The sequence below is a fragment of the Nannobrachium achirus genome (assembly GCF_963921795.1).
Source record: "Nannobrachium achirus genome assembly, chromosome: 5".
Lineage (NCBI taxonomy): Eukaryota > Metazoa > Chordata > Actinopteri > Myctophiformes > Myctophidae > Nannobrachium > Nannobrachium achirus.
The window spans coordinates 57,815,375-57,959,553 of NC_137814.1; the positions used below are offsets into that span (position 1 = coordinate 57,815,375).

The following is a 144,179-nucleotide window of genomic DNA, read 5'->3' on the forward strand; positions in this document are numbered from 1 at the left end:
GGGTTACAGTTACACAAGGACGACATGGTGGAAAGGGGAACACCCGCAGTATCGCGTAAACTGAAGCGCCTGCTGCCGTGGCCAGCACTGCAGGTAATATGTTTTTATTGTCATGTAGTCACTAGTAGGCCTGGGGCGGTATCGACATTTTGTTACCGCGATTACCGTCTTCCCATTTACCGCCGGTACTGCGGTAATTACCGCACCCCCGTATCTATTAATTAACTCTTACAGTGCCAATCCAGAACTAGTTCCGCGAGAGCGTCGCGCCGCCGATATTTACCATCCACTCCAATGCAATCCAGGATCTTTAGAGCTCATTTTCTCTGTTCCATATTCCATGCATGAGGTGTGCAAGGTTTAATCATGGCTAAGTTGACGAAAATAGGGATTCTAAAATGCTTGGTAGCCAATAGCTAACTTCAAGCTAACTTCATCCTCTTCCTGTACATGCACAAAGGAAAGTGTTCAGGCAAGTCATGGCTGCAGGGCTTGTGCATATACCAGCATATCTCTATGGCCGGCTACACACCTAAAGGCACAAAGTCTAGTCTAGTGTGTGTGGGGGGAGCGGGGGGCAGAGACAGCACAATGCATTCCGGATGGAAGTCTAGGGCCGGCTACACATCTGCTAGCACAAAAACGAGTGCGGTTCGTCTGGGGGAGGCGGGGGGCAGACACAGCACAATGCATTCCGGATGGAAGTCGAGTGGTTTGAAGTCGAGTGCGAGTCGTGTGGTGTTGTGTGGTTGCGTCCAACTTGCTCACGACTCGCACAGAGACAGTTGTAGGCGAGCAGTAGGGAGCAGACAAGCTGCACTTGATGAGACAGAAGGCAGGGTTCAGCTGCCAACCAATAGGAGAGAACCACCGTTCTGCGGCGAAACTGGGCAGAGCACACTTGTAGTCCACTACACTACAGTGCGTTGAGCCTTCGGTCTGCAGTGATCATCGCGCTGTCTCTCCTCTTCCCTCGTTCTCCTGGCCATTTCAAGCCGCTTCTCCCTCCTTCTCCTTCTCCTCGCCACCAACACCGCCAATACAAGCGCCCTTTTGCGTCCTCTAAACAACATTTTGCCCAACAGGTGTCACCAAGCAGCAGCAGTACTGTCCACCGACGCCAACTCCAAAAAGACTACACGCTCGAAATCCACTTACACTTCCGCCTCTCGCTGGACGGCCCACGTCCGCAAAGCATTGTGGGAAATGTATTCTTTTTTGGAACAGACTTTTTTGGAACAGACGACTCGCACTGAACACAGTACGTTCCAGTCTGAGTGCGGCCTAGTGGTTTGAGTGCTTGTGAGAGTCCTGTGGTGTTGCTTAAGCACAGGCACACAGGCACACAAGCACAAAGGCACAAGCACACAAGCACAGGGACTGTTGTAGGCAAGCATAGAGGGCAGACCAGCTGCACTTGATGAGACAGAAGGGCAGGGTTCAACTGCCAACCAATAGGACAGAGAGGCCATGATGCAATTCCACACAGGTGTGTTCACTTGTAGTTTAGTACTCCACTCCACAGTAGCAGAGCCTGTCTGCACTGCAGTGACATGAAACCTCCATTTCAGAACGAAAAATATTATAAATAAATGAAAGTTAAGTGTGTGTAACAGTAAACATTCGACAATAACAATGAATATTACAAATATTTCTTTACATGTCATACATGGTGACAGTGATGCCTACACAGATGCAATTGATTGAATGTGCTATTCATAATAAAATGAAAGCTTTATATAGTGGTGAAAAAAATACTCAAAATTATTGCTTAAATAAAAGTATCAATACTGAAACATACAAATATTTTGTTAAAAGAAACTTTTTTAAATAGCAGATCTACAAGCTCACAACGTGTCGCATGGTGGCACGCTGTGAGCTTGTAAATCCATTTTACCTGTCACCAAAAAGCAGCAGGTACTCTGCCTTCACCCAATGACACCTCCAAAAGAACTACATGGCCAAATACCATATCTGCTTCCTCCTCAAGCAGAACCGCCCACTTCCGCAAAGCATTGTGGGAAATATATTCTTTTTTGGAACAGACTTTGACTGAACACACAACTTTGACTGAACTTTAAAAAAAAAAGTGCGTCTCAGTGTGAGTGCAGCCTATGGGATTTTCTATGGCCACTGGGCGCCCTCTAGTGGTGAAAGGGTGGCATTAAATGAGTTAAGGTTCGGCGATAAGCCAAAATATTGCAATCATCTTCCCAAAAGTCGCCTCTCCACAGCCTGACTGCCCGAGTTATACTTCTCCGTACAGCACCTTTGAAAGGAGCAGATCTACAAGCTCAGAACGCGTCGCGGATGCAACGTGTTTTAGATCTGTGCCCTGTCGGGTTACCATAGTAACATAGGCTCCGTACTTTTCACACAGCTGTGTGTGAACAGGGGCGTCAATTGGGTATGGCAGGGGTATGCAGCTGCCTTACCCTGGGTTCAGGGGGGGGGGGGAAGATAAAAGTTAGTTCTAAATGTAAATCCATAAATGTCTCTTTGTCTATCTGTACTGGTTATTATGTTGGTAAATTACAGTAAAATAACTACAAATGCAAAATGTAACAAAATGGTCACTTTAACAAGGTATTATAATTATATTATAGGTATATATAATTATATATTATATGTACTTCTTAAAATAAATATATCATGCCTGTTGCTAAGGTATGGCAACACCAGTCATGTTGCCATACCTTAGCTTTTTCTGAACTGACGCTACTGTGTGTGAACAAACCAGAAGAGAGAGACGGGTAGTCAGGATCGTGTAGGCTACAGTGATTCTGTAAACTCCATAACTATGGTAAACTCACGTCTCAAAACGCAGTGATTGAGTGCTGATACAGGTTTTAGTTACAAGACTTGACAGGTTATAAAATCGCCGACGGGGCTCATCGCGCGTCGCGGTTGAAAAAGTAAAATAGTTTAATTTTCGTTTTTAATCCACGCGGCCCGCGCTCCGCTCGTAATCCGTATGAATAAAAAAAGAAACAGCCACAACACAAGGTATGTATTAACATACTTGTGTCGTGGATTACAGAGAAAGTTTACGCTGTTCCGTACTCCCCTACGACGCTGGCACGCTGCTGCTGCTGCCCTGCTGTGCAGGTCTGTGTCCGAGTGACGTACACTGTATGTGGCTTCCAAACATGTGGTATACGGCCCAGAGCAGAGCGGCATGGAGCGCATGCGGTCCTCGCGTCTCCCCTGTTTTAAAACTCGCTTGTTTTCAATAAAGAAATATACTATTTTTTGTCTTTTTTGACCGCGGTACGGCGGTACGGCGGTACGGCGGTTACCGCCCCCAACCCTAGTCACTAGTTCCAATATCCAATATATATCCACAAGATAAGCATTACAATCACATACTCACTCCTCCTCCTATAGTGGAGGGCCCACAGGCCCAAAAGCTTGCTCAAAACAAATACTTGCAATGGATTCAGAATCATGAAGAACCCCTAGTTTCACATGCTACTTAACTCTTATACCGCTATGGACGTTCCCGTTCGCCCCAATTCTCTACACTGCTCTTCGCCAATACGGCCGCTCGTTCTTTTACCTTGTTGATGTCCGTAAGCTGATGAGGGGTCGCGCCGCCGTGTACAGTAAACACATCTCCCGCGTTGATGGTCTCAAAAATCCATTATGCGTTAACATCAATGGAGACCAATAAAATTCACTTCCTTATTGATTTCAAGGAAGTTATTTAAGAAGGAAGGGAAACACGTGACCACTGGGCATGGCTATGAAGCTCAGCATGGGTGCCAGAACTCGCACCGGAAGTACGATAAAATACATGTCAGTGAAGCGACCACAGTTTTCCCAGTGACCCTGAGCGCAAAGGTGGGGGCTGATGGGCAATAGGCTTCCCACACTCCCGCGCCCCCACCGTTGCGCTCAGGGCCGTTGGGAAAACCGTGGTCACGTCAGTGAATGGAGCTGGCTTGATCAGCTCATGAACAAACCTGGAACAAAAACTATTTATTAACTACTGAGACCTTTGTCATCTAATCTGTTCAGGAATATAAAAGAAGACATACCAAAGGTATTTTTACAATCACTTGCTTTTCGATGTGCACAGTACATAATGAAATAATAATAATAACAGTAAATAATAATCGTTTCTGTCTCCGAAGTATCGCGAGATTTGGTTCCCAGACAGGAAACGGTGGATAGTCTCGCGATACTTGGCTCGTTTAGAAATATACTTTTTGCTCTTTAGATACTGCTATAAAATGACAGTGCACACATCGAAAATCCCCACAGCACAAAAAAAAATGTGTGACATGCCTTCTTTTATTTTCCTGAGCTGAGTATGTTATAAAGGTCTCACTTTTTCATAAATAGTGTTTGTTCATGTTCATGTGAGCTGCTGGGAGGCTGCTCCACAGTCTTCCACCGAACTTCCGGCTGCAGTTTGGCACCCATGGTGCGACGAATCTGCCGGTTTGAACTGCGAGATAGCGAAAGGGGCGTGGCTGTCTTTACCTCTTATTTACCTTGGTTGATTTCTCTGGCTCTGTAGCGAGTGACTGGTCTCAATGGATGGCAACCATGCAGGGCCAGAATTTACATTAATTATTGCATGAGGCCGCCCTCTGCTGCCAGTATCGCCAAAGTGCATGTTTTATTATGAAAAAAATAATAATCTACTATACTATATCTACTATAATGTCGCAAAGGTAAGCCGCTTTTTGCTGGCACCAGACCCAATTAATAAATAAAACATCTGGCAGTAAAACTGTTAAAGGACTTTTTTTTTTTTTTTTTTTTTTGCTAAAACGTTAGAAAGAAGTAAATGAAAACATTTTAATACTCATCTTTTCTTTTCTCCAATTACAATCTAAAATGTCAACCCTTGTGTCAACCCCAGATTTTTTTTATTTATTATTTTTCATTTAATTATTTTTTTCTTATCTTGTATATTGAAGTCATAGGCCAGTCAATCTAAGCAAAAAAAGGGCCTGACCCAAAAGAAATTGCAATAGTAATGGTTCAAGGTTTTTTATGATCCTTAGGGTCATCCAAAAAACATGTTAAAAGTTTTCCATTTTTAACATGTGTTTTGGATGACTCTAAGGATCATGAAAAACCTTGAACCATTACTATTGCAATTTCTTTTGGGTTAAACCTCAGATTGACTGGCCTACAATGGGACAGTGAATATACAAATGGCCTACAAATAACCTTTTTCTCGCCATGTTTCCAGCAGAGCAGATCTTTTCTCCTATTACAATCTAAAATGTGAACCCTTGTTGTAAAAAAGAAGATTTCTTTACTTTTTTATTTTAAATATGTTTCTTTTCCTGTATAGTGAAGTCAATGGGACAGTGAATATACAGATGGCATACAAATAACCTTTTTTTCGCGATGTTTCCAGCAGAGCAGGCCCTCGCATTCTGTGGAGCTTAATGACCAAACTAATAGATAAAACAGAAATAAAAAGTTTGGCATGACATCACAGGTCATCTCACATGTTGGGTGACTCGGGTCCCCGGCTACTCTCTTCTTCTTCACAGCCTCTGCCGACCACACCTCGAGCTGCAAAGAGAGTCTGGGCACCAGGCACTCCACGGACCCCGACAAGGGCACCAGGCACTCCGCAGACCCCGACAAAGAAGAGAAGGCAGTGCCAGCTCAACAGATGCGCTAACAAAACCGCAGACGCCTGCCAGAAATGTGGCATAAGGGCGTGTGGAACATGCGCTGGCGCTTTCTTTATGACGTGTCCTAAGTGTGTTCACTCCCCCTCTCCGCTGCCGACCACACCGCAAGCCACGAAGAGGCTCAGGGCACCCGGCACTCCACAGACACCTGACACAGAGACCCAGAAGAAGAAGAGAAGGCAGTGTCAGCTGAACAGATGCAAAAACAAAACCGCAGACGCCTGTCAGATATGTGGCATAAGGGCGTGCGGAACATGCGCGGGCGCTTTCTCCATGACGTGTCCTAAGTGTCTGTAAATGTTTGAGAAAGAGAAAGGGAAGATTTGTTGCGTTGAAGCTGCGGGCATGTAGCAACAGGAACTAAATGCTTTTCTTTTTCTTTCTTTTTTTTTTTTGCCTTTTTTTATTTATTTCAGACTCACGCATTCTCAACCTGTGGGTCTGGACCCCCAGCGGGATCCCTTAACTCTTACTGTGCCAATCCCGAACTAGTTCGGCTTTATTTTCCCTTATCAGAGTGCCGATCCCGAACTAGTTCGGCTTTTTAAAAAAAAAAAAAAATTGAAGTTACTTTTTTTTAGAGCCCCACTATATTCTGTTTACACGGCCCGCGAGAGCGTCGCGCCGCCGATATTTACCATCCACTCCAATGCAATCCAGGATCTTTAGAGCTCATTTTCTCTGTATTCATGGCTAAATCGCCGAAAATAGGGCTTCTAAAATGCTTGGTAGCCAATAGCTAACTTCAAGCTAACTTCATCCTGTTCCTGTAAATGAACAGAGGAAAGTGTTCAGGCGCATCATGGCTGCACAGGGCTTCTGCATATACCAGCACTTGTCAATGTAGCATTCTATGACCATTGGGCGCCCTCTAGTGGTGAAAGGGTGGCACAGAGAGGGTTAACATCCCCAACATTGTTTTCTCACTCAACAGTAAACAAACCAGCATGAAGTTTAAGTGTGACTGGTATCTACACATTCTCAGAAGTGACAATATAAGGACTTACAAATTAAACATTGGCCAAATTCTCGAATATTAGAGGCAGAAATTGTGAAAAAGCATGTAGATCTGCTATTTACACAATAAAACCGTGTTATACAAAATGTAATGCCTCAACTCTTGCTCGTCAGGGGGGTCCCAGTTAAAATATGACTATCCTGCCATAGATAATGTGGGGGGGAAAAGGTTTATGTTCTAAAGCGGGTAGGCAACCTTAGGCACGGGTATGTTACAGTCAGTTTGGGTAACTCAGTGAGATTGGGGTAAGAGCGCTCATTTTGTCGTTCACCACACACCCCTACCACCACCTGGATCAATTGGTGGTAGGGGTGAGTGGGGAACTACAAAATGAGCGCTCTACCAAACTGACTGTAACATACTGTATATCATTCCAACTCATAACTCTGGGTCTGTGATATACAGGTCCATCTTGAAAGATTTGAATATTGTGTGAAAAAGCATTGCAGACGCCATGGCACCCCAAATCATAACTGACTTCCCACTGGACTTCAAGCAACTCTGACTTCAGAAGGTTGACATTTCTCTATTATAAATCCTTGTTTTGAGTGGTCTCATGTAATATTGTAATATTTTGAAATATGGACTTTTGATATTCATGAGCTGTATGTCATACAAATTCAAAGTTTTAACAGTTAAAAAGGGTTGGAATAATTAACTGAATGTCCAATGCATCTAGAATATGAAAGTTTCAAGACAATGAATGAATATTTCAAATATTTCTAGATGGATCTGTAGGTAGGGTTTATTGCACAGGTCATTACACCCTGATGTGAAAGATTTCTTTTTCTCAAGAAGAAAAAAATAAAGGTTGTTAATACCATAGCCGGGGAGCCACTGGGCCAAAATGAGAGAGGACCTGTGATGTCATGACATACTCCAAATTTTTGTTTGTCCTATTCATTTGGTCAATAAGGTACACAGAATGAGAGGCCTGCTCTGCCGGAAATCCTGCGAAAAAAAGTTTCCCATTGACTTCACTATACTGGAAAAAAACACACCAAAAAAAGTAGCATGTGAGGGGTCAAACTAAGGGTTCTTCATGATTCTGAATCCATTGCAAGCATTTGTTTTGCATGAAAAACGTTCCTTGGGCTAGATTTCAGCCTCTCAAACCTGTGAAAAGTGATGAGTCATCACTTTTCACCGTTATTTTGGTCCGTTTTCTAGCCCAAGGAATGTTTTTCATGCAAAACAAATGCTTGCAATGGATTCAGAATCATCAAGAATCCCTAGTTTGACCCCTCACATGCTACTTAAAGCATATTGTTTTTGGTGTGTTTCTTTCCTTTATATTGAAGTCGATGGAGTGAATATACAAATGGCCATAACTTTTTTTCGCAGGATTTCCGGCAGAGCAGGCCTCTCATTCTGTGGACCTTGATGACCAAATTAATAGAAAAAACAAAAATTAAAAGTATGTCATGACATCACAGGTAACATCCTATTCTTTGAGCTTTTGGGCCTGTGGCTCCCCGGCTACCAACATCAGATGGAAATATAACATTTTGATTTGATGTCATAATTAAACTTAATGTCAAATGTCAAACTGACTATAATATGCTAGGTTTACATTGCCATTCCTCATATGCCGTAAGCCCCCCCCCCCCCCCCCCCCCACACACACACACACACTCTATCTGTTTGCTGCCGATCGCAAAAATGTCCATGCACCATTACTTAGTCGTGTTAATATTCCCGTAATGTTGGTGTCATGTACATCCCAAAGAAACACATTTTTTTATAAGAAGAAGAATGCGGTTTCTCGTTCATTTCGGTAAAAGGGATCCGTTCTGGACGGATTCATTCTCTTCTAATGGAAAATACGTTGTGAGCTTGTAGATCATTTATTTGGTTGTGATTATTATTTCCACCACGGTCACAAGCTTTTACCCAAGTATTTTTGATTTTAGGACATGAATATAGGTGACATTAATACAGTACTTTTGACTACTTTTCAACTTAAGAGAGACTTCTCCACACCAAATGAATGAAATTATATTTAATGATGAATACAGATAAAGACATGAATGCAGTAGTATTTAATTGAGAATGCAATTATAATTGATTTGATATATATGTTTGATCACTTTTGCACGGGCCCCATTAGTGGGAGAAATATGTAACAAAAATAGGCTAATGTGTTCACTTCCGGCAGAAAGCGTGAAAATTTGCACCTAGGGGTATTTTTGTGCGCCGAATTCAAAGATTGACGGTCCCAAGCACTTTTCCCATGGGATCTGGTGGCTCTAATTCACTTAACCATACTAGGGAAAAAAGACCCCCCAAAAAATCTTCTTTAAATAGCATGTGAGGGGTCTATCTAGGGGGTTTTCATGAAAAGTGCTTGGGACCGTACATTTTTGAATTCAGCGCACAAAAATACCCCTAGGTGCAAATTTTCACGCTTTCTGCCGGAAGTGAACACCTTTTTCACATATTTCTCCCACTACATCGCAGAGAAGAATCGGATCAGATCCGTCCTGATCAGATCCTGCCTGATGAGAAAGGGCCAACCTGGTGGTGCCCGCTGCCTGGGCAGTGTCGGAGAGGTGGTAAGTGACCTGAACCACAGACATAAACAGCTAGATGTCACCGCTGCTGTTCACTGTTGGGACGTGCCACAACTCTTCCAGAAGTCCACGAGGCATTCCGCCCAAGAGTCGACGGAGGCAGGTCCATGACCTGAACAGAGCATGAATGAGACGAGGAGCATGAGCGAGGAAAGCAAGGCGGAGGAGTCATTTTAAAGGGACGCTGTCTTGAGTTACAGGCTAATCTGATTGGATCAGAGTTGATGAGTTGATAGGGGAGGGATGATAACAGTGTTGTAGTGCTACATTTGGAGTTGGGGGGACGCCCCACGCGCGCACATGACGTGCGCGCGACGTTTCCGGTGGGGTTCTGTGTCTAATTGTATCCATATAGGACAAAAGTAAATGACAAGGGTGTAATTATATTCAATATTTAATTGTTTTGTAGAAAACACAACATAGTTCATCGAGCTTAATTAAAGAATCTCACATGATGTTACTTTGTGCTTTTCATTTGGATAGAAGAAATTTAAACAATGTAGTCAATATTCAATCAACAATCATTAATCCATTATATAGCCTAACAGAGAGTGAGAGTGGTAAACGCATGTTGTGGATCTGACACAACAGGCTGTGCCACTCCGGTTTGAGTGCTTTCAGCGGCACGATGCACTCACAACCAAGTCCTTACATAGGGCCAGTGGCATCAGTTCAGAAAAGGCTAAGGTATGGCAACAAACATGGCTGGTGTCTTGCACGCGCACCTTCACGCGCACAAGACACCAGTCATGTTGCCATACCTTATAGCAACAGGCATGATACATTTATTTTAAGAAGTACATGTTATTTTTTCCACCGTTTCTACGGTTTCTTGGGCTGGATATGGCAGCCTGGAATGGTTGTTCAAGTCAGCTAAACTTGGCATGTTAGTAAACGTGCCGCAATTAAAAATAATGCATTGCACCTGTGCAGCTGACCTGCGGAACCTGAGAATATACCATTCTGTCAAGATGGGGAGAATACAAGTGTGGAAAATATAATACCTTGTTAAAGTGACCATTTTGTAAAATGTTGCATTTAATAATTTAGTAATCATTTTTTCACATTACCCCAACATGATAGCTGTAAAACCCTGATTAAAGGGTGTACCAAACTTTTCTCAGTTGATTCTTATGCATTTTCCCATATATATATATATATATATATATATATATATATATATATATATATATATAGTATTGTGCATAATTAATTAGCTGAGGAAAGTTTGGTATACATTTTCTTTAGGGTTTTTGTTTTTTCTTTCTGCCCATGTGTCACATGTGTCATGGGAGGGGACTAAGCTCTTTGACGAGGACGTGATTGGCCTGTCCCGGCTTGACCTGGATGACAACACGAATGGAACTGTGTCTAAGGCCACATTCTCATAATATAATTCGGTTTAGTCCTGCGAATGGGAGGGGTGAAGTTGCCACATTCTTGCATATTTAATTGATACGTTTGCCCTCACACTGCACATTGTCATCCGAAACAAGGAATCGCTGAGTCCACGTCTGTTCACGGGATATATAAGTATCCATCTCCCTGTGTTTATTAATTCTTCAAGTTCAACTCACAATGTAACCGCAGGACCCCCGCGCAAGCGTTAGCCTATTTATCTGCGGTCGACGGTCGTAAACGGGCGATCAAAAAATAAAGCGGCGGCCAGAGGGACTCGCAAAATCTACCAGCAATAAACCAGACAGCAAATACTTTAATAATTAGCAAGATATGAATATCTACTAAGAGGAGAACGTCAGCGTCTCTCTCTCTCTCTCTCTCTCTCTCTCTCTCTCTGCCCCTCGTCTTGCCCTCCGCTGGTTCCCTCTGCGCTCCACGCGTCGTCTCCATTTGGACATGATTTGGCACAGAGAGCGAGAGAGAGCGCGCGCGCGAGCAAGGGCGAGAGACCCACACATCGGCCTATATTATATTAGGCCTATAGCCTATATATGATATTAATACAAGTGACTCCAGTGGCACTTCCCTTTCATCTAACTGTGAGCAACTCCTCACAAATAATATTCTATGTGCGATGGAGGGAGCGGTGATCAGAAATTAAATCAATGAGGGGAGGGGGCGGCCAGAATGGTCAGAAATCTAATGAGAGCGGAAGGTGACGGTCTGGAGGAGGATTTAACCTTTTATAAATAAATATGGATTTAACCCGCACATGGCTCTATATACCACAATGTTTCATTGCCTGTATTTGAGACGGATGGATTCACACCAACAGTGAAGCGTTTGCTGTAGCGAATCGAAACCACCGTTTTTTTGTGGATTTGCATTCGTTTCTTTGATTCGAAAAAGAATACAGATGTGTCTTCACACATGCCCAAACGTTGTGTATTTTCCGACAATACGTTAGAGGATTCATTTTAATCGCAATAAAACGTGCCTGTGCTGTGTGAATGCCGCCTAACCTGCTGTCATAGGGGCGGGACACTGTTAGATGCTTTATAGCAGGGGTTCCCAAACTTTTTTTTAATCCGAGGCACCCCTACATTATAATTGTCACCCCCAGCACCTTATATTTATAGCATATCGTCGTTGTCGGGTGGAAACCTTGTGTGTCAAAAACTGTTTGTATTTATCATATATATAAAATGTACCAAACTAGTGAAAACAGCAGATCTACAAGAACACAACGCCTCGCATGATTATGTTGCAAGGAAAACGTAGAGCCATTTTGGTTAGAACTGACTGAAAATAACTTTGTACTTCAAGTTTAAAATTATACTAAATAATATTTTTGTGGCCAAATAAATTCCAAATATTATCAAATTATCTCGCGGCATCCCTGGACTGCTCTTACGGCACCCCAGGGTGCCCTTTCACCCACTTTGAAAACCCCTGCTTTATAGCAATGCTGAGTCAAAAATACCAAAAGGATTTTCATAGAAAAGCTCCAAAAACATATTAAATACAAAAAATACAAAAATTGAGTGGGTCTTTAATTAATTCTTGTAGTAAATGAGTTAAGACCTGTTTCAAATAATGAAAATAGAAGACAAGTTGTGAGCTTGTAGATCGGCTTAAGTACAAGTTTTACAAATCTATACTCCACTTTCATACAAGCTATAAGGTGAATTAATAACAGTGTATTTTATCATTTCCTTTTTTTTATATATATTAACAAGAACTTTAGTGTCCACTGCTGGGTGGATGGCATAGTGGTAAAATCATACTTAATTCTAGCTAATAATAACTTGTAGATTTGCTATTTTCTGACATGTTTAGTAAAATTAAAAACTGCGAAGTGTTTAAGAAATGTCTGGTTGTGCAGGAATAATACAGGTACGAAAGTCTAATTCTGATGAACAAACCCCCTTCCTTCATGTGATCTCTGAATAGAGATCCCCTGCGCCTAAATGGTAGGACGAACCAGAATGGTACCGACAACACTTGAACACTAAAATGAAAACCATTGCAATCATAATAATCCAAAGCAAAAGAGCAGTTTGTCTTTTACCTGAACAGGTGAGTCCAACCGTCTTGTCAGATGAGCAAGTGATTCTAGTTGAGTCTGTGGTTCTACAGTCCAGGAGAACAGATTCACTGCCTTCACACTGGAACTCTTTGGTAATTGGAGCCTTCACCTTTGATTGATTGATTGATTGATTGATTATTTGATTAGACTAATTGGAGAACAGTACAAGTATAGTCTATACAATTGAAATGTAGTACAGTACAGTTAAACACCCTGCCTACAAGGAACATCCCAAATAAGACCTTTTATGGTCTTTTTTACGTTGGAAGCCCTTGGTATTTAATTCATGGACATAATAAAAAGCTAGCAAAGAAAACATTCAGTAATATCGCAGTTATAAAACACTATGTACAGGATAGGGGAAGCAAGGGGGTGAGGCTAAGGTTATGCGAGATACATGTTGGGTGGCAGTGATGTAGAAGGAGAATTTACCCATATTTGTCTTATGAGTTTGTGTTATCAGATCATTGTGTAAGCTCCTTCTGGTGTTGTGGCTGTGGGTGTCACTAACATTTTGGAGATGTTTGGTCAGATATGCGGGTACTGGAGGGCAGATTTGCGTTGACTATTTTGAAAGTCAATCCCTTTTTTAGTTGTTTAACCCTGTCTTCAACTTAAGCTAGCAAAATGTGTAGGAGAAACATGTCATGGGCCCCAGGTCGAGAAGTAGCCAAATCAGTTTGTTTTGGGAGGTTTGGAGCTTAATTAGTCTTTAGTGGCTTTTTGATTTTTGAGTACCACGAGGTGCAAGCGTAGTCAAAGTGGGACTGAATGAGCAAGAGTACTGAGGGCACTTTTGTTGACAAAAGTGGAGATTCTGCCCAGGAATCTTGTTCTTTGATTTACTTTTTTGATCTCCATTGTTGCCATGCTATACCCACCTCTCCATATAGCGCCCCCTGGAGGACTGAAGGAGACCCACAGCCAAGCTCCCTACAGACCACCTCTGCATCCTGCTGGTCAAAGTCACCTTCACACACTGAGACCCACGACTGATTAGACTTCACCTCCACTCTGCCTGAACACAAATCAGGCCCATTCACCAACCTCACAGACTCTGGAGAGACACACAGAAAGAGAGAGAGAGAGAGAGAGAGAGAGAGAGAGAGAGAGAGAGAGAGAGAGAGAGAGAGAGTGAGTGAGTATATGCACTGTGAAAAAAATGGTGTATTCTTAGCTTATTGTGTATTTGTTGTTATTGTTTATAAAGATTAGTATTTTTTAAGTCATTGTTTGCATTACCTGAACAGATCACCTCTAGTCTGTGAAATGATAAATCTGATTCCATTGTTCCACACTCCCTCAGTGAAGATTCAGACCCAACACAGGAAGATCCTATTTCCCATACAGGTTTTTTAGGAGCTCTGTGCCTTTCTGTGGAAACAGCAGAGCCACAGCCCAGCTGTCTACACACTACAGCTGATGACTTCAGGTTCCAGTCAATAAAAACACTTGCAGGTCTCCACTCCCTATTATGTTTTATCTCCAGTGTACCATTACATTGACTGGTTCCTCCCACCAACCTGATATCATCAGAATCTGTAAGGAAACAAGATGGTGTGCACAACATCATCATCTAATTGCATTCGAAATATTATATGTCGCACATCCACTTTGTACGCTATGAAGGTCAAGAGGTACTGAAACGTCATGTTGATGCATAAATAAAACTGATGCTGTTGAGCAAGAAGAGGAAGCAGGATTTGTCTTCATGAATATGTTCTTAATGAATGTTTCTCGTGATTTTTTGCTCGTGAATGTTTCTTGGTGAAAGTTTCTTTGTGAATCTTTTGTCGCAAATGTTTCTTCGTGATTTCTTTTTTGCGTGAATTTCTCTGGGGTTTCTCGGGTCTCCATTGTAGCCCAGTGGCAAGAATGCCTGCAGTTTTATATAAACTCCACTACGTGGCACTGTCACTTTAGGAAAATATGCCTGCAGTTAGTTTGTCATAGACAAAGGTAGACTCCTCCCCTGGCTCTGGGGTGTTGGTAAAAGAGGACTGGCAAGCTTCCGTAATTATGAAGGGCATTTCCAATCAGATGTGGGACTCCCTCTTTCTTTTAAGACATTTAATGTTCAAGTTCATGCAACGGCTGGATGCATCTGCTAACAACATCATTGTGGCGCTCTCCAGCCCCATAATGAGCAGTTCAAGATATGCTTCCAGACTAAGGGTGCGCTGCCTGTGCCTGTGTGTGTTGCCAGGGGGTTCATTTATGTACTAATTATTTTACATTTTTTACATTGATTTTTTAAGCAGCCCAGCTCCTCATCCAGACATCTGTCATATCAAAACTTGACTATTGTAACTCTCTCCTCACTGGTCTCCCGGCATGTGCACTTAAACCTCTCCAACTGATCCAAAATGCCGCGGCACGACTGGTCTTCAACCAGCCTAAGTTCTCACATGTCTCCCCCCTTCTCCACTCACTCCACTGGTTCCCGGTTGCGGCCCGCACTGAATACAAAACACTGATGCTGACCTTCAAAGCAGCCAAAGGTATGGCTCCTCCATACCTCCAAATCCTGATCAACCCCTACACCCCCACCCGTTCACTTAGATCAGCCAACACAGGGATGCTGACAGAACCCTCGCTAAAAGCCCCAGGACAAAAATCCACTCGTCCGAGACAGTTTGCCCTCCTGGCCCCCAAACTGTGGAATAAACTCCCCGTCGCACTTAGAACAACGGACTCACTCGCTAGCTTTCGCCGTGGACCGAAGACTCACCTTTTTAGACTCCACCTAAACCCATAGCACTACTGAAACACTCAATGACCATACAGGAAGCTAGTTAGCATTTGTTTTTTAGGTTTTTAGAATCCTTTTTTTTCCTTTACTGATTACATTGTTTTTTTTGTTTTTTTTAGATTGATATTCATATGCATTTGTTATATTGTTGTTGATGGGAAAATCCCAGTTGTCCGACGTCCCAGTTGGGCGAACAGGCTGTAATTATTGTACACGACATTGCAAGCGGCGCGAAGGCCAGCGGACCTTGGTCCTGCTCTTCGCGCCCGAGCGCCGCAGGCGCGAGTGCCCCCTTGGGTGTCAGATCTTCTTTGGCCTACTTGGAGTTTGTGTACAAAGCTTCACGCCAGTCGGACACAGTGTTCAAAAATCTGAACAATTGCATTTACCTAACTCATCTGGTGGAGACCTCACCATGCAGTTATTATCTGTGGCATTGTTTTGCAAAACAGGCCATTCTCACAAACTTTGGAAGCTAATCAGCCAATCCGAATGGAATATGATCTATCAGACGGATATAAACTTGATCACTTGACTACATAGATTATCTATCATTTGCATGAGGTGTGGACAACATCTACTGTATAGGAGTAGTAGCAGAATAAAAAAGAAAAAATATATACAGTACTACCCCCGCCAGGCCAGATATGATAAAGCCAAGCCAAACAAAAGATTGTCTTTTACCTGAGCAGGTGAGTCCAACAGCCTTGTCAGGTGAGCAGGTGTTTCTAGTTGAATCTGAGGTTCTACAGTCCAGGAGAACAGACTCGCTGCCTTCACACTGGAACTCTTTGGTCCACATTGGAGTCTTCCCTTCTCCATAGAGCGCCCCCTGGTGGACTGAAGGAGCCCCACATCCAAGCTCCTTGCAGACCACCTCTGCATCCTGCTGGTCAAAGTCACCTTCACACACTGAGACCCATGACTGATTAGACTTCACCTCCACTCTGCCTGAACACAAATCAGGCCCATTCACCAACCTCACAGACTCTGGGGGGAGAGAGAGAGAGAGAGAGAGAGAGAGAGAGAGAGAGAGACAGAGACAGAGACAGAGAGAGACAAACAGCTTATTCTGCTGTTGCTTTACTCTTTTTTTTAGCTTCCTACATGGCGTGCTCTCACCATCTCCCAAGACAGACAGACACCGAAGTCACCTTCAGTCGACTCAGCACCGTCCGAGTTACTTAGCGATCACTCTAACCTAACGCGGACAGTTTAGTGTAGGCAGATGGGCGGGCGCGGCGAGTCTCTCCACATAGTGGGAGAAATATGTAACAAAAAAAGGCAAATGTGTTCACTTCCGGCAGAAAGCGTGAAAATTTGCACTATTTTTGTGCGCTGAATCCAAAAATTGACGGTCCTAAGCACTTTTCCCATGGGATCTGGTGGCTCTCATTCACTTACCATACTAGGGAAAAAAGACCCCCCAAAAAATCTTCTTCAAGTAGCATGTGAGGGGTCAAACTAGGTGTTTTTCGGGATTCTGAATCCATTGCAAGCATTTGTTTTGCACGAAAAACATTCCTTTCCGAGAAATGGACACAACAAAACTTTGAAAAGTGATGACTCATCACTAAACCATAGTTTGTGGGGTCCATTTCTTGCCCAAGGAATATTTTTTGTGCAAAACAAATGCTTGGAATGGATTCAGAATCATGAAAACCCCCTAGATCAGGGCTACTCAACTTGAGATGGCTCAGGGGCCACTCAGCAAAATACCAAAAGTCCAAAGGGCCGCAAGCTAAAAATGACGGTCCTATTTTGGACGTTTACATTGATTTTGTACAGTACACAGTCTAATAATTAAGGAAACGCACAGAAAACAGCCACATTTCCATAAGCCAGGCCAAACCTCATTGAACCAAAAGATTGTCATGGATGGAATGATGAAATTGATGACATTTGAATTTTTTTATCAAATTAGGCTTTATTCACAAAATGTGAAGTGAAAATGAACAGTTCTGGTTCAACCTTTTTGTAACCTCCCCTGTGTCTGGGTATGCAAAGCTAGTGAACTTTGGCAATGTAAAGGTATGTTTTCTCATGCCACTAACACTCCTTTTCATTAATAGGACAGATTTAAAATAAATAAACGTTTATACTTCAATCACTCAAACCCCAGCATCCCTATTCTTGGGGGACATAGCCGATCTACAAGCTCACCACAAGATGCATTGTGAGCTTGTAGATCGGCTATTTTTGGTGAAGAGAGTTATTGTATGGAAAAATAACTCAAGTACGTTCAACTCCCCCTCAGATGCACTGTACTTGTAAAACAGTTTGATGCTTTGAGCTTTGTAAAACACAACAGCTCGTTGGAGGAGATTTGTGTTAATAAGCATAGTTCCTTGGCTGCAGCGCGATCTGTTGGAATGCTTGGACTGTCGGTGCCATAGAGTTATAGTCGGAGCTGACTGGCGGAGTCGCGGAGGGAGAGACAAGCAGCGGAGACAAGGGCTAGGTCTTCATTAGACTGAAACATGACGATCGCGGGATTCGCGGCCGGTCATATCGCACGACCGTCATGCGTCTCCGCTCCAGTGAGCCCGACTGTGGTTGTCTGCTGCAAAATCTCCGCATATTTGTCTGTCTGACTGTCTCGTTGTACTGTTAGCTGTAGCCGCCTGCATCTCTGCACTGCTACTGCGTTCGCTTCCTGACTCTTATCCCTAACTACGGAGTGCACCGAGGGTCAAACATCACCGCGTTTTGCGTTTCGCGTTAACTTTGACAGGCTTAGAAAAATCATATTTCTTTTGGCATGATCATGACGGGCCGCACAGACATGCGGAAAGGGCCGCATGCGGCCCGCGGGCCGCGGGTTGAGTAGCACTGCCCTAGATAGACCCCTCACATGCTACATAAGTTTTTGGGGGGTCATTTTTTCCTAACCCTAACCCTATGGTAAGTGAATGAGAGAAAAGTTAATTTGAGAAAAGTGCTTGGGACCATCAATTTTTGAATTCAGCGCACAAAAATACCCCTAGGTGCAAATTTTCACGCTTTCTGCCGGAAGTGAACACCTTTTTCACATATTTCTCCCACTAACAAGTCTCCGACCAATAGCATGTGTTCTCCTCCCCCCACCCCCCTCTGCTCCTCTGCTCAGCACAGAGAACGCTGCTGCGTCATGACGTCAACACATTTGGTGCGACGTTCTCTGCACTCTGATTGGTTAGAGAAATTCGACACTTCCTCCAACAGTGATCATAACGCGATCGCCCACGTTTCTTTTTCTTCCGATCGCCAAAAGAAGCCTGGGTTTCCGAGGCTATGTAGCGATAGATAGGGACAGAATTTCAAATCATCGCACCCTCCCCCCCAGTCTTGGTACCTCCAAGACGCCTTTTTTGTTTTGATGGGGCCACGCAGGAGGTGAACCGAAGAAAACAAGCGCTCCTTTTTCAATCAGACAGATATTTTAGATAGATAGATAGATAGATAGATAGATAGATAGATAGATAGATAGATAGATAGATAGATAGATAGATAGATAGATAGATAGATTACTGTCATTGTTAGTGTTACCTGAACAGATCACCTTCAGTCTGTTGTGATCATGGCTTGCCATCTTTTCTCCACACTCCCTCAGTGAAGACTCAGACCCCACACAAGCAGAGTTAACAGACCATGTATCATGTTCGGAACCCGATATTGTTTCTGTTGAAACAACGGAGCCACAGTCCAGCTGTCTGCACACTACAGCAGATGAGTCCAGTTTCCACGCATACCGCTTCTCCAACCACACTCCGTGGACAGTGCCCCACATGTAGTGGACAGTATCCACAAACTTCCACTGTCCCCTGTGTTTTATCTCCACTACACCAGAACAGCGATCGGTTCCTCCTCTCAACCTGACATCGTCAGGCTCTGTAGAGCAACATAAGAGTGAGCAATACAGACTAATATAAGGTCACTGTCGGGCAGAAACCTCGTATCTCCAAGTTTCAAAGGCCGTCGCACAAAAGTAGTGACAACAGCAGATATATGTAAGCACACGAGGCGTTGTGTGCTTGTAGATCGGCGGTTTTCTCCAAATCATTTTTAAAATGATAAATACGAGGTTTCCACCCGACAACAACGATAATGTCATTATGAAATGAAAATCCAAATCATTGAATCTAAATGATCTTTTACCTGAGCAGGTGAGTCCAACAGCCTTGTCAGGTGAGCAGGCGTGTCTAGCTGAGTCTGAGGTTCCACAGTCCAGGAGAACAGACTCGCTGCCTTCACACTGGAACTTTTTGGTCCACATTGGAGCCTTGGCTTGTCCATAGAGCGCCCCCTGGAGGACTGAAGGAGGTCCACAGCCAAGCTCCCTACAGACCACCTCTGCATCCTGCTGGTCAAAGTCACCTTCACACACTGAGACCCATGAATGACCAGACTTCACCTCCACTCTGCCTGAACACAAACCATGCCCATTCACCAACCTCACGGACTCTGGAGAGAGGGAGAGTTCACACACAAACGCATGCACGTGCGCACGCACGCAGGCACGCACACACACACACACACACACACACACACACACACACACACACACACACACACACACACACACACACACACACACACACACACACACACACACACACACACACACACACACACACACACACACACACACACACACACACACACACACACCAGTGTTTCAATGCCGTGTATCAACAGGCTGCAGTTATAATCACATCTGACAAAGTCACGTGAAGCAGGCTCAGTAACGTCCACAAGGTGGCGCTGTAGGCCAATAATCAGATCTGTTGTCCGCCCATTACCCCTGATTACATGGAGTAACTAGCTTAAAAGACAGTCACCAAAATCTTAAATGTTATTTGTTTTTGGTATTTGAGTAATTATATTTATAGTTTACGGTGGTGAATGGAGGCTGAATGTGCCAGTGAGATTGGAGTGGCTGATTGACTGAATTGGATGGTTTTGTCAACGCCCTGGTCAGGATTGGCAGTGCGTCTGGTCCTCTTCTACAAAAGTCTCATTCTGTCCTAACAGTGGCCGGAGATAGCAGTTTTCAAGCAGCAGCAATATAAATTTGTATTAAAACTATCCTAATTATAATACACTACATTGGATTATAATAGTGGTTATAACACAATAGAGATCTATTATCATGTATTACAAATATATCCTGGTCCTTGTAGTTGAAAAGCTGGCACAAGAGGGTGGTGTGGAGTGGTGTGGTGTTGGGCCATGTCAGTGGAAAAGAGGCTTGAGTGTGATCCTTCTCTTGCTGTATGATTATCATGTTTTAAGAGGATAATGCAGCAGAGGGTCTTTTTGTTTCCAATTCGTAGGACATGGCTTGTCTCACTCCGTCTTATACACCTTCCCTCTCACTCTTGCTGGTACCCTTCTGTCAAAATGTCCTCCATCCATTCAACCCTGTCTGCAATTTCTGTTTCACCTCTCTTGCACTGTGCACACTCCCCATTACAGCTAGATACCTCACCTGGATGAGAGCATGGGTTTGAACACATATTTAAGAAAGATACAGCTCAAAATACAAAACACACATCTGCGTTTGTGTTACCTGAACAGTTCACCTCCCGTATGGAATGGGATTTATGAGAGAGAATTGTTCCACACTCCCCCAGTGAAGACTCAGACCCAAGACAGTAAGGTTTAAACCACCATTTATGTTTTCGTCTAGTTTCATCCCGCATAGCTTCATCCCACATAGTGAAATCCAAAGTTGGCTTGATTGGCTCGACAAATATACTTCGTGTTGAACGAGGAGAGCCACAGTCCAGCTGTCTGCATACTATGGCTGATGTCTTCAGGTTCCAGTGGTAATCATCTGCTGGCCTCCACTCTCCCTGGTGTTTTATCTCCAGTCTACCAGTACAGCGACTGGTTCCTCCCATCAACCTGACACCATCGGACTCTGTACAAAGTCAGGAGGGTAAGCAGTAAAAACTAATATTACTTACATTATGAAACAATAATATAAACCAAAACTGTAGTTTGTCTTTTACCTGAACAGTTGAGTCCAACAGCCTTTCCAGGTGAACAGGTGTTTCTAGTCAAGTCTGAGGTTCTACAGTCCAGGAGAACAGACTCACTGCCTTCACACTGGAACTCTTTGTTCCACATTGGAGCCTTCACTTCTCCATAGAGCGCCCCCTGGAGGCCTGAAGGAGACCCACAGCCAAGCTGCCTACAGACCACCTCTGCATCCTGCAGGTCAAAGTCACCTTCACACACTGAGACCCACGACTGATCAGACTTCACCTCCACTCTGCCTGAACACAAACTAGTCCCATTCACCAACCTCACAGACTCTGGCGAGAAAGAGGGAGAGAGAGGGATTGAGCGAAAGAGAGAGAGAGAGAGAGAGAGAGAGAGAGCGAGAGCGAGAGAGATTTAACTTGCAATTTGTCAATGACTTATGCCATCACTATGTAGATCAGGATGTTTACTTTCACACGGAAAAGAACAATTTTTAACACAGCTTTCCGTCGCTTAGATACAGGCTTCTCTGCAAAAGCGTTTTGAAGGAAGATTATGAGATAAAGCTGTTTCTTTTCAGAGCAATACATAGGAGTCAACAGAGATTATTTGCTTCCTGATGATGTCATCACCCATCACGGTAGATTGAGTTTTCTTTCACCCATGGTCCCAATGACCCAACGCTAGTGTTATTTAAAGGACAACTTTAGTTTTTTACAACAAGGGTTCATATTTTAGATTGTAATTAAAGAATATAAAAGATGAGTGTTAAAATTATTTAATTTACTTCTTTCTATTGTTTTAGAGATTCTTATTTCAGTGGTCGGGGGCATGCGTACAAGTGGCTAAATATATCATTTTACACAGAATAAGCCCATTCCCAAGATACAACACAACCTTTCATGGTTGGATGTGACTTATGGGGGCTAGAAGTGTTACTGTAAATAGCAATAAAGAAAATGCTGGCTTATTGTGTCTAAAAAGACATATTTAGCCACTTGTACGCATGCCCCCATGCGTATGCATGCCCCACATTTTAGCACGGGAAACGCAATAAAACAATAGAACGAAGAAAAGGAAAACATTTTAACACTCACTTTTTCTTTTCTCTAATTGCTATCTAAAATATGAACCCTTGTTGTAAAAAAACAAAGTTGTCCTTTAATATAAAACTGTATTCCGACTTTTATTGGGAAAAGCACCCTGCAGCTGGGTTTGAAATCCCGAATTTTGTCTATTAATGATTATACAAGTTAGATGTGTGATACATTAGATACGAGACTTAAAAAAATACAGTCATGTTTTTTAGGTCATTGTTTGTTGTTACCTGAGCAGATCACCTCTACTCTTTCATCAGAAAAGCAAGCCTCCTTATTTGCACACTCTGTCAATGAAGACTCAGACCCAAAACAGTTTGATTCAATGCTCCATGCACGATGATTTGGGAACCAGGACCTTATTTCTGTTGAAACAAGATAGCCACAGTTCAGCTGTCTACACACTACAGCTGATATCGTCTGGTTCCAGGATGACACTGGTCTCCACTCTGCCTGGTGTTTCATCTCCAGTATACCATTGCAGAGACTGGTTCCTCCCACCAACCTGACCTCATCAAACTCTGTAAAGAGATAGTAATAGTAATATTACTCACAGTATAAGATAAACAAGAAAGATAAAATTGGAAATTGCAAGTGTGGTTGTCGTGACTATATTCTGCTGCAAGTTAACTGTCATGTGAAGCTCAACCAATACTCGAGCTCCTCAATGTTTTTTCCTTCAATTTCCAATTGCATCTGATTTCCATCAATTTCCCATCAATATCCAATGGCATCTGATTCACAAAAAAGTTTATCTAGTGGTGAAAATAAAGTTTCCCTAGGACTGCAGTGTGTTAGGAGGCAACCACACTAAATATATAATTAGATTGTCATCTACCTGAGCAGGTGAGTCCGACAGTCTTGTCAGGTGAGCAGGTGTTTCTAGTTGAGTCTGAAGTTCTACAATCCAGGAGAACAGACTCACTTCCTTCACACTGGAACTCTTTGGTCCACGTTGGACCCTGCACTTCTCCATAGAGCGCCCCCTGGAGGACTGAAGGGGCCCCACAGCCAAGTTCTCTACAGACCACCTCTGCATCCTGCTGGTCAAAGTCACCATCACACACTGAGACCCACGACTGATTAGACCTCACCTCCACTCTGCCTGAACACAAACGATTGCTATTCACCAACCTCACAGACTCTGGAGAGAGAGAGAGAGAGAGAGAGAGAGAGAGAGAGAGAGAGCGAGAGAGAGAGAGAGAGAGAGAGAGAGAGAGAGAGAGAGAGAGATAGGAAAAGAGGAAAAATATTGATGTAAAATACGATATCTGAATGGCTACCTATATTTTGCACAAAATTACAATTAAAATGTTGTGAACCTCAATTGCAAGACGGCTGACACAGGCGTTTCTTCTTGAAATGCCCATGGATCCCGAGGCTAAACCGTGGTCTACGTGGGTAAAATGTCTCTCCTCTCTCTGGGAGCAAGATTTCTATTCATAATTATGACCGAACTTGATAGATATGTCATCACTTGTGCAAAGTAACTTAATGTACTTTAAAACTGTAACCCTATGCTGCTATATATACAGGGCCAGGGGTATGTGCCTTTAAGTAGTTGGCGGGCTGCAGAGGTGTATTATGGGATTGATTGTTTGATTGATTGAAGAATTTATTAGAAGTTTGCAATAGAAAAAGGTACAGTTTCATGACTGTACAAATCACTGGTACAAGTTCAACTAAAAGCAGATCCTAGAAAGCAGAGGCTTATTTCCACAGGAACCACACTTTAAGTATCTCATATACAGTGTTGGCCAGTAACGAATTACTAATAATATATTACTGTAATATTATTACTTTATCCAGTAACGAATATAAGGTATTACTCTGTCAAAACTGGTAATATGTAACGCTTTACTCCGCAAAAAAAAGCCCTCGTTACCCGTTACTTGAAGTTGCCGCATCATGCAAAAATAGAACAGACCTACAAACTATAACACATATCAACAGAGATGCTATGTAGCTTGTAGATCTGCCGCAGCTTGCGCACAGTTATGACATAGCTTATGAGACGGGTGAGCGCTGCTGTCAAACAGTCATAGAAGACAGGCTGGACAGCACAACATTCTGTCGTCCACAGTGCATGGCGCGCTTACACAGCTCGGCCCCAGAGCCACCTGGAGGGACGGGGCCGGCTCCCAGGGGGTCCCCGAGGGGTCCCCCACCCTTGGGGACCCCCGCGGACCCCCTTGCAGCCCGAAAAAACTAGGCCAAAACGTCCAAAAGCGGCCCGTCTCCCGCATCTATAGCGGATCCCCAAGCTCGAAAACGCTAAGTGGATGGCTGGGACATTTACATTTAAAAAGCAATCGGGAGCGTGGAGTCCCGTGGACAAAAGCACGGCTTCGCAAATGATGCTTTGCATATCACCGCAGTACATCAAGCCTCAAGCAACGCAATGCGATGTTGCTGTTTAGCCGTTAGCTTAGCCTCCACTACACTGAGCCCTTGTGCTAACTGCTAGCCTCTCGCCTGTTGTAAAATGTAAACATAAGAAATACACATAGTTTCACTACTCACCGAAATAGACGGTTTTAGGGAGTTGAAAGCCTACTTTCCTTAGTGGGAACCCCCCAGAGCCCTCCACATCACTTCTAAAATACACTTTTAAGCCAGAAAAGAAAATATTTATTATAAGGATAACATAGGCAGGGGTCTTCAACATGTCGTCCGGGACCCCTAGGGTCCTCAGAGTTACAACAGGGGTCTCCATATATCCTTGTCTAATAGCTGATAGGACCCTTTTCTTTTATTTACATCACCACTGACTAAACCCTAATATTTATTTATTCTGAGTAGAGTAGAGGGGAAAGAGCAGTCCAAGTACAGAGCCTAGGATCAAAATACTAAAGTACTGGGGTGTTTTAAATGTAATAAAAATAAGCAGTGTGTTGTTGCTTAGCTTATATATATTAATTATTAATTGATTCGCTTGTATACCAAAATCCATTAAAAAGGTTTATCACTGTTCCCAGGTCAAATATTGATGTGCGATTAAAATGTGATTATTTGCGATTAATTAATTACAACGCCTGTCATTAATTATATATATTTTTAATTGCATCCCAGAGACTCTTATTGTTCCAATAAATTGGATTCAGTTCTAAAAGGAGCTGGCAAAACAGATTCTGTTGTAGGCCTACATCTATTTTCTTTTGCGGGGTAAAAAAAAAAAAAAAAGTAATATAACTTAATATATTAGATATTACTCTTGATTCCAAGTAATAAGTAATATAATATTATTACTTTTTCCAAGGTGTAATAAGTAATAAGTAACGATTACTCTCCCAAGTAATATTGCCCAACACTGCTCATATAACATTGAAAGACAGACAAGGCAGGGACGTGCTTGGTGCTGTTGCTACTTCTTGTTCGAGAGAAGCGTAGCCACGCATGATGCAGAGAAGTGAAACTTTTTGTTTATGGATGATACTGTAGATAGAACCCTGGCTGTTCACGTGAAATTTGTGGAATGGGTGCACGAGTAGTCTACATTTGCTACTTAAAGCTCTCATGACATGCTGTTTTTACAAAACAAACAGAAATACTGCGGGTGTCAGTTGAGGTACTGTATTATGTCAACCAGCGCTAGCCTCGCATTGGCAGACCACCTCATCCACCCCCTCTGCTGGTGGATGTGAATGGGTCTGAGCAACGCCAGGCTGAATCGGCGCCTCTGCACGCACGCATGCACGCACGCACGCACACACACACGCACACGCACACACACACACACACACACACACACACACACACACACACACACACACACACACACACACACACAGAAAGACACAGAGAAAGACAGACAGACAGGCAGAGTATATGTACATACACGTATAAAGACATACTGCAAATTGTCTGTTCACAGAGAAGAGAGAGATAACAAATTCATCATTGTCTGTGTTACCTGAACAGGTCACATCCAATCTTTTAGTAGAAGTTTCAGAGGACATTTCCCCACAGTCCGTCCCAACACAATCAGATCTATATCTCCAAAGAGGTTCAGATTCAGAGACAGAACTCATTTCTGAAACAGCAGAACCACAGTCCAACTGTCTGCACAATTCTGATAATCCAAACGAATCAACCAGCGCTGGTCTCCATTCTGCCTGGTGTTTTACCTGCAGTCTACCAGTACAGCGACTGGTTCCTCCCACCAACCTGATAGAGTCGGTCTCTGTACAGTGACAAGGCAGAAAGCAAAGATTAGGACAAAATATAGATATATTCATAGACAGACAGACCCATTATAAAATAATAACGAGGCAACATATATAGTTAGTTTTATTTTACCTGAGCAGGTGAGTCCAACAGCTCTTTCAGGTGAGCAGGTGTTCCTGGTTGAGTCTGAGGTTCCACAGTCCTGGAGAACAGACTCACTGCCTTCACACTGGAATTCTTTGGTCCACATTGGAGCCTTTGCTTTGCCATATAGCGCCCCCTGGAGGCCTGAAGGAGCCCCACAACCAAGGTCCCTACAGACCACCTCTGCATCCTGCTGGTCAAAGTCACCTTCACACACTGAGACCCACGACTGATTAGACTTCACCTCCACTCTGCCTGAACACAAACCAGTCCCATTCACCAACCTCACTGATTCTGAGAGAGAGAGAGAGAGAGAGAGAGAGAGAGAGAGAGAGAGAGAGGTTGAAATTATATTCATAAGTAAGCAAGGAAATTAATAAATCAGTCTATTGAATCCTACAGCCTCCAGAAGACCCTCCATACTCCACAGTATAACTAGATACCTCCATCACCAGGTCTGCTGTAACGCATGCATGCACGCACGCACGCACGCACGCACGCGCACGCACACGCACACACACACACACACACACACACACACACACACACACCCACACACACACACACACACACACACACACACACACAATATCTGCAATACCTTCATGCAAACAGACGGACTACTTCATGTTACCTGAACAGATCACCTCCAGTGTTACAGAGGAAGCTGTGGACTCTACTGTTCCACACTCACTCAGTGAAAAGTCAGCGCCAACACAGTAAGATCTGAAACTCCATACAAGCTGAGATGTGGGGCTGAGATGCTTCTCTGTTGAAACAACAGAGCCACAGTCCAGCAGTCTGCACGCTGCAGATGGTGTTTCCCAATCCCAATCATCTGATGGTCTCCACTCGCCTTGGTGTTTTATCTCCAGTGTACCAGTACAGTGACTGGTTCCTCCTACTAACCTGATATCATCCGACTCTGTACAGATAGATAAGCGGTGATACAATTATTTTAAGTCCTTAAAAAATAAGACTGCAAAAACAAAACCTTAGTTTGTCTTTTACCTGAGCAGGTGAGTCCAACAGCCTTGTCAGGTGAGCAGGTGTTTCTAGTTGAGAATGTGGTTCCACACTCCCGGAGAAGAGACTCGTAGCCTTTACACTGGAACTCTTTGGTCCACATTGGAGCCTTCACCTCTCCATAGAGTGCCCCCTGGAGGACTGAAGGATCTGCACAGTCAAGCTCCCTACAGACCACCGCTGCATCCTGCTGGTCAAAGTCACTTTCACACACTGAGACCCACGACTGATTAGACTTCACCTCCACTCGGCCTGAACACAAACTAGTCCCATTCACCAACCTCACAGACTCTGGAGAGAGAGAGAGAGAGAGAGAGAGAGAGAGAGAGAGAGAGAGAGAGAGAGAGAGAAAGAGAGAGAGAGAGAGCAAACAATTAATTAGGGAACCCTGAATAGATCCTATTCACAACATCGTGAATGGATGCTGACAGTGGGCATTTTCAGAAATGCATCTTGTCTGGGGGGCCTTGGCTGAGGACAATAAGAGACTACCACCATTGTTGTGTTACCTGAACAGATCAGCTTCCTTCTTCGAACAGTAATTTCATGGTGCTTTGTTGCACACTCTGTCAGTGAAGACTCTGACCCGACACAGGAAGATGAAATCCTCCATACAGGACTCATTTTGCCATTTCTCATTTCTGTTGAAACAGCATCACCACAATCCAACTGTCTACACACTACAGCTGATAACTTCCGGTTCCATTCAGACAAACCATCAACTGGTCTCCACTCTCCCTGGTGTTTCAGCTCCAGTACACCATTACAGTGACTGGTTCCTCCAACCAACCTGACATCATCAAACTCTGTACAAAATGAACATTAACTGATTATAAAATCATCATCATCATCATCATCAGAACCAGTGTTGGGCAAGTTACTGTTACTTAAACAATAAAAAACGTTCAGTGGCACAGTAAGAAAAGACACCTCCTTATCAGTGTAGCAATTATCATTGTGAAATGCACTGGATTAATACAACAATTTCTGATACACACACACACACACACACACACACACACACACACACACACACACACACACACACACACACACACACACACACACACACACACACACACACACACACACACACACACACACACACACACACACACACACACACACACATATATATATATATATATATATATATATATATATATATATATATATAACATCTTAATTTCAAGTGCTATTGGGTTCCCTCACTTGTTAAGTGTTACTGTTATACTTAAAGTTCAAGTGTTTACTCCTTTCACTTGACACAGAGCTCTCGAGCGCTACTGACACTGTTTTGACGAACATGCTAAAAGTCACAGCAAATCACAGAGTTCAAAAATACAATCTGACGAATGGACATACTTTATAATCAGTTAAGCTTTTCATACGGAAGGCTTTAGGCAGCTTGCTACATTAATAAGGACATTTCTGATGATGCCTATAGGAAAAGGTAGTTACAAAACCAAGAAATGTAGTTTTACCACAGGTGAGTCCAACAGTCTTGTCAGGTGAGCAGGTGTTTCTAGTTGAGTCTGAGGTTCTACAATCCAGGAGAACAGACTCGTTGCCTTCACACTGGAACTCTTTGTTCCACATTGTGGCCGTAACTTCCCCATAGAGCGCCCCCTGGAGGACTAAAGGAGCTCCACAGCCAAGCTCTCTACAGACCACCTCTGCATCCTGCTGGTCAAAGTCACCTTCACACACCGAGACCCACGACTGATTAGACTTCACCTCCACTCTGCCTGAACACAAACCAGTCCCATTCACCAACCTCACATACTCTGGAGAGAGAGAGAGAGAGAGAGAGAGAGAGAGAGAGAGAGAGAGAGAGAGAGACCCAAACAAATGTCCATTAGGGATGCTTAGGGAACCCTGAATAGATCGTATTCAGAACATCGTGAATGGATGCTGACAGTGGGCATTTTCAGAAATGCATCTTGTCTGGGGGGCCTTGGCTGAGGGCATCCCTCGTTGATATTAAAAATGAACCTCTCTAACCTTTGTACCTCGTCCAAATCACCCTATGACAGAGAAACCTAAAATGATGACAATGATACCAGGAAGACTGTAACAGGGGGCGTGCTCATGTTTTCATGTCTTTCACTTGAGTGATGCAATCTCAATGAATGTTGTTATCTTATATGTAATTTTTTTCCGTACCATATTAGGTTTTCAAATCTTTGTGAACATTGTGTGCCGCGCGGCACCGCGCCGCATCCAGTTGGTGTTACCACGCAGCACTTCACGCACGTCAATACCGTGACGCAATGCTGCGCAGCCGTCACGTCCAGTGCGTGTTACCCTTAACGGACAACTTTAGTTTAGGGTTCATATTTTAGATTTTAGAAAAGATGAGTGTTAAAATGTTTTAATTTACTGCTTTCTATCGTTTTAGCCATTTCAGTATTTTGATTTCAGTGGGTGCATGGGGGCATACGTACAAGTGGCTAAATATGTATTTTTAGACACAATAAGCTGACAATGTATTTGTTACTATTTACACCATAAACCCCCATAAGTCACATCCGCCCATGAAAGATTGCGGGAATGGGCTTATTTGCATCACTAAAAGGATAGAAAGCAGTAAATGAAAACATTTGAACACAATTTATGTATTTTCTCAAATGACTAAAATATGTCTAAAATATTGAAACCTTGTTGTAAAAAAACAAAGTTGTCCTTTAACCGTTTTAGTGCCAGCCCCTAGAGGGCGCCAAAGAATGCCAGGGTTTGTCCCATAGGCGAGCGCATTAGCATCCGGGGATTCACGTTGCAGTGACGCGCGTGCTCACGTTCGTGCACGTCATGGAAAGGTCCCGGATGAAAATGGCTACAGAATAGCTATTAGCATTTTGTCATTTAAAAGATCATTTTTAGGCGATTTCGACGTAAATAAACCTCGCGCCACATCCCTAAAAACACAATCCAGAGATATGGGCCTCCAAAGATGTGGTTTTTCATTGGATTCGGCGGCGATTCGCGGCAACGTTCGCGGCTAACGGCCGGCCGGGGGGCTCCCGGATTTCGATCACTGGCTTGAAAATTTAGGCCCAGGCTTCAGAAGGCCTTGGATCATTTTATTCATTTCATTAAAAAAGCCGAACATGTTCGGGATAGGCACACTGGACTACGTTCCGGAAGCGGCGCTGAACATTCAGTGAACATTGGGGGGCTCAAAAATGTATTTTAAACCATTTTTAATGGAATATATCGTCGGACCATGTAAAATGGCTAGCTGGCTAGCGTAGGACGAGCCAGGACCACCCACGACTCTACAAGCAGCTCAGGGTATGTCAATTAATTAAAAAAAAAATTGTATTGGATTGAAATAAGCCGAACATGTTCGGGATAGGCACAGAATGAGTTAAGACCAGATCTCGGATGAACAGACGGACAAAGCATGATGAGAGAAGGGACCAAATAAAACAAGATAGTTGAAGTCATTGTTGTCACCTCCAGTACAGGTCACCTCCAGTACGTCCCAGTCTTCCTTAGACTGCATTATTCCACACTCCCTCAGTGAAGCCTCAGACCCATCACAGAAAGATCTAATCCTCCATTGGCTACGGGAAGAAAAGCGAGGAGTCAAAGAAAAATAACGCATGTCCTCCGTTGTTTGGTGCTTGATTGATTGATTGAAGACTTTATTAGAAGTTTGCATAGGAAAAGGTACAGTTTCATGACGGTACAGATTCACTGGTACAAGGTCTACTAAAAGGAGATCCTAGAAAAGACTATACGCTTATTTCCATAGCAAACCATTGAAGTATCTCATATAACATTGAAAGACAGACGGATAGAACACAGTACTATGCAGTAGATATAGTCAGGGAAAAAAAGGGAACATACATAGACGGATACACACACGGCCACGCTATGGAGACGGTGTGACCACCGCTCAAAAAAACATACGGTAGGTATATACAAAGAAGGGCTAGGGGAGGGTATGGCTAGGCTATGTTTTCTTTTTACCAGTTGCGTACGACTGCTGCCTGTAAGTGTTTTTTCAGGGCGATTTTAAAGGATGCTAGTGATCCACACTCCTATATGTAAACACACAATATCGTTTCAGTTTAGTTATCGTTTTTCTAAAGCTTAGTTTTAATTTTTATTTCAGTTAACAACAATGTTATTCCATTCCAGTTTTCGTTTTTTTCGTTCGTTTTCGTTTACGATAATAACCTTCCCACCAGAGGGGTGCCCAATGTACCACCAGTGGTACACGTACCACAGTTTGAGAACCACTTGTTCAATTGAGCCCAAATATATTCCTTTGATGCAGCTAACCCCCCCCCCCCCCACCCACCCACCCTCACAAGCAAATACTATTTTAACTAATTAACTGCTATTAAAAAGTCGTCCCATGTCGTTTTATGCCATGATATCCTTACCTTTTAATCAGGGCATCATGTCGATTCCTATAACGATGTATCCGGTCCAGAGGGATAGTGGTTCTAGGGTACAAAAAAAAAAAAAGGCTGATCGGCGATCATGCTTTTAATTGCTGTATAGTGATTCAAGCATATTAAATTCTCGGGTTCCTCTGGCCTTTCGGAGAGAGATAGCAGCATTTTTTGGGGTCCTCGGGTTGTGGCAGTAAATGGGTTATAAATGTGCTGTCTCTCTTTCAGTCTCAAATGTATTCCTCCTGCACAATGTAATGAAGATTACTTCCAACGGCTTCAAACTGTTTCAAACTGCTAGTCTGTTGTAGTCTGCTGGCAATAGATGGCAAACTTGGCATTTAAAAGTCGGGCGACTTCATAAGTGACTTTGAGCTTGTTTTCCTATAAATTCACTTGTAAACATTCATAGTTGTGGCCGGGTTGCTTTTGTTTGGGCTTGTTTCTCAAATGTGGTTGCTTATTTGGCCTTGCTTTCAAGATGATTTTTTAAAAATAGCTGATGTATAGGCCTCAAGTGGAGAAAATGGTCCCTTCTTTTGGGTTTGTTTTCATAGACCTGGTTGCTTGTTTTACTCACATCAGAGAATTTTCCTCTCTGATGAGAGAAACTCTCACCAAAACAAAACACTGCCCTTGCTAGCTTTGATCGATTTGTATAGGAATGGAGAATTGAGATGTATCTAGTTATAACGTGTGACGGGAAAATATATATGGCTTATTTGAGCGTGAGTAGATTAGAGGTCCATTCTACAGTCCCCCACATCACCACAGACAGCCAGCAGGAACGCCAAAAAACGAACATGTTCAGTTCTTCATCGACGGGTTCCGACATGCGACAGCTCTATCGACTGCAAGTGTCTATTGGCAGCATCTACAGTGGACACCTCTGTCAATAAAGGCAACAACAAATAGCATGAACAACACATATCCAGGACACCAACATACATACATACCTGGGGATCCTTTTCGTTGAAACAGCAGAGCCACAGTTAAGCTGTCTGCATACTACATCAGATGACTTCAGGTTCCAATCAGATTCACCATACACACCACCCCATTCTTCCTGGTGTTTCATCTCCAGTATACCAGTACAGTTACTGGTTCCTCCCCCCAACCTGATATCATTAGGCTCTGTACATAAACAAGAGTTTAATCTGTAAAAGCAATATAAACTAATGATAAAATAGTAACCAAAATCAAGAGTGTAGTTTATCTTTTACCTGAACAGGTGAGTCCAGCAGTCTTGCCAGATGGGCATGTGTTTCTGGCTAAGCACGAGGTTCTACAGTCGAGGAGAACAGACTCATTGCCTTCACACTGGAACTCTTTGGTCCACATTGGAGCCTTCATTTCTCCATAGAGCGCCCCCTGGAGGACTGAAGGAGGTCCACAGCCAAGTTGCCTACAGACCACCTCTGCATCCTGCTGGTCAAAGGCTCCTTCACACACTGAGACCCACGACTGATTAGACTTCACTTCCACTCTGCCTGAACACAAACCAGTCCCATTCACCAACCTCACAGACTCTAGAGAGAGAGAGAGAGAGAGAGAGAGAGAGAGAGAGAGAGAGAGAGAGAGAGAGAGAGAGAGAGAGAGAATAAGAAGTGGTGACGTGGAACAGCATTGAAGGACTTCTCAGAAAGAGGAGGATTGGAGTATGTGCCACATTGCTGAAAGTACCACGAGCTCCACAAGCTAATTTGCACTGTTAATTTGTTTTCATGTAAGCTCAAGATGCAATAATGTTATTGTGGGAAATACCAATACATCTTTTTGTTATTTGCAGCTGGAAAAATTACCAGTTTCCACCTGTAACTGCACTGTTAATTTCACACACACACACACACACACACACACACACACACACACACACACACACACACACACACACACACACACACACACACACGCACACACACACACACACACACACACACACGCGTGTGTGCGCACGTGTGTGTGCGTGCGTGCGCGCGTGTGTGCGTGTGTGTGCGTGCGCGAAAATAATCAAATTGCACAAAAAGGCATAAACAACTGGCTCAATCAGATAAAAAGTAAGAACATAGGTCTTTTAAATAAGTCACCTGAACAGATCAACTCTAGTCTGTCAGAGGATTCGCCAGGCTTCATTGTCCCGCACTCCCACAGTGAAGACTCAGACCCACCACAAGAAGATTGAAAACTCCATACAGGTATAGGTTCAGAACGCTGCCTCCATACAGGTATAGGTTCAGAACGCTGCCTCCATACAGGTATTGGTTCAGAACGCTGCCTCCATACAGGTATAGGTTCAAAACGCTGCCTAATTAACGTTGAAACGGCAGAGCCACAGTCCAGCTGTCTACACGCTACAGCTGATGTTGTCAGGTTCCAGAAGTAAACATCTGCTGGTCTCCACTCTCCCTGGTGTTTCATCTCCAGTGTACCACTACAATGACTGGTTCCTCCCACCAACCTGACAATATCAGAATCTACAGAGAGAATAAGCAATAATAAAATCTTATTTGACTGCATGCATGTTTTCCCAAGGTTCTTTACACTGTTTATCCTTGCTATTTATTCTCTTTTGTTACTGAAAAGAAGTGCTACTCCTCGACACTTCTTTTCAGGAGAAAAACAGAATCTTCATTTACAGTACATAACGTGGATGTTGTGCTCATTTGGTAATTGGAAAGCAAAAGCCAGACAAGTTGTCGGTCATGGTCTCACCTTTGGAGCTATACTTTCGGTAGATTAAGCATTCTCAAAAATTGTACACCTTGTATATTTTGGAGACCCATTGACACCGAAAGAGTTGTGCCATCCTCCGTTCACTGGGACCGAGGAAAAAAGGCCTGATCCCTCTAAGTAATTAATTGAAACACATTTGTAATAACTTTGCAATAAACACTCAAAGCTGATGTGGATAGTTGGGAGGATCCCTGGCAGTGTCGAGGGGTAGAGGGGGGATATCATGTAGGAAGAGCACAAACATCAGCAGGGCACTTTTTTCAAGTCATAATTAACCAAATCAATTTAACCTAATTTGTCTTTAACCTGAGCAGGTGAGTCCAACAGTCCTGTCAGGTGAGCAGGTGTTTCTAGTTGAGACTGATGCTCCACAATCCAGGAGAACAGACTCAGTTCCTTCACACTGGATCTCTTTGTTCCACAACTGAGCCTTCATTTCTCCATAGAGCGCCCCCTGGAGGACTGAAGGAGCCCCACAGCCAAGCTCCCTACAGACCACCTCTGCGTCCTGCTGGTCAAAGTCACCTTCACACACTGAGACCCACGACTGATTAGACTTCACCTCCACTCTGCCTGAACACACACCAGGCCCATCCACCAACCTCACAGACTCTGGAGAGAGAGAGAGAGAGAGAGAGAGAGAGAGAGAGAGAGAGAGAGAGAGAGAGAGAGAGAGAGAGAGAGAGAGAGAGAGAGAGAGAGAGAGAGAGAGCATGCTGGGAGGCCATCAGCAACGAGGCAGTTAGAGTAGCCATTAGCCAAGCAGTGGGATGACTGATATGAGGTCTGGATCAGGTGAGTGGTAATAGTGTTTAATACCGGGATTCCCGGGAAGCAGGATTCCCGGGAAAAAGGAACATATTTAGCCTCCCGGGAAATGGCTTTGTTACCCGGGAATCCCGGAGGTTGATTTTTTGCTAGAAATTGCTACTAATTACTAGAAAGGCCTTCTACAGAGCAGAGGCAATTTGGCTGCATGTCACATTATCCTTGCTTCCTTTTTTAACAGGAAAAATATAGAATGCCCAATCCTGTCCTGCTAAAGCCCAACAAGGCTCTGCAATACAACAATCCTAGCACTGAAACATGCTGGTCGTATCATACGACCGTCATGTTTCAGGGCTACAATAATCCTGCCAATTCCAATACCAAATGAATCTCTCTCTGACTCTCTCTTCTGGCCGATTCTCAGCATGAGTGGTGTTTGGTTTGGCTATCATGGGAAGCGGTGGACGGAGAGTGCTGATCTACATGTTCCATATACTAGATAAACTTGTTGTTTGATTAAATATAACGTGGTGGCTCATTAAAAGCTCATTAATACTGTGTTCTGACAGTCCCTTTACCACTACAGAGACACAGCATAATATTCTGTAAGTAATAGCCAAGTTTTGTGTTCTATACCTTGCTTTCTTTGGGGTGAGCTATGAAGAATGATCTTGCAAACGTTATATCCCCCAAAATAAATATCCATGTAACTGTAGGAAGGGCTATGCAATGCTTTATAACGAGCCATTGAGGAACATTGTTTTTGCATCCTCTGCCTCGTCCATCTCCCATTAAGCTTGATTAGGCTATAGTTTGTCGTGTCGAGTGTTGTATCATGCTGAAAATAGCCGATCTGCAAGCTCACATAGCGTCTAATCTACGAGACGTTGTGAGTTTACATATCAACTGTTTTCAAAGACACATGGATATTCAGACGATGGGCTACGAAATGTCGCCCCCAATAGGATAATGAATTTCAGCTTGGTTAAAGGCACATTCCATGGTTTTAATTGAAACGGGAATTCCCGGGAAGCCCGGGAAAAGGCCAGAAAATTCCCGGGATTTAAAATGAGATATTTCCCGGAAAAATATTAAACACTAAGTGGTAATGCCAGTGGTGAGCGCACCTCATTGCACGCTCTGCTGGCACACAAGTAGGTCATGTATGACCAACTTGTGCACAAGATGCAAGTTGGCACCTCGACAGAGTGCAGTTCTAGTGCCTTCTTATATTGCATGGAGTTACTTTTGGGTTTTTAAATGAGTAAATAGGTAATTCCTATTATCATGCCGTTTCCCACTGGTTATTATTGTGACGAAGTATAAAAGCTAATATTAACAAATCAAAAAGTAAAAAAAAATGTGTTTGTAGGAAGGTCTAAGAGTTAACTGCATTAAAATGTCAAGGAAAATGTTGGAATGTAAAAGAGGTTACTGTCATTGTGGAAGTCATCGTTTGTCTTACCTGAACAGACCACCTCCAGGATGAACTTGGAAGTTTGAGACCAGCCTTTGTCCCATACACGAGATTCAGAAGCATAAATCTGCTTTTGTCCACACTCCCCCAATGAAGGCTCAGACCCATCACAGGATGATTTAATCCACCATACACGAGAATCAGAACCATACATCCTTTTTGTTGAAGCCACAGAGCCACAGCCCAGCTGTCTACACAATACAGCTGATGTATTCTGGTTCCATTCCCCCTGCACAGGAACCAATGGTCTCAACCTTCCCTTGTGTTTTATCTCCAGTGTACCAGCACAGTGACTGGCTCCTCCCACCAACCTGACATCTACACAGAGTGTAACAATTTAAAACAATGTACTATTACTATATTATAAGTCATTAATAATACAAGCAAAAACTACAGCTTGTAGTTTACCTGAGCAGGTGAGTCCAACAGTCTTGTCAGGTGAACATGTCTTTCTAGTTGAGCCTGCTCTTCTACAGTCCATGAGAACAGACTCAGTGCCTTCACACTGGAACTCTTTGCTCCACTTCTGAGCCTTCACCTCTCCATAGAGCGCCCCCTGGAGGACTAATGGAGGCCCACAGCCAAGCTCCCTACAGACCACCTCTGCATCCTGCTGGTCAAAGTCACCTTCACACACTGAGACCCACGACTGATCAGACTTTACCTCAAGTCTACCTGAACATGAATTATTCCCATTCACCAGCCTCACGGACTCTAGATAGGCACAGAGGGGGAGAGAGAGAGAGAGAGAGAGAGAGAGAGAGAGAGAGAGAGAGAGAGAGAGAGAGAGAGAGAGAGAGAGAGTTTTTGGTTTTACAAAACACAGGATAAGATGTTAATTTCCTTTGTGCAGGCACATGCGTGTGAGAGTGTGTGTGTGTGTGTGTGTGTGTGTGTGTGTGTGTGTGTGTGTGTGTGTGTGTGTGTGTGTGTGTGTGTGTGTGTGTGTGTCATCTGCAAGGGAGGGGGGGGGCTGGGGTTAGTTTTTAATCTAGGACGCATCATCAGTAGTGTTCCTCCAGGTCTTAGGGTGTTTCGGCCATTATACACTATACACCCTCTCCGGAGGTGGCCAGCTCAGGGTCATGAGTCCCGAACTTGCGTCATTTCCAATTAATCATGAGAGTATCGTTCATCTTATGGATGGCAGACTTCTCATGGGACTGTGCAAGGCAGGGGCGACCTTTTCCCTGAGTCAAGCCTATAGGCTGACCGCATACCTCCTGGCTCCAGTTTAGGCATTTAGCAGAAGCTCAATGCCCAAACTGGAAGCTCCCAATCCAAGCGACCCACAACAAGCAAAGCAATACAATACGCAATAATGCAAACCCCATTATACCTGTTGTCATAGGACCCGTTTTGACCATCTGTTTGCCTGTGTCCATTTATGCACATATATGGAGATATCTGTAGCTGTCTGTCTGTCGGCGTCCATTTTATGTCCATATATGGAGATCACTGCAGATATAGTTCTGGGTCCATTTTATGCCCATATATGGAGATATCTGTCTATCTGCGTCCATTTTATGCCGCAGATAGTGTCCCTTCAGATAGGACCCGTTTTGACCATCTGTTTGCCTGTGTCCATTTATGCCCATATATGGAGATATCTGTATCTGTCTGTCTGCGTCCACTTTATGCCCATATATGGAGATCTTTGACCATCTGTTTGCCTGTGTCCATTTATGCCCATATATGTAGATATCTGTATCTGTCTGTCTGCATTCATTTTATGCCCATATATGGAGATCTATGCAGACACAGTGCCAGCGAGCACTGCACTACCTGCTGCGGTGGGGAACGCGCGTGCCGAATTTGAAATAGGGTATGAATGCCCAGACCCTTTAATGCAAACCCCAATATACCTGTTGTCATAGGACCCGTTTTGACCATCTGTTTGCCTTTGTCCCCTTATGCCCATATATGGAGATCTCTGCACACACAGTACCGGTTGCGGAAAACTCTGATGTCAGACATCAGTTCCGTTTTGACCATCTGTTTCCCTATGTCCATTTATGCCCATATATGGAGATATCTGTATCTGTCTGCGTCCATTTTATGCCCATATATGGAGATCTCTGCAGACAGTGCCGGTTCTGGAAAGCCCTCCGCATATGGAGAATCCGAACCTTTCGCGCCGGATCCGGTAAATCGCGTATCGGGTCGGGTTGAGGCCAGGCACTGCAATACCTGCTGCGGTGGGGAACGCGCTTGCCTAATTTGAAGCCGGTGGGACGAACGGTTCTCGAGAAACGCAGATTACATACACACTCACAGAGATTTTTTGTTGACTCATGTGGCGTACGTGATGTCAGAACCTTTTATCAAGTGATGTCACAATGAGTCAGCGCTTGCGCCGGTTTCCTCAGAAACAGCCTGATGCCAACAATCGCATAAGGAGATTCCGAACGTTTCGCGCCAGTTCGGGAATACGGGCATTAATTTTATTCCCATATATGGAGAACGCGCGTGCCGGTGGGACGAACGGTTCTCGAGATACGCGGATTACATACATACATACACACTCAGAGAGATCTTTTGTTGACTCATGTGGCGTACATGATGTCAGAGCCTTTTATGAAGTGATGTCACAATGAGTCAGCGTTTGTGCCGATTTCCTCCGGAACAGCCTGTTGTCAACAATCAGCCCGCATAAGGAGATTCCGAACGTTTCGCGCTGGTTCGGGAAAACCGCGCGTCGGGTCGGGTCGAGGCCCGGCACTGCACTCCACGCCACGGCGGGGAACGCGCGTGCCGAATCTGAAGCCGGTGGGACGAACGGTTCTCGAGATACGCGGGGCACATACATACATACTCACAGAGATTTCTCGCATTTATTGTAAGATACAGCCCACTGTGTGTGCAAATCTGGGTGACCGTATTATGCCTTTCTTACTGTGACTGGCAAAACAAGTAATAATAACTAGCCTGTAAAAAACAAAAGTCAGCTATAACATCTAAGCAACTCTTCATCCAATGCACCCATGTTTCAGGTCAGACAATTTTCAGCTTTCCTGATGAATGGCAGTGGTGGAAAAAGTACTCACATTATTTACTCAAGTAAAAGTATCAATACTGCAGTATGGAAATACTCTGTTACAAGAAGAACGGAATTCAAAATTGACTTGAGTAAAAGTATAAAAGTATTGGCATCAAAAAGTACTTAAAGTACCAAAAGTAAAAGTACAAAATGTTTGAAAAGAGCAGATCTACAAGCTCACGGCGTGTCGCGATGCGACTTGTTGTGAGCTTGCAGATCAGCTATTTTCAAACAGCCAAGGTATAAGTGGTTTATGTATGTTTTATAATATTATAATTTATATCTGCAAAGTAACTACTTACTAAAGTTTAAAAAATAAATGTAGTGGAGTAAAAGTACAATATTTGGATCTGAGTTGTAGTGGAGTTGAAGTGAAAGTACTGGAAATTGGAAATAATCAAGTAAAGTACAAATAACTCAAAAGTGTAATTAAGTACATTACTTAAGTAAATCTTCTCTGTTAAAAGTACATATACTGTACAAATGGTTTAAAACATTAAAAAAATATAAATATAGGAAAATATACATTCAGAAACGACTTGATGGTGGACTAAGTACTGTAGGCATAGGACAGACAGACAGACAGACAGACAGACAGACAGACAGACAGACAGACAGACAGACAGACAGACAGACAGACAGACAGAGAGAGAGAGAGAGAGAGAGAGAGAGAGAGAGAGAGAGAGAGAGACAGAGACAGAGAGACACACACACACACACACACACACACACACACACACACACACACACACACACACACACACACACACACACACACACACACACACACACACACACACAGGAAGGTTAAATAGGAGACTTTATAAAAAGAGATATTGGTATTCTATTACCTGAACAGTTAACTTCCAGTCTATGGTAGGCCCTAGAAGACTTCCTTGTTCCACACTCTCTCAGTGAAGACTCAGACCCATCACATTCAGAATTATACCATGCAAATTGACCTCCAGAGCCAAACCGAATCTTATTCCTTTCCGTTATAATAACAGAGCCACAGTCCAGCTGTCTACACACTACAGTTGATGTTTCCAGGTTCCAGTGTGCATTATCTGCAGGTCTCCATTCTCCCTGGTGTTTCAACTCTAGAGTGCCGGTACAGTGACTGGTTCCTCCCACCAGCCTGACATCATCAAACTCTGTAAAATGACAAGAGACTAAGCCATAAACGGTACATGTATAGAGAGATAGAGAAAGCTTTTGGTCATTTTATCATCTAATCAGGTCATGATTATCTGCAGGTCTCCATTCTCCCTGGTGTTTCAACTCTAGAGTGCCTGTACAGTGACTGGTTCCTCCCACCAGCCTGACCTATTCAAAATCTGTAAAATGACAAGAGACTAAGCCATGGTACATGTATAGAGAGCTAGAGAAAGCTTTGTGTCATGTTATCATCTAATCAGGCTTTTGGGGTGCTCCCAAAAGATTTTTTTTTAAGTTGCAGAATTTAGGTTTATATATATATATATATATATATATATAATATACACACATCTTTTTATGGAAAAAAGAAAATGAATATTAAACATACATGTAAATGTAATTGGAAAAAAGGCCTCCTCACGTATTGTATTAGGAAGACACCCAGTAACCAGAGCCAAAGGCTGGTCTTTTGAATGAATCCATCAGGGTAAATGGAGTTTGAAGTTACAATGGGTTTGTATAGGAAGGAATACCAAATATCTAAATACTGAATCAAACTTAAAAAACTGTCCCAGGTGCCCCCAAAAGCCAGAGTAGACGATAAAATGACCAAAGGTGTTTTTTTTTTTTTTTTTAATCCCACGATTTTGTAACTGCCTATGTAATCCTGGGCTCTGCTCTCCCTCTGCCGCGTCTGGGGAGACAACAGACTGACCTCATGCTTCCTTCAATGCATGGGTAGTCCAAGTTGTTTCTTTTCACCTGACAGGGGGGATTTCCCTGGGATGGACGTAGCACGTGGAAGGAACACGTTTTTCCAACTAGTTCCTTTCCCCTCCATCAGGCCCCCCGGCTAGCCAGGGGGAGGCATTATTGAGACCAGGATTACTGCATGTTTTTGTGAGGGTATCAACCCCTGGAGACACGGGGAGAACAAACTCCACACAGAAAGGCCCTATCACCAACCCCACCTAGGGTGCGGGCGCTGATGACGCGGAGGGAGGAACACGCCCCCAGCACCCACAGCGTCCCCCGGCGGGAATCGAAACCAGGACCTTCTAGCTGTGAGGCGAAGCGCTAACCACTGCGCCACTGTGCCCCCAAAGGTGTTTTTGAAAGTCACAAGTGAAATATCCCTTTAATATAAAATGCTAAACAATGTATGTCAGTGTTCAGTGTCTTGCCACTACAGCTTGAATCACTGCCACCACTAAGAAGTAACATACTTCCATTGTAAAATAACAATCCAAACCAAAATGATAGTTCGGCCTTATACCTGAGCAAGTGAGTCCAACAGTCTTGTCAGGTGAACAGGTGCCTCTAGTTGGGTCTGATGTTCTACAGTCCAGGAGAACAGACTCATTGCCTTCACACTGGAACTCTTTGGTCCACACTGGAGTGTTCACTTCTCCATATAGCGCCCCCTGGATGACCAAAGGAGACCCACAGCCAAGCTCCCTACAGACCACCTCTGCATCCTGTTGGTCAAAGTCACTTTCACACACTGAGACCCACGACTGACCAGACTTCACCTCCACTCTGCCTGAACATGGACTAGAGCCATTCACCAACCTCACAGACTCTAAAGAGAGAGATGGAGAGAGAGAGAGAGAGAGAGAGAGAGAGAGAGAGAGAGAGAGAGAGAGAGATCAATTAAAAAGAAATGCATTTTTAGATTACTGTTGTTGCATTACACTGTTGAAGAAGGCATTGCTTGTGTTACCTGAACAGGTCACCTCCAGCCTGTGATTGGACTTTCCACCCCAATAAAACTCCTTTGTTCTACAATTGGAAGCAAATCCAAAACATGTGTTTTTGTTCCGAGTTGGTTCATATGAAGCATTAAAAATCCACACTGGTTCGTAGGTGAAACCAGAAACCCTTCCTGTTGAAACAGCAGAACCACAGTCCAGCTGTCCACACGCTGCTGCTGCTTTGTTCAGGTTCCAGTCATACCTATCCGCTGGTCTCCAACCTTTTTGCTGTTTTATCTCCAGGGTGCCATTACAGTGACTGGTTCCTCCCACCAACCTGACATAATTAGAATCTGTACAGAGTCAAGAGACTAACTTGTAAATAAATACAAAAAAATAAATATATAATAGCTGCAATAGCAATACTGAGGGGCGTTCAGGGAGTTCAACATGTCATAGCGCCATAGCGCGTGCACGTTTGAAATATCAGTAAATGTCATTATAGTACGGTAAACTTCTGCAGCATATTCTCGCCAAATAAAGTTCCAATGATGTTCAATGTTTTAAACTTGAACACTAGAAAATAAATGGTTTGTATAGTTCTATTAGAACCAATTGTAACACAATAATCCAAACAAAAAGTTTGCCTTTAACCTGAACAGTTGAGTTCAACAGCCTTGTCCTGTGAGCAGGTGCTTCTAGTTGAGTCTGAGGTTCTACAGTTCAGGAGAACAGACTCGTTGCCTTCACACTTGAACTCTTTGGTCCACATTGGAGCATCCATTGCTCCATAGAGCGCTCCCTGGAGGCCTGAAGGAGCCCCGCAGTCAAGCTCTCTACAGACCACCTCTGCATCCTGCTGGTCAAAGTCACCTTCACACACTGAGACCCACGACTGATTGGACTTCACCTCCACTCTGCCTGAACACAAACTAGTCCCATTCACCAACCTCACAGACTCTGGACAGAGCGAGAAAGACAGACAGACAGATTTCTACATTAAACCACTACAAGGGGAACACCCATCTATTATGAATGTATATTTGTGACAAGAAGGACATTCATAACACAACTCTAAATAGATATACACATAAACAATCAGCGAATCATTAAGCAAACACAGGAATAATTCTTGAATTATGCCAGAGCCAGGTGTGAAATTATTCAAATTCCCTATTTTGCCACATGTTTCTCTTGTCTTTCACTTATAGCAACTACACAGTGACTTTTCAACATTGTGTGGCAGTCTGGGACAGTACCGTATAGTGTCAGACCGGACGGTTTTTGGGGGCACTTTTTTTAAAGGGGGCACTAGACTCTTCAGCCTTCTTTGGAAGGTTTACGTCAAGGCACTGGAAAGGGGGGTCCATGGATGTTAATCATGAATCTATCTAACACGATTAACTTGCAATCTTAGTAGCGCTAACATTGCCATATAACATCAGTTATCTTTAAGTAGATTAGACTAAAATTGGTGGAAAAGGGCGCCTGCCGGCCTAGCAGTCCAGGTACCACATATAGGGCCCTATTTTGGAGTGGCAGCCGGTGACAGCCGCGTCTGCGTCCATGGCCGCGTCCGCGGAAAAAAAGGAGGTGCGGACGCGGTGCGGACGCGGTGCGGACGCGGTGCGTCCACGGACGCAAGACCGCGTCCACGGACGCAACACCGATTCTAGCGACCACCTAACCCTAACCCAATCCCTAACCTTTACCTCGGTAAAACTATGCCTAACCCAAACCCAAACCCTAACCTTAACCTCAGTAACTGTGTGAGACGCAGTGGGGGTGAGAATGTCTTCTTGTCCGTCTTCCCTTCCGCTCGTCTTCCTCACAGCCCGTCCTCAATCGTTAGCTCCTCGTACTCACTCGCCAGCTCCCACTCACTCGCCGGCTCCCGCTCACACATCAGTGCTCACACATCAGCTCCCACTGCTGGCTGGAGTGTTTTCTTGCAGTTCACAACTCCACCCTAAATTACTTCTAGGCTCATTTTCCTACTTAAGTTGATCCAAAAAATGTTGATCCAAAAAGACTGTCCAAAGGCATGGATGTGTTTGTAATGACAACCAGTAACATATTCATGAAAAAGAAAATCACTTGAACACAACACATAGTGTAAAAGTGATACTCTCTATGCTATGACATGCTACAGACAGACAGACAGACAGACAGACAGACAGACAGACAGACAGACAGACAGACAGACAAAATAAGAGCCTAATTAATGTTAATGTCATGGTTGAAGTAATTGTATTACCTGAGCAGATCACTTCCAGTCTGAAATCACTATCACCAATCGAATGTTCGCCACACTCCCTCAGTGAAGACTCAGAGCCATCACAGACTGATTTGATCTTCCATGCGTGTCGATATTTAGATTTAGTCACCCTTGTTGAAATAACAGAGCCACAGCCGAGCTGTCTACACACAACAGCTGATGATTCCATGTTCCAGGTATAACCATGCACTGGTATCCACCCTTGATACCGGTGTTTTATCTCCAGTATTCCAGCACAGCGATTGGTCCCTCCAACCAACCTGAAATCTTTACAAATACAGTAGTTAGTGACATAGTTAGTGACATAGAGAGAGAGGGAGAGGGAGAGAGAGAGAGAGAGAGAGAGAGAGAGAGAGAAAGAGAGAGAGAGAGAGAGAGAGAGAGAGAGAGAGAGAGAGAGGGAGAGAGAGAAAGAAAGAAAGAAAGAAAGAGGAATCGTCATTGTCCACCTCCATCCTTCCATTCTCCACTACAAGAGCACACACCACACAAGTCCTAAAGAGGAACCCAGCTAGAAGATGGATTACTTCTATTAGGAGAAAAACAAATTAATTTTCACGTTTACATGTTTAGCTTTCAGACCTGAAGATATAATCCGTTTACATTTTCTTCACTTGTTTAGCTTCGAGAGCTGGGGAAACATCATACAATTATGTAATCTTCAATGTAAAAGATTGCATGGATCCTTCTACTGTAAGTGTGGTTCGGTAACATGTCATTAGGTCGAACACCCTTTGGATCGACCACTAAAACCTAACCCTCACCCTAACCTCAGTAACCTGCCGACTCTGTTCGACCCAACAGGAGTTCGACCTATGGGGCAGTCCCTGTGTGGTTCGTGTATCTGTTGCAATACTGAAATGCCATGTTTTTGTAGCCTGGTTAATAAACCAGACTGCACAACACCACCCCCTGTTGGTAGTGGTGGTGTTAGTCTGGCCCTTCACATTAAATAAGCTTTTTCCACCAGCCCTCAGAAAGGGCGAGCCAATCAGGGCTGTAGGCTTGGGGCACGTGGTGGGTGGTGGCCTGGTTCAAAACCATTCAGCCAATCAGGCGAGTCTGTGTGTATTCAAACACATTCCCCCCTCCACTCTTATTACAGACATCAAACAGATTGTAGTCTTTGATGCTTTCAGTGACTAACGAGCTATTGACACTTGTATGGCTCAATCAATTACAGCAGCTCACAATCCCTTTGAAGTTCAGGGAGCAATTAAGAGCAAGTCAACTTAAAAAAAAAATTAGCCCGCCCCCCCAGAAGTGGAATGTCTGCCCGAAATCTCAGACTCTCTTCCCAAAACGAAGTGTGTGATAGAGTCTGACGCTTGCAGTCAGGCAAATGTTTTTGCTCCCATTTGCTATTCAAAAGTTGGAATTCACAGGGCGGATATAACAATAGATGTATAAAATAAAAGGTGAAATGGTGACGAAAGACACAGTGTTCCATTTAACCCAAAGAACAGATAGCAAGTCATTATTGAGATCCATCCATGCACCCTCCACACAGTTGGGAGGATCCCCGGCAGTGTCCAGGGATACGGGGGGATTACATGAAGGAAGAGCACAAGCATCTGAAGGTAACTTTTCTCAAGTCATAATTATCCAAATCAAAACTATAGTTTGTCTTAACCTGAGCAGGTGAGTCCGACAGTCTTGTCAGGTGAGCAGGTGTTTCTAGTTGAGTCTGATGTTCCACAATCCAGGAGAACCGATTTGTTGCCTTTACACTGGAATTCTTTGGTCCACACTGGAGCCTCCATTGCTCCATAGAGCACGCCCTGGAGGACTGAAGGAGGTCCACAGTCAAGCTCCCTACAGACCACCTCTGCGTCCTGCTGGTCAAAGTCACCTTCACACACTGAGACCCACGACTGATCAGACTTCACCTCCACTCTGCCTGAACATGGACTAGACCCATTCACCAACCTCACAGACTCTAAAGAGAGAGAGAAAGAGAGAGAGAGAGAGAGAGAGAGAGAGAGAGAGAGAGAGAGAGAGAGAGAGAGAGCGAGAGAGAGAGCGAGAGAGAGAGAGATCAATTGAAAAGAAAGATATTTTTTTAAGATTACTGTTGTTGCAGTACACTGTTGAAGAAGACATACCTAAACAGGTCACCTCCAGCCTGTCAGAGGACCTTATAGACCAATCATTTGTTCCACAGTCAGAACGAAGACATGTTGGTTCATATGAAGCATTAAAAATCCACACAGGTTCGTAGGTGGAACCAGAAACCCTTTGTGTTGAAACAGCAGAGCCACAGTCCAGCTGTCCACACACTGCTGCTGCTTTGTTCAGGTTCCAGTCATACTTGGGAATCGCTGGTCTCCACCCTTTGTGGTGTTTTATCTCCAGGGTGCCATTACAGTGACTGGTTCCTCCCACCAACCTGACATGATTAGAATCTGTACAGAGTCAAGAGACTAACTTGTAAATAAATACAAATAAATAATATATAATAGCTGAAATAGCAATACTGAGGGGCGTTCAGGGAGTTCAACGTGTTATAGCGCCATAGCACATGCACGTTTGAAATATCAATAATTGTCATTCTAGTACTGTAAACTACTGCAGGAAATTATCGCTAAATAAAGTTCCAATGATGTTCAAAGTTTTAAACTTGAACACTAGAAAAAATGGTTCATATAGTTCTATTAGAACCAAATGTAATACACTAATCCAAACAAAAAAATAAGTTTGTCTTTAACCTGAGCAGGTGAGTTCAACAGTCTTGTCAGGTGAGCAGGTGCTTCTAGTTGAGTCTGAGGTTCTACAGTTCAGGAGAACAGACTCGTTGCCTTCACACTTGAACTCTTTTGTCCACATTGGAGCCTTCGCTTCTCCATAGAGCGCCCCCTGGATGACTGAAGGAGGAGCCCCACAGCCAAGCTCTCTACAGACCACCTCTGCATCCTGCTGGTCAAAGTCACCTTCACACACTGAGACCCACGACTGATTGGACTTCACCTCCACTCTGCCTGAACACAAACTAGTCCCATTCACCAACCTCACAGACTCTGGAGAGAGAGCGAGAAAGACAGACATATTTCTACATTAAACCACTACAAAGGGAACACCCATCTATTATGGCTGTATATTGGTGACAAGAAGGACATTCATAAAACAACTCTAAAATAGATAAACACGTCATAGTGCTGGGCGTTAAGGGGAGCAAATGCTAATTTTGTGCAAATTTTATCTTAACGTGCCAAATTTTGCACAGATGGAGCCCAGGGCATGCTCTAATGATGTAGCTAGGGCGCCCGAGTTTGCAACCTTCGGGGTCACCACAGTGGTCAAGTCAAGTTGGGCTCCCATCTACTTTCTATACAGGAGGAAAATACCCAGAAAAACATGTTTTTTCTTTTTTCTTTTTTTAAGACAAACGGACATCAAGAAACTCTTTCCAGCTCCTCGCAGTGGGTCGGTGACATTTTAGTGCCAAACTTGGCATTTAAAAGTCGGGCGACGGAAGATTGCATTCAGACGAGACGCACATGAGCCTGCAACGCTAAACTGGGGTGTTGCCAGGTTTGCTCATTATAAGTGACTTTTCCTGTTAAGTCTCTAGTCGCGGGTTGCTTTTGTATCTGAAGTGTAGTTGCTTATTTGGCCTTGCTTTCAACATTCTCCTAGCAACTAGCTAATGTAATAGAGCTCAAGTGGAGAGAGTTTGGCAACCGCAGCCACAGCTTCTATCGTCAAAACAGCACTGCAGCGCTATTACTATTTGGTAACGCTTTACTACCTGGTAACTACCAGGTAATAAACCTAGTAATTAATAAGTGTATTACCAGGTACGTAACATGTAATTACCAGGCAAATACTTAATATTACCTGGTAATTACCTGGTAGTTTTCAGGAACATAGCAGGTGTTTACCAGGTAATTACTAGGTAAAATACCTGGTAGTTGCCATGTAATTACCTGGTAAATACCTAGTAAGTACAAAGTAAAATGTGCCATGGGAAAATGTATCTGGCTTATTCAGGCTTGGTTTCTGCAGCAGCAGCAAACTAAATGTCCACACGTCCCTAGACAGTACAGGAGTATCAAGTTGCCTCAATTCTACCGACCGATTGCAAAAGACTGAGCAGGCTCGGTTTTCCATTGACGGCTTCCGCCAGCCCTATTGACGGCAAGCAAGCGCCTCTTGCCGACAAGCTGCCGATGGCTCCCGGTCGGCAGCAGACGCTTTCCGCCACCGACGTCGTCGAAAAAACGGTGCGATTAAAAGCCAGTTTAAGGCACTGAAAAGGGGGTCCGGTCCGGCCGATCGGTGAACCTCAAATTCAGGAGGAACAAAGCTGATTCCATCCTGGTCATGGAACAACTGACCAACTCTTCTGGAGAGGGCCTGGGAGTATGCAGGTGTTTTCTGGATTTGGAGAGGGCATAATATGACAGAGTCCCCTGGGAGATACTCTGGGAGGTGCTGTGGGAATATGGGGTACAAGATACAAGCGACCAAAATGAGTTGTCACAGATGGGAGGTTGTGATGTCTCCCTTAGGTATATCGTGAGAAGTTCAGTCACCCGGGTAGAGAATACGTTACTCTGTACAAAGACTTGCTACAGTATCTGTACAGTGCTCGCTCTGCCATCATATTGGCTTACTGTATCGTTAATCATGAATCGATCTAACACGATCAACATGCAATCTTAGTAGCGCTAACATTGCCGTATAACGTCAGTTATCTTTAAGTAGATTAGACTAAAATTGGTGGAAAAGGGCGCCCGCCGGCCTAGCGGTCCAGGTGGATACGTATAGGGCCCTATTTTGATTGTCTTCAGTGGGACCAATTTATGCGGGAAAAAAATTATGTCAAAAATCCTTCCATTAAAAAACAAACAAAGCTTGAGTGCGCTATCAAAGCCTGTTGTTCCATTATCCGTTGAGACCAGTTCAAAAAGTTCCCTGTAAAGTGAGAAAATGTACTTTATATAATGCTTACGGTGTAAACAAACTGTGCACGAAAAGGGAGCGCGCTTGGCCAGGCGTGTGCGTTCTCAGCCATGCTCGTTCTGGATGTGCCTCGTTGTTTTTAAGCCGCATCATCAGTGCAACCATGCACCAGCTGTTTATGGTGAAATGAAAGCTACTAGAGATGGGATTTATGGGCCGGATCCATGGAATCCGTTCTTTTCAAAGAGCCGCTCAAAAGTTTCAATTCGTTCACAAACGCCCATCTCTACAACGAGCATGGCTGAGAACCATGGATCCGGCTCACCTCATAGAGCCATAAATCCCATCTCTAATCACCACTTGTTTTGATGCTGCGCAGCTGTGGCATCAGTGTTACCGAGGCACAAGGAACAAGCATGGCTGAGAACGCAGACGCCTGGCCAAGCACGCTCCCTTTTTATGCACAATTTTTTTACACCGGAAGCATTTTATAAAGTACATTTTCTCACTCTACAGGGAACTTTTTGAACTGGTATCAACTGATAATGTAACTACAGGCTTTGATAGCACACTGGAGCTTTGTTTGTTTTTTAATGGAAAGATTTTTTATATTGTTTTTTTGATGCAGAAACGGGTCCCTGATTGATTACATTCATTTTTTTCCTCGATTTGGATTTACCATTAAGGAAGGCTTTACAAATGAAAAATCTCCATGGGTCATAAACATCACAGGGTAAGTAAAACGATAGAATAAGTGTCTCTTCTTGGGTGAACTACTCCTTTAAGTACCCGTTCTTATGACTTAAAGGACGACTCCACTCATTTTCCTACTTATATTGATCCAAAAAGACTGTCAATGGGGTCAATAAAGCCTCTATCAGAGTCCGCGGTGAAGAGCTATCCACCGCAAATTTTAGGTGTAAAGCTTTCCTCCTCAAGTCAGAAAATAAGTGGAGGCCATCATAGTCAGTCACGGTGAAGTCATATTCACCGTGACTGACTGGTCTAGATCGACCAATCAGTGAACGGGGTGAAGAGCCTATCTGTCTGAAAGTAAAAACAGAGAGATGTGTCGGGACTCGCGGTGGAAAGCTCTTCACCGCGAGTAATGACGTAATTAGTTGTAGTTTTATGACTCAAAAAGACTACACCACGGTGGATAGCTTTCCACCGCGGTGCCGACTATGATAGGGGCTTCAGGCAGAAATGCCCCTGTTGTCCAGACCCAGCAGCTCTCGGAGGGCGCTCTCCATTCCGACATGTCGCCACTCCGTCATTGACTTCTTATTGTTGGAGTGGCAACACTTCCATAGAGGTTAGGTTTAGGGTTAGGGTTAGGGATACGGTTAGTGTCGGAAAGGAGACATTTCGGAAAGGAGACATGTCGGAATGGAAACATGTAACCGCAGCTCTCATAGCATAACGTGGAGCCTTTACACCATATGTTGTGGTCAAAAGTGTTTTTATTTTTCATGAATGTGGTACTAGTTGTCACTAGAAACAAAGCCATGTCATCGTTGTCCCACACAAGCCATAACAGATGTTATGCTTTTATGAGTTTTACCAAGTCCCTGTGATTGGCCAGTACAGTCACTTTGATTGGCACTTGAGTGCCGAATGCTCACCCCAAAACATTATTTATGAGATTACTTATATGGGACAACCAAGGCATGAACGTATTTGTAATGACAACCAGTAACACATTCATGAAAAAGAAAATCACGGGGCGCCCGCTGGCCTAGTGGTCCGGGCGCATACCACATACTAGGCTATGATGCCTGTTGGCGTTGCCGGTTCGATTCCCGATCCGGCGACCTTTGCCACATGTCATTCCCCATCTCTCTCCCCATTTCCTGTCAGTCTACTATATCCTATCAAATAAAGGCATAAAAAAGCCCAAAAAACAAATCTTTAAAAAAAAAGAAAATCACTTTTGAGCACAACAAATAGTGTAAAAGTGATACTCTCTAAGTCTATGCTATGAAATGCTACAGACAAACAGACAAAATAAGAGCCTAATTAATGTTAATGTCATGGTTAAAGTCATTGTATTACCTGAGCAGATCACTTCCAGTCTGACCCCACTAGTAGCACCATACAAATGTTGGCCACACTCCTTCAGTGAAGACTCAGAGCCATCACAGACTGAATTAATCTTCCATACTTGTTGATATTTATTTTCAGATTCAGTCACCCTAGTTGAAATAACAGAGCCACAGTCTAGCTGTCTACACACAACAGGCGATGATTTCAGGTTCCAGGAATAACCATACACTGGTAGCAACCGTTGATCGTGTTTTATCTCCAGTATTCCAGCACAGCGACTGGTTCCTCCAACCAACCTTAAATCTTTACAAATACATCACAGTTAGTGACATTACATATTTATAGAATAACAATAATAATAAAAAATATAGCTGCAAGCAGCGATAAAGTGGCCAAGGCATAAAAAGCAGCAAAGCAAAAAGGCAGCAAGGGAAAGCAACAAAGACATCAAAGAAAAACTAGAAGCAGTGTTCTTCCGAACAGGACTCCGGCAGGTCAGGTAGGTTTTTTTTGGCCTAGTGGCGACTCTATAATAGGCCAAAGTGAAAAGGGTGCCACGCGTTCTTGGGCCTTTGGTGGCGCTATAACAGGCCAATGTGAGAAGGGTGGCATCTGTTCCTTGGCCTAGTGGGAATGTGTGTGCAAAATTTCACACACATAGCAGGCTACGTTCATGATTTGAGACATTTTGTTCAAAAAGGAGCAATCCTGCAAACCTTGGAATTCAATGTTAGCCAATTAGATAGAATATGATATCTGACAAATCTGTCATGATTACATCACTGTAGAGACTACTGTGTACTGATTTGTGTGATTTTCGGATAAAATCTGAAGGAGTAATATCGAAGAATGTGTTTTACATACTGTAAGTCGGCCTTCTGGTGGCGCTATAAATGGCAGATGTGAAAAATGCAGGGCACAGGTTTTTCCTTGGCCTCTGGGAAGTGTGCATACAAAGTTTTACACTAATCGGTGGTTATAGGTAAAAGCACAAATTAGCCTCTACACAACATGTATGCAAAAGACTGTAGGCCTATATGCAACAGACATAAAAAAAAAACTGTGATACTATGCACAGTTTGATGATGTACATAGTAAGCCTTGCTGAGCTATGAAGACCATATGAATCAGCCAGGCTATGAATCTCATAGGGCAGGAGCCTATCTCCTGTTTCTGTAGCGTAAGGCAGCTTGATGTACAAGTACATCATGACGCTAGTATGTCGCAGGGAGTTACCCCCAATCCAACCCTTGATGCTGAGTTTCAAGCAGGGAGGCACTGGGTCCCATTTTTTAGAATCTTTGGTATGACGCGACCCGGGTTTGAACCCGGATCTCCTAGTCTCAGGGCAGACACTCAAACCACTAGGCCACTGGAGCTGGTACATGATATCATTGCAATCCTTGAAAATCACAACATAGGTGTAGACATGACAGTTTGTATGATAATGCTTGTTTCAGGATTTATGATGCAAAATACATTATTTAGTAATGGCGGATATTAAAATACGCATCAAGGGGGGTTGGGGGACATTTTTAGGAAGGCTCCATATCAGACATTGTTCAAGGAACCAAACTGTAAAGTCTACTAAATGTCATGGTATTATGCTCATATAAACCCCAAGCGGGATTCGATCCAACGACCTTCTGCATGAAAGGCATATGCCCTGACCACTACACTAGGCAGCCACAGGATCTGTTAACCATGTTTGTTTAAAAAATAAGTTCTATGTAGTTTGAGTGCCTTGATTTTATTGATTTATTTTTTATATTTTGGAGGCTTGGGGTGAAATCAATCTGAGTAAATGTAATCTGAGTATTTCTGACATTTTCGAGTGATCATATTTTCTTTTACTCAAAACAGAAAAAAAACAGCCGGTAGAGAAGGGCTCATTTTACTCAAAACAGAAAAAAACAGCCGGTAGAGAAGGGCTCATTTTAAACATGAACGTGATCTGGAGCTAGATGAGACGTGTCAACATTAAAGAGTTTGACATATGCACATGCCATGGGCATCCAGGATGTTAACATCAACTCAACCCGACGTGGGGTTTGAACTGCCAACCATCCATATACTAGGCACAGGCACTGACCACTACACTACCACAGTCACACGTAATGGACCTGTCATTTTTTTTTTAAAGAAAAAAAAAAGAAAAAGTTTCATGTAAATCTACAGTAGTTGTGGGGCTCATTTTAAACATGATCTGGAGTTAGATCAGACGTGTCAACATTAAAGAGTTTGACATGCACATGCCATGGGCATCCAGGATGTTAACATCAACTCAACCCGAGGTGGGATTTGAACTGACAACCATCCGTATACTAGGCACAGGCACTGACCACTACACTACCACAGTCACACGTAATGGACCTGTCATTTTTTTTTTAAAGAAAAAAAAAAGAAAAAGTTTCATGTAAATCTACAGTAGTTGTGGGGCTCATTTTAAACATGATCTGGAGTTAGATCAGACGTGTCAACATTAAAGAGTTTGACATATGCACATACCATGGCATCCAGGATATTAACATCAACTCAACCCGATGTGGGGTTTGAACTGACAACCATCCGTATACCAGGCACAGGCACTGACCACTACACAACAGCAGCCACACATGATGGACTTGTCATTTTTTTTAAAAAGAAAAGAAAAAAGAAAAAGTTTCATGTAATGTACTTGACGCCTTCTTTCCAAATGATATAGTGCCCCCCTTTGGCCAATTGGGGTAAGATTGGTTTCAGCGATGTTTGGACTAACCCTCTACAGTAGTTCATCATGAAAATTTTACTTTGCAGAGGCAGAAGAATAATTTGCATACAACTTGCAATATTTATTGAATTATTAAAAATGCATGTTTCAATTTTTTTTTAAATCCGATCTGACAGATCTTTAGATATTGGTCCAAAGTTCATGTAAAAAAAAGTTCCGTGCACGTGACGCGAAAGTTCCGGAATAAAAGCGGGTTTAAGTGTTTTACAAACTGCTCAAAATTGCGGAAAATCTAAGGACGGAGCTTACTTAACAAAGACACGGATGGCTTCCGCTTGAGTCAAGGCACGCGTGTAACCAAGTTGCATGTCTTTAAACGAAACAAGGCATGACTTATGCCCCTTTAAAGTTTGAGTTTTCAAACGCTTCGTATAGCGCCCCCCCTTTGGCCAATTGGAGTAAGATTGCTTTCAGTGATATTTGGACTAACCCTCTACATATTTGCCAAATGCCATGAACGTGTCACTTTGCATGTATGATTTAGAGGCAGAAGAATAATTTGCATATAACTGCAACATTGAGTGAATTATTAAAACATAATGTTTCGCTTTAAAAGAAATCCGGCCGCTGTGCGATGACCGTGTTGGTCCAAAGTTCATGTAAAAAAAGTTTCGCGCACGTTACGCGAAAATCCCAGGAGGAGATAGATTTTTACTGTTTTTCATATAATTCAAAATTGTGGGAGAGGTAAAGGTCAGAGGTCAAAAGTCAGAGCGTAAAAGTTGTTCGGCATGAGGAGACGCATACGTGTATACAGGTTTCATTGCTGTACCTGAAACAGGGCATGAGCTACACCAGTTCAAAGTTTGCACTTTCGAAGGCTTCCTACAGCGCCACCCTTTGGCCGATTGTTGCGAGCTTCGCGTTTTAGCCGTTTGGCATAGTCCTCTGCCATACTGCCATGAACGTGTCACTTTGCATGTATGATTTAGAGGCAGAAGAATAATTTGCATAAAACTGCATTATACGGTTAATTATTAAAAAATAATGTTTCGCTTTAAAGAAAATCCGGCCGCTGTGCGATGACCGTGTTGGTCCAAAGTTCATGTAAAAAAAGTTTCGCGCACGTTACGCGAAAATCCCAGGAGGAGATAGATTTTGACTGTTTTTCATATAATTCAAAATTGTGGGAGAAGTAAAGGTCAGAGGTCAAAAGTTAGAGCGTAAAAGTTGTTCGGCATGAGGAGACGCATAAGTGTATACAGGTTTCATTGCTGTACCTGAAACAGGGCATGAGCTACACCAGTTCAAAGTTTGCACTTTCGAAGGCTTCCTACAGCGCCACCCTTTGGCCGATTGTTGCGAGCTTCGCGTTTTAGCCGTTTGGCATAGTCCTCTGCCATACTGCCGAGTTTCGTAAAAAGCGACTGCACGGTCTAGCCGCTAGAGAAAAAGTGGCGGAAGAAAAACATGATGAAGTCCAATATCAATGAGTGGCCATTTGCCACTTCGTGGCCTTGGCCACTAATAAAATAAACTCTCTCTCTCTCTGAGAGAAAGAGGAATCGTCATTGTCCACCTCCATCCTTCCATTCTCCACTTTAAGACCAGACACCACAGAAGAGGAACCCAGCTAGTACAGTAGATGGATTACTTCTATTAGGAGAATCCATTTACATTTTCTTCACTTGTTTAGCTAGGAGAGCTGGGGAAACATCATAAAATATGTGATCTTCTGTAAAAGATTGCATGGATCCTTCTATTGTAACTGTGGTTTATCTGTTGCAATACTGAAATGTTATGACTCTGCTCCCATTTGCTATTCTAAAGCTGGCATTCACAGAGCAGAAATAACATGTATAGCAAATAAAATAAAAGGTGAGATGGTGAACAAGGACACAGTGTTCCATTTAACCCAAAGAACAGGTAGAGCAGCAAGTCATTATTGAGGTGGTCCATCCATGATGCACCCTCCACACAGTCGTTTGAGTCCCACAAAGCGAACATTGCAACCCATTTGTGACCTTCTTTTATCTAAGGCAGTGGTTCTCAACCTTTTCGGGCCGCCACCCCCAAAATAATCATATTTTAACTGGGGACCCCCCACCCTGATGAACACTAAGAGTTGAGGCATTACATTTTGTATAACACGATTCTATTGTGAAAATAGCCGATCTACATGCTCTCGTTGTGAGCATGTAGATCGGCTATTTTCACAATTTCTGCCTCTAATATGTGACAATATGGCCCATGTTTAACTTTTTATTTTACAGGTATTAAAAGGGTCTTAAAAGTCCTTAAATTGTCACTTTAGAAATGTGCATATACCCTCTATAGCAGGGGTGGGCAACTTTGATGATGGAGGGGGCCACTATATTTCCACCTTCTCTCCAGAGGGCCACATTGCATATTGCTACGTTCTACTTTGTCTTTCTAGTATCTCATGCAAAAGAAGCAAAAATAGAAGATCTACAAGCTCAAAATGCGTCGCACTGCGACGCGTTTTGAGCTTGTAGATCTGCTATTGTTGCTTCTTTTGAATTGCAAACATGAATAATTTTTGTTATTTTTTAATTGGAATCCTGAAATGTACAATTGTATTTAATTTCAAATGCATTTAGTTAAACTCATATGAACCTAAATACAAACCCATTTTATTACTACTGTACTATACTAGTCATTATCATTAAGCTACTAAGGTAGACTGTAATTAAAACGGTTCATGTTTGCATGTTTAGAATTGTAACAGCTGAAACCAATAATATATCAGTATTCTGATATTAACCTGCAGGCCGCATTAAGTGAAGGTGGGGGCCGCATGTGGCCCCCGGGCCGCCAGTCGCCCATGTATGCTCTATAGTATACACTTAAACTTTATGTTGGTTTGTTTACTGTGGAGTGAGAAAACAATGTTTCACATTAAGCTAAACATCTGGGGACCCCCTTGGGGGTCCCGACCCACAGGTTGAGAACCGCTAATCTAAGGCATAGGAATCTGCAACACCATGCATTTGTGGTGACACTTAAAGCCATCATAGTAACCGATTAAAAATGTAATTAAAAGAGAAGGATGATTCACATTTGTGTGAAAAACTAAAAACTAAAACTAAAACGATAGAACTACTTCCTGTAAATGAGAATGTTCTTACCTTCAGGCAAAGCATTCACAAAGTTCGGAGCGTGCACCCATATGAAAAGGAGACAGCTTCCAAATATCACATCCATTTTGTTTATTAATTCAGCAGCACATTGTACAAAGCTTAATTTGAAACCTTTCAATGAATGACACAGATCTGCTCGTGTCCCTCTAGTCCAGCACTGGAAAGGAATGAATTGAACAAGTGACCCCGTGGATGTTACACGTTGTATAACACAGAGGTTGTGACACATGATGATGAAGTCAGTCAGTTTGTCTGAGGGAGTGGAATCCTTCGCAAATATTAGCAATATAGCACAGCCTGTTCCTACTGAGGGTTCCTCTCAGCTACACAGATAGACAGCTTGATGCAGGTTACGTCGTCGTCTTTTGCAGGTAGTTCCGACGAAGCAATCTGATTGGTTGAAATGGCTATCCACCCGTGCAAATAATGACGATAACCGCACTGGTCTAATCAAATGCAAACATATCAGCTGTGTCAAAATCTTAATTTTTTTTAATCTAATCTACCTTTATTACAATGACATTACGTTTTTAATTTTTTTATTTTTTAAGGCCAACTGTTGCATAATCGCAATATTACACTCGAGGGTCTCTCGGTCATGCTTTACCGTGGCTATTGCCACTTCAGGGAAGCAAAGGCTCATAGTGGCGAAATCTGGCATTACAAAAATAAAAGATTTTATCCAATATACCTTAATTACAATGAAATGAAGTTGACAAGTTTTTTGTATAATCGCAATATTACACTTGAGGATCGTGCTTTGCCGTGACTATTGGCACTTCAGGGAAGCAAAGGCTTATAGTTAACTGTTGTTTTGGTTTTCACTCTTGTACCCATTGTATCACTGCAAATAAAAAGCAAGCATTTGATGTATTATTTGGTTGTGAAATAATCAATGTACTTTTAACCTGACCAGGTCCTATTATGTTGTAGCCCTTTGGCGAGTGATCCAAATTAAACATGAAACTACAACGTTAACAATAACTAAAGATTACAGAGAAAGTCCTACTACAATACTACAGCTTACAATGGTGCTGCTCAATGTTATTTGATATAGTAATCAAATTATTATGTTTTAATAGTTGTTTACTGTATATGCTTATACAGCAGATGCTGTGCCTCTCACAGGCAGAATCATCAGAAGTAACTGTGATGTCACTCATTGTGTGTGTGTGTGTGTGTGTGTGTGTGTGTGTGTGTGTGTGTGTGTGTGTGTGTGTGTGTGCGCACGTGCGCGCATGTGTGTATGTGTATGTGCACCACATGATTAAACAGAGAATCCCTGTTATGTCTATCATTTTCCTCTGGTAATTATTGGCAGTAAATCAATTGAACAAACAAAACGGTTTGTTAGTTTGTCATCCATAAAAATGACGGCTCTCTTGCAAGGCCCAGGTTTAAGGTTCAAGGTGTTTATTGACACAAGCACACACACCGTACAGTTGGCACCAGCACTATACTGTAAGCAGTGACATTATACTGTACCTCACGCTCAACAGTGGGGATAACGTTCATTTTGAAAACACAGCGAGATGGAAATATAATAAAGCAGTTGTACTAATGAACTAAATGAGAGGAGAACACAACTACGGTGTATGGTCTACACCATACATGGGCAACTGGCGGCCCGGGGGGCCACATGCGGCCCCCACCTTCACTTAATGCGGCCCTCAGGTTAATATCGGAAAACTGTTAAATTATTGATTTCAGCTGTTGCAATTACAAACATGACCTGCTTTAATTCTGTCAGTCTAGCTTAATGACTGGTATAGTAGTATTAAAATTTATTTTTTTATGTCCAATGTATTTGTATTTAGCTTCATGAAGTTAACATGAGTATATAACTAAATGCGTTTGAAATTGAATCAAAATATTACATTTCAGGATTCCAATTAAAAAATAACAAAAAATTATTAAGGATTCCAATTCAAAAGAGGCAAAAAAACTGATCTACAAGCTCAAAACGCATCGCAGCGCAATGCGTTTTGAGCTTGTAGATCTGCTATTTTTGCCTCTTTTGTATGAGATATGACAAAGTAGGACGTAGCAATCTGCATTGTGGCCCTCTGGAGTGACAGTTGGAAATATAGTGGCCCTCGCCATCATCGAAGTTGCCCACCCCTGGTCTACACAGTATATAGGCCAGAGTTTAAGTGGTGAATTTAACACGCAATATGTGCTATGTAGGTTCAATTTTTCCATACATTATCAAGTGCTTCATGTGTTGTGTCAACGTTAACACATTACATTTTCTATGCATGATATAATTTCCTGTGCTTGTAGTTTATGAGGTGCAGGTTGGGGTACATATACTGTAGCTCTGCCAACTCTCAACCCTGGGAAGAGGTGGCGATTCTGTTAACTTGTGACACCTGGTGGCAGAAAAGAGAACAGTTTAATACGTGCAAAGGAGGAAAAAAATGCAACCTTTTTGACATGAAGAGACATGTTTTTATTTTGTTGATAGTGCCGTAAGAGGTAACATTCAGGTATGTCAGCACATCAAAATAAGATATTTCAGTCTTAACAGATTTTGATCGGATTTTGTGCATTGTGATTGTGAATATAACAACCCTCTCTTCAGGGCAGGATCATGGGACTTAATTTAATTGACTAAAATTTAAATAGAATTTATTTGAAATCAATCCTCTCTCAATCCTCATTTGGTAAATGGTGCATTTATATAGCACATATATCCAAGGCACTTTACAAAGACTGTGCATTACATTCACACACAAATTCATACATCGATGACGGAGGAAACCACCCTATAGTGTGCCTGTGAGTATCCTCCCCTGTGTCTATGGTTGTTACCGTTCTTCCCTATTGAGCTTGGCACATTTCCTGGGGCAAGCTGCCCAGATCACACATGTCACACGTGTCTTCTTATTTTTTCACTCTCAAAAAGCGCCTGCAATGTCGTGCATTTTAAACTACAATGCAGTGCACATCATGGGGTGATCACTGCGTGACTCCTGTGAATTGTTTTATTTTAAATTTTGTTTATTTTCTGTTCATTTCGTTGCTGAGTGAGGTCAGCAGACAAAGTGACGTGAGTGAGATGAAAAAACCTGGGTGAAATGTGCCGATCTCAACAGGAAACAACGGTAAATACCCCTAGTTTAGAACTACGGTAGACAGACTGACAGACAGAGATCAAATGAAAAGAGAGAAATTAGTCTTTAAATATTACTGCTGTTGAAGTCATCGTTTGTGTTACCTGAACAAATAACCTTCAGCCTGACATAGGAACTAGTAGACTCCTTGGTTCCACACTCCCTCAGTGACGCCTCAGACCCATCACAGGGAAGTCTACCGAGCCACACAAGCTCATAATCATCACCATCTGTCGTTTCTGTTGAAACAACAGAACCACAGTCCAGCTGTCTACACACCACAGCAGCTGTCTTCAGGCTCGACATTCGGACATACAGCGGTCTCCACTCTCCCTGGTGTTTCACCTCCACTGTACCAGCACACTGACTGGTTCCTCCTACCAACCTGACATCATCAGGCTCTAGAGAGGCAAAGGCAAGTTATTATGAAAAGATCCTTTAAGACACAAACTCAAGGCCCGGGGGCCAAATCAGGCCTGTGAATGAATTATCTTCGGCCTGCGGGATGATATTTAATTACTATTAGAACTGGCCCGCTAGTATATTGCAAATGCAATGCCTGGGATTTGAACCAAGGTCTCCTGCATGAAAGTCTAACAACTTAACCATCAAACCAAAGGGATATCCCTATGGACTGGGGGAAATATTATACTTTTGATGCCATCAGGCTGAGGCAGTGAGTCACTCTGCTACACACGCACCACCATAATACTACAAGTCCCACAATGCAAGGCTAGTCAATCTGAGGTTTGACCCAAAAGAAATTGCAATAGTAATGGTTCAAGGTTTTTTATGATCCTTAGGGTCATCCAAAACACATGTTAAAAATCTACCAAAATATTCTTAGTGGATCAAGGTGAATTTAGGGGGTTCACGTTTGGGTCCCTTCACTTACTATAGAGGACAAAAAGACCTCCTTTAAGTAGCATGTGAGGGGTCTAACTAGGGGTTCTTCGTGATCCTGAATCCATTGCAAGCATTTGTTTTGCACGAAAAACATTCCCCGGGCTAAAAAGGGACACAGCAAAACTGAGCTGACCCCAGAAAAGTGATGACTCATCACTAAACCATAGTATTGGGGGTCGGTTTTTAGCCAGAGGAATGTTTTTGGTGCAAAACAAATGCTTGGAATGGCTTCAGAATCATGAAAAAACCCTAGTTAGACCCCTCACATGCTACTTAAAGAGGATTTTTGGGGGGTCTTTTTTCCTGTATAGTAAGTGAAGGGACCCAAACGTGAACCCCCTGAATTCACCTTGATCCACTAAGAATATTTTGGTAGATTTTTAACATGTGTTTTGGATGACTCTAAGGATCATAAAAAACCTTGAACCATTACTATTGCAATTTCTTTTGGGTCAGGCCCTTTTTTTGCTTAGATTGACTGGCCTATCGAGGGCCTGTGATCACAAGCCCGCGTTTAAATAAACATTGACCAGTCCGGCCCTCGACTTGTACCATTTCTTAAATGTTGGCCCACTGTGTATTTGAGTTTGACATCCCTGCTTTAAGACAATAATCCAAACCAAACTATAGTGTGTCTGTTACCTGAGCAGGTGAGTCCAACAGCCTTGTCAGGTGAGCAGGTGTTTCTGGTTGAGTCTGAGGTTCTACAGTCTAGGAGAACAGACTCATTGCCTTCACACTGGAACTCTTTATTCCACATTGGAGCCTTCACTTCTCCATAGAACGCCCCCTGGAGGACTGAAGGAGCCCCACATCCAAGCTCTCTACAGACCACCTCTGCATCGTGCTGATCAAAGTCACCTTCACACACTGAGAACCAAGACCGATCAGACTTCACCTCCACCGTGCCTGAACACACACCAGTACCATTCACCAACCTCACAGACTCTGGAGAGAGACAGACCCTTTCATTAAACGAAGAATCGTGTGTGTGTGTGTGTGTGTGTGTGTGTGTGTGTGTGTCCATGGAGAACACAGGTTCTCCATGGATCGCCACCTTGTCGTGGTGGAGAGCCTTGTGTGTTCCAATGAACCTGAGAGCTATGCCGTCGGGAGCTGGTGCTCCTGGTAGGGTCACCCATGGCGGAAAGGTCAAGGGGGAGGTTCCAGACGAAGTGCGGTCCGAAGACCTCAACGGCGGAAGTGGCGGAGGATGACAACATAAGTCACAACGGCACTGAAGGCGGACGAAGGCTGCAACAGAGGGTGGTCTCCAGTCGTCATGGATTCCATGCCATTGGATTAAGGCCCCTCTCTGCCAAGGACCGTGTGGTGGCTGCAGGCGCATCAGTCTCCCCACGTTAAAAGACGTCACGCGCAGGCGTCCTCCCGAAGGGAACCTATCCATTTTACATTCTAGGATTGAGACAAAGTCCTGTGGCGTTCAGGAAGTGGTAACGGGGACAGGACCGTGAAGTCTGGGAGTTCTTAGCCACGACTTGGCACACAGGCGATGGGTGTTTGATTCAGTCGCTAAGCTCTTGGAATGAGGCAGATAGAGCTTCTCGGCAGCTGCACCCATGACTGAGCAGCCCTATTCAGGACCCACTCTGCTCACCCCAGTAGGGGAGGGGGTTAGAAAAGGTACCCCAAACATAGCCTGCCTCACAAAATCCTGTCTGGAATACCGCATCCAGAGGGATCACCACCACGCGGTCAGAAACACAAAAAAAAATTATTACATATTGGAGCCTGGAATGTGCGGACCCTCACGGACAACCAAGCCAGTGATCGTCCTGAAAGGCGAACTGCCATCATCTCCAGAGAGCTAAGGAAGTTCCAGGTTGACATCGCAGCACTCTCCGAGACCCGACTGGCTGATGAAGGGCAGCTGAAGGAAGAAAAAGGCGGATATACTTTCTTTTGGAAAGGAAAGCCTGCAAATGAGCCACGAATCCACGGTGTGGGTTTTGCAATTAAGAACTGCCTCATCAACCACCTCCACGAACTCCCTGTGGGCATCAACGAGCGCCTAATGACCATGCGTCTGATGCTTGCCAGCAGTCAGATGGCCACTGTTATTAGTGCCTACGCCCCAACGCTTGATGCACAGGATGAAGTAAAGGAGGCCTTCTACGCTGACCTGGACAAAATTCTATCTGAAGTCCCCAAGGAGGACAAGTTAATCCTGCTTGGAGACTTTAATGCCAGAGTGGGACGAAACCACCACCTATGGAGGGGTACGCTGGGGAGAGAAGGGGTTGGAAACACAAACTCCAATGGCATACTACTGCTAACCAAGTGCTCAGAGCACAACCTTGTCATTACCAATACACTTTTTCGCCAGAAAACCAAGTTCAAAACATCATGGATGCATCCCCGCTCCAAACTATGGCATCTCATTGACTACGTCATTGTCCGCTCCAAAGACCACCGTGATGTCCTTAACACCAGAGCAATGACCAGTGCAGACGACTGCTGGACCGACCACCGCCTCATTCGCTCCATCATGTCTATCCGCTTAATGCGGAAAAGAAGGATGCAGAAAGGACAGAGCCGGCCAAAGCTTAACATCGAACTGTTGGATGACACCACCTACCAACAACAGTTGCAGGATGCTCTTAGTGCAGTCTTGCCCAAACAGTATCCGGAAGATACTGAAAAACATTGGGGCACACTTTCCACTGCCATCATGGACTCCTGTAAAAACATCCTTGGTCACAAAAAGCGGAGACATCAAGACTGGTATGATGAGAATGATGGCGAGATCCAACAGCTCATCGACATCAAGCGTCAAGCTTTTATCACCTGGCAAAATAACATTCATTGCAAGGTTAAAAGAGCAGCCCATGCCAAAGCGAAGGCAGCCGTGCAAACGCTGGTTAGGAAACTAAAGAACGAGTGGTGGACAAAGAAGGCTCTGGAGATCCAGCAGCTTGCAGACTCTGGAGATACGAGAGGATTCTTTGATGCCACAAGAGCGGTATATGGCCCCAGCCACCGCTGCCTAACCCCCCTTCGCTCAAAAGATGGGCTTTCGCTGCTGAAGGATAAGGAGGCGATTTCAAACAGGTGGAAAGAGCACTACAAGGACCTCTTAAACAGGGACACCATTCCTGAGATGGAGGCTCTTGACCAACTCCCTCAACAGCCCATAGTTGAAAGCATGGGAGAACCACCCAGCCTGGATGAGGTGCAGGATGCCATCAGGAAGATGAGGAAAAACAAGGCTGCTGGGCCCGACGGCATCCCAGCAGAAGTCCTGAAGAAAGGCGGTCCTGATCTCCTCAAACACATCCATGCCCTCCTTCTCAAAATATGGGAAGAAGAGGAAATCCCTGCACAACTTAGGGATGCCTTAATTGTCTCCATTTTTAAGAAGGGAGACAAGGCAGACTGTGGGAATTATCGTGGCATTTCCCTCCTGTCCACCATAGGGAAAGCCCTTGCTCGGGTTTTGGCCAATAGACTAACCCCCCTGTCAGAGAGCTTCCTTCCCGAGTCTCAGAGTGGATTTCGCCCAAGCAGAGGCACCACAGACATGATTTTCACTGCACGCCAATTGCAAGAAAAATGCCGGGAACAAAATCTACCACTATACATGGCCTTCATAGACCTTACAAAAGCCTTCGACTCTGTAAACCGTCAGGCCCTTTGGCTGGTTCTGGCAAAGATTGGCTGCCCAGAAAAATACATTTGTGTACTGAGACTGCTGCATGACAACATGTCAGCAACAGTACTCAGTGGCAGTGGAGATGAGACAGAACCCTTCAAGGTTGACACGGGAGTCAAACAGGGATGTGTCATCGCTCCAACACTATTCTCCATCTTTGTTGCTGCTATCCTCCATCTCACAAGCAAACATCTGCCCCAGGGAGTCGAAATCATGTACAGAACCGACGGTCAACTCCTCAACATCAACCGATTCAGGGCTAAAGGCCAAACCACCACCATATCCATCATGGAGCTGCAATATGCGGATGACAACGCTCTTGTAGCCCTCTCAGAAGAGGACCTGCAGTGCATTCTGTCAGCCTTTGCAAAAGCATACAAACAGCTTGGTTTAGCCATTAATATAAAAAAGACTCAAATCCTCCACCAACCACCACCAAACAGCAGTACAGCCACAGCTGTGCCAGTGGGGCCTTTTCCAGGCTAAGGAAAAGAGTATTTGAAAACCGAGACATCCAAGCAAAGACCAAAATCATGGTCTATAAAGCAGTGGTGCTCCCCACTCTCCTGTATGGATCAGAAGCTTGGACCACATACAGCAGGCACTTAAAAGCACTTGAGGCCTATCATCAGAGATGCCTTCGAAAAATCCTGAGGATCAGCTGGGAGGATCGACGCACTAACACCAGTGTCCTGGAGGAGGCTGACATTCCTACCATCACTGCCACCATTGCTCAAAACCAGCTGAGATGGACTGGCCATGTTGTCCGAATGCCTGACTCTCGCCTCCCAAAGCAAGTCCTGTATTCCCAGCTAGTTAAAGGGAAACGGGCCCCGGGAGGCCAGAAGAAGAGGTTTAAGGATAACATCAAGACAAACATGAAGAAGTGCCACATAGACCTTAGATCTTGGGAGGACATGGCAGCAGACAGGGCGACCTGGAGAAACATTGTCCGTGAGGGTGCTGCACAGTACAACGATGACCTCCACCATACTGCACATGACAAGCGGAGGCTCAGAAAAGAGAGAGCAACCACCAAACAGGCCCAACCCAAACCCACCACCACTACATTCCAATGTCCACATTGCACCAGAATAATCGGGTCCAGAATCGGCCTCTATGCCCACCTGAAGACCCACAAGGACCAAGAGGGAGGACAGTCATACTCGACTACGAGTGACCGCCGATGATGATGGTGTGTGTGTGTGTGTGTATGTGTGTGTGTGTGTGTTTTGTCTTGTTTTTTCCTGGCAGAAAAGAGAACTACTGATTATGTTTAAAGCGAAACACGTCTGATTTACTTTTTGAAAATGTCTTCAACTATATACAGGGACACGGGCAGTCAGACAGACAGACAGACAGACAGACAGCCAGACAGACAGATTCATTATAAAATAATAATCCAGTAAGTGTGTAACGATATAGTAACTGAATAAAAAATAAATCTATTTCAATTTGCAATGATTGAAAGACACAAAGACAAACAGACGGACAAGCGGGCGGTACAGACGGACGGACGGACGGACGGACGGACGGACAGACAGACAGACAGACAGACAGACACCTCACCTGGATAAGAGCATGGGTGGGAACAAAGATTTAAGCATGCTGTTCATTGATTACCGCTAAAAATACAAAAACACGTCTTGGTTTGTGTTACCTGAACAGATCACCTCCAGTATGTAATGTGAATTACGAGGGTGAATTGCATCACACTGCCCCAGTGAAGACTCAGACCCAAGACAGGAAGGTTCAAACCACCATACATGTTTAGCTTTGTCCTGCATAGATGGAGATGGAACAACAGATATCCTTTGTATTGAATGTGCAGAGCCACAGTCCAGCTGTCTACACACTACCGCTGTTGTCTTCATGTTCCAGTAGAAATAATCTGCTGGCCTCCACTCTCCCTGGTGTTTTAAGTCCAGTCTACCAGTACAGCGACTGGTTCCTCCCACCAACCTGACACCATCAGGCCCTGTACAAAGTCAGGGGAGTAAACAGTAAGATGTAATATTACTTACATTAAGGAACAATAATCTAAACCAAAACTGTCTTTTACCTGAACAGGCGAGTCCAACAGCCTTGTCAGGTGAGCAGGTGTTCCTGGCTGAGTCTGAGGTCGCACAGTCCTGGAGAACAGACTCCCTTCCTTCACACTGGAACTCTTTGGTCCACACTGGTGCCTTTGCTTTGCCATAGAGCGCCCCCTGGAGGACTGAAGGAGCCCCACATTCAAGCTCTCTACAGACCACCTCTGCATCCTGCTGGTCAAAGTCACCTTCACACACTGAGACCCATGACTGATTAGACTTCACCTCCACTCTGCCTGAACATGAACTAGTCCCATTCACCAACCTCACAGACTCTGGAGAGAGAGTGTGCATGGGGGGGGGGGGGGGGGGGGGGAAGAGAGAGAGAGACAGAGCCAACCTTTGAAAAATCATTGAATATTTTGCGTCACCCCGATCCGCCCACTGGTGCCCTCAAAAGACGAGCATGGATGTCCTAGAATTGGGGGACAATTCTGAACCCTGAGCGACAATCTGTTTGAGAGATACAAGCTCTCTAGAGCGCAGTTTTATTAAATCGCTGCATGATGTAATTTATTTTCCCCCGGCTCCTATACAGGCTTAGAAAAGTGTTTTTCTTTTCTACTTTTGGTCATGTGATTGACGTGTTACAGTGTGTACAAAAGAGTCCCAAAAAGAAATGGTGACCCTAAAGGCTAGGGGAGAGCACCATCCAGCAACAAAAAAAAAACCTTAACTCTGGAAACTCGTGTTTCGCAGTCAATAAGGGGATGAAACCCCAGTCTGATTTAGGAGTTTGTTTTCCAGTTGTCCGTGTTCTGTGAACACCCCTTTTCTGTAGCCAAGTGTCCACAAATGTGAGTTTCCTCAGGTATGATCAATGGGATGTACAGGACCATACAACCCCCATTTAGGGTTGGTCAGTGGAGATCTCTGGCTATACAAGACACACAGACATACAGACAGACAGACAGACAGACAGACAGACAGACAGACAGACAGACAGACAGACAGACAGACAGACTGCTTCATGTTACCTGAACACATCACCTCCAGTATTTCAGAAGAGGTTGTGGACGGAATAGTTCCACACTGACTCAGTGAAAAGTCAGCCCTTACACAGTAAGATCTGTAACTCCATACAAGCTGAGATGCGGGGCCGAGACGCTTCTCTGTTGAAACAACAGAGCCACAGTCCAGCAGTCTACACACACCAGATGGTGAATCCTTGTTCCAATCCCAGTCGTCTGATGCTGGTCTCCACTCTCCTTGGTGTTTTAGCTCCAGTGCGCCATTACAGTGACTGGTTCGTCCTACTAACCTGATATCATCAGATTCTTTACAGATAGATACAAGAGAATAAGCTGTAATACAATATTACTTCATGGAAAAATTAGAATGCAAAAACAAAACCTTAGTTTGTCTTTTACGTGTGCAGGTGAGTCCAACAGAATTGTCAGGTGAGCAGGTTTTTCCATCTGAGCCAGAGGTTTTACAGTCTAGGAGAACAGACTCGTTGCCTTCACACTGGAACTCTTTGGTCCACATCGGAGCCTTCCCTTCTCCAAAGAGCGCCCCCTGTAGGACTGAAAGACTTGCACAGTTAAGCTCCCTACAGACCACCTGTGCATCCTGCTTGTCAAAGGCACCTTCACACACTGAGACCCACGACTGATTAGACTTCACTTCCACTCTGCCTGAACACAAACCGGTCCCATTCACCAACCTCACAGACTCTGGAGAGAGAGAGAGAGAGAGAGAGAGAGGGGGGGGGGGGGGGGGGGGGTGTGTGTGGAAGAGAATAGTACATATTGAATATTGGAATATGTATTTAGATTTTTGAATCCCAATGGCTTTAGCTTTGAAGTAGCTTAATTGGGTTGGTCCTAGTGCATAGAAAATGCTCCTCGGAGCTATATATACACAGACGGACGGACAGACAGGGTTCAAAACATAGTCTCGGCCATGCCTTCAACCGGACGGAGATGATAAGAGACTCAGGAGTACAGTGGGCGCTTGGCAAGGTTCTGAGTTCGATCCCGGGCTTCTCCAGAGTTATTGTCGAGGTGTCCTTGAGCAAGACACTGAACCAGAGAGCCAATTGGTGTCTTGCATGGTTTTCTCTGCCATCAGTGTATGAATGTGTGTGTGTGTGTGTGTGTGTGTGTGTGTGTGTGTGTGTGTGTGTGTGTGTGTGTGTGTGTGTGTGTGTGTGTGTGTGTGTGTGTGTGAATGTAATGCACAATCTATGTAAAGCGCCTTGGAAAAAGGCACTATGTAAATGCGCCATTTACCTGCACAGATCAGCCATTTTCTCAGAGAAGTAATTTTATGGTTCTTTGTTGCGCACTCTGTCAGTGAAGACTCTGACCCAACACAGGAAGACATAATCGTCCATACAGGAAGTTTTCCACGACTAGTCGTTGTTGGTATTGACAAAGCATCGCCACAGTTCAGCTGTCCACACACTACAGCTGATAAGTTCTGGTTCCATTCAGACAAACCATCAACTGGTCTCCAATCTCCCTGGTATTTCAGCTGCGGTACACCATTACAGTGACTGGTTCCATCCACCAACCTGACATCATCAAACTCTGTACAAAATAAATATTAATTAAAGGTCAACTTTGTTTTTTTTTTTACAACAAGGGCTCATACAGAGAAAAGAAAAAGTGAGTGTTAAAATGTTTTCATTTGATTCGTTCTATTGTTTTATCGCGTTTACAATGCTAAAATGTGGGGCATGCGTACACATGGGGGCATGCGTACAAGTGGCTGAATATGCCTTTTTACACACAATAAGCCAGCAGTTTCACTGAAATAAGAATCTCTAAAACAATAGAATGAAGTACATAATTTTAACACTCATCTTTGATATTCTTTAAAAAATATGAACCCTTGTTGTAAAAAACAATAGTTGTCCTTTAATTATAAAATCAACCATCATCATGAAAACCAAAAGTGTAGTTTGTCTTTTACCTTGACAGGTGAGTCCAACAGTCTTGGCAGGTGAGCAAGTGTTTCTAGTCGAGTCTGATGTTTTACAGTCCAGGAGAACAGACTCACTGCCTTCACACTGGAACTCTTTGCTCCACATTGTGGCCTTAACTTCCCCATAGAGCGCCCCCTGGAGGACTAATGGAGGCCCACATCCAAACTCCCTACAGACCACCTCTGCATCCTGCTGGTCAAAGTCACCTTCACACACCGAGACCCATGACTGATTGGACTTCACCTCCACTCTGCCTGAACACAAACTAGTCCCATTCACCAACCTCACTGACTCTGGAGAGAGAGAGAGAGAGAGAGAGAGAGAGAGAGAGAGAGAGAGAGAGAGAGAGAGAGAGAGAGAGAGAGAGACTTTTTGACTTTTAAATCCCCCTTTTATTTAAACAATATTGTCCAAATACTGTTCATATTATTCTCTAATAATAAAAAAAGAAAGGCTCCAGGCACTTTTCTTCAGCAAACACAAAGTTACATTTTCATTTAAATTATATCAGTTTTTCCAGCCACCCAATACATCCTCCCATATTCTAGCCAAGGTACATTAACAAAAATAATCCATTGATACAAAACATTAATCCAATTGTTTTATGCTGTCACCTCTAAGCTCCCTCTCTGCACCGAGTCCTCCCCCACATCCAGCCCGCCGCTGCGGACACAACACTTGTGCAACAGTTTGTCGTCCACAGCACAGTACAAGTAATTTTCAATGTCAATGCTTTGACACTGCCACTTGGCTTTCCACTTGGCTTTCGGACTAGCCATTTGGGTCCGTTTGCAGTTCCAGCTCATCCGAGCTCCTTTCAAGCCACATGCCCTCCATAGACAGTTTTTTGTGCCATGTCTCAAACACCAATCTTCACAGCAAACTGATCTCAGCGCCCCCGACAGATCAGCCGCTGACTCATCATCCGGTGGTCTCCTTACAATATTCACCCCAGTGACCCTTATTGGCACACAGTCTGTGAGTGGCTTCTGGTTGGACTATTACAGGCCCATCCTGGCCCCACCAACCAGCGGTTATGCACCAGTAGCCTATGGGCATGCAGCATTCTCCAGCATTGTCCAACAGACCCAATAGAAAATCTTCATGTCCATTAAAAGCAAAGCAAGGCGAGAAAGAGGGCTCGGTACAGAGAGGGAACCCCAAAACAGCACCAAACAAAACTCGTACATGACTAAAATATTAGGCTGAACAAGGATCATAAGCATGACAAGAAAGTTAAGCAGTCTGTTTATCTGTGTCATCGTTCAACTCTTGATTAACCTTTGTTATCATTTTTTTCAACCTGCTAATCTCTTGTTCAGTGAGAGCCCCCTGTCCTTTTTTCTTCATATTTAATTTGGCTGATCTCACAAACTTCAGTTTTCCAGGGAAATGTTTTTCAATTTTCCAAAAACTTTTTTATTTCTGACAGCTCGTAACAACCTTCATCATCATTTTCCCAACCATCGATCTGAATCCGAGTAATTTTGTTTCTGACCCATCTGAACTGTTTGCCTTTCTTTTTTGTCTCCCCACCTTTAATTTCTCCTCCTCCCCTCCCATATCAACATCAGCTAGCAGTCCCTCTACCCCAAGCCCCCTCCACTTGACTGTCACTAGGACCACTGTTCTCCTGAGTGTTCAACAAATCATTTTCTGTGTTAACAGTAGGCTGATCAGCTCCAGGTTCACCACCCTCCACCTCCTCTCCTACCCCTCCACGATCATCTTGTTGCCCATTCCCACCATCCCCCCTTCAGCTTCATTCAAAACTTTAGTCGCAGGTGTAGCGAGAGGCGTTACAGACACGAAGGTGTCTTTTATCACCACGCCGTTTGCAACAACTGTGTTTGGCTTCTCCACCTCATCGACAAAAGATCACCACACCACCATTCATCCGGGCAGCGGATTTTACACTTGCTGCTCCGACCACCTTTGCAACGGCTACGCTGCATTCCTCCACAGAGCAAGGAAACAACGGTGAGACTTTAAAACCATGTTTCCTCGTCAACGTTTCAAACTCCATGCCGCCGCCGACAACAGCGGCCGCCTCCGCGACGCACCACGCACAGCCGTCAACGGAGATTAAACACCACTACACAATGAAAGAAACAATCACTTTAAACAGTAACCCAGCAAAGCATGAAAAAAGAAAGATAGAAAACAAGCTCACTCGCTCCGTAGAACCTCACTCCAACCACTACACGCCACCCTCCACTCATCTCACACACACATGCACGCAGAGAGAGAGAGAGAGAGAGAGAGAGAGAGAGAGAGAGAGAGAGAGACACACACACACACACACACACACACACACACACACACACACACACAGAGAGTGTGTAGAGGGAGAGAAAAAGACATACAGATGGACAAAGCATGATGAGTCATTGTTGTTGTTACCTGAACAGGTCACCTCCAGTACGTCCCAGTCGTCCTTAGTCTGCATTATTCCACACTCCCTCAGTGAAGCCTCAGACCCATCACAGAAAGATCTAATCCTCCAGCGGCTGGGAAGAAAAGCAAGGAGGCCATATTCAGTTTGCTTTCTAGTTCAACAGAGCCCAAATGTTTTCCTTTGCTGCAGGTAACCTGAGGTCGAGGACCAAAAAAAGCCAGCTCACAAGCTAATACTATTTTAACACACTGGGTGCCCATGATTAAACCATGATTTAATTGCCGGTTACCATGGAAATCGGCTATTTTCTGTATTTCGGAAGCTCTGAGTAAATGTAATCTGAGTATTTCCTTATTTTTCAAGCTCGTATTTCTTTCATTCATAACAGAAAAATGGCCATCGTAGCCATCAGTGCTTTTGTAACGGCCGGTAGAGAAGGGCTCGGTTTAAACATGAACGCGATTTAAACGTTAGATAGAGGGTATGCGCGTGACATCATCATCATTCCCAGAAGTTATGCGGGAAGGCCTACTGAGTGGCAAAAAAACAACTTTCTTGTTTTGACAGCCCATACATCCAAACAGAAAAGTCTTATCTGATTGCAATAAACAACGTTAAACTCATTTTGCCACTCGACTGGCCATTCACTTTATGCATGTGCATACCCTCTATTACAAGAAACATCCACTTTTGGGAATCTCATAACACTGGCTCTCTATGAGGATTGAGGGAACCAGACTTCCCAATCATGTGATCTCCAGTTGCATTTTGGGAATTGGAATTGCATTTTGGGGATTGGAGAGTTTCTCCTTCAGCCTCAGCTGCCTCATACAGTATGCTACAGTTTAATATAAAACAATAACCGATGCGGCAAACGTGTCGTGGCCACTGGGAGACATTAAAGAGTTTGACTCTCTCTCTCTGACTTCTTACTCCCCTACGGCTACGGTGGACCCCTCCTTCAATAAAGGCAACAAGACATAGTATGAACACATAACCATACAACATACATACCTGCGACCATGTATCCTTTTCGTTGAAACAGCAGAGCCACAGTTCAGCTGTCTGCATACTACAGCAGATGACTTCAGGTTCCAATCAGACTCACCATACACGCCACCCCACTTTTTCTGGTGTTGCATCTCCAGTCTACCAGTACAGTGACTGGTTCCTCCCACCAACCTGATATTATTAGGCTCTGTACAGAAACAACAGATTAAGCTGTAAAAAAACAACAACAACAAACGTTAAAATAATAACCAAAACCAAAAGTGCAGTTTATCTTTTACCTGAACAGGTGAGTCCAACAGTCTTGCCAGGTGAGCAGGTGTTTCTAGTTGATTCTGTGGTTTTACAGCCTTCACACTGGAACTCTTCGGTAAATATTGGAGCCTTCTCTTCTCCATAGAGCGCCCCCTGGAGGACTGAAGGAGCCCCACAGCCAAGCTCCCTACAGACCACCTCTGCATTCTGCTGGTCAAAGTCACCTTCACACACTGAGACCCACGAATGACCAGACTTCACCTCCACTCTGCCTGAACACGGACTAGACCCATTCACCAACCTCACAGCCTCTAAAGAGAGAGAGAGAGAGAGAGAGAGAGAGAGAGAGAGAGAGAGAGAGAGAGAGAGAGAGAGAGAGAGAGAGAGAGAGAGGGGACAGCCCTAATACTGTAATATACAGTGTGGGAGCCAAGTTTGAATAATGTGATTATTTTAATAATTACTGCATTATTTTGCATTCATGTTTTTTGGCTTGATGTATGCAATTTGTTAAAATAGCTAAGTTAAAACTTTAAAATAGATTAATAATTTGTTTAATTTATGGTGATGCTTAGATTAAAAACAATGCTGTACTGTAGCTTTAAGAAGAGAGCTCAGGTTGTGTAACTGGGAACTTAATTAAGAATTGCTAACACCTTGAGGGATCAGGGCAGTGCAGATTTCAGTTTGTGTTCTAGTCAAGGTCAGAGCGACATGGTTTTTCGACAGTAGTATATTTTTTGAGTTTGAGACTTGTTTTTGATCACTTCTGTAACAAAGAACACATTTTTTGGAAGTAAAGTTTTGTGCTCTTTTTTACATTGGAGTCCTGTGAAGTTTTTCTGCTCAAGGGAATATACACAAGTCAAAGGTGGAGTGACATGGCCAAAACAGCTAATTAAGGCTATCAAATTAGCCAATTTTTTTAATGATGTCATGTACCCCCATGTTAAATGACCCAATCAAATTAATTTATTGTAGTTACTGTACTGAAAGTAGTACTTTCTGTACAGTAACTGAAATAAATTAATTTGATTGGGCTAATATGGGGGGAGGGGCGGAGTCGATTATCCATATCATTATCTTTTGAAACTGCCCCAAAAAAAGCTGTCTGAGGTGTGTTTCCGACTTTCTAAACCAACTTTAAAACTATCAGTTCTAGGGGTAAAAATTATATAGCATTCGCTATAAAATCAATTGTTAGACCGGTAAAAAAAGTACATGTCTTCTTCAAAAAAGGTGTCAGAGATTAGTTACGAGGGTCAACACGCTTCTCCACGTCTATGAGACGGTTTTGTCGGCCATACCCTGCTGTGTCTTCCCCTAAACCTGAATGGAGGACCTGGCCGGGACACCGGAGCAAGCTTAGAACGAGCGTCCATGCAATCTCCTCCTCCTCGGCAGCTCTGAGCCCTTTAAGCAGACATATGTCCTGCTGTCTCGGAGGACTGAGGTCCGTGGCTCATACACTCTGTGTGTGTAGCCTGTGTGTGTGTGTGTACACACACACTAGCTCTTCAAAATAGCCTTGCGGTGCGGCGCTGCTACACGCTAACAACAACTCATCACGTTGTGCGCGGCATGGCACGACGGACAAAGTATACATTCACTGCTAACTGATACGGCCCCGCCTCCTTTTCAGACTGTTTGAAGAAACACCACGTGACCTACTGTATCATAATGTTAAATTTCGGCCGGTGTCACCACTCCTTTAAGAAAAGGTGTTGCTGAGCTTCAACCACTCACATTCAGAGTGAACAGTACAGTATTGGATCAAACAGACCATTGGTGCGTTAGCCAGGTCCAACCAGAGCAGTGTAAGCAGAGTGGCGTCACGCTTTGAACTCGCCGCAGACCGGAAGTGCCGTCTCATTGAGCCGTTCTCATTCCTAACAAGCCTCTGCTCCTCTCCTGCCCCGTCCGCCCCCATTCTAGCCGAGGTATTTTCACTCGCTGGTAAGTGGACTAAATCACGTCTTTTTCACCATGTTAACGCATTCACTGGCCTCCCAGAGGTAGATAACATTATTAAAAGGGTGAAAAAGACGGGCGTAAGCTAGGCTAAGTTAGCTTCCCACCATAGAGTAAATAGGCTTTCCACGCTTACTATGGGAGTCGACGTAAGTGTCATAACTCTATTTATATGACACTGGGTCCAACTACAGGGATCACCCCCCCAGTAACTCTCGTATGAGACGAGAGCTCCTTTAATATTAAAGGAGGTTTGAAGAAAATACCTTGTTTATATTACTAGTTCTTCAATCAGATGAAAAGAAAGAAAATAATTATTTAAAAAGGTAATTGTCTGTGTTACCTAAACAGCTCAACTCCACACCGACCAAAACCTCTCCGTAAGTGGATACGTCAAAATCCATTGTTCCACACTCCCCCAGTGAAGACTCAGACCCAGCACAGGAAGATTTAAAAGTCCACGCATCCCATATAGGTTCATAACGCTGCTTATATAGTGTTGAAAGAGCAGAGGTACAGTCCAGCTGTCTACACACTACAGCTGATGTCTTCAGGTTCCAGTCAGACTGGGGAAACACTGGTCTCCACTCTCCCTGGTGTTTCATCTCCAGTTTACCAGCACAATGGCTGGTTCCTTCCACCAACCTGACTAAATCCAACTCTATACAGAGAGAAGAGAACAATAAAAAGTAAGGTTATTTTTTCCATAAAAATGTACCATTGCAACTCATCTGTCTTTCCTGATCTTTTCCTGAATTTCGTCGGTAACACATGTTCTTTTCACTGTTCAGCTTTGCCAGTTCTTCTCTTTTGTTACCGATAAAGAAATATCACACCTCGATACTTCTCTTCAGTGGCAAAACAGAATCTGAGCAGCATTTACATAAAAACACTTTGCCAAATGCCCTCCTTCCTCACTGACAATGTTCTGACAATCTATTGACTTGCCAATGGCAGTACATGTGAAGTTCTCATATGGCCAGGAGATGTGAATTTTGCAAAAAGCACACCAGTTGTCTGTCATGGGTCTGACCTTTGGATCTACTTTTGATAGATTGAGCATTATCAGAAATTGTACAGCTTGCACATTTTGGAGATTCAAAACTATCATTTGTTTTTAACCTGAGCAGGTGAGTCCGACAGTCTTGTCAGGTGAGCAGGTGTTTCTAGTTGAGTCTGATGTTCCACAGTCCAGGAGAACAGACTCGCTGCCTTCACACTGGAACCCTTTGGTCCACAATGGAGCCTTCGCTTCTCCATAGAGCGCCCCCTGGAGGACAGAAGGAGCCCCACAGCCAATCTCCCTACAGACCACCTCTGCATCCTGCTGGTCAAAGTCATCCTCACACACTGAGACCCACGACTGATTAGACTTCAACTCCACTCTGCCTGAACACAAACCAGTCCCACTCACCAACCTCACTGACTCTGGCGGGAGGGAGAGAGATAAATACAGATAGATAGAGAGAGAGAGAGACAGAGAGAACTCAGAGCATGCTGGGAGGCCAGCAAAGAGGACTGAGTGACCGCGAAGGACTTCTGACAACAGGGATAATTTGTGTACAGGGTTATAACAGGCCATTTGCAAGGTTAACAGTTCAGTCAGGACATAACTCATTAATGGCTTAAATGTTTGAATAGGTCACTGAGTACAAAATGAGCAATTATTTGTTTTGGCGAGGAATTGGATCTGCTTTTAGGTACTCTGCACACACACACACACACACACACACACACACACACACACACACACACACACACACACACACACACACACACACACACACACACACACACACACACACACACGGTTGTATGGTTGTAACTATTTCCTTCTTGAATTTAAAGGATGACTTTGCCAGTTTTCAACCTAATATTATAGGTCCTCACTAATGTTCATAATAAAATAGCAACATTTTTTTCTATTCGACCTTTTTTGTGCCTATCCCGAACAAGTCCGTCTTTTTTTCAATACAATACAATATTTTTATGCTATTTTATTTACCCTGAGCTGCTTGTATAGATGTGGGTGGTCCTGGCTCGTCCTACGCTTCCCAACGACCGAGTCTAGATGGTCCGACGATTTATTCCATTGAAAATGGTTTAGAATAAAGTTTAGAGCACCCCAAAAAAATTATACTGTCGGCGGCACGACGTATTCCGGGGTGCCGATCCCGATCTAGTCCGGCTTTTTTTATAAAATGAATTAATTAATCGGAGGCCTCAACGCCCCTGTCTAAATGTCCATCCAGGCCCGGTGCCGCGATTCTGTTTACATTGGCCCACGAGAGGGTAACGCCGCCGCATCGCTCTGCCGAATCCAATACAAAGTCACATCTTTGGAGCTCATTTGCTCTGAACTGTGTTCTTATGGTAGCGGGAAAGTTTTATTTATCGCCGAAAATCGATCTTCTAAATGAGTGTTAGCCTATAGCAATCCTGTAGCCATCTTCATCCGGGTCTTTTGCATGCACAAACGTGACCACGCACGTCACTGCTACGTAAGTCCCTGTATGTTGCAACGCTCCTCTATGGCGTGGACCCTGGCCACTCAACATACTTTGGCGCCCCCAAGTGGCCCGGCACAGTATGAGTTAAGAGAGCTGTCGGAAGTTCAGAAACCCATCATCTTGTGATCTTCGTTTGACTTTTTTTTTAAACAATATATATATATTTTTTAAATATTTAGATTGATATTATCGCGAGAGCAATGGCTTCCACTTTAACATTGCAACTTTTCAGGAATAGAAAGCTTGCATTTTCTCGATGATGTCACAAGATGATGGGTTTCTGACCTGCCCACAGCCCTCCTATGAGACACAAAAAGTAGAAAAGAAGTATGCTATTTTATCATGAACATTAGCTAGGACCAATTATATGAAGATAGGTTGAAAAGTGCTGAATTCATCCTTTAAGTGTATAAAGGAGTAAATACTATAGGTATAACTGAATCACTTTTATTATTTCCAACTTTATCCCACCCGTATTATTATCATTTTGACCAGGTATCAAAGCTAATATTTCAATTACTTAACCAACATGAAATCAAAAAGTTCAAAAATATTGTTTGGAATTGGAAGGAATTGACTGCATGTAAAACTTTTGGAAAATGTTGGGATTAAAAACAACTGTCATTGTGGAAGTCATTGTTTGTGTTACCTGAACAGATCACCTCCAACATGACCTTGGAAGTATCGGTACTAAACCGGCTTTGTCCACACTCCCTCAATGAAGACTCCGACCCATTACAGGAGTATCTAAACCACCATACACCAGATTCAGAACCATAAATCATTTTTGTTGAAGCCGCAGAGCCACAGCCCAGCTGTCTACACATTACAGCTGATGTTTTCTGGTTCCATTCCCCCTGCCAAGGAACCAATGGTCTCAAACTTCCCCTGTGTTTAATCTCCAGTGTACCAGCACAGCGACTGGCTCCTCCCACCAACCTGACATCTATACAGAGACAAGTGTGTAATGAGAAAAATTTAACATGACTTTATTATAAATCATTAATCAATAAAGCTTGTATTGTATGTAAGATTTGTTTTGGATGTCTGAATGTTCCATGTTACGCTGGTTGTTCACTAAGGAAGTTTTTGTTTTAGCAAAATTCATAGAGAAGGCATGGCAGTTGCGTTGGAGAACACTGTATCCGTAAATAACAGCATGGACAACCATTATGTTTTTCTTTTGCATTTTTGTGTGTGGTTTATCTTGTTGTATGTATGTACTATGGTTGTGAGTGTCTTGTAAGCCTGTGCGGGCTGGGCATCGTCTGGTGCAGGACACTTTAATAAAAACCTCTATCTATCTATCCATCTATCTATGTATTTTACCTGAGCAGGTGAGTCCAACAGTCTTGTCAGGTGAACATGTCTTTCTAGTTGAGCCTGCTCTTCTACAGTCCATGAGAACAGACTCAGTGCCTTCACACTGGAACTCTTTGCTCCACTTCTGAGCCTTCGCCTCTCCATAGAGCGCCCCCTGGAGGACTAATGGAGGACCACAGCCAAGCTCCCTACAGACCACCTCTGCATCCTGCTGGTCAAAGTCTCCTTCGCACACCGAGACCCACGACTGATCAGACTTTACCTCAAGTCTACCTGAACATGAATTATTCCCATTCAACAACTTCACAGACTCTAGAGAGGAGAGATTTAATTAAATTAAAGAGACACAAGGACATATATCATTATCCTAAACGTCAGTCTAATGGGCTGTGTCCACAAAGGCATTCTTCCTCCACATAGACAGGTAAATAAAATATATTCTAAAATCATCACTAACCCCCCAAGCAATTATACAAGATTTGACTGAGTCTTCTATTTTTTTCTTCTTCCTTTTGTAATTTTCATAGCATCATAGCAAAAATAATAATTATATAATTGATTATTTGGATCAATTGAATAGTTTTGAAACTACTGTTTATGGAGCTTAAGTTAAGTTAAACTCCCCAGTAGCGAAAACACCATTTGAATGCCTCTCATTCAGAGAAGTACGCCTATACTATCCCATCATTCATAAAGCAGGGGTTGCATTCGAGCCCCCAGAGGGCCCAGACCCCCACCAACAGTGTGTTTCAAAAATATAAACCCCCCAGCCATGCAGAATAATAAACTACAGCTCAAAGGCCACAATAGCCTGAAGAAAACAACAACTGCACACTTAAAGTTATACCATGTAACTTTTTTTATAAAACAAATCTTAAAATTGTCCTAACTGTTAAATCGCTAAAGTTTTAGTACCCCCACTCTGTTATTTTCAGCTTCTGAAGCCTTCTCTTTATATGTTTTCTATGAGTTGTGAGGGGGGGAGAATTTCCCGGCAAAATGATGTCATCTCCCACATGATACACTACCGGCCAATCACAGCGCCGATCATACACCACCGGCCAATCACAGCGAGTCTTGCTGTCTCTAAAGGAAGTAGCTTCCCTCAGCAACTGTGTTTACATTGGTGAAGGAATCTTGCCTGCTACTCCCTCAATCCTGGTCTAAAAATGATGGGAGACGGCTCTACGGAATCGTATCGGCGAGGCAGAGGTGCTCGCGACGGCCGCGGGGGTCCGCGGACCCCCGTTGCAGTGGTCCGCGGCGACTCCGGTCGAAAAAAGCAATACCGCTACTGACCACTAGTTGAGCAGCTTCCACAGTACAGCTTTAATCTTAACAACAATAATGATTACAGGCCAGCCACATAACGTCTAAAACTGAACTGCACAACGGCAGACGCACGTATAAAGTACAGTATAGCCTACTGGAAACAAGGCTTGAAATGTATACAGCAATAGGCTATTACTGACTGCACGGCGGCAGACAGGTTTGCAAATAAGTCAAGAGAGAGAGAGAGCACATTATAAAGTCAATCTTCTTACCTTGTTAAAACCTCACTTTTACCTTGATAGCGAATGAACTGTCCATGATGTCATGCAATAATCAAAAGCAAGTTTCTGTTACATGCCTGCATTGCGCGTGGTGTATTGAAACAGAGACTGCTTCTGGGTAGACCTGGCGTTTCCCTAGCAACCGAAGCACAACGGTGGGCGAGTATTCCTACCATAGGAGACGGGGTTACATAAATTAGAAGGCGCGGCTTGTGATTGGCTGGAGCGGAGGTCTGGAGCGCTCGGCTGTGGTCACTTGGACTGCGCGGGTGTGAATGCGTTTATCGTGGGCTTGCCCAGGCCTTGCGGCCTGGGCATAAATATAACGATTGCATTCACCACGGCTTCGTAACTCGCGCGGCGCTCCGCCGGCCGCGCGGGCACTCGCGCCTGCGGCACTCGGGCGCGAAGAGCAGGACCAAGGTCCGCTGGCCTTCGCGCCGCTTGCAATGTCGTGGACAATGACTGTGACATCTAACCATAAAACGAGCGCTCCTTCAAACACCGTCTCCTACGTTTGGAATAATAGCCAATGGTGGGGGCCAGGGTTGGGCAAGGAGGTAGGGAGCACTTGGTTGTTTTCTCTCGGACATATATATATATATGTCACGGTTAGATAGAGAAACTGTTAGATCGAGAAACGGAGCGCTCGTCGTGCGGCGCGGGGCGGAACAAGCGGTCGCTTTGAGCCACAACAACGTAGCGTCGGCAGGAATGATAGCGCCTCACCCCACGAAGGTTAGGGTTAGGGTTAGGGTTAGGCATAGTTTTACTGAGGTTAAGGTTAGGGTTAGGGTTAGAGTAAGGCATAGTAAGCTAATGGCTAAACACTGCCGAGCTAGGCTAGTAAATAAACGAAAGAGAGTCGCAAACGTCAGCGCCTACACTAGTGAATGGCTGTTGTCGCCATCTGGTGGTGATTGGTGTGTGGTGAACGACAAAACAAGTGCTCTTACCATGATTTAACTGAGTTACCCAATCTAACTGTAACATATATATATATAGACACATTATATTACCTGAACACTTCAATTCCAGTATATGGTAGGCCTCATCATAAGACGTCCTTGGTCCACACTCTCTCAGTGAAGACTCAGACCCATCACATGCAGATGTAATATACCATGCAGTATATCTTGTAATAGCACTCTTCCTTTCCATTGTAATAACAGAGCCACAGTCCAGCTGTCTACACACTACAGTTGATGCTGCCAGGTTCCAGTTACTATCATCTGCAGGTCTCCACTCTCCTGTGTGTTTCACCTCTAGTGTGCCAGTACAGTGACTGGTTCCTCCCACCAGCCTGACATCATCGAACTCTGTAAAATGAAAGCAGTAAAGGTACATGCTAGGGGTGTAACAATATAGTAACTGAATCAAAAAATAGATTTTAATTTGCAATGATCTACTATATCGTTTGCAAAATCAAACTATCGTACCGTTTTGACTTTGTATCGTAAGACTCGGTATTGAATCGTTTTGCAGTGCAAATAATTGATTGTATGGAAACTAAGTATTTGTGCCTTGTATTTAGCAATTTTAAGAAGGAAAATGAAAAAGAAGGGTTTCATTACTTTTCCATTCCATATAGCTACTCTCTGTGTATCGTTAAATGTGTGTAATCTCTGTGTTCAGGTCAAGGTGCGCGTTTGTCCATATTATGTTTAATGTCCATGTATTTGCTAGAGAATCACAGTGTTTTTACGTATTTATATCCATATTTTTCCCTTAAGAAAATGCCCTATTTACAGGTTTCACACTGATTTAAAGTCTTTGCTAAATAGTTACTATATCAATTTTAAATGATTGAATCGAATTGTATCGTATCTCCATGAATGAACCAATATTGTCCATGTATCGTATCGTCAACCACGTATCTTGATGCGTATCGTTGTTAAAATGATCATTACACCCCTAGTACATGCATAGAGTGCCTTAATATAAAATGCTAAATAACGTATGTTAGTATTCAGTGTCTTGCTCAAGGACACGTTGACACCAATCCAGGGGGAGCTGGAGACTGAGCTCTACCTCTTCAATCACTGCCACCCCTAAAACATAACATTACTTCCATTATGAAATAACAATCCAAACCAAAATTATAGTTTGCCTTTTACCTGAACAAGTGAGTCCAACAGTCTTGACAGGTGAACAGGTTCCTCTGTATGGGTCTGATGTTCTACAGTCCAGGAGAAAAGACTCACTGCCTTCACACTGGAACTCTTTGCTCCACATTGGAGTGTTCCCTTCTCCATAGAGCGCCCCCTGGAGGACTAAAGGAGCCCCACAGCCAAGCTCCCTACAGACCACCTCTGCGTCCTGCTGGTCAAAGTCAACTTCGCACACTGAGACCCATGACTGATTAGACTTCACCTCCACTCTGCCTGAACACAAACTAGTCCCATTCACCAACCTCACAGACTCTAAAGAGAGAGAGAGAGAGAGAGAGAGAGAGAGAGAGAGAGAGAGAGAGAGAGAGAGAGAGAGAGAGAGAGAGAGAGAGAGAGAGCATTTGAAAAGAAAGAACGCATCCCTCCCCTTTTTTAAGATTAATGTTGTTGCATTACATTGTTGAAGAAGTAATTGTTTTTGTTACCTGAACAGGTCACCTCCAGTCTGTCAGAGGACGTTTCAGACCAATCATAGTCCTTTGCTCTACATGCCCCCAGTAAAGACTCAGAACCAAAACATGCAGCATAAAAAACCCACACAGGTTCAGCTGTGGGATCAATCTGGGTATACAGCTGCACCTTTCTGGGTTTACCAGAGGCCATTTCTGTTGAAACAGCAGAGCCACAGTCCAGCTGTCCACACACTGTAGCTGCTCTCTTCAGGTTCCAGTCAGACTTGACATTCACTGGTCTCCACAGTCTCTGGTGTCTTATCTCCAGAGTGCCATTACAGTGACTGGTTCCTCCCACCAACCTGACTTCATTAGAATCTGTACAGACCGAGACAAGAGAGTAGCAGATTGAGACGACACATGCAGATGTGCCGTTTCAACTCTTCTGCGAGTATTACTCGTTCCCTGAAGGGGAATGCTGCCCCTGGGGGCATGCTGCCTCATGCTACAGAAAGGACAGAATAGGGCTCCTGCCCTATGGGTCTCATGGCTCAGCAAGACTTTATACAGTTTTTTGTGACCGTAGGTTGCATGTTTACTATGAAAAACGTCACAGCTTTGGCCCATATCTGTGTGGCTGGTTCAGATAGGGATCTCCATGTATGGGCATTAAATATATTGTATGTTGTGATGTCATGGGAACCACTCTAACAGAATCCCCTTTATGCCCATATATGGAAATCCCTCAATATTAAGCCCATATCTAAAAGGACTTCATATGGGAAATCCCATATATGGAGAAAGACAGCCCATATGTGGCTTGTTCAGACAGGGATCTCCATGTATGGGCATAACTGGTCCGATATACATCACTGGCCAGATGGCCAAGAATTGGCGCGACCTCGCCATGACGCCTTGAGGCATCTTACTATTATAGTTTTATTAGAGATAATTTTAGAACAATAATCCACACCAAACGTGAAGTTTGTCTTTACTTGAGCAGGCGAGTCCGACAATCTTGTCTTTGTCAGGTGAGCAGGTGTTTCTAGTTGAGACTGATGTTCCACAGTCCAGGAGAACAGACTCGTTGCCTTCACACTGGAACTCTTTGGTCCACATTGGAGCCTTCACTTCTCCATAGAGCACCCCCTTTAGGACTAAAGGAGCTCCACAGCCAAGCTCCCTACAGACCACCTCTGCATCCTGCTGGTCAAAGTCACCTTCACACACTGAGACCCACGACTGATCAGACTTCACCTCCACTATGCCTGAACACAAACGATTGCTATACTCCAAACTCACAGAGTCTGGAGAGAGAGGAAGACAGACAGACAGACAGACAGACAGACAGACAGACAGACAGGCAGACATTCTACATTAAACCACTATGGCTGACCTGATCTGACATCACAGCAATGACTCAACCAGCTCAGCAGAAGGATATACATGCCAAAGCGCCCATGTGCACACACTTCTCACTTTTAGGGCGTCTACTTTAGGAAGGTCCTCTAGACTAGCAGTAGGCCCCGGGGCAGACAGAGGACCAAACGGGACAATTATGTATACCTCCACGCTGACTCCGTATAAGAGGGGAGGGACAGACAGACAGACAGACAGACAGAGAAATAAGAGCCTAATGTTAATGTCATGGTTGAATTAATTGTATTAGCCTACCTGAGCAGATCACTTTCAGTCTGGCCTTAGAATAATCCATCGAATACCATCCACACTCCCTCAGTGAAATCTCGGAGCCATCACAGTCATAAGACTCAATAACCCATACTTGATGTGCTTCTTGACTTGCGGAAGTAGTCATAATGACAGAGCCACAGTCTAACTGTCTGCACACTACAGCTGATGATTCCAGGTTCCAGACATCGCCTTTCACCGGTAACCACTGTTTCTCGTGTTTTATCTCCAGTATTCCAGCACAGCGACTGGTTCCTCCAACCAACCTGATATCTGCACAAATATATTATAGTTAGCAATATTACTTCTTTATAGAATGATAATCCAAAATGATATGATAGTTTGTCTTTTACCTGTGCAGGTGAGTCTAACAGCCTTGTCAGAGGAGCAGTTTTTTCTAGTCGAGTCTGAGGTTCTACAGTCCATAAGAACGGTTTCATTTCCTTCACAGTGGAACTCTTTGGTCCACTTTGGAGCCTTCACCTCTCCATAGAACGCCCCCTGGAAGACTGAAGGAGCCCCACAGCCAAGCTCCCTACAGACCACTTCTGCATCCTGCTGGTCAAAGTCACCTTCACACACTGAAACCCACGACTGATCAGACTTCACCTCCACTCTGCCTGAACACACACTGGTCCCATTCACCAACCTGACAAACTCTGAAAAGAGAGGGGGGGGGGGGGGGGGGTCGGGGGAGGGTCGTCATGGTCCACATCCATCCTTCCATTGTCTAATGTAAGACCATGCAACACCAGTCCTAGAGCACTTCCCAAACAGTGGTTCGGGACCGATTTGTGGGTCACAGACCAAAGGGTCACAACTTGAGATTCTTTGGATCCTTCTAATGCAGCAGTGGTTTATCTGGTGCAATACTATTATGACTGTGCTGATTAAATGTACTGTAGATTCTGATGGTTTGTACTTTACTTGAGTATTTTTTTTTATAGGCTACTTATTATTCTTACTTGAGTACGGCCAGATATCTTCTTTATCTTCTTTTTTTAAGAGTACTTTGAGGTTGGCTGTTTTAATTCTTCCCTAAAATGCAATTGGTCACACATCTGCTCTCACACTAGCTGTGGCTTCCCGCTCCGCTCCCAAAATAATCATATTTGAATGGGACCCCAACGAGCACTATAGAGTTGAGGCATTACACTTTGTATAACACGGTTCTGTTGTGAAAACAGCAGATCTACATGACAATTTCTGCATCTAATATTTGACAATTTGGCCAATGTCTAATTTGTCATTTCAGAGGTATTTCTTAGAAATGTGGAGATACCCTCTATACACTTAAACTTTATGTTGGTTTGTTTACCGTCGAGTGAGAAAACAGTGCAGTACATTAAGTTCATCATCTGGTGACCCCCCCCCCCCAAAATCAATCAAACCCAGGCACAGGTTGAGAACCACTGCTCTAAATCAGGGGTTTTCAAAGTGGGTGACGGGGCACCCTGGGGTGCCGTGACGGCAGGCCAGGGGTGCCGCGAGATAATTTGATAATAAACTACGTTATTTTCAGTCAGTTCTAACCAAAATGGCTATTATCTCAACGTTTTCCTCGCATCATAATCACTAAAATATCGTCACTGTCGGGCAGAAACCTTGTATCTCCAAGTTTCAAATGTGTACATCTTTTGGTAAAGCAAAGCCCTGCTTCATCATACAAGACTGTCGCACAAAACTAGTGAAAACAGCCGATCTACAAGCACACAACGCCTCGCGATTGTTGTGTGCTTGTAGATCAGCTGTTTTCACTAGTTTAGTACATTTTATAGATGATAAATACAAAACTGTTTTGGACATACAAGGTTTCCACCCGACAACAACGATATGCTATAAATATAAGGTGCTGGGAGTGAAAATTATAATGTTGGGGTGCCTCGGATTAAAAAAATATTCATGGGGTGCCCTGAGACAAAAAAGTTTGTGAACCACTGCTCTAAATGAGAATGCATAAATGGTTTCTTACCTTCAGCCCTCACGGCGTTCACCCATATGAAAAGGAGACAGCAGTGCGTTATCACCTGCATTTTGTTCTTCATTCAACAGCACATCAGAGTCAGACAACAACTTTGAAACCTTTCAATGAAAGATCTGCTTCATGTGTCCCTCCAGCACTGGACAGGGAGGGAATGAGTGAGTGACCCTGTGGACGTTACCTTACATGACACGAGGTTGTGACACATGGTGACATCAACTGACTGGCTGAGGGAGGAAGACTGTTTCAAACACACAGGCAGGGGAGTAAATATAGGCTGTAATATGGGGCCTTTTCCACCGGCAAAGAACCGGTTCCAGAACCAGTGCCGGTTCAACTTTCTTGGGAACCTTGGTTCGTTCTTGGGAACCGGCTTGCGTTTCCACCAGATTGAACCAGAGCCAAGGATTTGGCTCTGGAACCACAAAAAACAAGGATTTTGTGGTTCCGGTTCCGAACCAACTTTTACGGTTCGGAACCAACTCCAGTTCTCTGTGGAAAAGCTCACCTCTGGTTCATCCCATAGGCGGGAGAAAGAACCAGAACCGGTTCTTTGCCGGTGGAAAAGGCCCCGTAATAGAACAGTGGTTCTCAACCTTTTCAGGCCGTGACCCCCAAAATAATCATATTTTAACTGGGGACCCCCCCACCCTGACGAGCACTAAGAGATGAGGCATCACATTTTGTATAACACGGTTCTATTGTGAAAATAGCCGATCTACATGCTCACAATGCCTTGCAACGCTCGGCTGTTTTCACAATTTCTGCCTCTAATATTTTGAGAAATGTTCAATTTTGTATTTTACAGGTATTAAAAGGGTCTTAAAAGTGTAATTTTAGAATTGTGCAGATACCCTCTATACACTTATACTGTGTGTTGGTTTGTGTACTGTTGAGTGATGAAACAATGTTTCACATTAAGCTTAACATCTGGGAACCCCCCAAAATAATTCCCGACCCACAAGTTGAGAACCACTGTAATAGACTACACAAAGAGTACAACTATTCATACTGATATATTTCGCACAGTAACATACAGTAACCCCACTATAATGATTAAATATAATAGAGAAAATATAAATCTTTATTTGGTACAAATAAGGAATTGTAATTAAACTCATGTGAGCAATGACAGCAATGTATGTGAGCAATGACATACAGTATTAAAGATGTCCCTGTTTGTTGTGTACCTATAAGACCTGACTGACCTGTGCTCCACTTCTGTTGGCCGGTGGCTTAAAGAGGTGAACATATGGGTGAACTCACTCACTTTAAAGGGCTGTCCATACTGTCTCCGACCACCAAACTTTTCGTTGGAAAGTTCAGACTTTCCGATGTGCAGCTTTCCAAACTCTAATTCGGGCTATTAAAAGCTTTTCAGAAGTTGCAAGTGACGTCATGTTGTAGTTGAACCGGACCTTCCCGACGAAAAGTTTGGTGGTCGGAGACAGTATGGACAGCCCTTAAAACAGCACCCTACACTTGGCAAAGCATTCAACTCCACTGAGAAACATAACGTATCAGTATCAAACTAGGGCCCAAATACATTGGTAACAAAGCAGTCCAATCAGTGTACAAACAAATCCCTCACCTTTATGGCAGCCCAACACAAGGAGCACAAGTATAGCTGGGGTTTCTAATAGAGCAACACTGGGGGAGATGGCAACAATAATTAACAATAATAAACAAATAAATAATAAATAAAATGTCAAATCATCAACTTCCGGTTGAGCATGAGAGGGTAGGAGGCACGAGTTGGTGGCTCTCTCTCAAACTTTTATGTTCATCTAATTTCTAGCAGACTATATCCAGCTTTTATGTCGCAAAAGGCTTATTTTAAGATTAGCCCAGACAGACCTGCAACTACCAGGTCGGTCAAAAAAGACAAAATAGCGAAAAAAAACAACAACCCACAGCCACGACCTGAATCAGAGGCAGCAGTGGGGGAGGGGAACCGAACAATGGCTGGAGCCACCGCCGCACCAGGCCAAACAAAGCCGCCGACTGCTGAAGAAGCAAGCCCAGGTTTACAACCTAAAGACCTGGACAACTTGAGAACGGCGATTCAAAAGGACCTGTCCATGACAGTGGACATAGCCCTAGCTACTGCCCTCGCCCCGATTAATGCTACTCTGGCAGCTATTCAGACAAATATCGGCGCACAGAGTGAGCGCATTTCTGAGATGGAGGGAGCTCTCTCAAGCCAAAGTGACAGGGTTGTTAACTTAGAATCGAGTTACAGTCGGCTGAAAACTCAATATGAGCAAACGCTGACTAAGCTGGATACATTGGAAAATCAGTCTAAGCGATCCAATTTAAAAGTAATTGGAATTTCAGAAACAATGGGCAAGACAGACCAGCTAAAGTTCATGACTACTGTATTCAACGAGATCTTTGGAGAACAGTTCTTCTCGCCACCATTAGCACTGGACCGTGCACATCGCCTTGGGAGACTGAATGAGGACGACGCAACGAGGAGAGGACCCCGAGCATTCATAGTTCGGTTCCACTACTTTCAACACAAAGAGCTGGTGATGTCCAAAAGGAACCAGGACCTGACCTTCCGTGGCCAGAAGCTAAGATTCTTCAATGATATCAGCGCCGACCTGTCCAGGAAACGCTCAGCTTTCAACGCCATCATGACCAGCTTCTACAAAAAAGGAGCGTCGGTGAGGCTACAACACCCGTGTCGACTAAGGATAAAGAAAGATGAGCAGGTTTACTTCTTCAACACTGCTGACGAGGCGCAAGCCTTTTATGATTTACAGTGGGGACAGAGCGAGGGACAGACTGAGGGTGAGTGAACCAAAGCATACACAGACACTGCGCAGGAGGCGAGAGAAGAACACGTTATGACTCTACACGAATCACGTTATTATAGGACACAAATCATGCACCCTGGAGACTATCCACGCCTAAGCTGGTTACTATTATTACTAAAGACACACTTCTCCTACTAACAATGTATTGCAAAGTGTAGAACGTCATGTACTGTGCAAGCCTGGTTACTATTCGCCTCCTGCGCCCGTGCGCCGCGCTGCGCACACGTGCACGCGCTGCGTAATCACGCAAGCGCCTCCCGTGCCAACGGAGTGAAGAATGCACACACACACACACACACACACACACACACACACACGGACGCGCGGGCACACACAACAATCTCCATTGAGATAAAGCGGATACAATGAAAAAGGATGAAGCTTTGTACGATGTACTGTATTAATAAGTACTGTATTAATACTATCTGCTTTCTTGCGATGATGATGTTGCCTCACGTTTGATATTTGCTATTGCTCACATACCTATATATAGACACGCATATACGTGGTGCTGGGAGTGAAAATTATAATGTTGGGGTGCCTCGGATTAAAAAAATATTCATGGGGTGCCCTGAGACAAAAAAGTTTGTGAACCACTGCTCTAAATGAGAATGCATAAATGGTTTCTTACCTTCAGCCCTCACGGCGTTCACCCATATGAAAAGGAGACAGCAGTGCGTTATCACCTGCATTTTGTTCTTCATTCAACAGCACATCAGAGTCAGACAACAACTTTGAAACCTTTCAATGAAAGATCTGCTTCATGTGTCCCTCCAGCACTGGACAGGGAGGGAATGAGTGAGTGACCCTGTGGACGTTACCTTACATGACACGAGGTTGTGACACATGGTGACATCAACTGACTGGCTGAGGGAGGAAGACTGTTTCAAACACACAGGCAGGGGAGTAAATATAGGCTGTAATATGGGGCCTTTTCCACCGGCAAAGAACCGGTTCCAGAACCAGTGCCGGTTCAACTTTCTTGGGAACCTTGGTTCGTTCTTGGGAACCGGCTTGCGTTTCCACCAGATTGAACCAGAGCCAAGGATTTGGCTCTGGAACCACAAAAACCAAGGATTTTGTGGTTCTGGTTCCGAACCAAGTTTTACGGTTCGGAACCAACTCCAGTTCTCGGTGGTAAAGCACACCTCTGGTTCATCCCATAGGCGGGAGAAAGAACCAGAACCGGTTCTTTGCCGGTGGAAAAGGCCCCGTAATAGAACAGTGGTTCTCAACCTTTTCAGGCCGTGACCCCCAAAATAATCATATTTTAACTGGGGACCCGGCACCCTGACGAGCACTAAGAGATGAGGCATTCCATTTTGTATAACACGGTTCTATTGTGAAAATAGCCGATCTACATGCTCACAACGCCTTGCAACGCTCGGCTGTTTTCACAATTTCTGCCTCTAATATTTTGAGAAATGTTCAATTTTGTATTTTACAGGTATTAAACGGGTCTTAAAAGTGTCATTTTAAAATTGTGCAGATACCCTCTATACACTTATACTGTGTGTTGGTTTACTGTTGAGTGATGAAACAATGTTTCACATTAATCTTAACATCTGGGAACCCCCCAAAATAATTCCCGACCAACAAGTTGAGAACCACTGTAATAGACTACACAAAGAGTACAACTATTCATACTGATATATTTCGCACAGTAACATACAGTAACCCTGCTATAATGATTAAATATAATAGAGAAAATATAAATCTTTATTTGGTACAAATAAGGAATTAATTAAACTCACACATAGGTGAGCAATGACATACAGTATTAAAGACGTCCCTGTTTGTTGTGTACCTAAGACCTGACTGACCTGTGCTCCACTACTGTTGGCCGGTGGCTTAAAGAGGTGAACATATGGGTGAACTCACTCTCTTTAAAGGGCTGTCCATACTGTCTCCGACCACCGAACTTTTCGGTTGGAAAGTTCATACTTTCCGACGTGCAGCTTTCCAAACTCTAATTCGGGCTATTAAATGCTTTTCAGAAGTTGCAAGTGACGTCATTTTGTAGTTGAACGGGACCTTTCCAACGAAAAGTTTGGTGGTCGGAGACAGCATGGACAGCCCTTAAAACAGCACCCTACACTTGGCAAAGCATTCAACTCCACTGAGCAACAAAACGTATCATGATCAAACTAGGGCCCAATACATTGGTAACAAAGCAGTCCAATCAGTGTACAAACGAATCCCTCACCTTTATGGCAGCCCAACACAAGGAGCACAAGTACAGCTGGGGTTTCTAATAGAGCAACACTGGGGGAGATGGCAACAATAATTAACAATAATAAACAGATAAATAATAAACAAAATGTCAAATCAGCTAACCAGCTCTGCACTCTACTTATCACCAGAAGTCTTACATTGTGGCTGCCGGCCAGCCAACCTGAACTAAAAACCTACAAATCAGCCATCATTACTTCACAAATCGCATATTTGTGTTCTGCCAACCGGTCCCTGAGCCGGCGTATTGTCCTAGCTACACAGAAAACATCTCAGGACAGGTACAAATGAGTCTGTAAATTACAAAGGCAGTATTACAGTTGTTGTACATTAAAGCAGTGTGGACAATTCATACGTTTGTAAGAACCAATTCATACCTTGTAAGCCTTTACAGCCATAAATAGTTGTGTACCAACTTGTCCCGCAGTGTAGGGGCTCATCTAAACGAAAAATCTGAGGAGGCACGGTGAAGTAGTGACGAAAAAATTGCAATCCAGGGCTCTTTGGAGGCCCTGTAATTGGAATGAGTGGACTTGTGAGCTTATAGTAGGATCATTTGTCGTCGTCATCCTAGCATAGAACTAGACTGCACTCTGTCAAGGTGCCAACCAGGGACGTGCTGGCCATTGGGAAAAGCGGGACAACTCCCGAACGTCCGGTTCATTCCAGGCCGGCCATTAGGAAAAATAAAAAAAATTAAATGTCGGCCCTCGTTCCATTTTGGGGTCTGGGCGGCCAACAAAGTTTCAAATTTATAATTTTTTTTCGCAAAGCAAAGCCCTTCTTCATCATACAAGGCCGTTGCACAAAAGTAGTGAAAACAGCAGATCTACAAGCACACAACGCCTCGCGGTGCGAGGCGTTGTGTGCTTGTAGATCGGCTGTTTTAACTAGTTAAGTGTGCCTGCCATGCAATGGCAAAACACTTATTGTAATCCGCCATACTTATATAGTTAGTTAGACTTCCCGCAAATTTCGGCACGTAATAACTGCCGCACGATTTACGCCACCCCCGCAATATATACATCAAAACGTGCGGCTCGGCCGGGAATGTGCTATTACTTTTCTTTCCGATCCGCGTTACCATGGCGACGTGATTCGTAAAAAACTACGCCCAAAAACCCCATAGACTTTGAATGGAGGACTCGAAAAAAAAAAAACAGAAACTTTGGCGCCACATAACTCTGCCATACTTTTGCCTAGCAATGTCATTTAAACTTTAAAATGCACACACAACTTTGGTCTTTTTCCGGCCAATAGAGATGAGCTGTAATTGATTAAGCCCCGCCCCCTCTGTATTCCTATTGGCTGGGCTTTAAACAGCCATAACTCCAGTTCACAGCATGGTACCGTCTTGAAACTTGGTGTCTGGACTTGAATGGCCAATAGGGACTTATTACTTAAGCCCCGCCCCTCTTAAGCCCCGCCCTAACTTCCTATTGGCTGAGCTTTAAACAGCTATATCTCCAGACTCCAGTTTGCAGCATGGTAGGGACTTGAAACTTGGCGTGAGTATTAAGATGGCCAATAGGAATGATCTGTAATTGTTTAAGCCCCGCCCCCTGCCTTCCTATTGCCTGGGCTTTAAACAGCCATAACTCCACTTCCCAACACGTTACTGGTCTCAAACTCGTTGGGTGGTTCCACAGTCCCAACGGCTAACTGCTAATGCTAACTGCTACTTTCGCTAATGCTAAGCTAAAAATGCTAATGCTAACAAATGCTAATGCTAACACCAACTGCTATACAAGGTTGCACACACTTAGCGAGCTGCAGGCACACTTAAAATTTCTTAGAAATTTTCTTTTCTAGTTTAAATCATTTTTAAAATGATAAATACAAAACAAACGGGTTTGGACATACAAGGTTTCCACCCGACAACGACGAAATATAACTCATGTACAGTAATTGGCCCACTGGCTTGTCACTTGTCATGATCCGAAATGGCAAATCTTTGAGTAGCAGCAGCGCTATAGAGAGAGATCTCTCTCTATAGCGCGCAATGAGGGCCTCTCCAACTCTTTTTCCCGGGCTGAATCAGGGGCCCAGCACGTCCCTGGTGCCAACTCGCGCCTTGTGCACTCGTGGCTATCTATGGCCTACTTGAGTGCCAGCAGAGCTCGCAAGTACTGTGTTCTGTGTATCAACCACGTATCTGTCTGCTCAGTGTTATTTATATCAGATCGCACTTGTTGATGGTGGCTTCACCATGAATGCTGGTCCCCAATTGGATAAGGGCGTAAACACAAACAGAACTGATCATTTCAATGCAAGTTTCTCAGTGGTGTTTGATGCACCCGGAAGAAGCAGAATCCAGGTGCATTGTGGGGGAACTGGATCATCTGGAGCAGGCGCCACTGGTAAACAGTAGCCTTAGCAGTTGGCATACGCACGCGCAGTAGCGTTTAACTGCACTCCCAGGTTTGACCACTAGGTTAAGGCTGGTTCAATGCTCTACCGTGGTTCTGGGGGCTTGGTTTCCCCCTGTGCAAGTCATCCTGTGTCGTTTTACAGCACTCTTTTGACTACAGCCTTTCCCAGAAACTGTACACATAAAGGAGGTTTCCCCTGTATGAGTCAGCACGTGTTGTTCTTAGCCACTCTTTTGCAATTGTGAATCCATTTCCTCTACCCAAAGATTTGGGTGGACCAATCAGGGCCCAGCATTGGTCTGGTCTAACCAATCATGTCCAGAGCCATTTTTTTTAACCCACCCCTTGGGAATGAAGATTATGCTCGCGAGTCCAGACTAATATCCAATACGCAGTGAGGAATTAGTATGAGCAACGCCAGGCTAAGATTTTAGTGCATCCTTTCGGCTACAGCCTTTGCCTCAAACTGTACAAGTTAACATTTACTGTATGAGTACAGGGGGTGTGTGATGTGTGATATTAGATTACCCAATTGACCGTGGCCTTTTCCACACACTTTAGAATCAACAATATTTTCCCAGCGTATGAATCGTTGAATGCATTTTCAGATTCCCCTTTCGATTAAACGTTTTGCCACAAACTGTACAACCGAAGCTTTTCTTCCCCGAGTGACTCCTCAGGGAGTGATTTTGTTTTGATGATTTGACAAAGTCCTGGCACAGCTCGTCACTCGTCTCCTTCCACACATCACCGTTTTCAATGTCAAATTCAGAGCAGCCCAGTCATCACTGTCATCGGTATCAGATTCCGAAAAGGGTGAAGAGGAGAGCCGGACATCTATACTTGGTTGTGATGCTGCTTCGCGGTCCTCAGTTTGTGTTTTCATGTGTTCAGTTGAGGTGCTGGCTAGAGGCTCTGTCTCATCATCATCATCTTCACTCTTCACTGCAAGTAATGTCATCGTTGACACCTCCGCCTAGGGGTGGGCGATAAAAAATACAACATCACAATATTTTTCCAAGCTGTATCACGATACACGATCTTATCGCTATTGTTTTTCATGTTGTTTTTTTATGGGTATTTTTCAAGTTATGTAACTGTACAGCCATCTACAAGGTCACACAGACTAAAAGAACAAGGAGTAACAGACCATTTAGACCAGTCGTACGCAAAGTGAGGTCCAGGGACTCTCTGGGTTCCTTTTGAGAGGTCTAAATTTACCCTTACAAGTATGTAAAAAATTAAACCAAATGGAGGGTCCATTTGGTTGCATTTGTGAATTGTCAAGGTTAAGGGGAGACCATGACAATTTAACGTTTGAGAACTACTGATTTAGACCAAAATGCAGGTTTAAATGAATTCTGCAATGAATCTCTGTATTAAAGATGCAGTGCCATGATTTATTTCCCCCCAAAACATGATTATCAGGTATTATGATTATATTAGGAGGAAGATTATTATTATTTTTTTTAAGAGTGTACAGAAAGAGTTAAAATTTGTTTTTTATCTGGCCACACCCACCAGTCATTAAGTATGCCTGGTTGTCAGGTGGGTGGTGACCCAGCTGAAGTTAGCCACACCCACAGTGTTGGGTGAATGGTAAAAGGGGAGGGGATGATTATATGATGTCATTTACTGACTGTTTTTTGATTGGCACTTTTGACCCACAATGGTGTCAGCCTCCAGGAAGAAATACAAAATACAAAGGAATACATAATTGCTCCACACCAGGGGGTCTAATAAAGTACTGTCAACCTCATAGTCACATGAAAACCAGAAAAAGAACAAAACTATGGCACCGCCTCTTTAACAATTCAACAGGATTTGTTTCATACGGCACCCTTGTTGTATCACAATATATATATGTGTCCCAATTTGGCCAAGAGCCAGTCATCTCGGGAAGTGTCATTATTCCCTACAGCCTATATGACGTTTTTTTTTTTTTTCTCTAAAAAGATAATGCCACAACAGCATCTCATAATATCTAGGCTACATTTCACTTAAACGCCAGAGCTTAACTCTGCATGTAAATAAGACTTTTTTTAATTAATGTGAGAGATCGGTACATAATTCTGTTAGTCCTCCCAGTTGATATTAGCTAAAATGCTAACTAGCCAGCCTTTGTTAGCCGTTTGTAGCCAAATGCGGTAATATCGGGACTCCATTACTTTGCGATGCAACCCACAGTATTTATCCCATTAATTTAATGCCACGTGTGTTCCAAATGAACAATTATTAACCACGTAATGTTGTTATAATGATTTAGTGTATTATTTTATTTATTATTCTTCCGTCGTTCACTTCCGCTGTTTCTTCTTCTATGCGGGTGAAAATGATCCGTTCCTGCCTGGAGGCGTCTGTGACGTATGCGTTTGTCTTCCGTGAAGCCTTCCTTTGTCACTGAGTTAGCTTAGCATTGAATAGAAAAGTGTCGTCGTAAACTATCTAGTTCTAACGTTCTAACGTTTTGGACAATAAATTGACAGCCAAGAAAACATGGATGGAATGCAATCGTTCACTCGCCGTCGGAAAGTTGACTTTAGAGTAGACCATTCTGGATGAATGGCTATGAGTGGCTAACGGCTAACGCTAGCTAGCGTTAGCTAGCGCTAGCTGCAGGCTAACGCAGGCATCGTATAAACAAATAAAACGTGACCCAACTCTGTTGCTCTTCTACAAGCTCACAACGCGAGGCGGTTAAGCCTGTAGATTGTGTTTTATTATCAGGTCAGATTATCCTTCTGACTGAAGTCACACAAACACTCATGTAACATGAAGCACTGAGTTAGCTTAGTTAGATGACCAATTTCGATAGGGCACAAGTTCTGGTGTTGCATACGTATATAGAAGCGCATTCCCACAGAGCAACGTGGGACTGGGTGCCCTATAGAATGTTGTGTCACTTCCGGTAGCAATTAGCATAGCTACAGTTATCTATTGTTAGATGTTAGATGTATAACAACATTACGTGGTTAATAATTGTTCATTTGGAACACACGTGACATTGAATGAACGGGATAAATACTGTGGTTTGCATCGCTAAGTAATGGAGTTCCGATATTACCGCATTTGGCTACAAAGGGCTACAGTTACGAAATAATTCACACAGTACAAGGAACAAAGGATTACATTTGGGCATTATGAGAGAGATAGAATAGTAGTTTTAATACTGAGGATAGAACGCCTCGTTTATTGATATACCAGTGGTGGAAAAAATAGCCGATTGAGCTTGTAGATCTGCTATTTTCAAATTACCAAGGTATAAAATAGGGCTAAAGTGGTCCGTGCATGTTTTATAATATTATAATTTATATCTGCAAAGTAATTAGTAACTAAAGTTTTCAAAAATTGTAGTGGAGTAAAAGTACAATATTTGGAACCGAGATGTAGTGGAGTAGAAGTAAAAGTATTGGAAATTGGATTTACTAAAGTAAAGTAGAAATAGCCAAGTTCTCTAAGTTAGAGTGTATGTAAACGTTTGTGTTCTCATGCCAATAAAGCTTTTTGAATTGAATTGTGCCTCTCTACTTCCCCATGTGGCGGAGTCACGTCATTGCAGGTTAGAATTATATTTAAAAGGTAAATATCTCAGAAGCAGTATTTTAGCATGGCATCCTTCTATAAGCCATATCTTCAAAACTGTTGGGTCAATCTCCACAACCAATATATCATTTTTTAGCTATGATCCCCAGCTTTCAAATGAAATGAAAAAACGGAAATGAATAAAAATCCAATGACTAGCCGCCAGTGAGATTGGGACACATATGTCACGTTTTATTTTTTTCCGTTTCAGTGAAATTGAGAACAGGAGCGCTTGTCGTGCAGCACGGGGCGGAACAAGCTGTCGCTTTGATCCACAACAACGTCAACGTAGCGTCGGCAGGAATGATAGCGCCTCACCCCACAGGGGTTAGTGTTAGGCATAGTTTTACAGAGGTTAAGGTTAGGGTTAGAGTTAGGCATAGTAAGCTAATGGCTAAACAGAGCCGAGCTGGGCGAGTAGATAAACAACGAAAGAGGTGTCACAGACGAGTGACGTCAGCGACTGCACAAGTGAATGGCTGTTGTCGCCATCTCATGGTGAATACGCAGAATTACACTGGTGCGCTGATAAGAGACTATCAAGGTGAATTGATCCAGGTGGTGTTAGGGGTGTGTGGTGAACTGCAAAACGAGCGCTCTTACCCCAATCTCACAGAGTTACCCAAACTGACTGTAACATATACAGTATTTTCCGGACTATAAGGCGCACTGGATTATAAGGCGCACTGTCAATGAATGGTCTATTTTCGAACTGTTTTCACATATAAGGCGCACCGGACTATAAGGCGCACATAATAGACGCTACCATTGCGTTATGCATCCAACAGATGGAGCTGTGCTAAAGGGAATGTCAATGTCAAGGAATGATCCATGTATAAGGCGCACTGGACTATAAGGCGCACTGTAGTTTTTTTGAGAAGATTAAAGGCTTTTAAGTGTGCCTTATAGTCCGGAAAATACGGTATACGATATCTCTGAAAAGGCACATCGTGGTGACACTGTATCGTCTCAACCATAATTTATCACCATATCGCCCATCCCTACCTCAGCCTCTCCTGGTGTTTGCAGGAGCTCCTCCTCCCATTCCTCGCCAACCTGTGGGGTCTCTGCTGGTTCCTCCCGGGCCAGACTGGAGTTCCTCTCCGGCTGTTCAGGGGAAACCTCCTCCTTACACACAGCCAGGAAGACTAAGGGGAAAAAAAAAACATGAAGTAAGAGAGAAGCGTTTAACGTTGGGACATACATTTTCTTTTTCTCAGACAAAAGCTAAAGCTAAGCTGCTGGCTATTAGGGATGTTAAGATGGGTCGAAGGTCGATTCTTTGATTTGTTGCTCCTGTCGAAATCGAAAATGTATCATTAATTATTTGGATTACCCAAAAAATTATAATAATGACATGTTCAAAATAAATGTATGATAAATGTTAATGTTTTTCAAAATTGCCATTTAAAAATGTAAAAACACTAGAGGGTCGCGGCCCTTCGGGCCGCTCACATCTAGTTAAAAAAATAAATAAAAAAATAATAAATAAAAAAGTTTAAAAAAAAAAAGTTAAAAAAAAAAAAAAAGTTTAAAAAAAAAAAAAAAAAAAAAAAGTTTAAAAAAAAAAAATGTTTTGGGGGGGAACTATTGTGGCGGAACTATTGTGCCGCACCACGTTTCCGGTCGGACATATTTGACCGCCGGACGCACTTCTCGGAGGGGCTGCGCTCTCTAGGGGCTGTGTGTGTGTGTGTGTGTGTGTGTGTGTGTGTTCTGCCTACGACCCCCTCGGTTGAAATTGGATCCGCCGGTCCCATAGCTGGGAATACGAGCAAATCACCGGTCACCATGGCAACGGGGGGCCAATGATAGAGTTATGGGCGGTATTCCTTACCACTACCACGACTACCTATGCGACTACCTATGAGTTGGAGTGGATGTAAAGGGGGCGTGAACGGCCATGGAAGTGGGATGCGGCAATAGGAGGAATGTAATAATAGATATAAATGTTTTCCAAATGGGAGAGGAGCTGCACACGACCGTGTGCGTGCTGAGTTGTTATGTTTATGTCGTACTTGGGCATGCTTGAAAGCCAGCTTGCAAATGTCAGCTTCACATAGGAGTGCAGTGTGGGATGATTTTTAGCTATTCAAAAATAGCAGATTTACAAGCTCGCAGCACGGCTTGTAGATCTGCTATGTTTGTAAATCTTTGAATATATATATTTTTTCAAAGCAAACTTTTGTAACTCAAATCTTCTGCTCTCAAATCAGCAAGTGCCATGTTTTTATTTTCTAGATAGTCAGTGTTTCGACATATTTCGATTGTCAGGACATTGTTATAACAATCATTAGACTCAGAGCAATAACCCAGCTATCTCCCAGACTCCCTATACCCAGTCAAAGTTCAGATTTTAACCCATTCTGGACGGGTACACATTAAAGTGTATTACCCCCCCAGGCCGGGAACACTTTTTAGTGTATTACAGTATGTACAGTATGTAGTACAGTAATTTTTGAAAAAGATATTTTAAGTGTTTCAGATTGTTTTCTATGAAAGCCAAAGGTGTAAGGCTATCAAATAGTTTTGGAATGTTGTTTCTAACTGCTACAGAGGCTGAGTAATACGTTTTCCAGAAAAACGGTGGGTAATTTTCAAATCGGACTTATGGCTTCATTCAAATCGGATTTAGGCCTAAATGGGTAATGAATGTAGAAGAATTGTGTGCATGATGTTGCTGTAAATTAGGTGACTTAATTGAACTGACCACATTTAACACACAAATCAAGAATCAAGGCGTGCTGTTCAACGTACATCGTCACCAACCTGGATCCTGGGGAGCGGCGAGGTGAGCGGAGGAGACGGAGGCCGCGACGACCGACCGGGCCTCGGCGAGCGCCAGCTGTCTCCGCTGCAGCTCCAGTTTCTCCCTCTTGACGCTCAGCATCTCCCGCTGCAGGGCGTTGGAGCGCTGGAGGTGGGCCTCGATCCTCCGCAGCACCGCCAGCTTCTCCCTCTCGGAGGCCACCAGGGCGGCGCTGCAGGTGCAGCGCGCCAGCGAGGGCCTGGTGCGGGGGGCCCTGGTGGGGCGACGCGGCAGCGGTGGAGCGCTGTCCGGATCCGGCATGCTGCCATTGCAGCCGGGGACCGGGGAGGCGGACCGCGCTGCCGAGGCCCAGCTCGCTGACGGTTGTTCGTGGTCGCCTTGCCGCTCTGCCGCGGCCCCATTCGCGGGTGACCCTTCTTGTAGGGCTGTCACGATATGACATTTTACATGACGATTAATTGTCACTCAAATGATTGCGATTAACGATTTAATTGTGTTTTTGTCGTTGATAATTACATTTCTGTTTGGCTTGTAGGCTTTGAAGTTGCACATGGCAGATATGACACATAACCTAAATATACAAAGAAATTACTGACATATTTGACAACTTTCTACTTAAAAAATAACATTGGTAGTTGAAATAGCCGATCTACAAGCTCACAACGTGTCGCATCGTGACGCGTTGTGAGCATGTAGATCTGCTATTTCCACTCTTTCTGAAAATGTTTATCAAAGTATGAAAATTTTTCAACATTCACGATTTTGACGATTATTACAAAATATTTTGCGATTATGTCAAATAATTACGATTAGACGATTATGTAATAATTGTGACAGCCCTACCTTCTTGGTCGTCCGCTGAGAGCCCCGCCCCATCTCCCCCAACATGTCTATCCCACCGTTGACCCACGCGACCGTTGCGTCGCCGACGATGGCGATGACCCTCTCCTCGTCGGCGGTGAGGCAGGTCTTGTCCGGTTCACCGCTGCTGCCGCCAGCGGCCCGGCCCCTGATGTTCGCCGCCTTTATTCTCGTGAGGCTGGCCAAGTCCTGCCACTTCTTCCTGACGCCCTTCCAGTGGCGCAGGCCGCAGGGACTGGAGGGGGCCATGGCCCTGGCGATGGCCTGGGGCCGAAGAAGATATTATATTATCATGATTGATTATTGCGACCGTAGGTCGCATTTACTACCAAAACCTCCACGGGCTGTCTGTGAGTGAGTCAGTCAGTCACACTTTTGCCCTGCTCATATCTCCACAACCGTTGCCCCCATCCATGCCTAATTTTGCACACACACTCCTTGACTGCCAAACTACAACCTCCAAGGACCCCCGGAGCCCCAGGGACCCCCAGGTCCCTGGGGGACCCCCAGATGTAAAAAATGACCAAATGTGATCACACGTCACACGTCACACTTTTTCCCTGCTTATATCTCCGCACCCGGTGACCCGATCCATGCCAGATTTTACACACACACTCCTTGCCTGCACACATTTTACACACACACTCTACAACCTCCAAGGACCCCCGGAGCCCCAGGGACCCCCAGATGTAAAAAATGACCAAATGTGCAAAAATGACCAAATGACCACCCCAACGGGGCTGCTCACGGGGAATTCCCGGGGACCACCGGCTCCTGGTGCTCCAGAAGGGATGCAAAAGTGGTGGCCCCCCCAGTGGAGGACCCCCTGCCACTGCAGCGCACATAAAATGCCGTAACTCGGGCTAGGAGCGTCCGGGAGAGCCGGGGCCGGTAGCTATTCGTCCGCCAAGGCAACGCGGAGACCCCACCCCTCATTTCTCACATGGCCCTATTCTAGCGCCACCTTCAGGCCGATTTTTAAAACACATTTTTGGACACTGCTCCTACAGTTTTTGCCCTAAAATCACGAATATCACTACACAGCACGTCTACACTCATGTCATCAACATGGATCAGGAAGATTTGGGAAAAACACATTTTTGCCCTATTTGTGGAGATAAGCCACCTACGGTCGCTTATCTCCCGATTAGGGAGTCTTACTGGTAGGGGTGGGCGATATGGTGATAATTATCGTTGAGACGATACAATGTCTCCATGATATGCCTTTTCAGAGGTATCGTATATATCGTGATACAATTGAGGGAGCCTTGTAAAAAGTCCTGTTTAATCGTTAATACAGAGATTCATTGCAGAATTCAATTAAACCTGCATTTTGGTCAAAATCATCAGCTCGAACTTTAAAATGTCAAGGTCTCTAACTCTGACTCAAATGAAACCAAATGGACCATTTGGTTTCATTTGTATACTGTCAGAGTTACATACTTGTAAAGTTCACGTTAGACCTCGCAAAAGGAACCCAGAGAGTCTAGTATTGTCAAGTAATTTGAAAAAATAACCATAAAAACCAACGTGAAAAAGAATCGTGATAAAATCGTGTATCGTGATACAGCTGGGGAAAATATTGTGATATTGTATTTTTCCATATCGCCCACCCCTAATTGATTATGTGTGACGTTAATAACAGTAGATATTATATTAGCACGATTGATTATGTGTGACGTTGGTAACTGTAGATTATGCCGTATCATACATTAAAGATTACATGATGTACTGTAAGAGTCAAGATGTCTTTCCTAGGTCTGATAGATATTGTTAAGGCACAGCTTGTCCTTGTAATGCCAGTATAACTATGGTCTGATTTCCTTTGCTTAGAGCAGAATCACTGTACCACAGGCCTGTGGTACTCCTATGTACACAATCACCTGTACAGTCATTGTATGAAACCTCCACCACCACCTTATGTTTTTACCTCTGACACTTCTTTATTTATAGTGCGAGGCGTTAAGGGGAGCAAATGCAATTTTTGTACAAATTTGTCTTAAAGCGCCACATTTTGCACAGATGTAGCCCAGGGCATGCTCTGATGATTTAGCTAGGGCGCCAGAGTTTGCGACCTTCGGGGTCGCCACAGCGGCCAAGTCAAGTTGGGCTCCCATCGACTTTCTATACAGGAGGAAAATACCCAGAAATGGCCCACAAAACTGTGATTAGTGATGAAAAGTGATCGTTTTCTGGGGCCATTTGTAGCCCAAGGAATGTTTTTTTGTGCAAAACAAATGCTTGCAATGGATTCAGCATCATGACAAACTCCTAGTTAGACCCCTCACATCCTACTTAAATACCCCCCCCAAAAAAAGTTTTTCTGGGTATTTTCCTCCTGTATAGAAAGTCGATGGGAGCCCAACTTGACTTGGCTGCTGTGGCGACCCCGAAGGTCGCAAACTCGGGCGCCCTAGCTAAATCATTAGAGCATGCCCTGGGCTACATCTGTGCAAAATTTGGCGCTTTAAGACAAATTTTTACAAAATTAGCATTTGCTCCCCTTAACCCCCCGCACTATTATGTCTTGTTGACAGAACTTGAGTTCCACCACCACACCTGCCACAGGCAGCTCTTGGTGTCGGTGGCCTTCTTTCCATTGGTGCTGCCAAACAGGACGGCCCGGTGCTGGTGCACATGCTCCAGGAGGACGGCCACTTCGTGCCGAGTGAACGATGCCGACCGCGACCGCTTGGCCCGAGCCTTCTTGGTGTGACCCAGGCGTGGAATTTCCCAGTCTGCATTTAAAACAGTTAAACATTGAATGCTGTTATTTTGGTAATTATTTGGCTATAGAGTGCCTAACCTTATTCCTAACCTTAACGTCAGTAAAATGGTGCCAAAACCCTATTCCCAATCTTAACCTCAGAAAGATATGCATAATCCTAAAGTTGTATATAAAACAAATACAAGAATAAAAATCTCGGCGAGTATGTTTTCCGGCGATGCTACCGGTTACCCTGTGAGCTTGTAGATCGGCTATTTAAAAGCTTAAAACGTGTCCTCCGGTCAGGGGTGTCGCACCAAATTCTGGGTCACTGTGGGCCCCCATGAATGTTCTTCATAGGGGGAGGGGGTTTAACCCATTTAGACAGGGATCACATTATTATGCATTGTTTTGTGCTTTAACTATTGAAAAATAATATTTCAAATCCTTCTACGGTATTTTGAAAAACCTATGTTTCTATGTCAGTGGTGCTCAAACGTTTTCATGTGAAGGACCCCCAAAATGATGTGTATTTGGCCACGGGTGCTAAAAAACATACATAATATTCAAAGATTTGCACACATTTTCACGACTTTTCAAAAATAGCAGATCTACAAGCTCGCAGCGCGGCACCGAGCTTGCATAGCTGCTATTTTTCATAGTATATAACAGGGGTCTTCAACAGGGGTCCGGGACCCCTAGGGGGTCCTCAGAGTTACTGTAGGGGGTCCTCCAAATCTTTGTGTGATAGAAACCTTTTTTTTCTCTCCTTTTTTATATTAACCACTTGAACCCTAGCGTCCAAATTATGAGAACTTTAGCCAAAAATAGCAGATCTACAAGCTTGTAGATTGGCTATTTTTGGCAAAGAGGTTTGGTGTAGAGGAGAAAAAGAGCAGACTAAGTACATGTGAAAGGTCAAGTTTATTAAGTATTGACGGTTCAAGTGGTTAAATATCTGAAAACACACATTGACATGAATACAAAATACACTGATGATTGTGCTGTCAAACGATGAAACTATATGGAGTCTATGAACAGGTTGTGGGGGTCCCTGCTTCATCTCTCTCTCAACTAATAGACCCCCCTGGTATAGGCTATAATATAGGCCCCTCCACCTTGGCTTGGGCCCTAGTGAACTCAGTCCCACATTTCCCCCCCCTTGTGACGCCCCTGCCTCCGGTTAACTTACTTGCCACAGCAGCAGCAGCATCATGTCCAGAGTAATCCTCTCCCACCGGCGCCACGTGTTCATCTGGTGACTCTACTTTCACTGTGTGTTTTATATGAGACATGTTTTATCCACTGCTCCACGCTCTCCATGGAGACGTTGTAAACAACAACAACATGTTACACTTACTTCCGGGTCAACGTAATTCGCGCGTGCGCAATGAAGGGGCCGAGGCACCGTTGCCTTTAGCCCATCGCCCCCTGGTGGACGAGGTGTGTAACTGTCGCTGAAACAGATGGATGGATGGATGGATGGATGGATGGATCAGCAGTGGAAAAAAAGTACCCAAATGTTTTACTTCATTGTAAAAGTATCAATACTGCAATGTAAAAGACCAGAATTCAAAATGTACTTAAAATATACAAAAGTATATTGGCATTACAATGTAGGCTACGTAAAAGCAGGCCTACTCATTATGCAGAATGTCAACATTTCTAGTTTTCAAAATATAAAAATCTTTTGAAAATAGCAGATCTACAACCTTGCGACGCATTGCGAGCTTGTGGATTGGCTATGTTCAAATGTCCGAAATGTTATTGTTTTTATTTATTTTATTTATAGTAGCCTAATAATAATCAAAATCTACAAAGTAACTAGTAACTAAAGATAAATGTAAAAGTACAATCTTTGGATCCAAGATGTAGTTGAGTAGCAGTAAAAGTATTGGAAATTGGAAATACTCAAGTAAAGTACAAATACCTCGGAATTGTACAGTACTTAATTAAATGTATTGTATTTAGTAACGTTACACCACTGGAATGGATGGATGGACGGACAGTGGACACATGGATGGACACATGGATAGATACAAAGATTTATTGATTTGTAGCCTACTGCAGTGGTTCTCAACCTGTGGGTCGGGACCCCTAGGGGGGTCCCCAAATTATTTTGGGGGTCCCCAGATGAGCATCACCAAATATGGGCATTCCATATATGGACTTGATATTAACATTTTCGGCATGGGATTGAGGACATCAGAAATCTCCATATATGGACATAAAAGGGATTTTGTTTCTAGGAATAACCATGTATGGACTTTTTATTTTATTTTATCCTTTATTAATAATAAGAAGCCGGTGGGACAAACGGTTCTCGAGATACGCGGATTACATACACACAGACAGACTCACAGAGACTTCTCGCATTTATAGATAGATATGTATTGATATGGAAAACGGGTCAGGTCCACCTTATGTCATGGATATCAGACAACAACTATTAATATAATATAAAACCCAAGTGTTCGTTGAACCTGTTATATGAGGAACACAGAGGGACCCAAATAAAACAATGTCCTGGCAGAATTATAATCCAATATTCCAAATTATTTATTTCCTATTCGTTAAGTGTACAATTATTGATGAACCTATACTAATGTAAATGAATGAATGCAAGAAAAGAATGATACAACCTTACACAGCAATACAGCAATACAGAGCTCTGGGTCCAAACTTAACTAGCACATAGAGTAAACTCAGTGTGTCAGTTCATGAAGTCTGACACTGAGTTTCTATCTACAGAGCTTCTTATACAATTCAGATCAAAGGGGTTGATGAGTCGATTCTCGTTGTGGGTTGATCTTCAGGTAACTTGGGGAGTCCATGACAGGGTGTTGACAACTTTGATTGACCACAGTGATGGATTATTTTACTTCATCACGGGTGCACGTGAGTGCACGTACGCCTTCATACTTCCTGAAATGAAAACAACTTCGTGCAGAACAAAGTACAACAATATCGCTATATTTTCCACACCTTTTGTCAGTTTTTAGAGATTCGTGGGTGGGTTCATGTGTAACGGGGCTGGTTTTGTGTGGCTTGGGGAGCTGATTGGGAAATTGCCTGCACCTGGACTTGGGTGTGGCCCTTAAAAGCACGCTGCAGTAAGAGCAGGCTGGGCATTCGAGACAGAGAGCAGAGCAGAGCAGCCATGGACAGGTGCCGGGGCCCTGTCACCCAAGAGCGGACCCGTCTGTGGGGTGCTGAGGAGCGGACCCGTCTGTGGGGTGCTGAGGAGGAACACTGATGGAGATGACAACACACAGATAGCAACGCAGAGTATGCAGCCGAGGGGAAAGCAGAGCCAGAACCACGTTGAAACGCCGATTGAAACGTCCTGAAATGGCCAGCAGCACAGCGGTGCAGCTCCAGAGAATGGAGGCAGCAGCCGCGCTGACCAGACGGCGGCGGTGGTGCCGTTCCCCACGAGGCCAGAGTGAAAGAGGGGAGGCTGGATACACGCAACAGAGGGGTCAAGTCAAGACTTGCCCCTCTCCGAGCTAAGTACCCCTCTACACTCTGATATCTGCGTTGTGCCTGCTGTGCTGTTTTTAACCTCCTTATTTTAGTCCTTTAATTATTCCTTTTATTTGGTCCTATAATTCCTACTCACTGTAAAGGCTCCGTTTTGGGACACTTTTAGCTCATTTTATAGTAATAGTCCTCACTGTTTTGATATTAAAATAAACCATTGCATGCTTTTATTTCCCTTTAACTTTAGTATTGTTTTATTGGAGTTCTCTTGTTATTAGTGTGCAGTGTGTTTAATTTAGTGGAATGTTGAGGCCATTAGGCCATTTGGGACTTAGTACTGAAAGAGCTATTTTGTTTGACCCCCTCTAAAGGAGACCTGCGAGAGAAGGAGAATATTGGACATTGGGAAAAAAGGACTGTGCGCGTTCCACAAGGACTGCTGGGGGCCTATGCGCATTAGTAGGAAGCAAACCTGAAGCCACATATTGTCTTTTAAAAGTTCATTGTCTGTTCACTGTTGATTCATTACCATTTTCAAAAGTCATTGCCTGTTTCATGTTAAATTAATACTTTTTGTAGCAATAAAACTGTTTATTGCATGAAGTGCCTGATTATTTCTCTGCTCGAAAACCTGATTAGAACGAACCTGTTTGCCTTATTTTTGAGAGTTTTGAATAGAGTTCCTGGGCTCTCCTCCAGGTGGCGTTGTTGGCAACAATACTTTTTATACTTTTTAACCTTGCCACAGACCCAAATTCTGGCGTCGGTCGGCAGGATCAGGTTCACTGAGCAGAGATTAATCAGGTTTTTTTTATTTTTGTTGTATGGATTTTAAAACATGATGATGATGACTGTTAATCTTTTTCAGAACTTTAATACGGCACTGGCCTGTTAAGTTTGCAACCGTGGCAGGGACTGCCAACCTTTAGCCATGGGGGGATGTAACTGGGCTGGTTTTGTGTGGCTTGGGGAGCTGATTGGGAAATTGCCTGCACCTGGACTTGGGTGTGGCCCTTAAAAGCACGCTGCAGTGAGAGCAGGCTGGGCATTCGAGACAGAGAGCAGAGCAGAGCAGCCATGGACAGGTGCCGGGGCCCTGTCACCCAAGAGCGGACCCGTCTGTGGGGTGCTGAGGAGCGGACCCGTCTGTGGGGTGCTGAGGAGGCACACTGATGGAGATGACAACACACAGATAGCAACGCAGAGTATGCAGCCGAGGGGAAAGCAGAGCCAGAACCACGTTGAAACGCTGATTGAAACGTCCTGAAATGGCCAGCAGCACAGCGGTGCAGCTCCAGAGAATGGAGGCAGCAGCCGCGCTGACCAGACGGCGGCGGTGGTGCCGTTCCCCACGAGGCCAGAGTGAAAGAGGGGAGGCTGGATACACGCAACAGAGGGGTCAAGTCAAGACTTGCCCCTCTCCGAGCTAAGTACCCCTCTACACTCTGATATCTGCGTTGTGCCTGCTGTGCTGTTTTTAACCTCCTTATTTTAGTCCTTTAATTATTCCTTTTATTTGGTCCTATAATTCCTACTCACTGTAAAGGCTCCGTTTTGGGACACTTTTAGCTCATTTTATAGTAATAGTCCTCACTGTTTTGATATTAAAATAAACCATTGCATGCTTTTATTTCCCTTTAACTTTAGTATTGTTTTATTGGAGTTCTCTTGTTATTAGTGTGCAGTGTGTTTAATTTAGTGGAATGTTGAGGCCATTAGGCCATTTGGGACTTGGTACTGAAAGAGCTATTTTGTTTGACCCCCTCTAAAGGAGACCTGCGAGAGAAGGAGAATATTGGACATTGGGAAAAAAGGACTGTGCGCGTTCCACAAGGACTGCTGGGGGCCTATGCGCATTAGTAGGAAGCAAACCTGAAGCCACATATTGTCTTTTAAAAGTTCATTGTCTGTTCACTGTTGATTCATTACCATTTTCAAAAGTCATTGCCTGTTTCATGTTAAATTAATACTTTTTGTAGCAATAAAACTGTTTATTGCATGAAGTGCCTGATTATTTCTCTGCTCGAAAACCTGATTAGAACGAACCTGTTTGCCTTATTTTTGAGAGTTTTGAATAGAGTTCCTGGGCTCTCCTCCAGGTGGCGTTGTTGGCAACAATACTTTTTATACTTTTTAACCTTGCCACACATGACCTCAGCCTAGTTTCCTTTTGACAGTTTAAATCAAATAGATGATATCCTGCCGTCAAATTCTGCTTTCTCTTTGACAGTATAAGTGAATAAAAAGAAAAAACAATTGTCATAATAAGTTTAAATTCCACGGCAGTGAATTAAAAGAAAAACAATATTGTCATAATGATAAGTTTAAATTCCACGGCCCATTACAGTAAGTTTGACATGTTTAAATTCCACGGCCCATTACAGTAAGTTTGACATGAGTTTCTGACATCACTCTTTTAGACCAGTTTAATTTACATTATGCTGCGGCAATCACCTTTTATTGCTGGAATCTATGAGACCTTATGTTTTAAAATTCCCCTATGTTTTAAAATTCCCCTATCAGTGCAAAATACTTTTGTCATTTGTCTTGATTTTTCATAAACTTTGGATGCACTTTTGGGGCCTTTTTAGGGACAGGGGTTACTCAATTTAGCTTTTTTTCCGTGAGGTTTTTAAGTCCCTTCTTAAGACTCACTTTTTTTTAATCTGGCTTTTAACCATAGCTTTTACATTTTTAACTTAACTTTGTTATTTTTCTTTTTAATCTGGCTTTTAACCATAGCTTTTACATTTTTAACTTTTTAACTTTGTTATTTTTCTTCTCGCTTGTTTGTTAAGGGGAGACATGGCAGGTGAAAACATGTAAAAAATCAAAATGTAAAAAAATGAAATTTTTTACTATTTTGCTTCCTAAACATGCCTTCTTTCAAACAAATGCAAAATTAACGTTCAAAATACACATATAAATGTTCATTTCATACGTGAAAGTGCCGAGTTAACAGCATTTGTTTTCATACATATTTTACAAAATATAGATATATATAGACAATAAAAAATGAATAAAAGATGAATCAAAGAAACATGGCCCCCTCACGTATTAGGAGGACAGTATGAGTCACCAGAACCGAGGACAGGTGTTTTTGATGAATCTAACATGATTAAAATGGAGTTTGAAGTTACAATTGGTTTGTATAGGATGGGGGTGTGTCCAATCTTTAAAGGCTGTTTCCCAAAATGTGTTTTTCCTCATACTTAGGTACATAAATCTCCTCTTCAGTTGCACCCACATACACCAAACCTTCCAGTTTTATTCTTATCTATATCCTGAAGATATTTACAAAGGGGTTTGTTGATATATCATTCATAGCCTGATTTACATCACATTTTATCACTAAAAACATGGCGAAAATGTGTTTTTTATGACTGTTGACACTATTTTATGATTTATGGAGTGATAAAAAGAGATATCTAAAATCCCCTCTGTAATTTGTTTTGTCTCTAATATGTCAAGAAAGGGAAACAATAGTTTTGAACCTGGCATTATCCAATCTTCAGATTTATGTACCTGAAAAGTATGCAAATTGGGCATTATTAGCGCATATAGTGCCTCATTTGCATATCTAAACATATAATTTCAGAAAACTTGTAATTCAAAAATTCTTAGTCTTGATGTAAGTAATCAACTGCAAAAGTTTCATTGTTGTAGCTATTAGTTATTTTTTTTACCCTATTCACCTGTAGTGTGTCTTGTACTTTGGTTTTATTGTTTTTCGATTCCACTGTTTTTATTCTGTTGTAAAGCATTTTGGTCAGCATTGTTGTTTTTAAATGTGCTATATAAATAGCGTTTTGATTGATTGATTGATTGATCTAAGTTCACATAATGCTTTTTTTTCTCAATTTAGTTTATACATTTAGTTTCCTAAGTTCACATAATGCTTTTTTCTCAATTTAGCTTATAAATTTAGTTTCAAATAATGCTATTTCTCATCAGTATCCATATACATACAATATATTTCATGCCCATACATGGAGATCCCTATCTGAACCAGTCACACAGATATGGTCCATGCCTTTGCCATCTGGCCAGTGATATATATCAATGACATCAGGGATCTTCATATATGGGCATAACAGGGATACCCATATATGGACTGTCACTGTGATATCACCTGTGATGTCACAGTGACAGTATGAATATCCAGGGTTTGATCGGTTTGATATTTGATGAGGTGATGTCACCTGACATCACTTCTCATCAGAAACATTGATGGAAGTTCACGTGAGAGCCTCTCAGCAACAACATGGCGCGGCTCTTGGTCCCGCTGAAATGTGGATTTCACGCACAAAGGCGAAAACTGCCGTTTATTCTTCGACAGACGAGTTCGTTTCATGCGTGGAACCACAAGGACGGAGATGAACGCCGCCACAACCATCAACATAATAAAACATGTCACCTGTTGAGGTCCACAGCCAACCTAAGAACGGCACCATGGAGTGTCAACAACACTGGAAACTGTCGTCGGATCTTGGAATCTGCAAATTATTTGCAAGTGACGGACAAGCGGACATGTTGGCATGGAAACGCAGGCGGAGGACTGAATGCCGACCCCAAAAATGTGCTGAAGGAGGTGAATTCTGACCAGATTCTGTCTGCGATGCTTTCGTATGTGTGGCCCAAGGACAGGCCAGATCTACGGAAGAGTGTGGCTGTCTCTCTGGGGCTGCTGGCTGCTGCTAAGATGATCAATGTGGCGGTACCCTACATTTTTAAGCATGCGGTGGACAAGCTCAACCCGATGTCGGGACACATGCTGAACCTGAATGACGCGCCAAGCACTGTGGCTACCACGGCAACAGCCCTGCTGATTGGCTATGGTGTGGCACGGGCGGGCGCAGCCCTCTTCAATGAGCTGAGGAACGCTGAGTTCGGCAAGGTGGCACAGAGCTCCATCCGTAGGATCGCCAAGGATGTGTTCCTCCACCTGCACAACCTGGACCTGGACTTCCACCTGAGCCGGCAGACGGGCGCGCTGTCCAAGGCCATCGACCGCGGGACGCGAGGCATCTCCTTCGTCCTCAGCGCCCTGGTCTTCAACTTGGGGCCCACCGTCTTTGAGATGGGCCTTGTCAGTGCCATCCTGTATTATAACTGTGGTGGAGAGATTGCGGCCGTGGCTGTGGGAACGTTAACGGCGTACACAGCCTTCACCATCCTAGTCACTCAATGGAGGACTCGTTTCCGGGTGGAGATGAACAAAGCAGACAACGAGGCGGGAAACGCAGCCATCGACTCCCTCCTCAACTATGAGACCGTTAAGTATTTCAACAACGAGAGGTATGAAGCAGAGCGGTACGATGGTTACCTGCAGACGTACGAGCATGCTTCCCTGAAGACCACAGAAACACTGGCCATGCTTAACTTTGGACAGAGCGCCATCTTCTCTGTGGGCCTCACAACTATCATGGTGATGGCCAGCCAGGGCATCATGGCAGGCGACATGACGGTAGGAGACCTGGTGATGGTGAACGGCCTGCTGTTTCAGCTCTCGCTTCCTCTCAACTTTTTGGGTACCGTGTACAGGGAGACCAGACAGGCGCTCATCGACATGAACACACTCTTCACCCTGCTCAGTGTGGACACCAAGATCAAGGAGAAGGATCTGGCTCCAGCACTGACCGTTATGCCGCAGGACGCCACAATCCGCTTCGAGGATGTCTACTTCGAGTACCTGGAGGGCCAGAAGGTCCTGAACGGCGTGTCCTTTGAGGTGCCCGCCGGGAAAAAGGTGGCGATCGTCGGAAGGAGTGGGTCAGGGAAGAGCACCATCGTGCGCATGTTGTTCCGCTTCTATGAGCCCCAGCAGGGGAACATCTACATCGCTGGTCAGAACATCAAGGATGTCAGCCTGGACAGCCTGAGGAAGTCTGTGGGCGTCATCCCTCAGGATAGTGTTCTGTTCCACAACACCATCTTCTACAACCTGCAGTATGGGAACATCAAGGCCACTGCAGAGGATGTGTACCGAGTGGCGCGGCTGGCTGGCCTCCACGATGCCATCCTCAAGATGCCAAATGGCTACGACACCCAGGTCGGTGAGAGAGGCCTCAAACTGTCAGGAGGGGAGAAGCAGCGTGTGGCCATTGCTCGCGCCATACTGAAGGACCGGCCCATTCTGCTGTACGATGAGGCCACATCCTCCCTGGACTCTATTACAGAAGAGGTCATTCTGAGGTCCATGAAGGAGATGGTCAAAGACAGAACATCAGTGTTCATCGCCCACAGACTGTCCACCATCGCTGACGCTGACGAGATCATCGTCCTCAATCAGGGTAAAGTAGCGGAGCGCGGAGACCACGCCACGCTCCTGAGCACGCCCGGCAGTCTGTACGCTGACCTGTGGAACACCCAGAACAGCAAGATCCTCAACAGCAACGGCGCGGCCGAGCCGCCTACTGAAAAGCGCCCGTCCGCCAAAGAGGAGGAGAGGAAGAAACTGCAGGAGGAGATCATGAACGGCGTGAAGGGCTGCGGAAACTGCTCCTGCTGAGAGGAGCGGAGGAGGAGCAGTTAGGAGGTCCCCTTCCTGTCCCGCTGTCGTTATCCTCCTCCTCCACAAGAGGCCGGCGCTGGTCGGATTGCTCTGCGACGTTCATGAACACATGATGAACTCCTCCTCCTGAAGCGAGAGGTTACAGGAGCCAGACTGGTATCCCTCAAACCACTGGTGCTCATGGGAGGGAATAATGTTCAGGGAAAAGGAGAGGTTCTAACCACAAGGGCATAAAGAATGGTCCAGCCACTGAAAGTGGGTTTTGAGAGTAAAAGGCCTTTAATTAAATAGACACCCCTCCTCGAAAGCAGTCAGAGCCAGCGTGCCATTGGATGACGTCCAAGGGGCTGTGCTTTATGTGACGCACAAACTGCAAAAACACATTGTCTGTTAGCCTACGTTTTTCTGACATTGCACATGGACACGCCTTTACCCACTTGAACCCCAGTGTTCTGTTCTGGGGACGAACATTCGGCGGAAATATTTTGCATCAAGCAAGAAAAGCAGGTCCCCTAGGCTAGTATAGAGCCTTGGGGGACTCCGGTCAAGTGTACAGGGTTTAGGTGGTCAATGGGCTTTGGCAACAGATGAGGCCGCACACACGTAATGAACCAGACACATGCCTTGGCGTTAACCTATGAATTATGTTGATTTGAATTTATCCTGATGTGAAAGAAATAATTACAGAAGAAGTAGAAGAAAAATAAAGGTTGTTAATGGACAACCAAAATCAGTTGGAAATATTACATCTTGATGTGGCCTCATAATTAAACGTAATGTTGATATGTCACTCTGACTATCCAGAAAATGATAACATGGCACTTCATGTCAAAAAGGTTGCCAACCCCTGCATTACTCCTATATATGATGTGCTTAGCGTTTCAAGCCAATAGGTGGCACTGTTGCCACTCATTACATATATTAAAGCTTTACCTGGGACAAGTTGGTCTTTGCGACAGTCATAGCCTAGAAGAGCATGCCAAGACTGAAGGGTCGGCCCAGAGCAATGGTCATACAATGTCACTGTTTTCTGGGTCCATGGTATTACTGCTCTCTGGGTCCATGGTTCACACTGTACTGGAGAAAATACACATCTGTTAATTCATTCTAGTCAAGTGGCTTTAATAAGCCATAGGCTAGTAGTAGTAGTAGTTGTTGTTGTTGTTGTTGTTGTTGTAGTTGTAGTCAGTGGTGGAAAAAGTACTCAAAATTTTACTCAAGTAAAATCAATACAGCAATATAGAAATACTTTGTTACAAGTAAAAGTCCGGAATTCAAAATATACTCAATAATATATAGAGTAAAAGTACAAAAGTATTGGCATCAAAATGTACCAAAATGTTTGAAAATAGCAGATCTACAAGCTCACAACACGTCACATCGCGACACATTGTGAGCTTGTAGATCGTCTATTTTCAAATAGCCAAGGTATACAATAGGACTTAAGTGGGTTAATGTGTGTTTTATTATCATTTACACCTTCAAAGTAACTAGTAACTAAAGTTTTCAAATAAATGTAGTGGAGTAGAAGTACAATATTTGGAATCCGAGATGTAGTGGAGTAGATGTAGAAGTGTTGTAAATTGGAAATACTCATGTAAAGTACAAATACCTCAAAATTGTTCTGTATTTAAATTTAAATACTTAAATACAGAACTTAAGTAAATCTACTTAGTTACTTTACACCACTGTCAAAAATATATACCATAGTAGTTCAGCTTTCAAAAAGTGTAGGTCAGTGAGTATACGTTATATCCATATGTTTCAACCAACAGTTTGAATAAACTAATAGAGGTGTGTTTATCATATCCAGTGCAGTGAATAAACAAACGGAGGTGTGTGTATCATCTCCAGTGAATAAACTAACAGAGGTGTGTGTATCATCCAGTGAATAAACTAACAGAGGTGTGTGTATCATCCAGTGAATAAACTAACAGAGTTACAGAGGTGTGTGTATCATCCAGTGAATAAACTAACAGAGGTGTGTGTATCATCCAGTGAATATACTAACAGAGGTGTGTTTATCATCTCCAGTGCAGTGAATAAACTAACAGAGGTGTGTGTATCATCTCCAGTGAATAAACTAACAGAGGTGTGTGTATCATCCAGTGAATATACTAACAGAGGTGTGTGTGTATCATCTCCAGTGAATAAACTAACAGAGGTGTGTGTATCATCTCCAGTGCAGTGAATAAACTAACAGAGGTGTGTGTATCATCTCCAGTGCAGTGAATAAACTAACAGAGGTGTGTGTATCATCTCCAGTGCAGTGAATACACTAACAGAGGTGTGTGTATCATCCAGTGAATAAACTAACAGAGGTGTGTGTATCATCTCCAGTGAATAAACTAACAGAGGTGTGTGTATCATCCAGTGAATAAACTAACAGAGGTGTGTGTATCATCCAGTGAATAAACTAACAGAGGTGTGTGTGTATCATCTCCAGTGCAGTGAATAAACTAACAGAGGTGTGTGTATCATCTCCAGTGAATAAACTAACAGAGGTGTGTGTATCATCCAGTGAATATACTAACAGAGGTGTGTGTGTATCATCTCCAGTGAATAAACTAACAGAGGTGTGTGTATCATCTCCAGTGCAGTGAATAAACTAACAGAGGTGTGTGTATCATCTCCAGTGAATAAACTAACAGAGGTGTGTGTATCATCCAGTGAATAAACTAACAGAGGTGTGTGTGTATCATCCAGTGAATAAACTAACAGAGGTGTGTGTATCATCTCCAGTGAATAAACTAACAGAGGTGTGTGTATCATCCAGTGAATAAACTAACAGAGGTGTGTGTATCATCCAGTGAATAAACTAACAGAGGTGTGTGTATCATCTCCAGTGCAGTGAATAAACTAACAGAGGTGTGTGTGTATCATCTCCAGTGCAGTGAATAAACTAACAGAGGTGTGTGTATCATCTCCAGTGCAGTGAATAAACTAACAGAGGTGTGTGTATCATCTCCAGTGAATAAACTAACAGAGGTGTGTGTATCATCCAGTGAATATACTAACAGAGGTGTGTGTGTATCATCTCCAGTGAATAAACTAACAGAGGTGTGTGTATCATCTCCAGTGCAGTGAATAAACTAACAGAGGTGTGTGTATCATCTCCAGTGCAGTGAATAAACTAACAGAGGTGTGTGTATCATCTCCAGTGCAGTGAATAAACTAACAGAGGTGTGTGTATCATCCAGTGAATAAACTAACAGAGGTGTGTGTATCATCTCCAGTGAATAAACTAACAGAGGTGTGTGTATCATCCAGTGAATAAACTAACAGAGGTGTGTGTATCATCCAGTGAATAAACTAACAGAGGTGTGTGTGTATCATCTCCAGTGCAGTGAATAAACTAACAGAGGTGTGTGTATCATCTCCAGTGCAGTGAATAAACTAACAGAGGTGTGTGTATCATCTCCAGTGCAGTGAATAAACTAACAGAGGTGTGTGTATCATCTCCAGTGCAGTGAATAAACTAACAGAGGTGTGTGTATCATCTCCAGTGAATAAACTAACAGAGGTGTGTGTATCATCCAGTGAATATACTAACAGAGGTGTGTGTGTATCATCTCCAGTGAATAAACTAACAGAGGTGTGTGTATCATCTCCAGTGCAGTGAATAAACTAACAGAGGTGTGTGTATCATCTCCAGTGCAGTGAATAAACTAACAGAGGTGTGTGTATCATCTCCAGTGCAGTGAATAAACTAACAGAGGTGTGTGTATCATCCAGTGAATAAACTAACAGAGGTGTGTGTATCATCTCCAGTGAATAAACTAACAGAGGTGTGTGTATCATCCAGTGAATAAACTAACAGAGGTGTGTGTATCATCCAGTGAATAAACTAACAGAGGTGTGTGTGTATCATCTCCAGTGCAGTGAATAAACTAACAGAGGTGTGTGTATCATCTCCAGTGCAGTGAATAAACTAACAGAGGTGTGTGTATCATCTCCAGTGCAGTGAATAAACTAACAGAGGTGTGTGTATCATCCAGTGAATAAACTAACAGAGGTGTGTGTATCATCTCCAGTGAATAAACTAACAGAGGTGTGTGTATCATCCAGTGAATAAACTAACAGAGGTGTGTGTGTATCATCCAGTGAATAAACTAACAGAGGTGTGTGTGTATCATCCAGTGAATAAACTAACAGAGGTGTGTGTGTATCATCCAGTGAATAAACTAACAGAGGTGTGTGTGTATCATCTCCAGTGCAGTGAATAAACTAACAGAGGTGTGTGAATCATCTCCAGTGCAGTGAATAAACTAACAGAGGTGTGTTTGGCCCAAAGAGCAGTAAAACTATAGAGCTGGCAGCTCTCGGCCGACCCTTCAGTCTTGGAATGCTTTACGACTGTCGCACAGACTTACTTGTCCCAGGTAAAGGCACTGCTGTGAATGCAATGCATAGCCGTGCAGCATAGCCAACATTATCACTGTATCACACAATCTGACAAGGGCAAATTTTATTTGCAGTGCCAGTGGCAGATTGGTTTGGCAATGCGAGGCTATAGTGAATGCCAGGCCACTTTCTTTTACCTTTTTAAATGAATATATGTAAAACATGTATGGCAGTATGGGTGATCTCTGTAGGAATTCAACTCACAAACTTAAACATAATAGTCCTGTTGACTTTCAATAGATCAAAGTAAAGTCCTGTGTTCTACCCAATTGACTTACACAAGATCAGCAGTCTTTTCTGGGATTGACACTAAAGTCTCAAAAGCACTTTGCCCATCGGACAAAAACAGGCCAAGGCAAAATGTATAAAGCTGGGTCAAATGAAATGAAATGTTTTAAATTTCAACATGTGAGTGACAATAAAAGATAAATATTATATAGACATATGAGACACAGAACCTTATGGCTTTATGCCACCAATTCAGTTATTACATGAAGCTGTGCATACCTGTTCTGTCACAATAATAAAGGATATATGCTCAAGCATAACGTGAATGGCAAATCGAATGGCAAAGTGAGTGGCAATGTGAGTTTAACTTTGCTCAACGTCATTTAATGCAATCCGACAGGACTTTTCTGTTGCGATGTCTAGCTGTCTGGCTGTAAAGGCCAGAAAATAGTTTTGTTGCCACTCTGTAGGCGTTCCCGCATAATGATGTCACACGCATGCATACCCTCTATATAGGTCATAATAAGCAAACACAAGGATAGCGCATCTGTACAGCTATGTAGATTGTCTATTTGCATTGTGAGCTAGGTACTGTAGATGGTGCTACCATCGTGCGCATGTTGTTCCGCTTCTATGAGCCCCAGCAGGGGAACATCTACATCGCTGGTCAGAACATCACGTTGAGGCCACATCCTCCCTGGACTCTATTACAGAAGAGGTCATTCTGAGGTCCATGAAGGAGATGGTCAAAGACAGAACATCAGTGTTCATCGCCCACAGACTGTCCACCATCGTTGACGCTGACGAGATCATCGTCCTCGTTCATGAACACAGATGAACTCCTCCTCCTGAAGCGAGAGGTTACAGGAGCCAGACTGGTATCCCTCAAACCACTGGTGCTCATGGGAGGGAATAATGTTCAGGAAAAAGGACAGGTTCTAACCACAAGGGCATAAAGAATGGTCCAGCCACTCAAAGTAAAAGGCCTTTAATTAAATAGACACTCCTCCTCTTGGGAAGAGGAGGGGTGAAAACAGTCAGAGCCAGTGTGCCATTGGATGACGTCCAAGGGGCTGTGCTTATATGTGATGCACAAACTGCACAAACACATCGTCTGATAGCCTACGTTTTTCTGATGTTGCACACGCACACGCCTTTACCCACTTGAACCCTAGTGCTCTGTTCTGGGGAAGAACATTCGGCGGAAATATTTAGCGTCAAGCAAGAACAGCAGGTCCCCTAGTATAGAGCCTTGGGGGACTTTTTATATATTTGATATTCATATCATCACACAAACCCATTGTAACTACAGTAGATAGATTCAATGAAAACACTAGTCCTTTTTTCTGGTGACTCCTGAGTCCTGACACCCTCCGAATAGGTGAGCAGGCCGTTTTTTTTTCTTCTTTTTTTCTATATATATTTTTTTATATATAATTTTTTATTGTAATACATAAAAAAAATCCCCCAAAAATCTCCTAACGCTGACTGGGGAGGGAGCCTGGAAAATAGGTGGATAATTGTTAACGATCAGTACATCCTGATGTGAAAGAAATAACTACAGAAGAAGAAGAAAAATAAAGGTTGTTATGTGTAGCCAATGGACAACCAAAATCAGTTGGAAATATTACATCTTGATGTGGCCTCATAAGTCATAATTAAACGTAATGTTGATATGTCACACTGACTATCCAGAAAATGAAAACATGGCACAAAAAGGTTGCAGACCCCCTGCATTACTCAGATATGTATGATGTGCTTAGCGTTCCAAGCCAAAGGTGGCACTCTTGCCACTCATTACATATATTAAAGCAGGGTTCTTCAACAGGGGGTCCGGGATCCCTAGGGGGTCCTCAGAGTTACTATAGCAGATCAACAAGTTCACAGCGCCGCGTTGTGAGCTTGTAGATCGGCTATTTTTTGGCAAAGAGCTTTGGTGTAGAGGTGAAAAAGATTAAGACCAAGTACAGAGTGAATGGTCATTTTATTAAGTATTGACGGTTCAAATGGTTAAATATCTGAAAACACAAATCGACATGAATCCAAAATACACTGATGGCCGTGCTGTCAAACGATTAAACTGTAATCTATGAAAAGGTTGTGGGGGTCCCTGTTTCATCTTTCTCTCAACTAAGTGGTCCTTGGCCTGAAAACTTTGAAGACCCCTGTGTAACCCACATTTAAAATGGGTATACAGAATATATACAGAAAATGAATAAATATGAACAGTTCATTGAAATGCATGGATAATTAATTAAAACACTCAAGTGATATAAATACAGAATTCATACGTTGGTTTGAAATGGGAATGTTTTATTATGTTTAGAAGCAGCAATAAAACTGTACATGTACAGAAAACACAACATATGCCTTTAAGTGGCAGATGACGTACTTCCCCTTTAAGGGCAGAGTGTGTGTGCAGCCTGTCACTACCTGGCGGCTGCAGAGGAGAGAGAGAAGCAGAGGAGTGAACGTCAGAACCGAACTGCAAAGTGAATTGATTTAAGATAAGAAAACTACTAGAAACTGTTTGATTACAAGCCTAAAAGTGTGACAAGCAAGCCACCTTTTTGAGGGAACGTTTGGTCAAACCTGGGAGCAGCCCTTTTACAGGAAGAAGCTGTTTGTTTGTGTTTGTACAGCCAATTGTTTTGGTGAGTTGAAAACGGAATCATTGCACTAAATCATTGTTTTTGCACTTGTAATGAAAACGTTTTGCATTATTTAAGGAATACAAGGGTATTGTGCATGTTTCTGGTGTGAAATGTTAAGATTTATCCATGGTAAAAAACGGATTTAAGTAATCAGAGTAACTGAGCTGGGCAGCCAGCTGACAGCAATCAGCCATCAATTTGGGCCTAGTTGTCTACAGCAGCTAGTGTTAATTGGCCCACAGTAACACAGTGCCTGAATCACTTTGATGTTTTGATTTGAGAGTTACTTATAGTGATTTATTTTCTTTATGGCCTGTTGTACAGGTCAGGTTTTTTCCCTTGCTGGGAAACACCCCATGATATTTCCTGGAGATACAGGATGGCGAGCGAGGAGGCCCACGGACATTAGATAGCTGATCTACAAGCAGTGCAAAGGGTCCACTTTGCACAACCAACCAACAGAGTCACTCACTGCCAGACTGGTAGGAGTATCGGAGTACAATTTCGAACGGATTACTTTATTTCATTTTTTGGACTGAGATAATTGAGACACCAGTTTTATTTTATTTTTTGGACTGAACTTACAGTATTAACTCGTATACTGCTTTGGACGTTCCTGTTCGCCCCAATTATATTGAGTGAGGACGGCCAATACGGCCGTTCGTTCGTTTGATGTTTTTTATGGATTATGATAAAAGCGGTCCTTGCGCAACTTGTGAATCTATAATTGGTCGTCGGGGTCTTTTGAGGACAGCCGGAAACCGTTCATTAAAAAAAAAAGTAAACAGACTGTCCTGGCTCCGCCTGCCCAGAGCGACTCTGCGCCTGCCTAGCCTTGAGGGACTATATTGTTTTATGCATCGGGCTGTTAGTAGAGAAAGAGAGAGAGAAACGTTGGTAAAAGCGATCATTTTGTCGGAAATCAGTTGTTTTATAGTATTAGTAGTATAGTAATTGTAGTAGGTAGTAGTATTTAGCAGTAGACCTACTAGAATATTGAGATGTATTAGGCCAAGTACTAGGCCCTGCTCAGTATCAATCCGCCGAAGCAAAGCGACCATCCCCCACCACCCCACGGCCGAGGTCCACGGAAGGAAAGTTTTGACAACAAACTTTGTTAGAATTAGGATTACAAACCTACCCGCGTTGGTGACCCAGGACAAGGCAGCGCCCCCCACGAATGGTGGTGGTGGTCGTGATGATGATGATGATGATGATGATGAAGAAGAAGAGAAAAAGATTCCTGTAGTGTAGCCGTTGGCTTTGAAGAGAAACATTCCATTTCTTGGTGCCGTTGGTCGCGAAGAACCGGGTCAAAAAGTGCATCAAGAGCCTCCTGATATCCCGATATGGACTCGGAGACCCCCGCCATACCTGACACCCCCGCCGTTCGTTCCTGAGAGTGAGACCCCCGCGCTGGATGGATCGGCACGGCACAGTGGACACACATCTCGGGCGCAGTAGAGACCGCCGCCACCCATTCAACAGCCAGACGTACAGAGGCAGAGACTCACTGGACGATGGCCATGATTCTACTGTCCAGAGTGGTAAGACTTAGACTTAAATCCAGTGCATCTGCATGTATGTATAGTATACTGTATGTGAATCGCTTCAGGCTTTCCACTGCATCCGTGAGGAAGCTTGGTTTGATTGACAAGCCTAAAGTCTGGTCTGGTCAGACGTGATCTCTATTGCGAATACACCAGTAGGGTTGGAGGCGGTAACCGCCGTACCGCCGTACCGCGGTATACCGAGGTCTACCGCGGTGTCATTGTGCTTACCGCGGTAAAAAGACAAAAAAAAAGGTCTATTTTTTATTGGAAAACAAGCGAGTTTTAAAACGGGGGAGAAGCGAGGACCGCATGCGCTCCATGCCGCTCTGCTCTGGGCCGTGTACCACACGTTGGAAGCCACATACGTCACTCAGACACAGACCTGCACACGCGTGATTCCTAAACCCACCAGGCTTGAGTTAAGACCCGCCTCGTGGAAACGCGAGGACTTCCAGGAGTGAGGCGGGTCTTAACTCAATCCTGGTGGGTTTAGGAATCACGCCCTGCACACACAGTGCACAGAGCAGGGTACGGAGCACAACTCTATGACGGAGCAGCATACACCTTTTCTGTAATCCACTCGACACAAGGATGTTAATACATACCTTGTGTTGTGGCATATCTTTTTTTATTCATACGGATTACTGGCGGAGCGCGGGCCGCGTGGAGTAAAACCGAAAATGAAACTATTTTACTTTCTCCACCGCGTCGCACGTTGTGCCCCGTACGGCGCGTCGGCGATTTTATAACCTTTTCTGTCAAGTCTTGTAACTAAAACCTGTATATAGCAGCACTCAATCACTGCGATTTGAGAGTTGAGACGTGACGTGAGTTTACAGAATCACTGTACACGATCTGACTACCCTTCCTCTTCTGGTTTGTTCACACAGCTGTTCGTGTCTGAAAAGCCCAAGTAGCTAGCCTACGTTACTATGGTAACCCGACAGTGCAGAACTAAAAGCTCAGAACGCGTCGCGGATGCGATGTGTTGTGAGCTTGTAGATCTGCTCCTTTGAAAGCCAGACCCGCTGTGCTGTACAGAGAAGTATAACTCGGGCAGTCAGGCTGTGTCTCCTCTCCACTGTGGAGAGGCGACTTTTGGGAAGATGATTGCAATATTTTGGCTTATCGCCAAAGCTTAATTAATAGATATGGGGGTGCGGTAATTACCGCAGTACCGGCGGTAAATGGGAAGACGGTAATCGCGGTAACAAAATGTCCATACCGCCCCAGGCCTATACACCAGTGGGATCCGGTCTAGAGCCCGCCTACTGCATCCGGTTATTTACACGCACACATAGACTACATGCAAGAAACGTTTCCGTATCCGGACCGGATCAGCAACTTGATCCAAGCATAGAGTTAGGATCCAAGTGCATATGCGTTTGTTTTTGCTACACAGGACACACGTGGATTTCCTATTACGCGCGTGCACGTACCGCATGTAGTGTACAGTGCACGGCACAGGTTAGCATTTAGCCAGCTACTATGATTATTTGATGGGATTTTAGGATTTAGTGGCTTAGTTTGTGTGTGCGTGCGTACGATGCGTGTGAGAGAGAGAGAGTGAGAGGTTTCTTTTTACGTGTGGTGCACGTGCGGTGCACGCGGTGCACGTACGGTGTGCGTTGCACGCGCGTGATCGTACTGTGCACGTGTACGGTGCACACCCGCACACCCGTAGCCTTTCAATTCAATTCAATTCAAATGAGCTTTATTGGCATGAGAAAATATAGTTTACATTGCCAAAGCAAGTGTTATAAATAAAAACAGTTGAAAATGGGGAAGATAGCCTATACAGTTGGAGGAAGTACAGCTTTGTGTAAACAGAGCTATGTTGCATTGTGACATTTTATATATACATACAGGATATAAAGGGCATTTCACTGTGACAGTAAATGCATGGTAACTATTTACTATATCTGCATTTTATGTATTACATTATGAACTTATTGTAAGTCACTCATATTTGCTAATGTCAAAATTGTAAATTGATTTGTTTACATATAAACTATTTGATATTTTCCTGGCTATGATTTTAGATGATGAGTCGGATGGACTGGAGAGGTGCCGGGGACTCCTTGTGTTCTTAGGTCTATACCGTTTGGAGGTAATAGAGGTAAGGAGAAAACAAAAACTGATGCATTTTGTATAATTCTATAGCATTTTAGAGTAGATACAGCTATGTTTGTTCAATGCTTTTATCATTTACATCATAATGTCATGGACCTGTCTGAGGCATGCTGGGTGTGTAAATAATTGATTTCATTTTGTGCACATCATGTTTACTAGTTTATATTTTACTACTGTGATTTCAGAAGAGTCAAGTGCGGCACAGCCTACTTCTTCATTGCCACATCGTGGTCGTCCAAGGACAAGGATAGGTAAAGAACAAAAACCTTTTTTCTGTAAATCAGACTTAGACATCAAAGGGGGCTTGAGCCCATGCCCTTTATCCATCTGTAAAAAGTGCCCTCTCCAGACCATGAATTCTGTTTTTACATAATTACTAGTATATACTGTATAGAATGTTAGAGAGGCAGGGGCTGAAATGTCTAAAACAGCCTTTTGATGAAAATAGTAGGCCCCCAACCTCCACGCATTCTGCTGTGACGCGTTGTGAGCTTGGAGGTGTACTATTTTTCATGTATTTTATTGCGACAACACTGCTTACTCGTAGTAATTATGTATTTGTATAATTTACAGATCGACCATGGGCTCGTGTAGGGGTAGGGGTGCAGAGTTCAGCAGACCCGGGGGAGCCCTTCCGGAGGAGCCTGGCTGGAGTGAAACAGAATGGGGAGCCCCAGAGAAATTGAATTCACTGCAGTCCCTGGACCTGCTGCACTTTGTAGGCGCCCTTTGAATAAAAGTGTACCTATCAATGGAAATATCTTGGTTTGGTTTGTACAGTTCACGGAATTTGGAGACAAGATAATCTAGAACTGGGCGTATTTTGAACATCCTGTCACCACTCTTTGCATCTGGACCTGTGTTATCTAACAGTTCCAGGTAGTCCACTGGATCTTGGGACTTGAGAGCACCAGCATGATAGCATTAGAAGCGGGTGTGAAATATGGGATAAAATCTTATATTCTCTGTGATTCAGGTACAGGTTACTGTTTCAATATGAAACCCTACTGTGGAGAATCTGTTTCCCTGCTTGAGACGGTTGAATTCCTCCTTGATGGGCTAGCAGGTTATGGATATCGATTATTTATGGATAATTGTATCACACACACACACACACATGCACACACACCCACGCACGCACGCACGCACACACACCCGCACGCACGCACGCACGCACGCACACACTCTACAGACATGTAGTGGTTGAGGCCTGTGTAAGTGCAGGTAGGCCACAACCTTTTTCCATTTGCAGTATTACAATTGAGTTCTAGTGTCTAAAATGTTGTTTTATATTTTATTTTCATTTTCATCAATCATTTGTACTGTACTTCAACCTAAAAAGAACCCTGAAAGCAGAAGCAGGATTCAGGCTGAATCTCATGTCACTGTGTCAATGTTCTGCACTGCTCCTTACTACTGCTCTTACTTCTCTTACACACTAAAAGTGTGTAAAAAGCACTTGTTTTTATTTTTTTGAATTTGTTTGTAAACAACCACTGAGCATAGGTGTGATGTTACTGTGTGATGTTACTGCCAACACTAAAGGATAAAGAGAGATTTCTGCCTGAAAATGTCTCCTTCACAAAAATGCATTTTTCTCAGCTTTATGTTCTCAAAGAGCTGTTTTTTAGGCCATATTCAGCAGCTTCTAGCTAATGAATAGAACATGATAAAAACACGAAATCTTTTTCTGTTGCAAAGTAGACATTCTATTCTTCGTTGCCATATAATTGTTGTCTTTATAGTCAAAGCCAATTTTCTCCAGTAGGCCTTCAAAGATGAGCGACAATTCTCAAATTTAGCTGGCAGTGGATGGAGCTTTTTGTTAAATTCTGTGGCAGTAAAAGAGTTAAGGCACAACTTAAGAACTGAGTCAAAGTGCCTTCGGATTTAGACACACTGAGCTGAAAAAGGACAGTAATAAAGTGTCATATTTTTCTTTTTGGATCTAACTGAAAAAGACTGAGCCATATTAGATATATTTGATTTTTGAACAGGAGAACATTTTATTTTGAATTGAACATTGAATATTGAAGTACATTTATTTTTGTATTTTATTATTTTGATTGCATTCCAAGTAATTGAAACTCATTGTTCTATTTTCATCGATATTGATACTTACCTCTACCTGTGAAATAATCCATATTTTGGGTTGGGTTTTTGCCTGTGGAGAAAAAGAGAAGGAAAAAGAGTTAACTCAGGATATTTGGATAAAAATAGAAACAAAATAGATACAGACTAGTTTACTCAAATTAGTTTATACTCTAAAATAGGAAACTAAAATAGATAGTCTATTTCTAAAATAGGTTTGAAGAAATAAAAAAGGAAAGTGAAGAACTTACCTTTTACTGGATACCTGCAGGATTTTCTTTTGGGTTTTTCATGGTTATTGTATGTTGTGTGTTGTTTGTCTTTTTGTCTACTACTACTTACATTCATATAAAAGTTGCCGGCAATTGAATTTAAAGGAAGTGGTCTCTGGTCTATCATTTTATTGTGTCCCACTCTTCCTACGAACCTAGAAACTAGCCCAGTGGTCAAGCCCGGGGATACGGGTGTTACAAATTGGCGAGCTTAGCCAGGAGTGGGTTAAATTAATAGAACTAGTAACCAGAGACCAGATAACAATACTTTATTGATTCAAGACTTACTGATTCAAGATGGAGGACATTCAAAAGATAATTCAGGATTATGGTGTTAAGGTTTCAAACTCACTTCTAATTAGTGGTTTAACAGACACAGACGCTGACAAAGAAGTCTATGACTTCCTAGACAATATGGTGCCATCCACCAAAAGATCAAACTACCCCAATCTCAATCTCGAATAGGCCTACAGGTTATTTTGGAGTACAAAGTTGGCACACCTCTAGAACCACTCATACCACAGTTACCAGTTGAATTAACTAGTAAAACTGATAAAGATGTTACTTACCACATTGCGACCTTAGCAGGTATGTTCAGGTGTAGTCAGTCAGTCACACAAACATACCTCACAGAGCTGAAGCAGATTGCAAAGCTGAGTGGCCAGAGCTTTGAAGATGTGCTGAGAAAAGAGCTCTCGTGCATCAGTGGAGCTGTTGGCCAAGCAGAGGAAGAAGATGATGATATCGGAGTGCATGTTATGGATCACACAGCGCAAGTGAGCCCTCAGCCCAGTGCTCTTACCCCACAACATGTCCATAGCTCAGATTCTGACAAAGGTCCTGTACCTTCTCAACAACCCCCCAAAGAAAAGATTCGGCCAAGCCTAAGCCTAACTGACCTCTATCCATCTGACATGCAGAAAGTCGTTGTCGAGCATATAGTTAAACATGAAGACTCTACAGCTCAAGCACATGCTTCCTTGAGACTCCGACCCTTCTCTGGACGTAGTCCCCGTCCAAGCAATGAAGTCGATTATGAAACATGGAGATCTAATGCAGACTTCTTACTCAGAGATGCACAACAATCAGAAGTACTCAAGTCAAGAAGAATACTGGAAAGCCTCTTGTCACCAGCAGTTGACATTGTGAAGCATTTGAAACCCAACTCATCCCCATCCATGTATTTGGAGATTCTTGACTCAGCCTTTGGGACAGTTGAAGACGGGGATGACCTTTATTTCAAGTTCCTTAACACACTACAGGACTACAACGAGAAACCCTCAACTTACCTTCAACGACTCCAAGTAGTGTTGAACACAACCCTCAGGAGAGGCGGAGTAAAAGACACTGATCTGGACAGACAGCTTCTGAAACAATTTTGCAGAGGTTGTTATGTCAATGCCCTGATATCCGAACTGAAACTTGAAGATAAAGAGAAAAAAGACAACCCACCTACCTTTGCAGAGCTGCTTTTGCTACTCCGCACTGAAGAGGAAAAGCGTTACTCCAAAGAGTGTCGCATGAAGCAGCACTTTAGTGCTTCAAAGCAGAAGGTGTCTTCGCACTTCCAGAGTGCTTATGGTCTTTGTGCTGAGGAGTGCAGCGCATCACCGCAAGGACAAAGTCAGCCTGACTCTGAAATACAGGACCTGAAAAAACAAATCGCTCAGTTGCAGAGCCAACTTTTAGGAATGACACAGAAAGTCAAAAAGACCCACTCCCAGAAGGCACCTCAAAAGCCAACCACTGGCGGGTCCACGGACGGGAGTGCCACACCACAGAAGGCGCCATCTGGCGACCGTAACAGAAAAGACAACTACAGTAACAAGCCACGGCCGTGGTACTGTTTCAGATGTGGTGAAGATGGGCACATAAAGCCCCAATGTGAAGCTGAGCCCAACTCCTCTCTCGTAGCAGCTAAAAGGAAGCTGTTGGAACGGAGACAGCTGGAGTGGGAATCGAAACATGGATCCACAGAATCAAATGATTTAAACTGACATCAGTCACCATTGAGGGACAAATGGCGGCTGAGACTCCGACAAAGAGTCCCAAGAGAAAACCACGTGCCTCGTTAGCATGCTCACAACCAAAGCAACGGGCCGTAACTCTACCGAAAGGTCTAATTGGAGCTAAAACCACTGCACAAGTGATAATAGAAGGAAAAGACTGTAACTGCCTGTTAGACACAGGTTCACAAGTGACAACAATCCCAGACTCATTCCACAAGGAGAACCTGTCACACGTACCTATCCAGTCACTGAACAATTTACTTGAAGTGGAAGCCGCGAACGGTCAAGACGTCCCCTACCTTGGGTATATTGAAGTGAACATCACATTCCCCAAGTGTTCCCTTGGCCTAGATCTCGAAGTACCTACCTTAGCGTTGATCGTACCTGACATGTGCTCAACCCTGTCATCAGTCTTAATAGGTACTAACACCCTAGATGTCCTTTATGAGCAGTACTCAAACGCCACACTTCAGAATGACAATGCACTGCCCTATGGATACAGAGTTGTCCTTAAAACTCTTGAAATGAGACAAGAAGCCGATTCCAGCCACAGAGTTGTGAGACTGTTCAGCAAAGACCCAGAGACTATTGGCCCTGGTGAAACAAGAGTTGTGGAGGGATCAGTCAGTTGCAGAATACCCAACACTGGAAAGTGGGTGGTGGTTGAACAACCAAAGATCTCATCCCTACCCGGTGGCATAATAGTTAACGGCGGCCTTGCGAGTCTCCCACCCAAACTCCCCCGCTGCATAGCAGTGATCCTCAAAAACGAATCAGACCACGATATCACCATTTTTCCGAAGAGCGTGATAGCTGAAGTGAATGCCATTCAAAGTGTTGAGCCCATCACCACTGATAACCAAGACACTCCAACTAAACCTGACCAAAACTCAAAGAGAGACTTTGACTTTGGTAATTCCCCATTATCAAGTGAATGGAAGGATCGAATAACTGAGAAACTTAACTCAATGCCAGATGTCTTCGCACAGCACGACCTCGACTTTGGACGCACTGATAAGATAAAACATCACATAAAGCTCAGTGACGAAACAACTTTTAAGCACAAAGCGAGGCCGATACACCCCCAGGATGTTGAAGCTGTGCGTAAGCACCTCCAAGAACTCCTTAAAGCCGAAATCATACGTGAGTCAGAGTCCCCTTTCTCCTCGCCGATCGTAGTCGTCAGGAAAAAGAACGGTGACATCAGACTCTGTATAGATTATAGAAAGCTCAACCTCCAAACAGTGAAGGATTCGTATGCTTTACCAAATCTGGAAGAGTCTTTCTCGGCTTTGAATGGATCAAAGTGGTTTTCAGTGCTTGACCTCAAGTCCGGCTTTTACCAAATCGAGATGGAGGAGTCCGACAAGCACAAAACCGGATTTGTCTGCCCACTGGGATTCTTTGAATTTAACAGAATGCCACAAGGGGTTACCAACGCCCCAAGCACGTTTCAAAGACTCATGGAGCGTTGCATGGGAGAAATTAATTTGAAACAAGCACTTGTCTTCATTGACGACCTGATCGTTTTCTCCCAGACACTGGAGGAACATGAAGAAAGGCTGTTAAACGTGCTCAACAGGTTGAAGGAGTATGGCTTGAAGTTGTCTCCTGAGATTGTCTCCTGAGAAATGTAAGTTTTTCCAGACGTCTGTCAAGTACCTTGGCCACATCGTGTCGGAGTACGGCATTGAAACCGACCCTGAAAAGATTTCCAGCCTTAAAACCTGGCCAAAACCAAACAACCTGAAGGAGTTAAGAACGTTCTTGGGGTTCTGCGGTTATTACCGCCGCTATGTAAAAGACTACTCGAAGATCGTTAAATCCCTCAATGTACTCACTTCTGGATACCCACCTCTGCGGAAGCACAGTAACTCCAAAGTGAATACAGGAAAATACCACAATCCCAAAGATAACTTTGGTGAGAGATGGACAAGTGAATGCCAAGAAGCATTTGAGACTATTATAGACAAGTTGACAACTGCCCCCATCCTCGGGTTTGCTGACCCCAAGTTACCCTATATCTTACATACAGATGCGAGCACTGTGGGGTTAGGTGCCACCCTGTACCAGGAACAACAGGGGCAGAGACGTGTCATTGCTTACGCAAGCCATGGCTTATCACCATGTAAAGCTAGATACCCGGCTCACAAATTGGAGTTCCTCGCCCTCAAATGGGCAGTAACGGAGAAGTTACAAGACTATCTGTATGGAAGTCCATTCCTGGTGGTCACTGACAGTAACCCGTTAACCTACATACTTACATCTGCCAAGCTTGATGCCACAAGCTACAGGTGGCTTTCCGCTTTGTCAACATTCAACTTCCAACTGCAGTACAGAGCAGGAAAGCTGAACCAGGATGCGGATGGACTGTCCAGACGACCACATAGCAGATTGATCGATGACTTAACGTCCCAGAAAGAGATGGAACGGATAATGCAATTCACGCAAAGACACTTACCTGAATCGGAACACTCAAACCTGATGGTTGAGAGCACAGTCAAGGCTATCTGTGAAAAACATCTGGTCCATTCCATTGTCGACGGAGAGCCTGCGGGGACACCACCTGTCACAGCGTTAGTCATGTCACTTACCTGTAATCCAAAGGCCATACCAGAAAACTTTGGAGATGAAGACCAACATGGCGGTCTGCCCGTCATTCCTAACTTCACAGCTACTGAACTGATGGAAAAGCAGAGAGCCGATGCCTGTGTTCGAGAGGTGATCCACCAGATGGAAACCGGAGAAAAATCTCCACCGTCTCTGAGGAATGAACTCCCTGAGCTCGGTCTGATATTAAGGGAGTGGAACAAACTGGAGCTTTTAGATGGCTTACTATACCGAAAAAGACAAGACGGTGCACAGTTGTCCTATCAACTTGTGCTACCGGGAGAGTTGAGACCCATGGTTCTGAAAAGCTTGCATGATGACATCGGCCACATGGGCGTAGAGCGCACGTTAGACCTCGTCAGAACACGGTTCTATTGGCCAAAAATGTCAGCCGATGTAGAAAGCAAAGTCAAGACCTGTAACCGCTGCATAAGGCGTAAAACCTTACCTGAGAAAGCCGCACCGCTTGTTAACATCATAGCTACAAGACCACTTGAACTTGTATGCATGGATTTTCTCTCCGTAGAGCCAGATTCAAGTAACACAAAAGATATTCTGGTAATAACGGACCATTTTACCAAGTATGCAGTGGCCATCCCTACCCCGAACCAAAAAGCTCGAACAGTCGCTAAGTGCCTATGGGACCAATTTCTCGTCCATTACGGGATTCCTGAGAAACTGCATAGCGACCAAGGTCCTGACTTTGAGTCAAAAACGATCAAAGAACTCTGTGAACTCATCGGAACTCAGAAAATAAGAACTACCCCTTACCACCCAAGAGGGAACCCTGTTGAACGCTTCAACAGGACCCTACTCAACATGCTGGGAACCCTTGAGAATCAGAAGAAGAGCCGCTGGCAAACCACTGGTACACGCTTATAACTGTACTAAGAACGAGGTGACTGGTTTTACCCCTTATGAGTTAATGTTTGGGCGACAACCTAGATTGCCCGTTGACCTTGCTTTTGGCTTACCAGTCCACCACCAGCCAGGATCACATTCCCAGTATGTCCAAAACTTGAAGTCCCACCTCGAAACCAGCTACCGAGTTGCCGCAGAAAATGCAAAGAAAACTGCAGATCGCAATAAAACAAGATTTGACAAGCATGTTGTCGAGTCCACCCTGAGGGAAGGCGACAGGGTCCTGGTCAGACAAGTTCGCTTGAGAGGCAAGCATAAGCTAGCTGACAGATGGGAACAAGATGTCTACGTTGTCCTGAGACAACCTGGTGATATGCCAGTGTACGTCGTAAGACCTGAGAATAAAGAAGGACCAACAAGAACCCTTCACCGTGACCTCTTGCTGCCATGCGGTTTCCTTCCCATGACCCCAGTGGAAGGTGACACGGATGTGAAGAGGAAAGTCAGACGGCCAAGAACTAGGCAACATCCATAAGGCGACAGCTCGGATGAAGCAGATGGAAGTGACTGCCAATCGGACTCAGAGGAATATCATTATGAAGGATATGGGAACCTGAGAGTAGAAACACTAGGTTTCAACCATACCCCTGAAACCATGGAACACTGTCCAGAAAGGATTGAGCCAGAACCCACGTTGACTGCTGTTGAGCAAAACCCCTCAGACATGGCTGAAGACTTACCTGATGAGGCTCCAGTAGAGAATTGTGGCAGTGACTTACCTGGAGTTGAAGAGAATGACATATCTGAACCTGAAAAGAATAACCTACCTGATCCTGAATACATTAACTTACCTGATCCTGAAGAGGTTGACTTACCTGAACCTGAAGATATTATCTTACGTGAACCTGAAAATTATGACTCACCTGAACATGAAGAGGTTGACTTATCTAGTCCTGAAGAGAGTAACGAACCTGCTGGACAACAAACTGAAGGCTTACCTGGAGATGACGTGGATGATGACAATTCTCCCACTCAAACTACTCTTGAGCAGAGTGAATCCATCTGTGTCGTAGACGAAACTGAACCTGACAACGAAGGAGGAGGCTCTAGAAGGTCAACCAGAGACAGAAAAGCCAGTAAACGACTGACATACCCTGAACTAGGGAATCCATTGGTTACAATAGTCAAATCCCTATTTCAAAGTTTAAGTGAAGTGATCACAGATTCTCTTATAGAACCCGACTCCCCCGAGACACGCAGATTACTTAAGGCAATGCACAGGGACGTGCATTAGGTAAAGAGGGGAGGATGTAACCCACATTTAAAATGGGTATACAGAATATATACAGAAAATGAATAAATATGAACAGTTCATTGAAATGCATGGATAATTAATTAAAACACTCAAGTGATATAAATACAGAATTCATACGTTGGTTTGAAATGGGAATGGTTTTATTATGTTTAGAAGCAGCAATAAAACTGTACATGTACAGAAAACACAACATATGCCTTTAAGTGGCAGATGACGTACTTCCCCTTTAAGGGCAGAGTGTGTGTGCAGCCTGTCACTACCTGCAGAGGAGAGAGAGAAGCAGAGGAGTGAACGTCAGAACCGAACTGCAAAGTGAATTGATTTAAGATAAGAAAACTACTAGAAACTGTTTGATTACAAGCCTAAAAGTGTGACAAGCAATCCACCTTTTTGAGGGAACGTTTGGTCAAACCTGGGAGCAGCCCTTTTACAGGAAGAAGCTGTTTGTTTGTGTTTGTACAGCCAATTGTTTTGGTGAGTTGAAAACGGAATCATTGCACTAAATCATTGTTTTTGCACTTGTAATGAAAACGTTTTGCATTACTTAAGGAATACAAGGGTATTGTGCATGTTTCTGGTGTGAAATGTTAAGATTTATCCATGGTAAAAAACGGATTTAAGTAATCAGAGTAGCTGGGCAGCCAGCTGACAGCAATCAGCCATCAATTTGGGCCTAGTTGTCTACAGCAGCTAGTGTTAATTGGCCCACAGTAACACAGTGCCTGAATCACTTTGATGTTTTGATTTGAGAGTTACTTATAGTGATTTATTTTCTTTATGGCCTGTTGTACAGGTCAGGTTTTTTCCCTTGCTGGGAAACACCCCATGATATTTCCTGGAGATACAGGATGGCGAGCGAGGAGGCCCACGGACATTAGATAGCTGATCTACAAGCAGTGCAAAGGGTCCACTTTGCACAACCAACCAACAGAGTCACTCACTGCCAGACTGGTAGGAGTATCGGAGTACAATTTCGAACAGATTACTTTATTTCATTTTTTGGACTGAGATAATTGAGACACCAGTTTTATTTTATTTTTTGGACTGAACTTACAGTGTTAAGGCACAACTTAAGAACTGAGTCAAAGTGCCTTCGGATTTAGACACACTGAGCTGAAAAAGGACAGTATTAAAGTGTCATATTTTTCTTTTTGGATCTAACTGAAAAAGACTGAGCCATATTAGATATATTTGATTTTTGAACAGGAGAACATTTTATTTTGAACATTGAATATTGAGGTACATTTATTTTTGTATTTTATTATTTTGATTGCATTCCAAGTAATTGAAACTCATTGTTCTATTTTCATCGATATTGATACTTACCTCTACCTGTGAAATCATCCATATTTTGGGTTGGGTTTTTGCCTGTGGAGAAAAAGAGAAGGAAAAAGAGTTAACTCAGGATATTTGGATAAAAATAGAAACAAAATAGATACAGACTAGTTTACTCAAATTAGTTTATTCTCTAAAATAGGAAACTAAAATAGATAGTCTATTTCTAAAATAGGTTTGAAGAAATAAAAAAAGGGAAAGTGAAGAACTTACCTTTTACTGGATACCTGCAGGATTTTCTTTTGGGTTTTTCATGGTTATTGCGACCGTCAGGGAGCAGTTTACTATGAAAACCTCCACCGGCCGTCCGTCCGTCGGTCGGTCGGTCACACGTCACACCTTTGCCCTGCTCATATCTCCACATCAGTATATAGGGCTTGTTTGTTTATTGTATGACATCACGCCACATCATCAGCTGTGGACTCTGTGATGTCATCGTATCTCCATATATGGCCATCTCCGTATATGGAGATATAAGTCGTCCATGCCCAAGTATGGGCTGGTGGGGTCAGACTTTGTGTGATGCGTAGGTTATCTCCATATATGGAGATTCAACATTCCAGGCAATGCTCTCTTCCCTGGTGAGAATTGCCCCTTTATATAGGGCTTGTTTGTGTATTGTATGACATCACGCCACATCATCAGCTGTGGACTCTGTGATGTCATCGTATCTCCATATATGGCCATCTCCGTATATGGAGATATAAGTCGTCCATGCCCAAGTATGGGCTGGTGAGGTCAGACTTTGTGTGATGCGTAGGTTATTGCGACCGTAAGGTCGCAGTTTAGTATGAAAACCTCCACCGGCCGTCCGTCGGTCACACGTGCGGTCGACCGCACGTCACACGTGCGGTCGACGTGTGATGAGGTCACGATGAGTCATCTATGCCCAAATATAGATTTCTAGGTCAGATGGCCCATAGAGTTTGTGATGTCAAACCTAGCAACCCAATATAAACAAACCTGATGTCAGACCTGAAGTATCCTTTTATACCCATATATGGAGATACAGAGATCTCCATATATGGGCATATTAGAAAGCCCATATATGGGCATATACGGATGACATCAGGGATATCCATATATGGGCATAAAAGGGACAAGGGCTTACAGTTAAGAGATCTCCATATATGGGCATATCAGAAAGCCCATATATGTTCATATACTGATGACATCAGGAATATCCATATATGGGCATAAAAGGGACAAGGACTTACAGTTAAGAGATCTCCATATATGGGCATAAAGGGACAAGGACTGTTACAGTAGATATAGAGATGTCCATATATGGGCATAAATGAACAAGGACTGACAAACACTGAGATCTCCATATAACCTATGGGAATATAAGGGACGAGGACTGTCAGCTTGTAGACCTATTTTCTAAATATTGTTGTACATTAAAAACTTGAAATGGGTCGTTCTGCATAGTACTTGGGATTTGTTGATGTAAATGTTCACATAGAGTGTAATAATTGGTAAAACAAACTTTTGGCCTATTTGTGGAGATAAGCGACCAACGGTCGCTTATCTCCCGATTAGGGAGTCTTACTGGTTGTATGTTGTGTGTCTTTTTGTCTATTACTACTTACATTCATATAAAAGTTGCCGGCTATTGAATTTAAAGGAAGTGGTCTCTGGTCTATCATTTTATTGTGTCCCACTCTTCCTACGAACCTAGAAACTAGCCCAGTGGTCAAGCCCGGGGATACGGGTGTTACACCTGTATTAAAGCTTTACCTGGGACAAGTTGGTCTGAGCGACAGTCACAGAGCATGCCAAGACTGAAGGGTCGGCCCGGGGCTGCCACCTTTACAAGTTCACTGCTCCCTGGGTCCATGATATCACTGCTCCCTGGGTCCATGGTTCACACTGTACTGGAGAAAATCTGTTAATTCATTCTAGACAAGTGGCTTTAATAATCTTATAGCACTAGTATAGTAGGCTAGTAGTAGTAGTACTGTAGTAGTTGTAGTTGCAGTTGTAGTTGAAGTAGTAGTAGTAGAAGTAGTAGTAGTAGTAGAAGTCCTCGTGACGTGTTGTGTGTTCTGTTGGTTCTGTGGAACAAGAGGAGAGAGACGATCGACCACGCCCCTGAGGCTGCTGGGGGCCACGTTAGAAAATATTGAAACTACATCTCCCGACAAAATGTACTTTCGGTCGGACCATAACAAAGTCACATAGCCTACATATGCATCGCAAATTACAATATGTTATTTAACTATCATCATCAATATTTAATATCAATGGTCTTTTGTCAGGTGTGTGCCCTGAACCAAACAAAACTCACATTACCAAATGTAACCAGACGTACAAGGTAAACTAGTAAGACACCTCAGGGTGACTTGCGACCTCAGGGTGACATGGTTGCGCCAATTCTTGGCCATCTGGCCAGTGATGTATATGGGACCAGTTACTCATATATGGAGACCCCTTCATGATAGTTATGTTATGTCAAAACATGCCCATATATGGACATTACCAAATATGGGCATTCCCTATATTATGTCCTTAATATCGATACCGTAATATCCTTAATAATGTCCTTAATATTGACAATATAGGAATCTCCATATATGGGCATAAAACGTACGTAAGTAATGCCAAGCAGGGCCTTGGTGAGTTAGGGCCTTGGTTTGATGCCTGTGGATCTCCATATATGGGCATAAGGGGGTACCCTAACATTCTCATTTTCGGCCTGGGATCAGAAATCTCCATGTATTGATTGAAGAATTTATTAGAAGTTTGCAATAGAAAAAAGTACAGTTTCATGACAGTACAAATCACTGGTACAAAGTCAACTAACGTACACTAACAGACCAGCAACAACAGACTGTTGCCACAGCAACGTACACAAAGGTTTGTGTACACATGTGGTGTGATGTCATACTGAAGATATATGACATCACACCGTACACAAACAAAGGTGTGACGTGTGACGTGTGACGGACGGACGGACGGCCGGTGGAGGTTTTGGTAGTAAACTGCTCCCTAACGGTCGCAATCAGTTTCAAAAGCATAACAACAAATACAAAGGCAGAAAAAAGAAACAGGAGGGGGGGAGGGGGGGAGCATGGGGGCTTTGTCTATTTACAAGTCACGGGTAGCAGCTGTCTGAAGGTGACTTTTCATACCAATTTCGAAGGAGGCTAGGGATTTGCTCTCCTTTAAGGCTTGTGGAAGGGCGTTCCACATGTTGATGGTATAGCAGGAGAACGAGTTAGAGCCTTGTTTAGTGTTAAATCTACGTTGATGATGATTAGTGGAGCTGCCTCTGGTGTTGTGATCGTGAACATCCTTGACCTTTAAGAAGTAGTTTGTCAGGTACATGGGTATCTTGGAGGTGTAGTGTATCTTGTACACCAGGCCCATTGCAAGATGCTGTACTCTGTCAGCTACTTTGAGCCACCCCACGCTTTCGTGGTGATGATCGGTAAGGTGGGTCTAAGGAGCATGGAGCATGGAGTATGGGCATAAAAGGTTGTTTTCTTTTTCTGGGAATGACCATATATGGACTTTTATACCCTGAGAAATCTCGTAGCTCCTTAATAATGTCCTTAATATTGGGCGAGGTCGCGCCAATTCTTGGCCATCTGGCCAGTGATGTATATGGGACCTGTTACTCATATATGGAGACCCCTTCATGACAGTTATGTTATGTCAAAACATGCCCATATTTGTCCTTAAAGGGATATTACACTTTCAAAGTCATTTTATCGTCTAATCAGGCTTTTATGAACACCCTAAACAGTTTTTAATTTGCTTGATTCAATATTTAGATATTTGATGTAAATGTTACCAGGCCCGACACGCCCAGGCCCTCTCCACATACACACCCATTGTAACTTCAAACTCCATTTTAACCATGATAAATTCATTAAAAACAACCATTATTTTTTCTGGTGACTCAAACTACCCTCCTAATACGTGAGCAGGCCGTGTTTTTTCGATAACTTTTTTCATTTATTTTTAATAATCCATTTTTGTATTAAATATTTTTCATTTTCCCAAATAATTATTAAAAATTAATGAAAAAAGTTATCGAAAAAACACGGCCTGCTCACGTATTAGGAGGGTAGTATGAGTCAACAGAAAAAACAACGGGTGTTTTTAATGAATCTATCATGGTTAAAATGGAGTTTGAAGTTACAATGGGTGTGTATGTGGAGAGGGCCTGGGCGTGTCGGGCCTGGTAACATTTACATCAAATATCTAAATATTGAACCAGTAAGACTCCCTAATCGGGAGATAAGCGACCGTTGGTCGCTTATTTCCACAAATAGGCCAAAAAAGTGTGACCGACGGACGGCCGGTGGAGGTTTTCATACTAAACTGCGACCTTACGGTCGCAATCAAGCAAATTAAAAACTGTTCAGGGTGTTCATAAAAGCCTGATTAGACGATAAAATGACTTTGAAAGTGTAATATCCCTTTAATATTGATAACATAATATCCTTAATAATGTTCGTAATATTGACAATATAGGAATCTCCTTATATGGGCATAAAACGTAGGGCCTTGGTTTGATGCCTGTGGATCTCCATATATGGGCATAAGGGGTACCCTAACATTCTCATTTTCGGCCTCCATTTTCTGTACAATGTCACGTGACATCCCTTTTATGCCCATATATGAGTCATTCTGTACCACATCACTGTGATCAACTTTCGCTTTGCCATGCAATAAACTTCAGAGCAGTGATGTGGCACAGAGTGACAGTGAGTCACAGTGATGTGGTACAGAATGACTCATATATGGGCATAAAAGTGATGTCACGTGACATCACTTCCTGTACTGAAAAACACGTGACATCACACTGACATCACTTCCTGTACAGACAGACAAGTGACAAGGTTTTTCAGGGTATATGCGACCTTCAGTCGCAATAAAACAAAATAACCTTTCTTTGACCCCCGGGACAAATGGGAACACGGCATACTTACAAATGATGCTGTAAAATATTCTTGTTTGACGGTGCTGGTGGGCCATTTATTGTAGAATTTAGGAATGAAGCCACGGGCCGTATAAAATGTGTAATCGGGCCGTATTTGGCCCCCGGGACGCACTTTGGACTCCCCTGCTGTAAGGGCTCTCCCTTTGTAGATCAGGGGTTATCAAACTTTTTGAGCGGTGGTCACGCCGCTCCTATACGTGGCCGTGTGTGTAGACGTACGTGTATGTATGTGGGTGGGTGGGTGCGTCCGTCCGTAGCCGTCTCCCAGAAACGTATCCAGCCTGTGGTGTAGTACCTTTTCTGACCACACATGTTAAGGGAGGGGCGCTGTTTTCAGGCCAGGCCAGACCAGGCACACACACACAAAGCGGCCTGAACTGTAGACTTTTGCGGCCCAAGGGGAGGGGGGGGTGTTGGTGGGCAAAGTGAGTGGCAATGTGAGTTTAACGTTGCTTAACGTCATTTAATGCAATCCGACAGGACTTTTCTGTTGCAATGTTCAAATACTGTATGAGCCTCGCTTCTTTTCTCTTTGCTTTTCTCTTCCTCTACCTGGGATTATATCTATATGCTATACATATCTATATTGTTGTTGATAATATTGATTGGGCCAGTAAGACGGTAGGTCAAGTGAGGTGTCTGATGCAATTGATCTGCTTGTTAATAACAAAGCATGTGGTTTAGATCAAGGGTCTTCAACAGGGGGTCCGGGACCCCTAAGGGGTCCTCAGAGTTACTTCAGGGGGTCCTCCAAATCTTTGTGTGGAAGAAACTTTTTTCGCCTTTTTTACATTAACCCTAGCGTCCATATTCGGAGAACTTTAGCCAACAATAGCAGATCTACAAGCTCACAACGCCTCGTGCTGTGAAGCGTTGTGAGCTTGTAGATTGTCTATTTTCTGCAAAGAGGTTTGGTGTAGATAGTCAGGGAACCACATGCCCAAAAGAGGCAGTATAGAGACCAAGATTACTGCATGTTTTTGTGAAGGTACCTACCCTAGAAGACAAGGGGAGAACATGCAAACTCCACACAGAAAGGCCCTTTTGCCAACCCCACCTAGGGTGTGGGCACTGATGACACGGAGGAGAGCCCCAGCGCCCACGGCATCCCCCAGCGGGAATCAAACCCAGGACCTTCTAGCTGTGAGGCGACTGCACCACCGTCACCCAGAAACGTATCCAGTTTGCCAGGAGGCCTCAGTCATCGAGGCCGTCCACTGCCAGGTCTCGCAGCGCGTGGTAAAGCATCTTTCACACAGACTATGTGATATGTAACTAATATGTGACTATGTAAAGATTTGCAACTTGTGTTTTTATTTTGTGATCCACAGAAAAGATTTGTAGAAATATGAGATTTGTAAAATACTGTGAATTGCAATAAAATATGTGTGAATTTTATTTTGCGGTGAACAAAACACGCACACACGTGTGAATTTTTTTAAAACATGTGTGAATATTTTTAAAACACGTGTGAGTATTTATTTTGCGGTGCACAAAACATGCACACGCGTGTGAATATTTTTAAAACACGCACAAGGTATATTGGCACTAATTTCGCTCCATAATAGACTACCTGAAATCCGTGTGATCACACATATCCCATTAATTTCCAATGGGGGCATGAGTGACAGTACGTCTAGTATGATACAGCAAAGGCCGACTGACGAGGGCAGATCTAATTCGACCAAGTTTATCTCAACCAATTTTATTGAAATCTTAACCGTCCGAGTAGAAAATCGGCGATCGTCTAACCTTCCCTAGTCACCGCTCGTCCATCGATAGCTCATGGCTGCTCTGACATGAAGCAGAAGTGACATCAGGTCCTTTCCTTCTTCAGGCTTCCTTGGCCTTCCGGTGTGGCTGTGGGCAGGGACGTGCAGAGAATGTTAGAGAGGCAGAGGCTGACATTTCTAAAAGGGCCTTTTGGTGGAAATACTGGAAATACTGTAGCATACCTTAGCTCGAGGTCGGCTATATTCGGTACTTCATACCACACTGAAGCATACGGTAATCAAGTGAATACTGGAGATGTGGCATAATGGCATTCTATAAAATAATAATAATAATAAAAAAAGAGAAAGAAAACATAAGATGCTGCATTCAAGTTCAGGAGAGTTTGGACAAGGCAATTCAAGGCAAGGCAAACCTTCAGGTGTGGCATGGA

General features: G+C 43.6%; 3 protein-coding genes across 7 annotated transcripts; 1 reads left to right on the forward strand and 2 right to left on the reverse strand.

Annotated features, from left to right (window-relative positions):
• Positions 1–8,774: 8,774 nt before the first annotated feature.
• On the reverse strand, positions 8,775–52,656 carry LOC308285517 (scavenger receptor cysteine-rich domain-containing protein DMBT1-like). The gene is made up of 34 exons (XM_080726289.1): positions 52,421–52,656; positions 48,169–48,477; positions 47,566–47,865; positions 47,094–47,399; positions 45,440–45,727; positions 43,837–44,142; positions 43,212–43,535; positions 42,765–43,070; positions 41,182–41,484; positions 37,699–38,004; positions 37,279–37,608; positions 35,352–35,657; positions 34,400–34,786; positions 33,536–33,841; positions 33,269–33,446; positions 32,301–32,363; positions 31,363–31,472; positions 29,388–29,690; positions 28,413–28,709; positions 27,889–28,194; positions 27,512–27,802; positions 26,866–27,171; positions 26,480–26,749; positions 23,405–23,710; positions 22,797–23,087; positions 21,496–21,801; positions 21,051–21,404; positions 19,637–19,942; positions 19,028–19,369; positions 16,184–16,489; positions 13,990–14,286; positions 13,629–13,804; positions 12,730–12,856; positions 8,775–9,369 (listed from the first exon to the last, which is right to left on the reverse strand). The coding sequence occupies exons 2-34, from the start codon at positions 48,284–48,286 to the stop codon at positions 9,290–9,292; spliced, it is 8,901 nt and encodes a 2,966-aa protein (XP_080582415.1). The 5' UTR covers positions 48,287–48,477; positions 52,421–52,656; the 3' UTR covers positions 8,775–9,289.
• Positions 52,657–59,678: 7,022 nt separating this feature from the next.
• Positions 59,679–92,009, reverse strand: LOC308285518 (scavenger receptor cysteine-rich type 1 protein M160-like). 5 transcript variants are annotated; one of them, XM_080726293.1, is made up of 24 exons: positions 91,707–92,009; positions 88,245–88,494; positions 86,626–86,931; positions 86,258–86,545; positions 85,579–85,890; positions 84,617–84,961; positions 84,138–84,443; positions 83,040–83,339; positions 80,474–80,779; positions 79,794–80,090; positions 77,757–78,062; positions 76,978–77,295; positions 74,690–74,974; positions 74,415–74,598; positions 73,406–73,512; positions 70,990–71,295; positions 70,305–70,604; positions 69,441–69,746; positions 69,048–69,347; positions 68,040–68,345; positions 67,638–67,955; positions 62,947–63,174; positions 61,503–61,799; positions 59,679–60,654 (listed from the first exon to the last, which is right to left on the reverse strand). In XM_080726293.1, exons 2-24 carry the CDS (start codon positions 88,315–88,317, stop codon positions 60,641–60,643), a joined length of 6,108 nt encoding a protein of 2,035 aa, XP_080582419.1. In that variant the 5' UTR covers positions 88,318–88,494; positions 91,707–92,009; the 3' UTR covers positions 59,679–60,640. The 5 variants fall into 5 exon arrangements, with proteins under 5 accessions (XP_080582419.1, XP_080582418.1, XP_080582417.1 ...); XM_080726292.1 differs by having other exon boundaries at positions 62,947–63,252; positions 88,245–88,421; positions 91,707–92,006; XM_080726291.1 differs by having other exon boundaries at positions 62,947–63,252; positions 88,245–88,480; positions 91,707–92,006.
• A 21,337-nt stretch (positions 92,010–113,346) lies between these two features.
• LOC308285522 (iron-sulfur clusters transporter ABCB7, mitochondrial-like) lies at positions 113,347–115,593 on the forward strand (the record flags this gene model as incomplete). The annotated part of the gene is made up of 1 exon (XM_080726304.1): positions 113,347–115,593. One exon carries the CDS (start codon positions 113,347–113,349, stop codon positions 115,591–115,593), a length of 2,247 nt encoding a protein of 748 aa, XP_080582430.1.
• Positions 115,594–144,179: the final 28,586 nt, after the last annotated feature.

Coding starts and splice junctions, on each gene's coding strand:
- LOC308285517 (XM_080726289.1), bottom strand. CDS start 48,286: ATGTGGACAAAAGAGTTCAAGTGTGAAGGCAACGAGTCTGTTCTCCTG. Junction 38,005..41,181: donor ACTGGAAGTTAACTGTTCAG/GTAATAGAATAC, acceptor GTGCCTATCTAG/AGTCCGTGAGGCTGGTGAAT. Junction 32,364..33,268: donor TCAACGAAAAGGATCCCCAG/GTATGTATGTAT, acceptor TTTGTACCCTAG/AACCACTATCCCTCTGGACC.
- LOC308285518 (XM_080726292.1), bottom strand. CDS start 88,317: ATGAAGAACAAAATGCAGGTGATAACGCACTGCTGTCTCCTTTTCATA. Junction 77,296..77,756: donor TGTCGGACTCACCTGCTCAG/GTTAAAAACAAA, acceptor CTCTCTGTATAG/AGTTGGATTTAGTCAGGTTG. Junction 67,956..68,039: donor TGTTGGACTCGCCTGTTCAG/GTAAAAGACAGT, acceptor GACTTTGTACAG/GGCCTGATGGTGTCAGGTTG.